Source organism: Anomalospiza imberbis, unplaced genomic scaffold, assembly GCF_031753505.1.
Source record: "Anomalospiza imberbis isolate Cuckoo-Finch-1a 21T00152 unplaced genomic scaffold, ASM3175350v1 scaffold_89, whole genome shotgun sequence".
Lineage (NCBI taxonomy): Eukaryota > Metazoa > Chordata > Aves > Passeriformes > Viduidae > Anomalospiza > Anomalospiza imberbis.
Window position 1 is genome coordinate 231,141 of NW_027100511.1, and position 142,206 is coordinate 373,346.

At 51.2% G+C, this 142,206-nt stretch overlaps 1 protein-coding gene and 2 long non-coding RNA genes across 4 annotated transcripts; 2 read left to right on the forward strand and 1 right to left on the reverse strand.

Moving 5' to 3' along the window:
* Positions 1–9,749: 9,749 nt before the first annotated feature.
* On the reverse strand, positions 9,750–111,170 carry LOC137467945 (zinc finger protein 436-like). The gene is made up of 2 exons (XM_068179348.1): positions 110,701–111,170; positions 9,750–10,234 (listed from the first exon to the last, which is right to left on the reverse strand). Exons 1-2 carry the CDS (start codon positions 111,158–111,160, stop codon positions 9,756–9,758), a joined length of 939 nt encoding a protein of 312 aa, XP_068035449.1. The 5' UTR covers positions 111,161–111,170; the 3' UTR covers positions 9,750–9,755.
* LOC137467947 (uncharacterized) lies at positions 54,608–55,974 on the forward strand. 2 transcript variants are annotated; one of them, XR_010995678.1, is made up of 2 exons: positions 54,608–54,777; positions 55,756–55,974. It is a non-coding gene; the product is annotated as an uncharacterized lncRNA (long non-coding RNA). The 2 variants fall into 2 exon arrangements; XR_010995679.1 differs by lacking the exon at positions 54,608–54,777 and adding an exon at positions 55,338–55,472.
* LOC137467946 (uncharacterized) lies at positions 70,906–71,840 on the forward strand. The gene is made up of 3 exons (XR_010995677.1): positions 70,906–71,203; positions 71,378–71,428; positions 71,633–71,840. It is a non-coding gene; the product is annotated as an uncharacterized lncRNA (long non-coding RNA).
* Positions 111,171–142,206: the final 31,036 nt, after the last annotated feature.

The following is a 142,206-nucleotide window of genomic DNA, read 5'->3' on the forward strand; positions in this document are numbered from 1 at the left end:
TGGGGAAAAAAAGGGGGATTGGGTTGGGAATTGGGGGATTCAGGATGGGGAAAGATCCTGGGTGGGAAAAGGGGATTTGGGGTGGACAGGGAAGGATTTGGGGTGGTTTTGAGGGATTTTCAGGTGTTTCTATGGGATTTGGGAAGACTTCTATGGCATTTTGTGTGTTTCTACAAGATTTTGGGGTGGTTTTCAGGGATTTCAGGGTATTTCTATGGGATATTGGGCTGGTCTGGAGGGTCTTTAGGGTGTTTCTATGGGATTTTGGGGCAGCTTGAAGGATTTGGGGCAGCTTTAGGGTATTCAGGGGCAGTTTTGAGGGGTTTTGGGGTGGTTTGGTGGGATTTCAGGACATTTCTATGGGATTTGGGGGTGGTTTGGTGGGATTTGGGGTGCTTGGGGCGGTTTTTGGCTATTTAGGGGTGGGTTTGATGTGTTTTTTTGGGATTTTTGGGTATTTCAGGCCCTTTTTTTTTTTAGTTTGGGGTTATTTTTGAGGGGTTTGGGCATTTTGGGTAACTTTTTGGTGAAGATCTCCATGGCGTTGCTCTGGGTGATGCTGAAGCCCTGCAGGGCCTCGCGGGCGGCGCCCGCCTGCACCCCGGTGTCCAACTGCATCAAGGCGATGTCGCGGCGCCCGGGCACCAGCGCAGCTCCTGAACCCGGGAACCTGGGATGGGAACGGGGTCAGGAGAGCCCGAAAACACCCGGGAACCTTCCCCCAGACAGCTGGGAACCTTCCCCCAGACACCCGGCAATGTTCCCCACAAATCCAGAAATGCTCTCAAAAAAAAAATAAAAAAAAAAAAAAAAAAAAAAAAAAAAAAAAAAAAATTCCTGAAATATTCCCCCAGATATTCAGAAATTTTCCCCAAAGAAATCCAGAAATGATGCTCCAAAAAATCCTGGAACATTCCCAACAAACTAGGAAAATCCTCCAGAAAATCGAGAAATATTCCCCCCCCAAAAAATCCAAACCAAACCCCGTTCCCCATCCAGAAACATTCCCAAAAAAATCCAGAAATTCCCCCTCAAAAAAATCTAGAAATACCTCCCCAAAAACTAGTAACTCCCCCCCAAAACGTTAGAAATTCCCCCCTAAGAAGTCCAGTATTTCCTCCCCCCCCCTCAAATCTGGTATTTTCCCCCCAAAATCCAGAAATTCCCCCCTAAGAACCCAGTTATTCCCCCCCTCCCCGCCCAAATCTGGTATTTTCCCCCCAAAATCCAGAAATTCCCCTCTAAAAACCAGGTATTCCCCCCAAAAATCCCGATATTTTCCCAAAACATCCAGCCCCAAGCCCCCCTCATCCTCTCTCCCCCCCGAGCCCCAAAATCCCCAAGTGCCCTAAAGCCTGGCCGGAATCCCCGGAATGCCGGGACTGCCCCAGACCTCACTGGCTGAGGAGCACGGAGAGCATCAGCTCCTGGGGCTGCTCAGGGAGCTCGGGCAGGAACAGGATGTGCTTCGGGGCTTCCCACAGCTGGGGGAAACGGGAGAAAAACCCCAAAATCAGCCCCAAAGCTGCCCCAATCAGGCCCAAAATCTGCCCAAACTCACTCTGGATACACACCAAAAAAATCTGTCCAAAATCCCCCAAAATCCTAAAAAAAACACCCACAAAAATCGCCCAAAATCCCCAAAAAAAACACAAAAATCACCCCAAAATCCCACAAAAGTCTTTCCCAAACCCCACAGAAACCCCACCTAAATCCAATAAAAATCTCATCAAAATCCTCACCAAAAATCCCATCAAAAATCCCACTAAAAAATTCACAACAAAATTCCACAAAAATCCCCTCAAATGCCCGCAAAACTTTCACAAAGAATCCTCAAAAATTCCACAAAATCCACCCAAAATTCCAGGTAAAGCCCCACCAAAATTCCACAAAAGTGCCCCAAAATCCCCCATAGAATCCTCCCACTAAAAATCCCCACAAGAATCGCCCCAAAGCCCACACAAATCCTTCAAAATCCCAACAAAAATCACACCCAAAATCCCCCCTAAATCCCACAGAAAAATCTCTCAAAAAGTCCCACTAAATCCCCGTGAAAATCCCACAGAATCCACACAGAAAAATCTGCACAAAAATCCCCCCAAAAATCTCCAAAGCACACAAAATCCACACATAACATCCCTCCAAATCACCCAAAATATCCCACAAAAATTTCCCCAGAAACCCCCCAAACTCCACCAAAAATCCACTCAAAAAATCTGCACCAAAATCCCACCAAACCCCTCTCAAATCCCCCAAAAATGCTCCCAAGTCCCTTCAAATCCCACCCAAAGTCTGAGAAAATCCAACCAAAAAATCCCTACAAAAACTTCCCTCAAAATCCCACCAAACCCCAACAAAATCTCACAAAATCCACCCCAAAAATCCCACAAAGATCACTCAAAAAATTCCTGCAAAAATCCTCCAAAATCCTCCTCACAATCCCCAATAAACCCTCCCAAAAATTCCAGTGAAAACCTCCCATAAATATTCCGCCCACAAAATCCCATATGTCTGGACTCAAGGGCTCTGACGGGAATTGGTCCCTAATCCCAATCCCTTAAATCCCATTAAAATCCCATCAGAACCCCAAAAAATCCCATCAAACCTCATTAAAATCCCATAAGATCCCATTGAAATCCCTTAAGTTCTCACTAAAATCCCATAAAACCTCTCTGAAATCCCACAAGTCCCCTCAGTCCCTCAGGTTTTGGGGTCACTTGTTGGGGAAGATGAAATAGGAAAACCTTATAAATATGATTGCCTGGCAAAAGATTTGGAAAATACAGACATTGAGATGAGAACTAGATTTGAAATAACAAACCTTGACTACTGAATAACTAGAAAATAATAGTATAGCCAGGCTGAAAGCAATCCCCCTTCTGATTAAACAACGCCCTTTACCTGCAGATAGGTCCAAAGGTCAAATGGAATGCTCTGTCTCACCCCCAATGTATGGTTCATCCCACACCTGTGACCCTCCCCTGAAGTATCAGGTATCTGTGACCCCATTGGCCCAAGTCCTGCTCCAGCCCACCTTGAAGCCCCCTGATAAGGTGTGCCCGAGGGACCGGACGCTCTCTTGGACCTTCCCCTGGGACCCTCACCTGGAACCCTCGCTCTCTCCCTCTCCCTCTCTCCCTGGGCCTGCCACGAGTTGGGCCTGGCAACTCCAAGCAGGGCCTTTCACCCCTTTTAATAAACCACATCTTCCAAGACCTGACTTCAGAGAACTCTCATCCATCCAAACCGTCCTGGAGTCCCGCGCTCTCTGCAGAGATGAAGATGGTCAGAGTAACAAGAAGACAGAGTGGCAATGCTACAGATGCCCTGAGGAATTCAGTCCATGTTTGGCATCCTTTAAGGGAGATGAAAAATTGAACTCTTGCTTTTTTCTTCACTGGCAATGGAACAAAGCTATTTAATTTTAGAACAAGAGCCATCTCATGTCTTTCTTCTAAGGACAAGCAAAGGAAGGTTGGAAAGCCACAAATCCACAGGCAAAGCCATGGCTGTGTCACTGCTCATCACCAAGGAGTGGGGACAGGTGACAGGTCTGGAGTTGAATCCACCTCCACCATGCCAGATATATCCCCAGTGTGATGGCACCCTCAGGCTTGCTCCCTTGGCCAACATGATCCTAAAACTGCCAGAACAGGCAGCCAGGGGGGAGCTTTGCTCTGGTGCACCTTTGTCTTACTGCACACACATCAGTCAGTGAGGAATGACTTTGCACTCGAGTTCAGATTCCTGTTGAAACTCCTGCTTTGGACACAAACCCATGTAACTGTCTCCAGATGCAAGGGTCACAGCTGTACAGTCATGCTGCCAGATGTCTACCATGGCCAGTTACCAACCACTGATTGATTCTCTTAATTCAAGTGCCAGATCCCTCCTATTACAGCTCCTCTCCCCCTTGATGCCTTGCATCACAGCCAGCAGACTATCCTTCATCCTGAGGATCTAGGGTGCTCTTTGCCAGCTGCATCCAATCTTGCATCTATTCTTCATCTCCATTGCCACTACCAAATTACTGTGAGATAGCTCTTCATGCAGATGAAGGCTGAATGTTAATTAATAGTGTTAATATCTGCCAATGTGTTTCCTTATCATCTCCACCAAGCTCTTTTACCAAGACATAATCAGCCTGTTTTACTTCTATCCTGGCTCTGATCCTCTGTCTGCATCTCTTGTTACCAGCCAGTGCTTCTACATCAGGTAAGTCCAAAATCCCCAATAGAACAAAACCAACACTCTTTCTCAAAAAGATCATGTTTCTCTCTTTGCATGAAATCAATCCAGCTATTTGCATCTAAAAGAGTGAAATGTTCTTTTTCTTCTAGAGTGACTTTTTAGCCAGTCCTGGATCTTAAACCACTATTAAAACCTATTATTTGGATTGTACTGCCCCAATGCACAAACCTCACCTTCTCCCACATTTCCCCCTGCCTGCTCTTTCATTTCTCTAGGCCATGTCCCAAAAACTTAGCTTTCTAACACAATCATATTATTCTTCTCCAACAGCAACTTCCATTTGCTGCCCCATCCCTTTATTTTCCAATCAACATCTCAGCACACAGTTTTCCAGCCTTATCCTCCCCCAGTTTTACTAGGTCTTCTCTCATTCTCCACTTCACATTGCCCCACAAAGAGAAAAGCTTCCTACCTGGTTAGAACACATTTCTACCCCAGTACTGGTTCTTCAGTGGTAGAAAACATTTCAGACCACAGCAGATTTTCTTTCAATTGAGATAGCTCAACATCAGCTTCTCAAAGCTTACCAACAACCAAGGCTCAGCTTCTCTGCTGCAAGAAACTCAGCAGACTACTTCAAGCTTCACAAACTTCTGCAAAAGACCCTCAGCTCTCTACACATCCCTCATATCCCTTCCTGGTCATTAATCACTCCTTCCACCTGAGAGGGCAGGAAATTGCAGACAGATGGGTCCCTTTCAAGGGCCTCTTGACACCCTGAGAGCTTCCCTCATCTTCCTTCAAATTGCCTTCTTCTGCTTCTCCCCATACCCTAAAATCAATGCTCATCTCATCTCCTGTGTTTGTGCCCATCTGTATCTTCTTCAACCTTTATTTTTTTTCTTCCTTTCAAAGGTAAATTGTCTAAATCACAAAAACCTTTACTTGGCTGAATGGAGTGATCGCATCATCAATGGATCTGTAAACCCCGTGTTTCTGCTGCTCCTTATCGCCTGTTCACACCTTTAAAACAGCAGCAAACATCCACCCTACCTCCTCCCTGAGCGGGGCCACTGCAATCCCGTTATCTGACTCCTACATAAAGCACTCCAGAGCATTCCTTGAGACACCTTCTGCCTCCCAGGTCATGGCTGAAACAGTTCTTTAAACCAGGAATCAAACACTTCTCTTTAAAGCATTTCAGTGCTTGATAGAGAAACATCGTACATCGATTGCAATTAACAGGGAGGAGACATCTCCTTGCTCCACACGAAAACGTTGTCAGCCATTAACACCTTCAGGAGGCTCTGCTTGAGTGTAAATAGTGCACCTTGGGATCTGGGCTATCAATCTGCTCAGCAGGGGAAGGGGTCAGAGTGGTGAAAAAACAGCTATTTGGGCCTTCAAAACAGTTTCTCTTGCAAGTCATTCTCCCCTTGAGTTTCTGGTCTAGTTAACAAATGGTGAAGCTGCCACACTTCTGATTTTCCACAGAGCTATCCTCAGTAAAAGCTGTCATGTCAATGTTTCCACGACATAGCCCTGGGGGCGGCGGGAGCGGGCTCGCCCGCTCCGACCCCGGGCTCGTCCTGCGGGGCAGCGGCGTCTCCCGTTCCCGAGCCTGCGCAGCCTGCTGGGCGTGCGGCAGCAGTGGGAGCCGCCGGAGCCGGGGCGCTGGCCGCTGTTCCGTCGGGCCCCGGCCCAGCAGGCGGGCAGCCCGCCCCGCTCCGCCCGGCGGGGGCGGTGCCCGCTGCGCGGCTCCGCGGCACGGCTCCGCCGCTCCTTGGGCCGTGCCGGGCTCCCTCGTGTCGGCCCGCGGTGCCGCGGCTCCGCACACCGCGTCTCTCTCTGCGCCCCATCCCTGCCCCGCGCCGGGGGCGGGGGGCGCCGCGCCGGGTCTGCGTTCCGCGCCGGCGCCTGTGTCCGCCGCGGTGCCCTCTGCCAGCGCTGCGGCGGGCGGCACCGCCGAGCTGCCGGCTGCTTCGGCCCCGCTCCCCCGCCTGCCGCGGGGGCTGAGGCTGCGGCGGGGCGCGGGGCTGTTTACCTTGAGCGCGGCTGCTGACGCGGCCGGCGGGAGGCCGGTGGGTTCCCGTGGCCGCGGACCCTCCCCGTCGGCTTTGTGGACCCTCCCCGCCTGCCAGGTGACCGTGCGTCCGAGGCACCGCGGGCAGTTTTGGCAGGAGGTCCTGGATAAGGCTGAGGAGATGTGCGACTCTGCCTCCTCGCAGCGCCTGCAGGATCGCGGAGGAGGCTCCTCTGGCTCTGCTGATGCTGCGGGGAGCGTGGTGTCAAGTGATGCTGCACTGCCCCGCAGTCAGGCGGCTGCTGCTGTCCCTGTGGAGCCCACGGGACGGGACACGGCAGGTGATGCGACCTTGCCAGGGGGTCCCCAGGCTTTCCCTGTGCTTAGGGGCGTTACTCACAGCACCCATCAGCCTTTATCGTTTAAGATAGTGAAAGAAATCCGTGACACCGTTGCCCTGCGTGGTGTCGGGTCTGCTGAAGTTATGCGGACGATCGGAATGCTCCTAGCTGAGATGCTGACACCTTCCGACATCCGTTCTGTGGCACATGCTCTTTTTGACTCTGTTCAGTTTGTGGTTTTTGAGGCCAAGTGGGCTCGTTTGGCGGCCAGCGCAGTGCAAAGGAATGCTGTGCTCGGGCCGCAGGATCCCCTCGTGAGGATGACCTCATGCAACAAGCTCTGTGATGTCACAGCCCAATCTGTGACCTCACACAACCCACGCTGTGCTGTCACACAGCCCCTCTCTGACATCACAGCTGCTCTGTGCCTCCATGACACAGCCACAGAGGTGCTGCTGTCACAGATTGGGCTATGGCATCACAGAGTTTGTTGTGTGAGGTCATCAAGCAGCTAAGGCATGATAGAGGGGACTGTGTGACATCACAGAGCAGGCTGTGACATCATGGCATGGCTGTATGACATCATAAAGCGGACAGTGAGGTCAAAGTGTGTGCTGTGACATCACAGAGTGGCAGTATGACATCACAGGGAGGGTTTTGTGACATCAGAGAGTGGACTGTGACATCATAGAGTCGGGTATGAGGCCGTAGAGCAGATTCTGCCCAAGAGCTTACAGAGTTTAAACTTAACAGGACTTAAATTATACCTTAACCTTGACTTCCACCTTCAACTTCACAATTTAGCAAAAGAGCAGCACTCTACAGTATTTAACCTAACTTATAATCTATGACTTTGCAATTTAACTGAGAAATAACATTTAACAATATTCAACTTGGCTTATATTTTAAACCTAACAACTTAGCAAAGAACAACTCTTAGCACAAATTAACTTAGCTTAGACCTTGTGATTTAACCCTACTGACAGGCCTGACTGGCTCAGCTCTCCAAGGCACTCAGACCCCTCAGAGAGCAGCATTTCTGCCACATTTCCTGAGCACAGGCACTCCTGTGTGCACACAGACACAAAGAGTCAGTGCAAGGCACCTGTGAGAAATTCCCCTGAGGGCAGGGAAATGCTCCCTGCCGATGCTTTGGCATCTCCCCAGCAGGGGAAGGGTTGAGCCTGGAGGAGTGGGGGGATCGGCCCAGGCTCCCTCATTGTTGGGGATCCCCGAGTGCAGCAAACGGGAGAGTTCCCGGCTCGGAGAGGCCCCACTCCGAGGGAGTCGCTGGCCCAGGAGAGCTCCAAGGGGCTCCTTTTGGAGCGCTGTCTGTAGGGCCCCAAGAGAGGGGCTTCAGTGCCAGCAATGTTTCATCCTGGCCGCACTTGGCATCCACAGCTTTCTTTGGCAGGGTGAGAACAGGGCTGTTGTGCCACCGAGGGAACAAAAACACTTCCCGGGGCTGCTCCTAAAGCAGCCAGGAGCTGGCAGGGCAGCAGCAGTGCCTGGAGCAGACAGTGTTTGTGATGAGCTCCAAGGAGCTGAGCCCAGGGGCTGTTGGCCAAGGCCGAGGCCCAGCGAGCATTTCTCAGCTGGCAGGGCAGCCGGAGAAGGTGGAGGCGGGGGAATAATTCACGGCCTCAGTGTGCTCCCAGTCGCTCCCAGTATTTCCATGTCCGTGCCCCAAGTGCTGCTCCCAGCCCTGATCCCTGGGGATGGGAATGTCCCACTCCCTTGCCGGGGCAGGGTCACACCTGAGCCAGGTGTGCAGGGCAGGCCCTTGCCCTGACCCCCAGCACTGTCCCAGCTGCAGGATCTGCTTCCCACCGGCCTCTTCCTCCTGCGGCCCCGAGCCCAGCTTGGTGCTGAACAAAGGGGCTGGGCCGGGGCCATCCCCCGGCGGGGGCTGCACACCCCCCTGCCCCTCCCCAAATTCCCTCTGGGGGAGCAGGAGCTGGGGCTGGAGCCCTGTGGGGAGGGACAAGGGGGTGACAATGGGATGGGGGGTGTCACACACGCTCTGGGGGGACACACACGGCCCCGGGGACCCCCCCATATCTTCTGCAGAGCCAGGACGATGAACCCCAACATGGAGCCACTGAGCTCTGGCAGTATCTTGGGGGGTGGGGTCTGGTGGCAGCTTTGGGAGTCTGGGGGAGTCACAACCACCCAAAAACGCCCTCCCAGCCCCACAGCCACTCCCAGACTCCTCAAACCACCCCACAGCTCCCAGCCAGGACCCCCCACCACCAACTACTCCCTGCAAGATAAATGACCCCAAGAACCACCAAAACCCGTTTCCATCTCCCCCAGGACCCACCCAAATTCTCTGCAAGGCACACAGCCCTGTCAGGGACCCAAATCTCCCTCACAGACCCTGCCAAGCCCCCTCCCAGCACCACAAATGCCCACAGGATTGACAGAAGCCCTTCCCAGTCCCCCCACGAGCCCCTAAACTCCCACCTCCCATGGCACTGACCAGGAGAGGTTGGTGGACAGGAACATTTACAGCCAGGATCAGCTCGGGCACTTCAGCAGTGATTTGGGCACTTTGGGGGAACATCCCAGATAGGGAGACCCAGGCCAGGCACTGGGACAGACAATTAGAATTCTTGGAGAACAGGCGGGCTCAGGTGGACACCTTTTGCCGGCACACCTATGAGATTGTGGACATGTCCCCTGCCTTTGATAGCTTCAGAACACCCAAATCCTCCCAAATGTTCTATTGAACCAACCCCAAATTCACCCCCAAATCCTGGTAAATGGTGCAGCTTTAGATCTCTTTGCTCAATTTCTTTATTTTCACCCCAGTTGTGGTTGTCTAGACAGGGTGAGGAAAGAAATTATTGAAATGGAAAAGACCTCCAAGATCATGCAGCACTGCTTGATGCCACCAGAAGAAATAACTGGACAGAGCGGGTGAGATTTATTTGGGGTGTAAAGTCAACAAATCGCTTCCTCCCAATGAATTTCCAGTTTAGATCAGAGTCCTGATGGATGTTCCTGCCCCTGTGTTCATCCAGGTGCCTATGGGGATCCAGGAGGATGTGGAGACCACCTTCCAGGTGTCTTCTCAGCAGGGATCACTGGGAATGTGGGTCACCAGGGCTCTGACCAAAGTGGGTCCTCCCATGGGGGATGGAGTTGGAGCAGGGCACGAAGCTCTTCCCACAGCTGAGGCATTTGCAGGGCTTCCCTTACCGGTGCCTCCGTTGGTGTTGGGTCAAGGTAGAGCTCCCGGAGAAGCTCTTCCCACACTGGGGACACTCGTAGGGCCTCTCTCCAGTGTGGATGCGCTGGTGGGTGACAAGGTGGGACTTTTGTTTGAAGCCCTTTCCACAGTTAGGGCAGCGGAAAGGCCTCTCCTCCGTGTGAATCCGCTGGTGCCTGAGGAGACTGGAGCTGGTCTGAAACCTCTTCTGACTCTCGGGACACTCGTAGGGCCTCTCCCCAGTGTGCATGCGTTGGTGGTTGACGAGGTGGGAGCTGCAGCTGAAGCCCTTCCCACACTCCCCACACTCATAGGGCCATTCCCCGGTGTGGATCATCTGGTGCTGGATCAGGTGGGAGCTCTGCCTGAAGCTCTTACCACACTCCAAGCACTTGTAGGGCTTCTCCCCATGGTGAACCTGCTCATGGCCCACCAGCTCCGAGCCCTGGCTGAAGCTCTGTCCACCTTCCTGGCACAGGATGCCAGGGCTTTTTGGCCTCCCGGGGTCCCTTCTCCCCTCCTTCTCTGCTTTGGGCTGCAGGGGCTCCAAGGAGTCCCCCCTGCCCCTCTCCAGGCTGTTGAGGGTCCCGCCAATGACGGCGCTCCCCCCTCTCTGGGCTCCCCACTTTGGGCTCCTGGGGGACACAGGGCTCTGCTCCTCCAGGCTGCCTCTGCTGTCAGCTGCCACCGGGACCCCCCAGTGTCCCCCCAAGGGGCCTTTTCCACTCAGCTTTGCAGTTCTTCATTCTCCAAACATCCCCCCAAAAACCCAACCCAGGGACCCCCCCAGGATATCTGGGCCGAGCTCCCCATCCCTGGTCACCCATGGGATGGGGGCTGATGGTCCCAGCGGGGCTGTGAATTCAGGAAGGGCTCGACCTCGTGGGTCCTTTTTTCTTTCCCTGATCCTCCTTTGTCCCTCCTCTTCCTCTTCGTCCCAGTCCTCCACTTCCATCCCTCCTCCTCCTCCCTAAGCCCACCTCCTTCTCCTACTTCCATCCCTTCTGGCTGTCCTCCTCCATCCCTCTTCTTCCCTCCCTCCTCCTCCTCCCCCAGGAGCAGCGACACCCTTGGTGCCCCGTTCCCGCAGCCCTGACAGCCTGCAGCAGGAGCGGGGATGGAGCCGGGACAGGTCGGGATGGGCAGCACGGGGCTCATGGCTGCTCCCACCCGCTGGGGGCGGGGGGAACCCAGCCTGGGCAAAAGGAGAGGCACACTGGGAAAACTGGGGGCTGCACATCCAAACTGGGCCTTGCTGGGGACCCTGCCAGGGGACTGCCAGCCCTTGGGGCTCCTCTCGGGAGATCTGGGAGGGGGGAACGCAGAGAGGGCTGGGGGATCCCAGGAATGGCAGCACTGGGAGTGACTTTTTTATACTGGGATTGTACTGGGATCATACTGGGAGCAGCTGGGCCCATGCTGGGGCAGACTGCGGTCACACCGAGGGAGACTGGGATCATATTGGGATCATACTGGGATCACACTGGGAGAGAGTAGGAGCCTGCAGCGGGCAATTGAGACCATGCAGGCGCAAATAGGATACACTGGGAGTGACTGGGATCATTCTGAGTTTGACTGGGAGCAACTGGGAGCAACTGGGATCATGCTATGAGCAAGTGGGAGGAACTGGGAGTCACTGGGTGCATGCTGGGGGTGACTGGAAACAACTGGGCTTCTACTGGGATCAACTGGGATCATGCTGGAGGTGACAGGGATCATATTGGCAGTGAGTGCAACTACACTGAGGCTGAGTGGGAGTGGTTGTGAACAAATGGGATCATGCTGGAAGGAACTGGGAGTGACTGGGAGTATGCTGGAAGGAACACTGGGAGAGACTGGGAGTGACTGGAACAAAAGTGAGGGTGAAAGGGAGCAACTGGAACCATGTGGGGCACAACTGGTTCATACTGGCAGTGACTGGGAGCACACTGGTCTCAACTCTGGACCATACTGGGAAGGACTGGACTAATACTGGGAGTGTCTGAGAGTGACTGGGAACACACCAGGCACATCATCCCCCATACTGGGTGTGACTGGGAGCAACTGGGCTCCTGCTGGGAGCAGCCCCTGGCGGCCCCGGGAGCCCCGCACCCCTTTCCCGGCCATGCCGCCCCTCCAGCCCCAGCACCCCCCATTGCCGGGGTGCCGGCACTGCCAGGGGTCCCCCCCTCTCGGGGTCCCCGCTGGGGCTTCTGGGGCTCTCCTCTCTCTGGGCTCCCGCTCAGGGCAGCCGCGGCTCTCCCGGGGCTCCCCAAAACCGGTGTCCCCCCGACGGGGCTCTGCCGCCACCCACACTGGGATCCCCCAAAAACACCTCCCGGGGTCCCCCCGATGTCCCCCCGAGGACCAGCTGCGGCTCGGCTTTGGAGCCCTGCCAGCTCCAAACATCCCTCCCAAAAACCCCAAACCCAGGGAGCCCCGGGATATTTGGGCCGAGCTCCCCCTCCCTGGGCACCTGCGGGATGGGGGCGATGCTCCCGGGGTGCTGCGAGCTCAGGCAGCGCCAGGGCCACGCGATTCCTTCTCTCCTCTCCTCCGGCTGCTCCCTGCTGCCGCTGCGCCTCTTCCTCCCTCCCTCCTCCTCCTCCCCCGTTCCCGAAGCCCCCACAGCCGCGGGAGGGGCGGGGATGGAGCCGGGACAGGTCGGAACGCAGAGAGGGCTGGGGGGGATGCCAGGAGTGGCAGTGACTGGGCTGTCCTGGGATCATACTGGGATCGTACTGGGAGTGAGGAGGAGTAGCGCGATGGCTCCAGCGCTGGGGCTGGGGGTGCTCCTGGGGCCCCGGGGGGACAGCGAGAGGTGAGGGGGACCCCCGGCACCGGGACTCTTTGGTCGCCCATTCCGGAGCACCGAGGGGCCCCTGAACCCCCATTCCCGGGCGCCGCCATTCCCCGCACCCCCATTCCCGGCCTGGATTCCACCCCGCACCCCCTTATCCGGCACCGGCAACCCCCGCACCCCTTTCCCGGCCATGCCGCCCCTCCAGCCCCCAGAGCCCACTTTTCCTTCACCCAGAGACCCGCTGGACCCCTAATCCTGCCTTTCCCGGCGCCCAGCCCCTCCTTTCCTCAACACCGAGGACACCTGGGACCCCTATTCCCAGCCAGCCCGGGTTTTCCCACCTTTTGCAGGGAATGGGGACACCGGGGACCCTTGGAGTCCCCTTTCCTGACGATAGTGACACAATTAAGCGTGCCCAAACGCCTCCTGGATCTCCCCTAAGCCCCCAGTGGGCATTCCTGGGAGTTCCCCTGTGTTCCCCCTTTCCCAGGACTTTGGGGGTCCCCCCGACCTATCCGTGCACCCCCAGATTTCTTACACAGCCGCCTGTGATGGTGGGGGTGGGGGCCGAGTGCTGGCGCCCCCCTGCCTGCAGCAGATCCAACGGTGAGGGGAGTTTGGGGGGGTAGCTGAGCATTTGGGGTCCTTTGGGTTTTGGGATGACCCCCGGGCCCTCCAGGATCTCCCTGAACACGCTGACGCTGCCCGTGCGTGAGAAGGTTCATACCCGGCACGGGGTCCCAGCTCATTCACCGGCATCGCCCAGGAACCCCCAAACTCTCCCGGGAACCCCCAAACCCCCCGGGACACCCCGACCTTCCCGGGACACGAAAACCATCCCTGGGCCCTCCAAAAACTCCCCAAGACCGCAAAAACCCCACACAGACACCCCCCAAACACTCCCAGGACATCAAATTCCCACAAGACCTCCCAGCACGCCCCAGACCCCCATGAGAAGGTTCATACCTGGCAGGGGGTCCCCATCTCTGTCACCGGCAGGTACCCCAAACCAGCCTTGGGTTCCCACTGGGATTGCCCAATCCCCCCCTTTGGGAATCCCTAAAACCCCCCTGGGAACCCCCAAAAATCCACCAGGACCCAAAAAACCCTGGAGATAGACAAAACCCCCCCAGGAATTCTTCATGAAAGTTTATGCCCAGCACGGGGTCCCCATCACCATCATCGGCATCACCCGGGTACCCCCAGATCCTCTCAGGACTCCCAAACCCTCCTGGGACCCCCAAACCCTCCCAGGTACCCCTAAATCCTCCCAGGAGTCCCAACCCTCCCCGGGCTCCGTTGCCGGAATCAGCAGGAGTGGTGTTGGCCTCTTCAGGGGAGTTAGAGTGGGACCCGACCAGAGCGGGGGCCCTTAAACCCCAAAAATCCACCCTGGGGGGCAAAACATCCCCTACAGCGGCTTGGAGTGAGTCCCCCAGAAAAATGTCACTTAAAGCTGTCATGATCACCCCTGAAAAGGGGCTTGTGGGGCTGTGGCCCCACAAACACCTGAAAATGGGGAGGAAAAAACACCCTTGGAGGGGTGAGGTCCCCCCAAACATCCCTAAAAAGAGAAAAACTCCTCTTCAGAGGGGCCTGAAGACCCTTCAGGGCACTCGAGGAGGGACAAGATCCCCTCCTCTGCTGGGGCCTCTCCGAGCCGGGAGCTCTCCCGTTGGCTGCCCTCGGGGGAGCCCCGAACGACGGCGGCTCCTGGGCTGAGCCCCCCTCAGCCGGGGCTGTGGAGGGAACTGGGGGGGCTGGGACGGGGCCTGGGGGTCCTGGGGTGACCTGGGGGAGCCTCAGTGGGTCCCACCTCCCCCTGTGCCCCCTCTCCCACTCCCTTCCCATTGTTCCCCCCAAACCTCTGCTCCCCCAGCTGGGTTTGCGGGTGCTGCTACCAACACCCTGACCCACAGGGTGTCAGGTCGTGTTCTGACTCTGTCAGCAGTTTGGTTTTTTTGTTTGTTTGTATTATTGCAGTTATCTTTTAAATTTTCCTAGTAAAGAACTGTTATACCTATTCCCATATCTTTGCCTGAGAGCCTTTTGATTTCAAAATTATAATAATTTGGAGGGAGGGGGTTTGCATTTTCCATTTCCAGGAAGGCTCCTGCCTTCCTTAGCAGACACCTGTCTTTTCAAACCAAGACAGATTTTGGTGCCCAACCTGCAGCACGAGGGCATCGAGAGGAAAAGGGAATAACAGTTCTTGAGTAATCTAATTTTTGTGTGCTGCTCTAGAAACCTCGTTAAGCGACACCATGCGGTCCAGCTTACCCTGGTTTGGGTAGCAGCACATGGTTGTGGCTGTGCCAGCGCCCCCACCGACCTCCAGCCCTGGGAACCTGGAGCAAGCGGAAACCACAACTTTGCAAATGCTACCTGTGCCTGAAGCAAATGGAAAGAGAACTGGGGTGTGAAAAATAAAGCTTGTTTATTTTCAGAAAAACAGCAAAGAAAACACAGAACACATTTACATTGTAAGAATATTTGTAACAACAACTATCTATGGAACATATATACCTAAGAACATATCTAACAAAAGTCTATGAAACGTATTTACAGAAGACAAAAAGAAGCCCTAAAACCTATAGCCTAAAGACAACAACAAACTCTATGACGTACATGCAAAAGGGTGGCATCTCTGTCCGGGATCTCCATCATCCTTGAGGAAAAGCAAGAGGCACAGTCACTCCAATCAGGCAGAGACGGCTCTTCCATGTGCCCCCAGGCTGGCCCAGCAAGCGCAGCACAGGCTGGGGATGGCCACCAGAACCCAATGCATCGGGTCCCACATCCCTGAGCAGGGACCACCCAGCCCAGTCCCAGCCTGGCAGCAGGGGACCCGCTCTGCCTGTGGGGACCACATGCCTGTCCTGCTGCTGGTATTGGTCTTCATCCCAAGATCATGGCCTCTTCCTCATCTTTCTCATCAATGTCCATGTCCTCAAGGTACTCTTCCATTTCCACGTCCATCTCCTTTTCCACATCTACCTCCATCTCTTCCTCTCCAGTCTCTTCTCCATCCACTTCCATCTCCTCCTCTGTATCCATCTGCATGTCCACCTCCATCTCTTCCTCTCCACTCTCTTCTCCATCCACTTCCATCTCCTCCTCTGTATCAATCTCCATGTCCACCACCATCGCATCGTCTCCACTCTCTTCCCCATCCACTTCCATGTCCTCCTCTCTATCAGCCTGCATGTCCACCTCCATCTCGTCCTCTCTCTCTGTGACAGCCTGCAGAGGTAGCAACACCTCAGAGTGGGGTCCCTGTCCCACCCCATCCCCACAGAACTCCAGCCCAGCCGGGCAGCTGGGGGGTGTCCACCTCCATGGAATGGCACCGTACCTTCCTCAGGACAAATGTGAGCATCCTGCAGGGACGGATGACAAAATCCAGGCAACAGAGAGCTTTCAGGACTGATGGGAGTATCAGGGCGCAGGTGACGAGAAGAGTGACAGGGAACATGGTGAAGGGTGAGCTGGCACGAGGGCTGGCACAGGGTGGGCTGACACAAGGGCCAGTGGTTGTGTTGTGCTCTTTGCTGGACGCTGGAAGTTCCTGCTGGAACATCACATCTGTGACATCACAGTGGATCTAAAGAGCATCTTGTTCCGAGCTGAGCAATCTTCCCCAGCCCATGCTGCTCACAGCCCTGTTGCCAAGGATGGGGCATCCACAGCCTGGGCCAGTGCCTCAGCAGCCTCCGTGTAAAAGAGCAGCTCCCTCAGATCCAACTTCAATCAGCCTCCTACAGTTGAAAGCCATCCCCCCTTGTCCTGTTGCCACGGGCCCGGCTGAACACTGTCCCCGTCTTTCCTGTGGGACCCTTTCAGTCCTGCAGAGCTGCAGGGAGGCCTCCCCAGTGTCTCCTCTTTCCAGGCTGAGCATCCCCAGCCCCACTTGGACGGCAGTCAGGTAGATCAGGGGGAGTCAAGGCTGAAGTCCAACAGCATCAGGAACTGAGAGGTGGAAGCTTTAGGCCCAGGTTTGCCTCTGTAATAACAGTGGAGGGGAAGATGGTGGGACACTGGCTCTGTTCTAACCGGTGAATATTTTCTTTCTTTATTTTCTCCTTTTCTGTCATGCTGATGCAGGTGTTGCTGTTTGCAAGGAAGCTTGGCACAATATCCATTGTCTTCTCCATTTGTGAAACACCGAGCAGAGTCTGGGCAGGCTGATGATGCAGAGCAAAACCTGCAAATACACCGGTGATCCTGAGCCTGGAGGATGCAGCTAAACCCGGCCAAAAATAATTTCTGGAAAGTCAAGCCTGGTTTACATTTTCTTGAGTTTGGCTATCCCTGAACCGGGGGAGAGGGCATTCGGGGGAGGGGGTACCACAGGGTTTCCCCTCCCCCATTTTTGGGGGGTCTCCCATGGTGCCCCCTCCCCAAAAAGCTCCGCGGGCCCCCTGAAGTGGCTCCTGTTCCACCGGCCGGTGCCCCCTGATCCAGGACTGCCCCCGGTGAGTCTGGGGGCTCTGGGGGGATTTTGGGGGGATTTTGGCAGCATTTTTGGGCGTTGGGAGATTTTGTTGGTAGCTTAGGGGGAATTACTGGATTTTAGAGAGAATTACTGGCTTTGGGGGGTTATGGGACTTTGCAGGGTTTTGTGGAATTGAGGATTTCGATGATTTTTTTAGGGTTTTTTGGGGTTTTTTTTGGGGGGGGGTTTACTGAAATTTTTGGGAGTTTTTTTTTTTTAATTTTGGTGGTTTCACTGTGATTTTGTTGGATTCTTGGGGTTTTGGAGGGTTTTATTGGGATTTTTGGGGGATTTTGGTGGGTTTTAGTGGAATTTTGGGGGGCTTTGGAGTTGTCCCAGGGTGTAGGGAAGGGCTGAGAGGCACCAACATCTGGTTTAAACCCCTGAAAGTCCCAATAAACCCCATGAAATCGCAATTAAATCTCACAAATTCCCATTAGAACACCCTCGAATCCCAATAAAAGCCCACAAAATCCCAATTAAACCCCACAAATCCCCCCAAAAATGTCTCCAAAACCACAACAAGCCCCACAAAATCCTCACGAGACCCAAAGAAATCTTGGCAACACCCAAAAAAACCCACAAAACCCCCCGTAAAATCCCCGCTAAAATTCCTAACAAACCCAAATCCCTAAAGAATCCCACTAAATGCCCCCACAATTCCAATAAAATGCCTCCAAATCCCCTAAACATTCCAATAGAACACAGAAATAATTCCAGAGGATCCCACAAAATCCCAGTAAAACCTTCCAAAAGTCAAAAGAAAACAGAAAAAATTTCAATTAGCCCCAAATACCCCCAGGAAAAAAACTTCCCACTCAAAGCACCAATAAAACCCCTCAAACTCCAAACTCCCCAAAATCCCCCAACTGCCTCCAAACCCAGTAATTCTCCCCAAAAACCCCAACAATTCCCCATAAACTCCCAACACAATTCCCCAAAGCCCAAAAAAGCCCCAGATGCCCAAACCCCTCCCGAGCCCTCCCTGGTCCCTCCCGGTCCCACCCAGGCCCGTCCGGGGCCGCGGCCAAAACTGCCCGGAGCGGACGCGGAGGTCCCGGAGTGACCCCGGAGCCGATCCCGGGCTCGGCCTCGGGCTCGGCCCCTTTGGGGGATTTTGGGCCGAACCGGGCAGGTTCAGGGTGGGCTTCAGATCCCTTGCGGGGATCCCGAGCCTTTTTGGGTGGATTTTCAGCCCCTGTGGCTGATTTGAGGCTGAATCTGGTGGGGTTCAGGGGGGATTTCAGATCCCTTTGGGTGATTTTAGGTCCATATGGGTGAATCTTAATCTTGTGTGCATGATTTTAGGTCCCTTTTTTGTGATTTAGGGTCCATTTAAGTAGTTTTTTTTTGCTTCTTTGGGCAATTTTAGGTCAAACCAAGCCATTAAGGTGATTTTAGGCCAAAGCAGGTACTTTCAGGGTGGATTTTAGCTGAATTTGAGGGATTTAAGGGTGATTTTAAGCCATTTCATGTGTCTTTTAAAACATTTGAGGCAATTTTAGACCCCATTGTTTGGATTTTAGAGCCCTTTGGATACTTTTAATACCATTTGGCTGATGTCAGGCCGAACCATGTGGATGTAGGTTGCATTTGATGCCCTTTTGGGTGATTTTAAACCAAACCGGGCTTTTTTAGGACAGCGCGTCCCCTTGGCCCCGCTCCTTTCCCCTCACGGTTCCACCCTTTCCTCGCCCCCTTTCCCCTCATGGTTCAGGATCCCGGAGCGGGGGAGGAGGAGGAGGGAGGGAGGAAGAGGCGCAGCGGCAGCAGGGAGCAGCCGGAGGAGAGGAGAGAAGGAATCGCATGGCCCTGGCGCTGCCTGAGCTCGCAGCACCCCGGGAGCATCGCCCCCATCCCGCAGGTGCCCAGGGAGGGGGAGCTCGGCCCAAATATCCTGGGGCTGCCTGGGTTTGGGGTTTTTTGCGGGGGATGTTTGGAGCTGGCAGGGCTCCAGAGATCAGCCGTGGCGGGCCTTAGGGGGACATCATGGGGTCTTGAGTTCGGGAGCGGCTACACCCGGTATGAGACCAGTCACTCCCAGTATGAGCCTGGTTAAGGTCTTTCAGCTCCTGCCAAAGGTCTGACAGCTCCTAGTGAAGGTCTGACAGCTTCTGCTGAAGGTGTGACACTTCCTGGTGAAGGTCTGACAGCTCCTGTGAAGGTGTGACAGCTCCTAGTGAAGGTCTGACAGCTCCTGGTGAAGTTATGAAACCTCCTAGTGAAGGTCGGACAGCTTCTGGTAAAAATCTGACAGCTCCTGCTGGAGGTCTGACAGCTCTTGCTGAAGCTGTGACAGCTCCTTCTGAAGGTGTGACGGCTCATCCTGGTGGTCTGACAGCTCCTGGTGAAGGTCTGACAGCTCCTACTGAAGGTCTGACAGCTCCTGCTGAAGGTCTGACAGCTCTTTCTGAAGGTGTGACAGCTCCTGGTGAAAGACTGAAAGCTCCTCTTGAAGGTCTGGCAGCTTCTGGTGAAGGTGTGACAGCTCCTGGTGAAGGTCTGACAGCTCCTCCTAAATTCTGACCATTCCTGCCAAAGGTCTGACAACTCCTGCTGAAGGTCTGACAGCTCCTACTGAAGGTCTGACAGCTCCTGCTGAATTTGTGACAGCTCCTAGTGAAGGTGTGACAGCTCCTGGTTAAGGTGTGACAGGTCCTGCTGAAAGTGTGACAGCTCGTTCTGAAGGTCTGGCAGCTTCTGGTGAAGGTGTGACAGCTCCTGGTGAAGTTCTGACAGCTCCTGGTGAACATGTGAAAACTCCTGGTGAAGGTCTGACAGCTCCTGCTGAAGGTCTGACAGCTCCTTCGGAAGGTCTGACACCTCCTGGTGAATGTTCGACAGCTCCTGCTGAAGGTGTGACAGCTCCTGGTGAAAGTGTGACATCTCCAGGTGAATGTTTGACAGCTCCTGCTGAAGGTGTGACAGCTCCTGCTGGAGGTCTGACAGCTCCTTCTGATAATCTGACAGCTCCTGCTGAAAGTGTGACAGCTCCTGGTGAAGGTGGGACAACTCCTAGTGAAGTTGAGACAGCTCCTGCCAAAGTTCTGACAGCTCCTGCTGTCGGTCTGACAGGTCTTGTTTAGGTCTGATAGCTCCTCCTGAAGGTCAGAGAGCTCCTGGTGAAGGTGTGATAGCTTCTGGTGAAGGTCTGACATCTCCTGGTGAAGGTGTGACAGCTCCTGCTGGAGGTGTGACAGGTCTTGGTGAAGGTCTGACAGCTCTTGCTGAAGCTGTGACAGCTCCAGGTGAAGGTGTGACAGCTCCTAGTGAAGGTCTGACAGCTCCTGCTGAAGGTCGGAGAGCTCCTTTGAAGGTCTGACAGCTCCTGGTGAATGTCTGACAGCTTCTGGTGAAGGTCTGACAGCTCTCAGAGTGTCAAATTTACGTGGCTAGAGGGTGGTGTGCAGAAAGGAGACAGAGGAGTCCTGTAAAAGTCCCTTGATTGGCATAAAGGGAGAGCGTGCATCAGGCGTGTGTCCAACGCAGTCTCCCAATCACTTGGATCAAGTAGCCTTCTTTTCTTCTTTCCCGGCTGCATTTTCTTTCATTCCCTTTCCCCCTTGGCCTAGCTACTTGGAAGGTACTCGGGACTTCCCGATCTGCCCATCATGTCCCCCTCATTACGTGCCCTCTATAAAACACACGATCCACGATCATTTCAACTAGCTAAATCAATTGATATTTTTAGTGAGCTTTACTGATTGACATGGACTGCTCCTCAGCCAAGGCCATGCTAAACTCCTGAACTTAGGGAAGAAGAACAAAGACTTTATAGGGTTGTGAGAGACGAGGTGACATTTTGCTGAAGCCAAAAGATTATTAAGCTAAAGAATGAAAGCTGTTGGTTCTATGTGTTGTTGTTTGTGGTTTGGATATATTCTGGTTGGTTTGTTGGGTGTTGCTGGAGAGGGGCGGGGTTGAAGCCCTGACTAAAAAGGAATTCAGATGATGGGGGAGTAGACAGAAAAGCAGGTGGTCAGGAGAGAATGGAAGTGCCCCAGTACCGAGCCAATGGGAAAGGGGACGGGGACTGCCCCAGCCGGGAAATGCCCGAAAATTTTCCACTTTGTTGGAAGGTGTGTGTGTTCTGCTCTCGGGAGGGACATGCAAATTCGGCTCGGCTGAATCGGTATGAATGAACAGTTGTTGCCCTCATTTTTAAAAGTGTTAAGTTTTCTTTTATAGTTATTTTGAAAGTTTTAAAGTTCTCATAAAACTTTCTTAGCCTTCTGATAATGTTTACATATTTCTACTAAAGTTCTCATGCACTGTTCATGCAAATAATGATTGTTTTACATTCTTCTTTGTGGGAGGAGAAAATTAATAGACTGTTAGTTTGACCAGTGTGGTTACAGAAGTGGCAATTTCATCCTCCAATCTACTGCCACTTTTAGAATTCTATATATTGCAAAGTCAGAAATAAAATTAACTCTTTTTCTCTCTTGAACTCATCAAGCTTCTGTGTACTCCTTTGGTGCCAAATAGCAACAAAGTTTCTTTTTGCTTTGAAGACTTTGTCCCCATTTAATTGTGTCAAAAAGCCTGTTCATTTCTAACAGGATTATAAATATTAAGTTCTTCACCCAGGGCAGATTTAAAGCCCAAACTCCCATGTCACGTCCCCCAGACTTCTGGAACATCGCCAGAGCTCCCCCAAACCCTCCTGTCAGCCCCTGGAAACGCCCCAGAGACCTCCCAACCCCTGTTTCAACCCCGCAGCTGCCTGTAACTCCCCCAAAGACCCCACCCCAGCTGCCCATAACTTCCCCAAAGCCCCCCCAAGCCCCATATCACATTCCCTGACCTCAAACAAACCCTTATTCTCCCCCCTGCCCCCCTGCAATTTCACTCACACACGGCCATGGCCTGAGGGGACACGCTGGTGGTCTTCAGGTGGGAGCTGGCCAGGGCATCCTGACCAAAGACCTGAGGAGCTTCAGCCTTTGCAGGGGAGGCTGGCAGCAGCTGCACCCCCAAAACAGCCCCTGCAGCCCCCTCAGCCATGCAGCTGCACTGCTGGATGACTGGCTCTACGTGTCTGGAGGTGCAGGGGGGGCTCGGGGCATCCTAGGGTAGGCTGGTGGGATTTTCAAGAGGCTACAGGGCCAAGGGGCCTGGAGGATCTGGAAGTGCTGGGGGAATTTGGGGAAAGGGGAGGTTGGAGGGATTTGGGGAGCTGTGTCATGACTGGCTCCATGTGTTTGGAAGTGGGAAGGGGTATCAGGGGGTCCGGGGCAATTTCTCGGGGGGCTTTGCAGGGACTATAGTGGCTGGGGGAGCTTCAGGGCATCTTGGGGGTGTGGGAGCATTTTGGAATGAGAGGGTATACGGGAGGGCTGGGGGGCAACGTGTTCTATGTCTTTAGAAGTGGGGAGGGGACTGGGGGCTGATTTTGGAGCCTCCACTGATTACTGGGTGCCCCCCTCCAGCAAAGGGCCAAGGCTGTTTTCTCCTCCCATCTGGGAGGGGGGGTGAGCTTTGAGGATCCCATCTTCAGTCGGGGGGGTCCCTTTGTCACTGAAACTGTGTGAAAATGAAACATCTCCAACAGCAAATTCAGGGTTAGAGAATCAAAGGCGTTACTTTATACTGGTCAGGACGTGCAACAGAAATCATTGCATCTACACATTGCCCGGGTGTGCAGCCAGCAACACACGGGCAGGAGGACACAGATGGCGCTTCCTGGCTGGGAGAGGACTTGTGGCCATCTCCAGGCACTGGTCTGACAGGGATCCCCGCAGCTCCAGCCCTGCACAGCCACTCTGTCGCCAGCACAAAGGCTTCAGCAGAACCAGCAAAGGCCAAGGGGCTACTTTTCCCTTCCCCACTGCTGGCCTGGGCCGCTTGCTGAGCACAAGGACCCGTTTTCCCCCTCTACCCCTGTGCTCTGCAGACCCTGGGCAGCAAATGAAAGATCCTGGGAGTCTGTCTATTACAACATATCCTACATTTATATGCTAAGGAAAAAGGAAAATAAGGAAAGAACAATGTTGAACAAATCAAACATTGCTTCTGGCTCAGGTGACCCCAGCAGACAGAGCTTCTGGGATCAGTACTCTGCAGAGCTCCAGCAGTGCAGCCAGCCGAGCCCTGAGAGACGAGGCCGTGTCCTCCATGCCCTGTGGAGCTGATCACGCAGGCTGTCGAAGATGGAATATCGAGCTCTCTCTACTGCCTGGAGGACGTACAGTGTTTGAATTGCCAGGCTTCCGACGGCGACGCTGATGTCATCTGCCATGCCTTCAAGGGCTGAAAGAGAGAGGAACAGAGCCATGGTCAGTTCCCGGATCTGAGGGGACCCGAAGAGACCCCCGTTCCAGGGCCGTGCCAGCCGGCTCTAGCCATGGCCAGCAGGGAGCAGGGACCAACAGGATCAGGCCGAAGCTGCTGGCCACGAATCCCCCAGGTGGCCCTGACGTCTCTGTGTGCTCTGCCCACACCGCCCCTCGTCCGCACAGGGAGCAGAGCCCTCGGCAGCCGGGGCAGGGCTTGCAGCTCCCCCGCCAGCCCCCGCTGACAGCCCGCTGCCCTCACTCACCCTCACAGATGAGCTGGAGCTCTTCCTTCTTCCCCCTGAGGTGCTGCCCGGCCATCCCTGTGAACACAGAGCCTGTCACGGCCCAGCGGCACAGCTCCCTGCCAGCGGCGCTGCCAGCCCTGTGGCCACACGGCCTCCTGGCCCGGCAGGGCTCAGCCCGGGCCCTTGCCGCACGCTGCCGGCCCAGGGCACGGCTGCGAGAGGGCGGCAGCAGCGCCGAGGCCAGGCGGGGCTCCACGGCGCCGGGCCCGGATGGCGCTGCCGGGGCAGCAGCCGGGGCTGGGGCCGAGCTGCGGCGGGGCGGGGAGGGAAGGGGAGCCCGGGCTCACGGCTCACCGATGAACCTGATGGCCTCCTCTCGCAGGGACTGCTGCGGGCTGTCCAGGTACTGCAGGGCCCGGCGCAGGTGCTCGGCCGCTCGGCTCCTGTCGTCGGCCAGCTGCAGAGAGCGGCAGGAGGGAAGGGTTGGCGCGGGCTCAGCCCCTGTGCCGGGCGCTCCCTGCGCCCAGCCCTGGCCTCCCCTGCCCGCACAGCCCTGAGGCGCGGCCAGCAGCCGCGAGCGCCGGGCTCTGGAGGGGGCAGAGGGGCGGCTGCTGCCCCGGGAGCCGCGGCGCCGCCCCGCCCCGCGGCCCCGCCGGGCCGGGGCTCCATCGGCCCCGGCTCGGGCCCACGGGAGCCTGGAGAAGAGCCCGCGCAGCCTCTGGGTGCAGCAGCGGGCAGGGGCACAGCTGCCAGCCCACACACTGAGCACTGCGCTCAGGGGGCTTCTCCAGCCTGAGGCTGGCACTTCCAGGCCGTCCTTACCAGGCACTCGGTGAACTTCCACAGCTTCTTGTTCTTCACCAGTTTTTGAAGATCCCTCCTCTTCAGGAACTCAGCCACACAAAGCAGCGTTTCCTGAGAAACCTGGAGAGCAGCAGAGATGCGGAGATGGCCCCACAGCCCAGGGCGCAGGACCTGTGTCCCTGTGTCCCTGTGCCAAGGCCTGGAGGAGGCTGCAGCCCACGAGGCGCTAGGGCAGGAGGCAGCTGAGCCCCCTCCCAGGGGGACAGCAGCAGCCCATGAGTCCTCACCTGTGCCACATGCTGATTCTCATCATGGCAGTGGAAGAAGAGTGGCAGCAGGCTCTGGCGCACGTGTGTCTTCAGGGCCTTTTCTTCCTTTTCCAGTGGAAGAGACATCAATGTTTGGAAGAGCAGTATGGAGAGCAGCTGCACATGGCTATTGTCCTGTATGAAAGGAAGAAAAAAAGACCTCAGCATCGGCTGCACGGGGCTCAGCTTGGCTCAGGCCTGCAAATCCACAGGGCACAAAGTGTCCAGGCAGCAGTCAGTGGCCGTGGCTGGGGGCAGCGAGCCTTACGTGGTCAAAGAGTGGCAGGAGCGCCTCAACCAGCTGCAGTGCGATGGGGCTGGGTATCAGCATGGCCTTGTCCCAGAAGATAAAGCTGAGGAGCCTGACTGTCATGCTGACTATCTCTCCATCTGCGTCCCACAGGAGCTCCACAAGACTTTCAGTCAGGCTCCACATTTTTTCGCTCTGTGCAGAACACAAGTTTGTGAAACGCCATCCTGCTGCCGCAGGGCCTAGGGGCCAAAGGGCTGTTCCGAAGCACTTGGGCAGTTGAACCAGGAGGCAGGAGAGCTGGGAGCAGCTGCCCCAGCGCCCAAAGCCCAGCCAAGCCCAAGCGACTGCATTCCCAAGCGCAGCCTCAGCCGCTGCCCCCTTCTCACCATCAAGGGATCATCGATGAGCACAAGAAGGGCCCTGAGCGCCAGGCGACGCCTCTCCCTGCACTCGCTCCGCAGGTGCCTTGACAAGATTTGCAGGATTCTCTTAGCACCGCGTTCACTCAAGTTCAGGCACTCAAGAACCTGAAAGGCACAGGGCAGTGACAGGGGACCTGGCCGGCAAGAGCCCGGAACAGCACAGGGCTGGGCCCAGGCAGCAGCGCAGGGCGCGGGCACCGTCCCAGGCAGTTGCGGCTACGAGAGGGCAGAGAGCTGGGAGGCAGCTGAGCGAGGCAGCGCTGGCCATCAGGCTCACCTCCACAAGGAACGCCAGGGCGGGCAGTTCCCAGCGTGGCTCCTGTGTGCTGAGCAGCCGGAGCAGGTCGCGAGCGATCCTTGAGCACAAGGGGATGGAGACACAGGACATCTCCCTGGCAGGAGAAAAAGAAACCAAGACTTTGGGCCGGGGGACAAACCTCTCCCAGGACTGACTCACAGAGGTCTGGCCTTTCCCCAGCATCCTGTAAGGGCCCTGGGCTATTTGGGAGGTGGCTCCTTGTGGGCCCCCTCCTCTCCCAGCCTTTTCCAGTCGGCTTGGCTGTTCCTCGGTGACAAGGCCCTCTGGCCCACGACCACGGGGACTGTGTGGGGCACCCTGGGCACTGAGCACAAATGTCAGAGGCAGTGGGGAGAAGGGGGTCTCACCTGGCCAGCAGACCCACGGCATAGTGGTGGGTGTCAGCACACAGCAGCGTGTCCCAGCCACACTTGCGTTCTATTGCCACCACCACATCCTCGTGCTGCATTTGGCAGAGCAGGGACTTCAGGGTCCGCACTGCAAACCTGCATGCAGAGCAAAGCCCAGGTCACGCTGGGAGCACTGGCTCCTGCCCCGGGCACCTGGCAGGGACAGGAGGACTGGCATGGAGCACCTGTTGGGGTTGGTGGCAAGGCCGTATTGCTGCTGGCATCCCTTCCAGAAGGTATCGACCTCCGCTGGCACATCCAACGTGCTGAAGAACACTTGGAAGAGCAGATGCACAAAGAGGCGGGGGAAATACACGGTCACTACATGTGGGACACAGGGCATCTGGAGGATCTTCCACATCACCACAGTTGCCTGCAAAGGACAGAGCAGCCCGAGACAGTGCTCAGTGCCGAGGTGTCCGTGTGGCAGGGCCCGAGCATGGGAGGGAGAGGCCCGGAGAGACACAGGGGGAGCACCGGGCCTGGTGGCCCTGAAGCTGCCCCGAGGCCAGGTTTCAGCCCAGCGCCTGAGGCAGGGAGATGCAGTGGGGGAAGGAGGATGCAGAGCTGCTGGACAGGTGGCCTTGGGGCCAGCAAAGGCCAGTGTCAGAAACTCACAGCCAGGACAAAGACACCCGTTTTGTCCCCATCGGAGGTGCACGTGCTGTGCTCTGGCCAGCTCCCCAGCACATCGAGGAGTATCAGCTGCGCCGGCTCCGCAGTCCTGGGCGAGCACATGATGCTCTTCCACATGGTCAAAGCAGCTCTGTGGGGTCAGAGCTCTGTCTCAGAGGAGTCTGGGACACAGCACCGTGGCCTGGGCGGCAGCGGGGAGCTGAGCTGGCTGCCAGCCCTGCCTCTGCCCACTGCCCCTCGCCAGCAGCACCCAGACAGCCCAGCCCTGTGGGGACAGGTCCCTGAGGGCCAGCGAGGAAGCATGGCAGAAGGCTCGGGGGCTGACGTGCCAGGGCTGGCAAAGGGAGCAGCCAGAGGGCCCTGGAACTCTCTGTTGGTCAGACACCTGGGACAGGCTGTATAGGCTGATGGGCTGGGGAGCCCTGAGCCCTCTGGGCAGGTGGGCCCCATACCTGTCACAGGATGGGGCCACACGCAGGAGCGTCATTACTACGTCAGCAGGCTGCTCTTTGGTGAGATCCAGCAGGGCCCTGTTCAGCCTGTGCTCAGCAAACTGATTGGCCATGAGCCACTGGTGGATGTACCTCACCATGGCAGGCACCTGGAGAAGGCACGGGGAGACTTGGAAAGCTGCCAGAGGGAGGAATGTCCCCAGCTTCCCCAGAGAAGTGCTTCCCTTGCCACCCCACTGCCATGGCCCTCAAAGCCAGGGATGTTCCACAGAATGCTCCAAGCGCGGTGCTCGGCTGAGCAGTGACAGCAGGCCCAGCCCAGGTGGGGATGGCTGCAGGAACCTGCGCTGTTCTGCGGAAGAGGCCACGGGTGCGTTCCTGCTCTTGTGTGCGCTGCACGGCTGCATCTGGCAAAGAGCGAGCGCAGCCTGAGCTGAGGGGCTGCGGGCGAGGCCGGAGAACACAGCCCAGCCCTGCGCTCCCCAGGTAGGAACAGCCCCGGGATGTCCCAAGGGATGGAGCACGGCTCTGGGGTGTCTGTCCTGGCCCCTATTCCGTCCTGTCCATGGGCATGTCCCCAGGGGATGGGATGGGATGGGATGGGATGGGATGGGATGGGATGGGATGGGATGGGATGGGATGGGATGGGATGCAATGGGATGCAATAGGATGCAATGGGATGGGATGTGGCCAAGCTGGCTGCAGCCACCAGCCCTGCAGCCCAGCAGCCCAGCTCTGCCACTCACCCTCCTGCAGAGGCTTGAACCGCACCACCTCTTCAGTCTCCTGTGCTGGGCCAGCTCCAGGGCCTTCTTCCTCTTCCTCCACCCAGGCCAGCTTGGGCACTCTCGGGGATCTCTGCTCCATGTCAGTGACTGGATTTGTGACGACTCACAGGAGAGATGTCTCAGAAATCTCCGAGTCAGCAAGGCCTGCAGTCGTGCCTGGAAGGCACCTTCAAGAGAGAAGCCTCAGGAAGGCTACAGGACAGCAAGTCCTGCACTCTGGTCTCGAGGGCTCCTTGCCACAAGGACAGGAGACTCCTGTCAAGGATTGTGGTCTGGCCTCGAGGGCACTGGTGGCAGGGATGGGAGATGCCTCTGGGGCACCAAGTCCCACGGTCTGCCCTCGAGGACACCTGCAGAAGAGAAGCCTTGGGAAGGCTACGGGTCACCAAGTCCTGTGGTCTGGCCTCGAGGTCAGCTGCAGGAATAGCACCTCGGAAAAGCTCTGGGTCAGACACGAACGAGTGTGCTGTGCGGGGGCTCCTCACGGCACCGCTCTGTCCCGTCCTGTCCCGTCGCGTGCTCCGAGCACTGTGGTGTGGCCTTGTCACCGCCAGCTCCTATGTCACCCCGTGTCACAAAGGGCCCTTGGACACGCTGTCCCGTTCCATGCCACGGTGACCATGCTGCACCATGTCACAAAGGGCCCCTGCACACACTGCCCCCTGCCCTGGGACCACCCCCAGCCCACCCAACTTGGCTCAGGTTGGAAGGAATCCCTCACCCCAAGTGTCTAAGACAGCCCGACAGGATCTTTAGGAGTGGCTGAAACCATCAGCAAACGCTGCCTTGCTCTGCGGGCTCAGGGCAGCAGAAGGAGGCCCCAGGGCTGCCGACGCAGCGGCGCTGGGAAGGGCATGGGGCCTTCCACAGAAGCTGGCACGGCCTCCTTGGGACACGTCCTGGCTGGTGGCCATCCTAAGCGTGGCCGTGTGACACAGACGAGGAACGTGTGGGCCAGGGCAGGAATGCTGCTCTGATCCCTTGCGCCCGGGGAGCGCTGACATCAGCAGGTGTGGCAGGGTCCCTGCCCAAGCAGACCTGCCACCCCCGAGCCCTGGCAGCACCAGTGCCTGTCTCCTGCCCCAGAGACCTGTGCCCGTGGGGGGCTTCTGTGCCAGAGGGAGCCAAAGCCCACGTGCATTGGGGGCTGCGCTCCTGCCTGCAGGGGCTGTTGGCAGGAGCACCTGGAGCAACTGCTGGCAACACTTGGGTCTCTGTCAGAAGCTCTTACTCCATGCTGAAATTATCTTCTCATTGAAGTTATTGCCTTCAGCACAAAACCACCTCAGCGGCGAAGGCACAGAAGAATCTGGCAAGTAAGAATCCTCAGTTCAGGAAAGCTTTACTTCCCATTGCTCGACTCAAGTAGTTCCAAAAAGTTGCAAACTTCCCAAATTAATTGGGATGGCCTGAGGAGGTGAAGATTTGTAATTTTGCTTCCCATCTCAAAGCAGCAACTCATTTGCCTTAACTTCATCCACTGAGGGTCACTTTACAGAACATAACACTACACAAAAAAAGGGCAAAAAGCAAGGGCCATGCTTTGGTTTTCTAGGAAGGGATGATAATATCCTAATTCTCTTAAGGAATAAAAACTCTCAAGAAATGAGAGTCCACTCAGTGGTACAAAAGTAGCCCAAAGAAATGAGTAGATGGCAAAAGAGCTAATCCTCCCCCTGGTACAGATTTCTAAGTGGCGAGTAAAGTACAGCTCTCCCCTCTTGTTCCCTGCAGGAGAATCAGGACCATGAAGAGGAAAAGTCACAGGTATTCTTTCTGCCCTCCCTAACCAAAGCTGTGCCAAAGCACAGATGCTGCCTTCAAACTGACTCAAATTCCAGCCTAGACCTCTCACCTTCCAGACAACTCCTTCTCCAACACCCCCCCAACACCAACCCCCCCAGACTCCCACACAGAAGCCCTCAACACCCCACCAGGAGCCCCAGCTGTCCCCATCCCTCCGCAGAGCTTTTCCACCCTCCAGCAAACGCCCTGGTTCCCTGCAGGTGCCGTGGGATGGCACTCAGGAGGATCTGCTCCAAGGCCTTCCCCTGGAGCACGCTCAGGCTGCCAGGCCTATGGATCCTGGATCATCCTTCCCACCGAGCCTTCCCGTGCACGGCTGTTCCATTTGCACCTTTGCGCTCAGCTCGGACTTCTCCACTTCACCAGGAGTGCTGGGAAAGGATGGAGAGCAGCCGGGCAAGCTCTTTCTCCAGCTCCCTCTTTACCCTTGGGGAGGGAGAACATTCCACAGGAAAGCAACTGGTGCCACAAGGAGCGGGTGGCCTCAGGCACCTTTGGGGATGGAACAAGGCCTTTGTTTGACATAAGTAAGCACAAGCAATGCACATGAGTAAACAAGTAATTAGCACAGACATACCTAAGTACTTAGCACCAGTCAGCATAAGAAGAACCTGGTGGCCTAACTTGACATAAGAGTGACCTGACAAAAAGCTTTAGACATAGTCTACCAGAAGAACTAAGGGCAAGTGTGGAATCAGCCCTGTGCAGGGAAGCTGTGAGGAAGACTTTGTGCTGCTTTGGGGCATCGAGACCGCTCCTGGCCAGCGCCTGGAAATCAGCTTCAAGTTTGGGAATCAGACACCATGTATTTCTAACCCCCTGCCTATCAAATCACCACAGCCGTGTAAAGAAGGACGGTATGTTTGATACATTCCTACATCAACCCACTTAAATTTATATGTGGCAGAGAAACATTTTAGTGGGTGCAGACCCCTGCCCTCCCGCCAGGTCAATAAAAGGGCTTTTGGTAGACCATACATTTGGCTGCCGATTTGTTTGAACGAGGGAGACCCCTCAGGACTGCTGTATCCTGAGGGAACACCATTGGCCTTGGCCTGTAGGCACCTGCACAAGCTTAAAATCAGCTGCCTCAGCTTCCAGGACCTCTCTTGGCCAGCATCCTGACGTGGATGCAGGACTGCTGTGAGGCACTGCTGGGACCCAGCGGGACAGGACCGGCTGTCTCGTGTCCACGCAGCACCCCTCACACAGCCAGGGCCATCCCAAAACCAGACAAACACTCACTTGTCAGCAGAGGGGAGCAAGGAGCACTGGGCTCCTCTCAGGGTATCTCAGCTGGGCTGGCTCCACAACATGCCCCCACTCTCAGGCCTGCTGATGCCCAGCTGCCAGAAATGCCTACCTTGTTCTCTCCAGGATGTACAGGGAGAGCCAATGAGCAGGACGCCTTGGGAGGCAAACCTTCCCAGCCTTTTCTGAGGCCAGGGACACACCAAGATCAGCCAAGACTCTCCACGCTGCCTGGCCCACACAGCCCAGCTCTGTGCTGGCTCTGGGCCACAGCAGCTTCCACTAAGCAAGAGGCAAATGCACATTGCCAAGAGTTGAAACACAGCAGACAGGGAAGAGGTGAAAAGTGTGTGTGTAAAGGCCTTTTAATTCACAGCTCTCAGAGAGAGCTCTGGGGCTCACGGCTGGACAGAGATGCTCCTGCTCATGCCTCTGTCCAAAGGGGGAACACACCCTGCTGCAGGTGCTTGGGTTGGTCTCTGCAGGTCACGGCAGATGCCAAACCCGCTCTTCACAGCCTTCTCCCTTCCCTTGCCACTCTGCCACAGAGAGCCAAAGGGGGACCCTTGCACCTACCTCACTGGGAGCTCCCTGGGAAGCACTTTCCTTGAGAAGCAAGCCCTTTTCCTCCAAAGGCATTTCCCCAAATGAAGCTTTCTTGGGCAACACCAACACACTCTTAAGAAAAGCTGGAAAGGCTTAATGACTTCAGGTCCTTTCAGGACAGGCACTCCAGCTGTAGCTCATATTCTCCCAAGTGTGTTTCCAGGTGGAGGTTCAGAGGGGCAGCCCCAGGCCCTCTACAAACACAAGCTGCCCGCTGCCTCTTCACCTGCCTCAACTCCTGCCTGCGGTCACGGCACCAAAACCAGGCTGTTCCAGCCAGAGCCCAGAGCCCTGTTCCCGCAGGAAGCTGTTGCCAGCACCTTCCAGGACTCTCCGCTGTGCATGCAGAGCTTTTCATGCCCGCTCCCAACAGGCTTTGGAAGGCAGAGCACAACCTGGCTGGCTCTGCCACCAGCACAGCCCAAACACTGGTGGAGGAAGAAGTAGCAGGGGTTGTTTTGCGGCCATGCCCAAGAGAAACTGGAAGGGTGCCCTCCCTCTGGTCTCACTTGGTTGGCTTTCTGACTGGCTCTGAGCCTGGGGCTGCCATTGCTCAGTTGTGGGGACCAGAACCACACCCGGGATCCCGGCACTGCCTGACCGTGCTCCAGGCACTCTGTGCAGAGATAAACAGTGTGTATCAAGCTTAAAAGGGGCCTTGACCAAAAGGGCTGCTGGTAAGCTGCTCAGAGACATCTGGTGCACAGCTCAGTCCCTGTGTGAGTAAAGGTTTGGGGCTTGCAAGCAGTCGCCAACCAAGCATGGCCGGAGGGAGGGGGAAGGGTCCATTTGCCAATAGAGCGGCAGGAGGAAGGGATATTTACTGTTCAATTCTGTGACCACTAGTGATCCTGGGGGTGGGTCAAGTGAATCTGGACCTTAATGCTGTGATTCTACTTACTGCTATTGTGCGCTTATGGTGTCTGGACATTGTGGTTAATGTAGGTGGGTTTTTGTGATTGTGTGAGTGAGTGCCTTTGTGGGCTCAGTTATACGAAGGAGGGGGCGAGTGAGTGAGTGTACCCATGGTGCGGGGCGGGGAGGCTCTGCCCACTAGTGAGGCGGCCAAGTGAGGCCCAGGGTGCCGGCTGGGAGGCTGTGTGGGCAGATAGCGTCCTGCGGGGAGGCAGCTGGGGAGAAGCAGAGCAAGCAAAGAAGTGTGGGTGAGGACACGTGGCATGTTTGAATGTGTTTGTGTAGATTGTGCATGTTTTAACTGTGGCTAGACGAACTGAGAGGATTCCACTGCCTCAGTGGTTCGGGTTTGACCCCTGGGAGTTTGTAAATCCAGTGAATCACTGGATAGATAAAGGGGATGAATGGGTTTATTTAGAGGGACTTTATTGGACCTCAGCTAATGGTAACATAAAGGTAATTTACATCGTTTCTCTAGATTGGAAGCAACCCACTGTGGAGAATTTAGAAATTCACGAAGGAGTAAGTGGAATAGCCTGCCTTTGTGGGCAATTCTTGGGAGCCTTGGGCACCTCGAGAGACTGGCACCCTCCATGGGCACTATTGCAGTGCGGAGTTTGTGAGAAGCGTTGGTATTGCTGTTCAGCAGGCGGCGGGGCATATGCTCTGAGTGTGGATGGATGTTTCCTAATTGAGCCCATTTTGAACCTCAGATTTTAAAGCTTGTGTGTGGAAAATCACATCTGGTACCTGTAACCTGGGGTTGCACGTGGGAGGAGAATTGGGAAAGGACTGTGAGGCTTTGTGAAGAGAGTTTTGGGTGGAAGTGAGAAGGAGAAGGAGATAATGGGAACGCACCAGAGCAAAGAAGTTACCCCGAGCTAGCTCTTTAGGGTGTATCTTAACCCACTGGAAAGAAGTCACCAGTAGGGGGGGATTGGAGAACAAGATTTAATCCAACACTGCATGCGGTGGTGGCCATTATACAGGCTGGAAGATTGAGCCAAGTGGCCACCGGCAGGAACTTTAGATTGTAATACCTTGTTGCAGTTAATGCGGTTTTTAAGACAGGAAGGAAGTAGGATGAGGTCTCTTATGCTGATATGTTTCTTGCCTTACGAAATCATCTGGAATGGGAGAGGCACTGTGGGCTCAGCGCTCCCTCAGACCCACTGGTGTTAGCCCTTGAGAAGGAAAACAAAGGAAATAGAGGGCAAATTAAGCAATGTTGCTCAGCGTGCAGCATAGGACAGCCATGTACCAAATCACATAAGGTCTACCGTGCTGCAGCTCAAGAACAAGATGCAATAGATTTGCTGAAAGTGCCTCCTAGGAGACGGGAGGATGAGGATGAGGATGAGGATGAGGATGAGGATGAGGATGAGGATGAGGTGGACTTTCCAAAAAAAGAGGATGCAGGCTTGGAAGGGACATCTACTCAAACCCACTCCCCTCCTGGCAGTCCGGTTTTGTCCAGAACCAGGAGACAAGCAGTGTTACAGGCCGCTCTGCGAGAGGCAGTGGGACCAGAAGGAGGGAGACTGATGGTTAAAGTACCATTCTCCACCCCTGATCTAGAGGCGTGGGAAAGGATTGCTAAAAATTACCACAGCAACTCGACACTTATAGCGAAGCATTTACAATATGTTATCAAACAACACAACCCAGATTGGAGAGACACCCAGGTATTACTGGATACTTTCACTGAAACAGAAAAGCAGCTGATCCTGAGAACAGCAGGGGCTTTGGCAGAGGATCACCGTAAAAGCCAGTGATTGGATGTAAGAGAATTTTTCCCTCTCCAAGGGATCCTAAATGGGATCCAAATATATCGGCAGAGTTTCAGAAATTAGCAGATTATCAAGATTGGATAGCACTGGGAGTGGAGAGAGCTATCCCAAACACCAAAAAATGGTCTGTCCTGTATTCTATTAAGCAGGGGCCTTCCGAGACTCCATCTGAGTTTCTAGAGTGTCTAAGGGATTCTATGCATCAACATGCATCATTAGACCTGGGGTCTGAGATAGGAATTGTGGTGCGGAGAATCACAAATGGGACATCTCGCCATGATCAATATGATCAAGTGAAGCCAATTTTATTGTACAGAGGCCTGTATTTAGAATCAGTTCTGCTGTGCAAGAGTCTCTATCTAATACATGATTGGTTAATCCTAGCTGTTTATGCGTCTAAAATTAAATGCTGGTTGGATCACCCGATTCTTCATGCGTCTTGCTTTGGTTGTCTGGCCCACCCTGAGTTCTCTTTTTTATTTTGCTGACAACTTTGCGGATTCCTCTGACTTCTTCTTTTCCTGTCGTCAAGGATTCACTGACCCCGTTTCTAGAACTGGTTCCTTTGTTACCAGAAGGCTGGACTGTGCATCTGCTGAATGTGTCCATTGTCCTGCAAAAAATCCTCAACAGGGGATGTTCTATTAGTTCCAGAAGCAGGGTGAAATCTATTAGGGTGGGATTTACAGGTGCAGTTAGACATTAGAGTACTGCCAGAGGAAGGAAAAATGGTGGTTAAACTTCTCCAATTAACAGAAGAGAATGAGGACAAAATTCATGAGATGGTGCGGGCAAAACCAAAAAATTAAGGTAAATTGAACATGAAACCTGTAGTAATAAAAACAGTTGATGAGAACCATCCAGTTCAGGTATGACAATACCCACTCTCCCTGGAAGGGAGACAAGGACTGCAGCTGGCCACCCAGGACCTACTTGAGTAGGGTGCCTTAGAACCATGTATGTCCCCCATAATACACCTGTTTTACCAGTAAAGAAGTCTGATGGGACTTACAAGCTTGTCCAAGATTTAAGAGAAGTTAACAAAAGAACAGTGAATCAGTACCCAGTAGTGCCTAAGCCCTATACACTACTGAGTAATATCCCCCCAGCACACCAGTGGTTTAGTGTGACAGACCTAAAAGATGCCTTTTGGGCATGTCCACTGGCAGGAGAAAGTAGGGATATGTTTGCCTCTGAATGGGAGGACCCCGATTCAGGGAGAAAGCAACAGCTTCGGTGGACTAGGTTACCACAAGGGTTTTCCAAATCCCCAAACCAAACAATTCTCCATCAAACCTGAGATAAAGATCATCCAGTATGGAGACGATTTGCTTCTCTCAGGACGGGAAGAAAACAAAGTTCGAGAATCCACCATAGCATTGTTAAGTTTTCTGGGGAGCCAAGGACTTTGAGTATCAAAAGGGAAACTCCAATTTGTAGAGAGGGAAGTAAAATGCCTAGGACGTGTGATTTGTCAAGGGAGCCAGTGGCTGAACCCTCAGAGAATTGCAGGGATTGCCTCACTCCCACGGCCAAAATCTAAGAGAGAAGTCAGAGGGCTTTTAGGCCTGTTGGGATAGTGTAGGCTATGGATTGAAGGATACATGCAGGCCATCAGGTTCTTGTTTGAAAAGTTAATAGAAGAAGAGATAAGGTGGGAAGAAGACGACAAGCAAATTTTGAAGCTTTAAAGAAAAAATTAGTCAGTGCAGCAGCACTGAGTCTTCCTGCCTTAGACAAACCCTTCTATCTGTGGATATAGAAAAAGGGGCAGCACATGGAGTGTTAGCCCAGGACCGGGGAGGATCCAGGAAACCAGTGGCCTGTTTATCAAAACTGCAAGACCCTGCCAGCTGGGGGTGGCCAACCTGTATTCAGGCGGTGGCAGCGAGCGCCCTACTCGTAGAAGAAAGCAAAAAATTAACCTCTGGGGGAAAATTGAAAATATATACCACTCACTCAGTAAGGAGTATCCTCAGCTAAAAGGCTGAGAAATGGCTCACTGATTCCCAAGTGCTAAAATATGAAGCCATCCTAATAGACAATGGATAATTAGAGTTAATTGTGAGTAACCAACTGAACCCTGCCCAGTTTTTAGATGGAAATCCAGGTGAGGAATTAATATATAATTGCCTAGAGGTTATAAATTATCAAACTAAAGTAAGAGAGGACCTAACACATCAACCATTCCAAGGAGGGAAATGATTGTACATTGATGGATTTCCACAGGTAATCCGGGGACAATGGCTATCAGGATACATTATAGTAGATGAAGAGTTAGTGGCCCTAGAAAAAGGAAAGTTACCTTCCAACTGGTCAGCCCAAGCATGTGAGTTGTATGCCCTAAAGCAAACTCTGGAAATATTAGCACAGAAAAGAGGAACAATATATACAGACTCAAAATATGCTTTTGGAGTAGTGCATACCTATGGGAAAATCTGGGAAGAGTGTGGGCTATTAAATTCAATGGGGAAAGGAACTAAAAACTTATTTTAGAAGTGATAGAAACCTTACAAATACCAGAAGAAGTGGCAGTAGTATATGTTAAAGGACATAAAAAAGGGGTGACTCAAGAAGAACAGTGGAACCATTTAGCAGATTTAGACGCTAAGAATTCAGCCAAATCAGGGTCAGAAAAACTAATGATAGCATTAACCCCTATGGGAGAAATAGAAGAAGTTCCCGTATTCAGTGAGACAGAAGAGAAAGAATTCCTTAGAATAGGAGCTAAGAATGATAACAAAGGGAAGTGGAGATTAGCAGATGGGAGACAAATGTTGAATAAACTCCTTGCCAGGAAAATGTTAGAAGGCATACATGGAACAACACATTGGGGTACACAAGCGCTAAGTGATCAATTTCTAAGGGACTGGGGCTGCATTGGAATTTTTTTGGGATAGCTAAGCAAGTAACTGAAAGGTGTGTGATATGCCAACAAGTGAGTCAGAAAATCATGAGGAAAACACCCAGAGGAGGGCAAGAACTAGCCTTAAGACCCTGTCAAAACATCCAAGTAGACTTTACCGAGCTTCCCCATGTACAACGGTGGAAGTTTTTACTAGTGATAGTAGGCAACTTGACTCACTGGGTAGAGGCGGTACCCACGGTTAAAGCCAATGCCAATGTTGTGAGTAAAACACTTCTAGAATCAATCATTCCCCAATATGGGATGGTGAACAGGATTGATTCAGACCAAGGAACTCATTTCACCTCTAAAATATTGCAAAAAGTTGTTCAAACCCTGGGAGTAAATGGGAATTACATACTCCATGGCATCCACAGAGTTCTGGTCACACTGAGAGGATGAATCAAACTCTTAAAAGAGCTCTAGTTGAGCTGATGACTGAAACCCACGTCATAGATAAAATGTCTCCCTTTGTCCTTATTAAAAATTAGAAACCAACCCCGGTCAGATCTGGGGGTGTCACCCTATGAAATGACATTTGGTTACCCTTTTTGACCTCACCCCAGAGCATTGCCATCTATGAGGAAGGGGAAGCCAATGCCAAGAAATATGTTATGTCTATAGGAGAAACCTTACAAGGGCTATAACATAAAGGAGCAATTCCTCAAACTAACACCCTGGATTTCAGAATCCATAATGTTAATTCTGGGGATTGGATCAAGTAATGATCAAGTCATGGAGAGATCAACCTCTAACTCCTCAGTGGGAAGGTCCCTTTCAGGCACTGTTCATCACCGAATCAGCCGTGTGAACTGCAGAGTGGGGATGGACTCATGCCAACAGATGGACTCATGCCAACAGTTAAAGGCCCGGTAGAAGAACCCAAAGAGTGAACTACAACATCCAGACTGGGTGAAACGAGATTGACTCTTAAGCAGAGACTGAAAGACAACCAGAAAGACACCAAGATGCCCAAAGTCAAGCTTCCACCAACCAGTTTGAGGACTGTCTTCCTGTGTTAATGGGTGAGAATTATCAGCATCTGTTGATGGGAAGTACACAAGGGTCTGTAAAAGGTGATGGGACAGCTTCTTTAAGAAAATAAGACAAAGGAAGCAGGGCAAGACCCCTTTGTTCACTACCAAGAAGACCCCATAGCCCTGCTGTGGGTAGCAACCACGTAGGCATGGTAAGGTAGGGACAAAAGGCCATACTGGACATCTGTAATTCCCCAACTGTCTTTGAATACAAAAGGGACTGGAGGGCGAGACCGAGCTGGCCTCTGGACCCCTAAGATACAATGACTATGGATCGCAACCACATAGGCACGGTAGATGGGAGTCAGAGCCATACTGGACCTCTGTAAGGCCCTTTTGTCCATTCCAAATAAGTGTGTCTAAGGAAAACCTGAGATTTTTCTCCTGTTCCCACTGTCCTTGCCCACATCAACAGCTGCTAGTATGACTCATTCAAGAGAGAGAGAATTTTTTTAATGTAATTGTTCAAGCAAAATGACTTATAGAAAAAGAAAAGGGGGTTTGTTATAGATGGGTAATCCTATTGTTGACTCTCACAATTAAGGGGTGAATATTAAGTATATGTTAAGAGAAGTTGTGTAGGTGTATAGTTATCTTTCCTCTCCCTCTTGCATTGTTATCACGGGATGCCCTCAGTAGTCAAGGCATTTGGGAGGGTCGGCTTGTTGCTATGGCAGCGCCTGACCTCCAATCAAGCTGTAAGAAAGTGATCTCCACCACTGGACAGTGAAGAAGAAGTGGATTGACAAGACTTTGGGAGGGGCTAGAGGTATAAAAGATAGAGCATCCATTTTGTAGATGAGCACAGGGTGACTGAATGCTTTGCTTCTGGCACTGTATTTATTCTTTATTCACTCTTCTGTTGTATTTTGATAAGGTCGTAATAAACCATTTACATTTGTGAAAGTGAAAATAGTTTCTCACATGGGGTTAGGGAATGTGGGGCAAGGTGTCCACACTGGGTCAGACCTCAAGTTAAACTTCTCTGACCTGGCCAGACCTCTTTAGGAGCGGCCCTACATCAATATCAATCACAGAATGCTGCAATCACCTCTTCTCTAATGAGAACAGTAATAAAAGACACTCTTTAAAATAGGAATACATATTTCTTAGAAGCTCTTTGAAATATTTCTCCATAACTGTAAAAGGAAACCTTCTTAATGAACTACATTAGAGCAGAGGGAAATCAAGGCAGAGCCATGGTTTGTCAGAAGTTGCTTGATCCTAATGAGCCCTGTGGTGCATTTGGAGCTGAGCCCTGGAACCTCAAGGCCTGAGAGGAGATTGCACAAACCTTTCCAGGAGTCAAAGTCAGAGGAAAAACCCAAAATGTCTCAAAGCATTAATGGGTGCCACTGAGGTCCATCCCAAACACAGGCTCCTCATGGACTCCTTGGAGGAGAGAACTGGAGGCCAGGATGGTAAAAAAAAAAGTCTCAGAAACTCAGTGTGGAAAGGAAAATCCAAAGTACCTTAAACTCCTTGAGTATCTCAAAACATCAATGAGCCCCACTGAGTGTCAGTACAAAGCTCTCAAGGGACACGTTAAAGCAGATAATTGGGGCCATGATTGCACAAACCTCTCACAGAGTCTGGATCAAAAGGGAAACACCAAGTACCTTAAAAGAACTGAAGTACCTTGAAGCATTAATGAGCCCCACTGAGTGTTGTTCCTGACAAAGCCTCTCCAGGGACTAATTACAGCAGATAATTGGAGGCCATGATTGCACAAAGCTCTCAGAGACTCCAAGGCAAAAGCCAAAGCCAAAGTCCTTTGAAAAACCTGCAGTCCCTGGTAGCATGAAGGAGCCCCCAGGGCCATTCCTGAGCAAGGCTCCCCAGGGACTCCTTCCAGCAGATCCTTGAGGCCACTGGGATGTGGGCTAGGGGGGGATGCTGAGGGCAGGAAAAGGGGGTGACAGTGCCCAGCCTGGCTGGGGCTGTGCCAGGAGGCCCCAGCCTCAGGACAAGGTGTCTCCTCACGGCCCTTGGTGGCACAGATGCTGCTGTGCCCCAGGGCACCAACACTTGGCTTCTCTTTGTCCCCACCTGTCATCAGTGCCTCCAGTTCTCTGCTCTGCCTGGGGCCTGGGGACACTTTCTCAGTCGTGTCCCTCAGTGGAACCCATTAAAAGTCAAAGAAACTTTGGAGTTGGATTCTGTCTTGGAGTTCTGGAGAGGTTTCTGCAGCTCCCTCTCAGGGCCTGATGTTCAGGGCCTGAGCACAAAGCCCCAGAGGGTCATTAAAGTCCTTGTGCTGTGTCTGTGCTGCTGAGCTGGGCCGGGCTCCTGGCACAGAGGGTGATCCTGGTAACCAAGGAGAGCTTCAAAAGCACATTTCTCTGGATGAGCAGCTCTGCTCCCAGCCCAGCAGGGCTGGGGCACTGCCTGCAGCCAGCCCGGGCACAGCACAGAGGCACAGAGAGCTTCCATCAGTCAGGGCTGGGAAGGTGCTGAGAAGTGCCTGGGGCAGAATCAGTGCCAGCCCTTGGCACAGGAACCTCTGGCTGCAGGACAATGCAGCTGCAGCTCCTGGAGTGATCTCCTACAGCTGGAACATCCCAATGCCCACAGACCCTGTGAGTACATTCTCTGATCATCTCTTGTGCAGAGCAGCCAGGGGTGCCCAGGGCTGTCCTGCAAAGCAGGGTCCTGCAGCTCAGGGCGCTGTGCTGGGCCAGGGACTCTGCTGCCTGCCAGGGACAGCTCTCAGCCGGCCCGGGGAGCTGCTCCCAGCGCTGGGGGACAAAATGTGGGTGGAAGGAGACAGCTGGAAAGGCTGGAAAGTGTTCTTCTTGTGTGGTGAGGATTCTGTATTGCTCAGGATTGCTCCCAGCATGACATTTACCTCCAGAACATTTCCAAGCATATTAAACAGGGAGCACAGCCAGTCATGGGCTACAAAATGGGAAAATCCTGCATTTTTAGTGTACTGATCTGTGTTGCCTGTATGGGAAATTGCACATAGATATTCATTTCTCAGTTCACCATGAGAAATATAAAAAAAATTGTCTCAGATCTGAATAAACCAGGCAGTGACAGAAACGAGCACAGGGCCCCTTAGAGGCAGCATCAGTGTTGCTTTTCCAGCCTCCTCAGGGTTGCTCTAACATTGCCATCAGAGCCTGCAGAGCCAGAGCTGCCCCTGGGCAGTGCCTGAGCTGGGAGGGGTCTGCAGGGCAGAGCTGAGCCCCCAGGGCTGGGCTGGGCTCTGGCAGCACTGGCAGGGCCCAGCCCTGGGCACAGGGGAGCAGCTGCTGGCAGGGACAGCTCCAGGCAGCAGAGCCCTGGGCAGGCAGGGTTGGGAAAGTGCCCCCAAGCTGTGCTGGGATATTTAAAGTCCTCTCCAAACCCAACTATTCCATGATTACTTTTATTACAGAACCCCATGTGCAGCCACAGCCAATGTCCAACAGCAGCTCCAACAGCCACTTCCTCCTGCTGGCACTGGCAGACGCGCGGCAGCTGCAGCTCCTGCACTTCTGCCTCTTCCTGGGCCTCTCCCTGGCTGCCCTCCTGGGCAACGGCCTCATCATCAGCGCCGTAGCCTGCGGCCACCACCTGCACTCGCCCATGTTCTTCTTCCTGCTCAACCTGGCCCTCAGCGACCTGGGCTCCATCTGCACCACTGTCCCCAAAGCCATGCACAATTCCCTCTGGGACACCAGCACCATCTCCTACATGGCATGTGCTGCACAGCTTTTTCTGATTATCTTCTTCCTTGGGACAGAGTTTTCCCTCCTGACCATCATGTGCTATGACCACTATGTGTCCATCTGCAAACCCCTGCACTACGGGACCCTCCTGGGCAGCAGAGCTTGTGCCCACATGGCAGCAGCTGCCTGGGCCAGTGCCTTTCTCAATTCGCTGCTGCACACGGCCAATACATTTTCCCTGCCCCTGTGCCATGGCACTGCCCAGGTCTTCTGTGAAATCCCCCAGATCCTCAAGCTCTCCTGCTCCAAATCCTACTTCAGGGAACTTTGGCTCATTGTGGTTAGTGGCTGTTTAGCTTTTGGCTGTTTTGTGTTCATTGTTTTCTCCTATGTGCAGATCTTAAGGGCCGTGCTGAGGATCCCCTCTGAGCAGGGACGGCACAAAGCTTTTTCCACCTGCCTCCCTCACCTGGCTGTGGTCTCCCTGTTCCTCACGACTGCCACATTTGCTCACCTGAAGCCCCCCTCCATCTCCTCACCATCCCTAGATCTGGCCTTGTCAGTTCTGTACTCGGTGGTGCCTCCAGCCCTGAACCCCCTCATCTACAGCCTGAGGAACCAGGAGCTCAAGTTTGCAGTGAGGAGACTGATGACTGGATGCTTTCAGGAACATTAAACTGCTGGCCAATTTCTGCAAATCACTTGTAATAAAAGTTATCTTTGATGCTTCTTGTTGGTTTCATTTTGGAGGTTCTTTTTCTTTGTTTTACATTTTAATGTTGTCCACAAAGAAATGTCCTTGTTTGTGCCATTTCTCATTTTGTTTCTCTCCACCTTCCCTGTGGCCACAGACTGTGTCAATGAGGGGCTGTGCTCTTGGTGGATTTAAAGGAACTAAAGGGTCTGCCAGCAGAATTTTCAGCAGAGATGCCCTTTTGTTGCCTTCTCTGGAGCTGCAGCAGCAATGTCTGTGTGCAGAGCGGGGGACAGAGTGGCTGGACAGCAGCCAGGCAGAAAGGGACCTGCAGGGACTGATGGACAGCAGGCTGGACATGAGCCAGCAGCGTGCCCAGGTGGCCAAGAAGGCCATTGGCTCCTGGCCTGGATCAGGAACGGTGTGGCCAGCAGGACCAGGGCAGTGATTCTTCCCCTGTGCTCGGCACTCGTTGGGCAGCACCTCGAGTGCCGTGTCCTGGCACTTGGACTTGTTAAACCTCACCTTGCTGGATTTGGGCCCTGGATCCAGCCTGTCCAGGTCCCTGTGCAGAGCCCTCCTCCCCTCCAGCAGATCAACACTCACAGGCAGCTTGTCATCTGCAAATTTCCTGATGGTGGACTCAGTCCCCTCATCCAGATCATCAATGCAGACATTTAAATCCAAGCTGGCTGGCTCTGACCCCTCGGCCATCCTGTGGGTGCCCTGTGATGGCACTCAGGGTGATCTGTTCCATAACCTTGCCAGGCACCAAGGTCAGGCTGACAGGCCTGGAGTTCCCCAGATCCTCCTTCCAGCTTTTCTTGGGGATGGGCTCACACTGGCTCCTCCAGTGCTCTGGGACCTCCCTGCTGAGCCAGGGACTGATGGTAAATGATGGAGAGCAGCTTGGCGAGTTCATCCACCAGCTCCCTCATCCCCCTAGGATGGATCCCATCTGATCCCATACACCTGTGAGCATCTGAGTGTCTCAGCAGGTCCCCAACTGCTCCCTCCTGGACTACAGGGGGCTGTTCTGCTCCCTGTGCCTATCTACCAGCTCAGGAGATTTCTTGTCCTGAGGACAACCTATCCTAATATTGAAAATTGATACAAACAAGGTGTTAAGTTACTCAGTCTTTTCTTTGTCTTTACTTACTATATTCTCCACTGCATCCAATAAAGATGTTCTCCTTATCCCAGATTTTGCTATTAATTTATTTACAGAAACCTTTTCAATTTTTTTTCACAGAAGTGGCCAACTTAAGCAGTAGTTGAGTTTCACCTCTCAACTTTTCTTTCTCCATGACCTAATAACATCCTTTAACACTTCCAAAGTTGCCTGACATTCTGTCCAAAGTTAATGCACCCTCTATTTTTCCTTTGAGTTCCCACAGAAGCTCCATGGGCAGTCAGGGCAGTCATTTTCCTCACCAGCTCATCTTTTGCTACACTGGCACAGGCTGCTCCTTCCCCTGTAAGATTACTTCCTTGAAATGTGTCCATCCTCCCAGGACGCCTTTGTTTTAAAGGGCTGTTTCCCTTAAAAAAATCAGTACCTGATTCGGTACTCCCCAAATCTGCATCCTAAATAGGCCAAAGTCTGCCCTTCCTAATTTCAATGTGGAAGTTTTGTTGCTACCCCTCCTTCTTTCACAAAACATTGAAATCTTGATTATTTCATGGTCACTGTGCCCCAGGCAGCCTCCGACCCCCACATCTGCCACCAGCGCTTCTCTGTTTGTGAGCAGCAGGAGACAGAGCTTTCCTTGGGAGTGGAGTGTTTCCAAAAATTCAGTAAAACAGAAAACTCCTTAACCCCAATGCAGCATTAAGAAGCAGCATTCTTTATTCAGCCGGATGCACGGGGGATAGCTCCTCCCAAAGCCGAGCGTGCTGAGTACAGGAAAGTTTCTGTTCATATTCTGTATTTTGCACACATATTCATTGATTGTCCTGGACTAAACACACATCTGATAATCATTCCCCCAGAATCATTAACGTATTTCCCCTCCCCTTTTGCATGCTCTCTTCTGTTCTGGGGGTCTCTCTGGTGGTCCCTGGTGGTCGTGGACCCCAATGTTCCAGTGGGCCTGGCTGAGCTGGCAGGACACTGAGGCTGGTGAACTTCCAGTTCCCCTTCTGACACAATGAGCATTGTGTGGTTTCCATAGGCCTGGGGTTTTGGAGAACAAGCTCCGGTGTTAACTCACCTGATGTAGATAATTTATCATCTGGTAACATGAGGTCACAGAGTTATGTGAGGTCATCGAGCAGCTACAGCATCATAGACTGCCTCTGTGACATCCCAGAGCCTGCTGTGACATCATAGGGCAGAGGTCTGATATCCCAGAGCAGGCTGTGACATCACAGAGGGGCTGTGTGACATCCCAGGAGGGCTCTGTGACGTCACTGGGGTGGTCACTCCGCCCCAGCTCCCCCTCACAGTTTCTCCCAACAAGTCCAATGCTGTTCATGCCCAGCGGGGTCCCTTATCCCCTGGTATCCCCCCGGTCCACCTGGAGCCACAGCCCCCACCAAAGGACATTCCACAGGATCCCCCCCAGAGCCTGACATGGGGAAAAGGGGCCAGGGCTGTGTGACCAGGACATCAAGGACGTGGATTATCCAGGTCCCTGTGGCCTGGGTTGGGTTCCCCAGGGCAGGAAAGATGTCTGGCAGCTGGAGCAGGGTTAGGGAAGGGCCTCCAAAGTAGGGCTGGAGCCCTCGGGCTGTGAGCAGAGGCTGAGGGAGCTGGGCTTGTCCAGCCCAGAGCAGGGAAGGCTGAGGGGCTCCTCATCCCAGCCTGGCAGCGCCAGGAAGGAGGGGATGGAGAACACAGAGCCAGGCTCTTCACCCTAAGACAGCTTTGTGGCTGCCCCGGCTTTGGGATGGGCCCTGGGCCTGGAGCAGGAGCAGCTCTGGAGGGCCCCAAGGCCGGGGCTCTTGTGCTGGCCTGGGCAGATGGGAGGGCAGCAGGGGCTGCAGAGCTCTCAGCACCTCAGCCCGAGGGGAGCAGGGCACCCAGGGAGCCTCCTTTGGCCTTGGCCAAGCCCCTTCCCCCATGGCTGGGGCTGAGTCCTGGCTGAGCTGCAGCTGCTGCTGTGCCCTGGCCAGGGGCTGAGGCCGTGGGGCCAGTGGCCAGAGCAGCCTGGGCTGAGCAGAGCTGTGGGGCCAGAGCCGGCTGGGCTGCACTGGGGAGAGGCCCTTGGTGCTGCACAGAGCTCAGGGCAGCTGGCAGAGCTTGCAGGGAGCTGGGCTGGGCTCAGAGAGCCTGGCACAGGAACCATCAGTGTCCATCCCAGCCTGGCTGAGCGTGCAGGGCAGGACTCAGCCCAGGCCTTGTGGGGCAGGGCCAGCGCCTGTGCAAGGCATGGAAAACAGGCAAGTGTCTGAGAGAGGAGGCTGCTCTGTGCCCTTGGGGGCATGGACACAGCAGGGAGGGGGCCCAGGACATTTGTCTCCGCCCGCCTCTGTCCCCAGCCCTTGGCAGCCCTGGCTGCTGAGCCCAGCTTTGCCCTGGGCTGAGTTTGGCTGTGGCCCAGCTCCATCCTCCTGCGGGGCTCAGGGCCTGTTCCCGGCCATGGCCAGCCCTGGCCGGCCTCTCTGCTGGCCCAGAGGCCGGCAGAGCCCGGGGCAGGGCTGTCTGTGCAGCCCCACAGGTGCCACGGGCTCTGCAGGAGCTGGCAGAGGCTGCCCAGCAGGGAGGCCATGGGGCACAGAGCCCCAAGGCTGCTGTGGGCACCACGGCACAGGGGCCGTTCCCAGCCGCAATGCTCCTGTCCTGGGCTGGGCCTGCACAGGGGCTGTGGCACCATGGCCGGGCCAGCACAGGGTCACAAAGGGGCCACGCAGCCGCTGCCGAGGCTGGCAGCAAGGCCGGGCACAGACAAGGAATTGCTGAGCATGGCCTGCGCTGGCCAGGGCTGACTGTGCCAAAGGCAGAGCTCAGCTGCCCTTGGTGGCTGCAGGAACACTCAGGAGCCCAAAGAGCCTCCATGGCTGTGCTGGAGACCAAGGCTGGAGCAGGGAAATGCAGGCTGCTGCGCCATGGGGAGGGCATTGAATTCCAGCACACACCTCAGCTCTCTGATGATCCCGGCACCATGATGGGCCCTGTTTCAGGCTGGAGCAGAGCAGATGTTGATGGCACAGGAGCCCTGCGGGGCTGGCAGGGACCTGCAGCTTGCAAGGTGCTCTGCTCTCCCTCAGCTCCTCTCTGAGAGATCCAATCCCAGTTCGGCACCTCAGGGCAAAAGTGGCACTGCCTGTCCATGGGCACACAGCTGATATCTGCCTGGAAAGGGGCACAGGTTTAAATTCTTGTACATTTCATAATATACAAGGACATTTTTATTATCTGGGTCACTTGAGTACTTTTAAGAAATACCAAAGTCTTCCCTCCAGGAATTTCCTGGAAGTGTACTGATGGGAGAAGGAGAAGAAATACTGATCTTCCCCTTTACTTGAGTCACCAATATTGTTTACTACATCATCTCTCTCTTCCTTCAGGTATTTCCATCTCTTCTGTTGAAATGGCCATGTCTAAGGACATCTCTTCACTAGACCAGCTGGATCTATGTCCTTCCTGTTACTCCCAGATTTCCTCCTCCAGATGCTCTCTGGTCACGCAAGGGCCTCTCAACTGACTGGTTACATGCTTTGAGCTTCAGGGAGTTGCCCAATCTTTAAGAAGTTCAAATAAATATCACATTAATCAACACCTTACTTATATTAATATCTGTCACAGTATTGCCTTTTCTTATGTCTCTGTCTAAAACTGTTCCTGTATGGAAATCCCTTGGGGATGGGGGACATGTCAGATTCTGCTGGGACATCACAGAGAGCTGAGGGAAGAGCTGTGATGGTTATTAAACTGTTCAAATGTTCAGCTTGTGTTTGTTGGCAAGAAACCTTTCTGTGCTTCTGAGTGTCACCATCCCTGAGCCCAAAGGACACAAACCTGATGAGTTGTGGTTCCCTGCAGGGGCCCTTGGACCTTGGCTCTGCCCAGGAGAGCTCTTCATCCACTTTCCCGCTTTTCCTCCCTCTGGGCATGGAAGGAGCTCGTGCCTTCAGTGTGTGACTCGTGTGTGCAAAGAGCAAATCTGGGCAGAATTGGGGCAGGGAGGGTTTGGGGGGACCTTGGGACCTGTGCTGGGCACAGAAGGTGTTTTGCATTGCTCTGAGACTGTCTGCTGTGCAAAGTGGATTTAATATCCAGCAGAGGAATGACTTTTGCATTTGATGGAGCTGTGTCTTCCCTTGGCTTTGCTGGCTGACAAGAAAAGAACATCCCTCTGTGTTTGGGGCAGCTCCTTCTCCAAGGAAAGCAGGTGGGAGTTGGAGCTAAGGAGCTGAAACTTTGGCAAAAGGTTTAATAAGACATTCAATGAACACAAAACACTTCTCAAAGCTGTATATTGGTCCATTCAACTTCACAAACTCTAAGCCATCTGAGTTTTAAGTTGCTCAAAATTTTCAAGAGGTCAGAAATAAAAGAACGAGAGACAGAAATAGAGAATGATGAAAAAGATTTAGAGAAGCACACACAGAGCTACCATCTCCTGGGTTACAGCACTGTTTAGATAGAAATTCCAAGAGGAGGTAGGGTCAAGATGTGTGCTCGCCTTGTGCTCAGCCTTAAATACCCCTTGGTCTTCCTGGGCCCTTCCCCCAGGTGGGACTTGGGGTCATTTGGTCACTCAGGAGCTGGGCTGGGGGCTCCAGAGGTGGCTGTGGACCATTGCCTGTGCTGTGCCAGGGACTGGCAGACACTGCTGGGCTGGGATAGAGGCCCTGGGGGGATTGGGGTTCCAGGGCAGGGCAGGGCTGGACCTGCCCCTTCCTCCCCCACACACAAAATGTTTCCAGCCCACAATCTCCTCCAGTCTGTCACAACAGGCAGTGTTGGAGGTGAAATCCCAGCTGTGGCCATGGGCACCTGCAGGAAGAAGGACAGTTCTTTTCCATAGGAATGAAAGCCCCAGTTCTCGGTTTATTTCTGATTTAATTGCCTGGAATTTATTCGGTTTTGTTGTTGCATTGTTTCCTTTTTTGTGCCTGAAGTGTCCAGTCAGGAGCAGAGTGACTCTTGCCAAGGAACTTTGTGGTGCTGTTGCTCAATATTAAATCTGGTTTTTGCTGCTCCCTTGCTGGGGATTTTTTCAGCGCACTCAAGCCCTCGTTGGCAACAGGGTGAAGGAGCCCTGGGCCAGGCTCTGGCCCTGGGGGACACGGGGACGCTGCCGGGGGGTCCCTGTTCCCTGTCCCGCCCCCCATGGCCCTGTGTCAGGCTCGGGGGTCGATTTTGTGGAACATCCTCTGGGGGAGGCTGCGGTGCCGGGGGTGGGGGGACCCGGGGGGACAGGGGACCCCGCTGTGCACGAGCAGCGTTGGACTTCTCTGGGGGAACTGGGAGGGGGGGCTGGGGCAGAGTCACCTCCCCAGTGACCTCACACAGCCCCTGTGATGTCACACAGCCCCTGTGGTGTCACAACCCACCCTTGGATGCCACATAGCTCCCTTGTGATGTCATAGGCCCAACTCTGCGATGTCACTCTGTGATGTCACAAAGCTGTGCTGTTACAGAAGATTCTGTGATGTCAGAAATTCACCCTGTACTATGACATCACAAAGTCATCCTGTGACATCACAGTCTGTTCCATGATGTCATAGCCTTCTCTATGATGTCACACAGCCAACTCGGTGATGTCACAACCCACACTCTGATGTCCCAGAGCCACTCTCTACATGACGGCAGAGTCTGCCCTATGGCCTCACACTATGATGTCACACCCTGCTGTGTGATGTCACAAGCCCCTCAGTGATGTCACAAAACCCTCCCTGTGATGTCATACTGCCACTCTGTGATGTCACAGCACACACTTTGACCTCACTGCCTGCTCTATGATGTCATACAGCCATGCCATGATGTCACAGCCTGCTCTCTGATGTCACACTGTCCCCTCTATCATGCCATAGCTGCTTGATGACCTCACACAACACGCTCTGTGATGTCATAGCCCAATCTGTGACCTCACACAACCCACGCTGTGCTGTCACACAGCCCCTCTCTGACATCACAGCTGCTCTGTGCCTCCGTGACACAGCCACAGAGGCGCTGCTGTGACACAGCCCCCTCTGGGACACCCCACAGCCCCTGCCAGTGCTGAGCCCCTGTGAGCTCTGTCTGCGCCCTGCTCGTGTCCCTGCGATGCCCTGGCAGTGCCCCAGCCCTGCTGGGCTGTCCACAGGAGCTGCTCCTGGCCACAGCTGTCTCTCTGCAGCGCTGCCCTTGCCAGGAGCTTCCTCTGGGCCAGGAGCCTGGCCCAGCTCAGCAGCACAGACACAGCACCAGGACGTTAATGACCCTCTGGGGCTTTGGTGCTCTTTGCATCGGACCCAGACCTCAGAGTGTGCTCAAAGAACTTCTCAAGAACTCAAAGTCAGATTCAAAGTCCAGACTTTCTTTAACTTTTAATGGGTCCCACTGAGGGACACAACTCATGTGAAAGTGTCCCCGGGTTCCAGTTAGAGCAGAACACTGGAGGCAGTGATGACAGCTGGGGACAAACAAGGCAAAGGTGTCTCTGGTGCTGAGCAAACCTGGATATCACCATGGTGTCCTTGGAACTGCATTGTCACACTGACCTACGGTTCCATGAGGTTCCCCAGTGTCACCATGGTCACTGTCAGAGGCTGGATGAGATCAGTGTCCCGAGACACCTTGGGTTGAGCTGTCAATCAGTCCCACAGCTGGGACAGCGCTAACCCGGCTCTGAACGCCCCAGCAATCACAAGACCCAGCTGGGGGGAGGCCCACGAAGGCCCAGGGGCTTAAAACCAAGGAGCACAAGGTCAGCCCCTGCTATGGACTCTGCCTTCTCCTGGGGTTTGTGTCTCACCCACACTGGAACCCCTAGAGCTGGGAGCCACATGTGTGTCTTTCTGTGGAGCTTCTGTCTTTCTGTCTCTCTGTCTCTTTCCTCTCCTTCTAATGCTCTTTCTATGGAACATTTTTGGGTCCCTGAACAACTGAAGTGTTTAAGGCTGAGAGGTCCAGCTTGTTCTGGTGCTTTCCATGAACTGATTGAACTCTTGATTTATGAACCCATGCACTAGATGTGGAATCCTCCACACTAAACTCAGAAACAAATGCCCTCTGTCAGAGCATTTTCATCTTCTAGATCACTTTCAAGATGCCCATGGGGATGTTGCAATGATTTTCACACAGCTCTCCATTTCTGGATGCAGGCTCTGCAGATTCTTTCTCTGCATTCAGTCAGGCTTGCATTCCCTGACAATTCCTGGTAGCCCGTCATGGTTTCTTAGGGCAGAACAGTAACAATGAAAACCTTACCAATGGCACAACTGCCCAGCCCACAAGGAAAAGAAAGAACAAGCTGTCAAGTTCTTCAAACATTTGTCCTGCTGTGCTGCAAGAGTTGAGCTGCACACAAGGTGTGGAAAGCCTAGAGAAGCTGCAGTTGGTGGCACATCTTGTGACAGAAGCTGCACCTCGTTCTCCAGGAAAGGTTCTTGGAAAGAGCAAACAGGAGTGTGGAGAAGATTCTGGGAAAACTGAAACAGCTTTTAAGAAATGAAATGAAAATGGAAAGAAACAACTGAAGATGTTTTTCTCTGTTTATTTTTATGCTCCTCTTTTCCATCTTGCACTACTGCTCCATCCCCTTAATCCAAATAGATCTCATCTCTAAGATCCATGACTTGGCGAATTTTAGACCCAGTAAAATACCATGAGCTACACACAGTTTGCCTTCCCCATTTTTTTTTTTTTTTTAATCATTGCTGGAGAGGTAAGTGCAGTGCTTGGGTCAGGTACAAATTCTGCACTCAGGGAATGTGCCCCGATAGGGTTTGATCCTCAGCGGGGACAATGCATGGCAGCGACCGAGGGGATTCCTGTTCCCCTGTGTAGGAGTCCAGACTCTGGGTCTGGGCTGAACAGGGCAAAGTTCCCGTGTTTGGACAGGCTCAGGGGCTGCCCCCGGGGAGCGGGGGGCTGGGCGCGGGGGGGAGCAGGCAACGGAAAAACGGACACGGGGACAAACGGCCCCGGAGCTTCAGTTGCAGCGGCAGCAGCGGCAGCAGCGGCGGCAGCTAAAGCACATACTCTATTGAGTACCTCTCGCATCTCCTCTCCCTCTCCCGCTCTCCCTTTCCCGGTGTCCCCTCCTCTCCCAGTCTCCCTCTCCACCTGCCGGGCCATGTCCCCAGCCCGCCCCCGGCCCCCGGCGGGGCTGCCCCGTCCTCATCCCCGTCCCCGTCCCCGGCCGTCCCGCCGGGGTCTCGTCTCCGCCCGGCTCTGGCCGTGCTGGCGGTGGCGCTGCTGGGCGGGCATCAGTGCCTGGGGCTGGGGCGGCACCGCCGCCCTCTGGCTCCGCCTGGCCCGAGCCCGGCCCCGGCCCCGATGTGGGCTCCAGTCCCGGCCCCGGCCCCGGCTCCTCCCGGGCCCCGCGGAGGACACACGCGGCGTGGCCGCTCCCGCCGCCCCCGCTGCGGCTTCCCCGGCCCGAGCTCCGCCGCTCGGCAGCGCGGCCGTCGGCCCCGAGCCGCCGCTGTCCCGTTCCAGGGACAGAACGCCTGGGGAGGGCCGGCCCGGGGCGCTCGGGGAGCGCTCGGGGGCCGCTCCTGGCCCCGGGCCGAGCGCTGACAGCCCCGTCCCGCCCGCAGGGAAGGCGCAGGAGGAGGCCCTGCAGGAGCGGTACCGGCTGGGTTCGCTGCTGGGCAGCGGCGGCTTCGGCAGCGTCTTCGCAGCCACGCGGGTCTCGGACGGCGCCCCGGTGAGCGGCGGGGCCGGCGGCGGGCGCAGGAGAAGGGGGCGGAGGAGGAGGAGGATTAGCAGGAGGAGGAGGAGGAGGTGGAGGGGGCGGAGGAGGAGGAGGATGGGGCCCGGCGGGGCGGGCGGCGCGCTCAACCCACTGCTCTCCCTTGCTTGCAGGTGGCCATAAAAAGGGTGCCACGGAACCGCGTCCGGCACTGGGGCGAGCTGGTGAGTGAGCGGTACCAGCGGCAGAAGCCGGGCCGTGCCGGCTGGCGAGGAGCCGGGGCCCGGCAGGGTGGGAGCCGCCGGGAGCCCTGCAGGGAGAGCGGGCATGGGCTGAGCGGGGCATGCAGAGCATCCCGGGCTGGCTGAGGGGCTCCCCAGCCCTGGCACGGCCTCAGCCCCACTGACGGCATCGCGCTCCTCCCGCAGCCCGACGGCACCAGCGCACCCCTGGAGGTCGTGCTGCTGGACAAGGTGTCCTCTGGCTGCACTGGTGTCATTCAGCTCCTGGAGTGGCTTGAGCTCCCTGACAGCGTCGTGCTGGTGCTGGAGCGTCCGGAGCGGTGCCAGGAGCTGTCGGGTTTCCTGGCGGAGCGGAGGTTCCTGCCGGAGGAGGAGGCGCGGGGGCTGTTCCGCCAGGTGCTGGAGGCCGTGCGGCACTGCACCAGCTGCGGGGTCCTGCACAGGGACATCAAGCCTGAGAACATCCTGCTCGACCTGGCCACCGGGCAGCTGAAACTGATTGACTTTGGCTGTGGCGCCTTCCTCCAAGACACAGCCTACACCCAGTTTGCAGGTGAGCCCTGCCAGGGGATGCTCCTGGGCATCTCATGGCCCAGCCGGGGTGCAGCCCCAGGGCTCCTCCTATTGCAGCCAGGATGGGATTAATGCTGGAGCCAAGCTGATTTGGGTGGGGGTGTGAGGGGGGCCAGCTCCAGCCCTGCCGACAGCCTTCAGCACCCACTGTGGCCTGGGCTAAGGCTGGAGCTGGGGCAGCCAGCCTGACAAAAACCCCAGTGGGGGTAGCAGAGAGGGGGGGTCTGACCCTGTGCCCTGGATGGTTTGGTGTGCAGGCGAGAAGGGCTTGGACTGCTCTGCTCCCATTGTTTGCATTGACTGGTTAACATTTTTGGGGGGCCGTGCAGGCGGGGAGTAGAGCAGGGTTTCTCCACCACTGGATGAGTTTTGCTTTTGTGTGTCATGATTGGGTCTACCCAGGATTTCTGCCGCCCTCTTCCAACACCAGTGGCTTCTTTTCCAGCCCCAAGTCTGTCCACAAGTCCCAGGTGCTGGTGAGAGGGCAGCAGTCACCCTGTGTGCCACTGGGGCAGCCCCCACATGCCATGGGGTGCTGGGGCCAGGCTCTGGGAGCAGCAGAGTCCCCCTGATGAACTCTGTCTGTGTTCCACAGGAACCCTGTCCTACAGCCCACCAGAGTGGATCCAGCACCAACACTACCATGGCGAGGCAGCGACGATCTGGTCCCTGGGCCTCCTGCTGTACCACCTGGTCATGGGGAAGCACCCGTTCAGGAGGGGCCAGGAGATCATCTGGGGGCGGATCTTGTTCCCACGACGGCTCTCTCAAGGTGGGTCCTCATCTCTGGCCACGGGGGCAATACCAGTGCTGGGAGACAGCAGCAGCTCATGAGCATCCTGCTCTGGCAGCTGCTGAGGAGGTGGCACATGTCCTGCTCTCCTGCTCTCCTCCAAACACAGAATCCATGGGGAAGTTTAGGCCCAGCTCTGGGCACACCCAGCATGGCCTGGGCATGGGAACAGGGGGGCAACTTCTCCAACCCCCTGGTGATTTCTGGTTTGTTTCCCCAGAGTGCCAGGATCTCATTAAGAGGTGTTTGTCCATGCAGCCCTTGGACAGGCCATCCTTAGAAGAGCTTTTCCGTGATCCATGGGTGCAGGGTGGTCTTCTGCCCTAGAAGATGGGAGAGATCAACGTGCACAGTTGGATCCAGGGGCCTGGCAGGTAACAGCTCCACACTTGTCCTGGCAATCAGTGGCAAAGCCAACCAGACTGGTTTTGTCCTGCCTGTGTCACTGCCCAGGGGTCATCAGATGGGAACACGCAGCCCTTGTGCTGGAGCTGAGCTGCTCTGCCCAGCACTGGTGGCCACCATCTGAGCTGGTTTTGCTTGTCCTGGTTCCCTGACAGCTGGGGCCCTGGGCAGAACCTTGACAGCCTGGGCTCACCTCAGGGAAGGAGGAGGCGGCCCTGGAGAAGCTGTACCAGGTGGGGCTGCTGCTGCTGGGGACAGTGAGGACGACATCAAAAATGACAACCTCTTCCTCCACCTGGTCACCGGCAGCTGAAGATGATGGACTTTGATTCTGGCGCCTTCTCCAAAGCCAGGCTCCACAGGGAATTTGCAGGTGAGTCCACACGCAGGGGGATGCTCCCAGATTTGGGCATTGCACAGCCTGGCCGGGAACCAAAGCTTCCCCCTTTGCTGGGGAGGATGCAGCTGATCCTTCAGTCGGCTGCCAGGCTGCTTTTGGCAGGGCTAGGGGGATGGGCTGGGGTGCTGATGAAATGGGAGTGGGCTCCTGGCCCTGCCAACAGCCCCAGCACCCACCGTGCCCCGGGCTGGGGCTGGGGCTGGGGCAGCCAGCCCGACACAAAGAAACCCCCATGGTGGGAGCAGAGGTGGGACTCCAGAACCTGTGCAGGGGCTGCTTTGCTTTGCAGGCAAGGAAGGGCTTGGGCTGCTCCACTGCCCCTGTTTGCTTTGGGATCACCGTTATTTTGGAGGGCAGTGCAGGGGGAGGGGAGCAAGCCTGGGCTTCCCTCACCTGTGGGTGGGTTTTTTCAGGGCATGCAGGGGTTGGGCCTTCCTTAATCCCCTGACAGAGATAAGATTTTTGACCTTTTTTCTTGTTCCCCTTTTTGTCTGTAATCTATTTTCAATAATTTGTTGTGTGTTTTTCTAGAGGAAGTGTTCCAGGTGGGGTCCAGTTTGGATGGGGAAATGCTTGGGAGCAGCTGTGGCGTGGATGGGCCGTGCCCTTGGAGAAGGATGAGGACATCGTTTGGGACCAGCTTTTCTTCCAGCGGAGGATGGCGTGAGGTCGGTCCGGTCTGCTTGGCATGGTGGGATCAGAGCTTTGGGGAGATGGCAGCGAGCACAGGAGCATCCTGCTCTGGGCAGCTGCTGAGGGCTGGATGTGCCGTGGCCGGCTGCAGGCTGGGCACATGTCCTGCCCTCCTGCTCTGCTTCCACAGGCAGCAGGGATGGGCAGCTCTGGGCACAGCTCTGGGCACGGCCAGCATGGCCTGGGCACCGCGGGTGGCTGGGACAAGGGGACAGGAGCCTTCAGCTGACGGGCGCTTTCTGGTTTCTCTCCTTGCAGCCGGGCTCTGCGGGTGCTGAGGCTGCTCTGGGCTCTGCCAGGGCTCTGCTGGAGCTCAGCACCGGGCCGCAATCAGCCAAAGAAGAAATGGGGTGACCTGCAGCACAGACCTGCTTGAGCATTTCAGCAACACAGCTCAAGTTTGCAGAGTGTACACCTTCAAGGGCAAACATGACACCACCCAAAAATTAAACTTGTTCAATAGCTTCTGAAATGAAATCAATCTGGGATGACCCCAAATGATATTTTGCAACTTGCTCAAGCTGTAGCTCAGCCCTTCTCTGAACTGTTCTCTCCCCCACCTGCCTTTTACTTCCCAACTGCTCCCTCTTGTCCCCCAGTGAGTTCCCAGCCCATGGCAGTCTCCATCACACTGTTGCCTTCCTTGGTGCCCCTCACCATGAGGAAGGCCGAGCCCCAGGCTTAGGGACTCATCCTGTCACTGGCTGAGGAGCAGCAATGTCTCAGAGGTCCAGTGGGATTTTAGTGTCATTCAGAGCTCTTCTGCCCTCAGCTGTCCTCACTGCTGAGTTCCCACTCCCTTTTCCTCGTCCTTGCAGCAGGATGAGCTCTGTGAATCCCCTTGAGCCTCCCCACTCTTCCCAGCCCACGCACCCACCTCAGTTATGCTGAAGCTGCAGCTTCTCTGTCTCCTGTGGCACACCAGTCCAGTCCCCTGTGCGGGGAGCCCCAGCCCCAGAGCACAGCACTCAGCAGTGCACTCCGGGCTGGAGCAGCTGCCCTGCAGCCATGGCTTGGCTCTTTGTGGCAAGGGAATGCTCCCTGTTTGCAGCTGTCCCTGCAGGATGGCCCCAGGGCAGAGCCCAGCCGGGCTCCCACTGCAGCCCCTGAAGCATGGGGCAGACAGTGGTCCCAGAGCTGGGGTTCACGGGGAGCACCCGGAGCTGTGGCTTTCAGTCAGTGTTGGCAAATGTTGTGTTCTCATCTCCTGCAGCCTGTGGGGAAAGCAAGCTGTGTTGCCAGGCTCTGTGTGTGCCAGGCCTGTGTGTGCCAGGGGCTCTTGGATGTCTCTGTAGCCATGGACAGAAGGCTCTGTGTGTGCCAGGGGCTCTTGGATGTCTCTGTACCCATGGACAGAAGGCTCTGTGTGTGCCAGGGGCTCTAGGATGTCTCTACCCATGGACAGAAGGCCCTACTGTGCCAGGGTTTCCATAATGTCTCTGTGCCCATGGGTATGGAATAGCATGGACACTGAAAGTGTCAGTCCCGTTGCTTGCACGCTCCTTCCTTTGTGCACAAGACACATCCAGGCACACCCCCATGTACAGATAGATTAAAAGGACAGGGAGGGACAGAGATTTCCCACAGTACTCCAACTTTGGCATAACTCACCTTTTAGCTGGTGGCCAGGGGATTTTTTTTCCCAGCTCTGTGTGAGAAGGTGTCCAGGAGCTGAAGGAGCAGCATTTAGAAGCAGTTTCAGGATTTCTAGGCAGGAAGTGGAGCTGACAACCATCCACGTAACTTGCCGTATTCATCAGGATGTGCTGCTGGTTCTTTGGGAATATGGCCCAATGGAGAGACGAGACTTGGAAAAATCCCAGCTCTCTGTGGGTTTGTGCAAAGGGGGAGCAGCAGAAACACTTTGTGTCTGCTTTGGGGACACAAGGTCCAAGGAGCTGCGGTGGCAGAGAGTGACCTGGGCTGGTGGCAGGTGAAGTCCTGGTTCATGGCATCCCAGAGTGGCACAGGACAAAGCTCCAAGCACTCCCAACCCCACTGATGAAGTCTTTGTGATGCTGCACATCCTATAGGAAAAGCTGCTGTCACACAATGCACTGGGATTTCTAAGTTTCATTTTAATTACTTTAGGTCCAAGTTTCAAACTGCAATGTTTTTGTTCTCAAGACACAGTCGTGCACAATCCATCTCTCATCCTCCTATTGCTTCAACACCAATTTAAAAAAATAAATCTTAGTATTGGAAACAAAACCCAGTGTCTTTAAAAAAAGAATGCTGTGGTCAGTCAGTAAGATGGATCCAGGCCATCAGAACAGGCACAAAGTAAATGAGTTCTCCTTTTAAAAAGATCAGTTACCTCTTAAATACAAAGTTACAGAAGATTTCATTACACATTTGTTTCTTTTTGTTTTCTCTTTCATATTTTTCTCATTTTTAAAATTTTTTTCTATTTCTTTTTAAGTAGATAACACATCATGTAAAATAGGTAAGATTTTTCAGCAAAAATCAGATTTTTCAGCAAAAATAAGATTTACAGCAAAATAAGATACATTTCTGATAAACAATGAAAATATTTACTCCTCTGTTTACTTTTCTCTGGATACCCTGCGGTAAAAAATCTAGCAGATATGAGAAGAGGTGTCAAGTGTTTGCTTTGGACTAAGCTGGAGTTCAGCACTGCTGACATCCTGATCCAGCCAAGAGTTGCAGAATTCTTTTGCACATCCCAAATGTGTTTGCAGGCACAGCACCTGCAGTGCTGACACACCAGTGCACGTGAATAACTCTGTTACTCCCTCACAGAAGTTGGGCTCTGCCCCAGAGCGAGGTGCTCCAGCCCTTTGCTCCTGGTTCCCGTGGGGAGCAGCTCCCTTCCCTCTGGCTGAGCTGCTCAGGCAGAGCCCGGCAGCTCCTGGCCCTGCAGGGCTGAGGCTTTTCCCCGTTGCTGGGCACAGACTGATGGAGCAGCACCGCTGAACACGGGCACACACAGGGACCAGCAGCAGCTGCCTTTGGCCACCTGAGGCTCCAAGGCCCAAACTCTGAGCAGACAGGGCTGGAAGAGACTCACAGGCTCCCCGCTGGCTGTGCTGCCCCACTTGTGCCCACCTGGGAGCCCCCAGGGCCAGCAGGGAATTGAGATGGCAGCCCTGGGCTCCTGGAGCTTGTGCAAGGAGCGGAGCTGGGGACTCCCTGTCCATGGGGAGCTTCCAGATGGAAAAGGCTGCTGTGCCCAGGCAGCTCCAAGGGCAGAGAAAGGAGGGTCTCCACCACGGGATCTGTGCCAGTCCCACAGTCCTGGGCAGCAGCCACCGAGCCCTGGGGGAGCAGAGGGCACAGCAAGAGGGACAAAAGCAGGCAAGGTCAGAGACTGGAGAGAGCCAGACCCGGCAGCAGGAACAGCTGCTCCATTGCACTCTTGGAGAAAGCTCTTGGCTGCTTCAAAGCGCTGAAAGGCGTGCAGGGCAGAGAGGAGGCCACACCAAACACTGCTCCTGTTTCCACAGCCTCCCCTCTCCGTGTCCCAGAAGGAATTGGATGGACTGTGCTCTTCTCTCCGAGTGTCTCGTTCAGCACGAGCGGCTGAGCACCAGGAGCTGAAGGAGCTGAAGCCTCAGGCCTCAAGAGCTGGGCCTGAGGAGACACTGTGAGCAAATGAATGCTGCTAACATGGACCTGGCTGAATGCAGCAGATGGAATCATGGAATCACAGAATCCTTTCTGTTGGAAAAGACCTCTGAGCTCATCCAGTCCAGCCGGTCACCCAGCAGTGTCGAGCCCAGCACTAAACCACGTCCCTGAAGTGCCAAGGCCTGGACAACAGCCCTGAGTGAGGCCCTGAGCCAAAGGTGGCCTCTGGATGAACCTTCCAACCAAAGGTTATCTTTGCATCTGCTCACTTGTCACTGTAGAGCAGGACGGGAACGAAAATGACTCCAAATCAAAGGCAAAGAGAATGAACTCCGATCTATTTCAAATGCACCGCTCCATTTATAGAGAACATTGTGTGGACTGATTTCATTGGTCTTAGAGTAAAAACATCTCACACCACTGGTGTGCAGTGAATGACGCACGGTGGCAGAACCTATCTATAAACAATGTGAACAACAAGATAGATTAGAGAATTATTTACATTCTTTCCCAACTGTCTCCCAGGCTCTCGCCTGGTTAGAAAACCTTCTCTTTTTCTCTCTGACTGAACTGAGAATATCCACACCCTGCTTTCTGGGATTTCTGGCCCTGCCTCCTGTCCCAGAGTTTGGCAATTCCCCTTGCACAGCGTGCTGAGCTCTCCATGACCAGCTCGAGAGGTTTCTCAGCTGTTGCGTCCTGTGGCATGGCACAAGAATCTGCCTCCAATTAGCTCGGGAGCGCAGCTCCAGACACATGGGTTTGGTTGAGTAAATGCTATTTGTTTGGTGGGTAATGATGTTTTTCTAAGCTTATGCTTTATTCATAGCATGAGTGACATTTCTGCAAGAGGTAGTGATGTGTCTCTGGGTCTTAGTTCTGTTCTGGTTTTGGAAAATACACTTCAAACAGCTATAGCATTACACATTAGATAACCGGCGTATGAGTAAAATTACAGTAATAACTAGGGGCTTATGAATTAAATGAAATAAATATAGACACTAGGTTTTAAAAACAACAGGCCTTTACTATGATGAAAGGAATAATTTAGATTCAAGGGTGGAATAGATCTTGGGTTTGAATTTAATTATATGTTACAGTTTTGCAATTATCATTGTTGGATTACTCATGGGATTAAAATGCACATCTTTTAAAATGAAAGGTAGAAATATAGCTTTTTAAACATTTCATTTCAAGATCATTAGGTACATTATTACCTCAGCTACAAGACAATTTCATTTTTGCTCTGATCCTCTTTGATTTCTAACAGATAGGAAACAGCCTTCAGTAGTCTCTCTTCATTGTGTTTCTTTTTCTGTATTCCCATGTCTTGGACTAAATTGCTTCTATTGAAGATCTGCAGTGGCCCAAATGACCATATTTGAGCTCTGAATTTGTTGTATCTCTCTTCCTGTTTTTTCTTTTGGCCTGTTTTCAGATTAATAATGTGAGACTAGATAAGCTTCATGGAAAAAAAAGAGTCTATTTCATCATGTTAACCCAATAATACTATCAGGCAGCATCAAACAAAAAAGCTGTGTGTTTCTCCAGAGCCCTGAGATGAATACCTTTTTTGAAACATGGAGATTTATATTCCTGTGGGAATGTAAGTGATATCAAGGGCAGCAGATTTTGAGTGCAGCTGTTTTTACCATTAACAGAGGTAAGTATTTGAAGGAATTTTGATATTTCAGCCATGGTTTATTATCAAGGGTCTCTTGTGTGAAATATGCCAACCAGAACATAGATGACCATTGATTGCTACATTTGGCTTCATTAAAAAAAAAAAAAAAAGGAAGAAATTTCTTAAATGCATTATGTTTTTAATATTTAAGAAGTAAGTTCATGGAAACCTGGAAACTCATACTCAGGTGCTGTGAATCACAAGAGTTTCTTGTGGAACAAAGCACAGCCATCTATACTGTGTGTGTATATGAGTGTGCGTGGGTTACTTTTTTGTGAATCGTGAATCTTTTCTATCTTTAGATTGTTATTAATAGAAGAACTTTAAAATTCCTTTCACATTGATAGCCAGAATTTTGGATCAAATACATAGAAAGAAATACAGAAGTGTGGGCATTTCTGAGGTTCTAGAGTTCCCCATATGACCAAGCAGTAGAGTTTATAATCTCTGTATTTTAACTTTCCTTGTCCGGTAATATGGACTAGAAAAATAAGATTTGTATATAGAGTCTAAAAGCATAGAAGATTAATAGTTTGAAGTACTGCCTTCAGCTTTCACAAAATTCATGGAGAAGTGAAGACTAACAACATTAAGGAGGTGTTCAATAGCTCTGTGTGATTGACCAAAGCAGTTTCATTAGATTTTCTTTTCCCTCTTTTTTTTTTTAATAATTTAAGCTGTGCTTTTGCCAAATACCAGTCTCAGAACTTTGCACCCTACATTCTGACAAGAGGCAGCAGTATAAAAGAGGTGGGAAGAGAGGCTTTAGCAATATATTTTCTCCTTTTGCCATTCTCCCAAGGCAAAACCTGGAGTCTTTCTGAAGCCATTGGCCAGCATTTACTCTTAATCTCCAGCCTGTATCTACATATTAATTTTTTAAAAATTGTATTCAATGGATCATGTAAATAAGTCTGCTGTCCAGCAATTATTCATGTAAGATGCAATGCAACCAAATTATATTGTGATTTTCCTATTGCAAAATCTTGTCCTTTTTAAAAAAATTACTAATATTTTATTTTTCTGAAGGCAGAGTGGATGCAGACAATGTACCTGCCAAAGTCAGAGAGATTGCAGACAGGGTTTCCAGCTTTTAAGTTTCCAGGGCTTTGTGTATTCAGATTCAGGCATTCTAACTTTGAACATGCAGCCATTTAATCTTGCAAAGACAAAGGTTGTATTGGCATGGAAGCAAATACAGAAATGCACTCTGTAAGGCCATGAAAGAATGTCACTGCATTACAGCAGCCTAACAAGGTATCATACATCAGCTGAAGCATTGTAATTGTCTGTGTATGCACTTGAGCTTGCCCAGAGCGAGGTAAACATCCATATGCTCCAGGGATTACTCATTAAATGAAGCATTATGGTTTAGTACTGAGAAATCTCTGCTGTCCTTCCATTATTTTCTACTTAAATGATCATTTTCTTCTGCATAACAGTAAGTTTTAATTACGCGATTTGCTGTGTGTCTATGTTGGATGTTTTTCAGTTGCTCATGCAGACTGTAGACAAACACATACATGTGTGCAGACACAACATTTTCCCTGCTATAATTTGGTATTTCTGGCACTTTGCAATAGTAGGGTCAAAGCCAAACTGTAGCTACCTCTGGAAAATCTTACAAGTAGCTGTAATTGAAAAAGGCAGTATAACTTTTCTGTTTTAAAACCTAGTGGAGACTTTTTTTCAGAAAATTGAATGCTTTTCATCATTGCTTCAATGTGAGTTTTTGATGAAGTCATGGAACTTTTGAATGTGTGTATTTTTTGAAACAATTCTGAAACTCATTAGGCAGTAACAGAAATGCCATTACATTATCGTGATCCACTGCTAACTCAAAATTTGACTTTTGATAGATGTAGTAAAAAGAATGAAATTATTCTGAATTCTAAGTAAGTAAATACAACTAGTTTGATCCTCCAGGATAATTACAGTTTATAATACTGAATTGAAAAGTTTATTGTGGTTGTAAAACAAAAGGAACTTTTTGATAGGGCTTAGTGTTGTAGTTCTGTGAGATGTAATCCTTTTGGATATTTCCTACCCCTCATGATTCACTCTGTTGCTAATGAAGCTGTATTCTGACAGGCCTTTAAATTAATGCCTATGCCTGTATGAAGCACAAGTATGGAGTACATAAAGTACAATTGTTTTAAGTATTTATATTTGTCTACTGATGCACTAGAATCTAACAAACTCAAAGGAGGAATCCCTTTCATGAGCTGTAAATTTCAAAAGTTCTGACCTATTGACTTCATGAGAGTAAAAATTCTCCAGTGGGAGTAAGATGTTCATCATGCCTTAACATAAAGTCCAGGAGTCAGGGAAATGCCTGGCTGGAATAAACAAGCAGCTCATCCAGTCTGCCATTCTGGCACCAAGGGCGGGTAAGACCAGATGTTTCAACGGAAGGCATAAATCTTCACAATTTTACTGTTCTGTATTGCAAGATGATGTTTCTTACATCACTCACACCTTGAAACCTGAAGATTAAGAGAGCTTATAACTCTTACTTCCTCATAGTCAGTTTATAACATAAATCTTAAAGCACATTTCTTAAATTATTCAGTAATTTTGAAAGCAGATTTTAAAGATACATTATCAACTGGTGCAAAAGTAAAACGCTTCACCTCCATGCTGCCTTTATTAGAGTAAAAGTTGTGAATATGAGAAATCCTGGTCATTTCAGTAAACTAAAAGTGAATTTTACTGCAGCGTGAGAGAGGCAAAGGGCCTTGTCAAGGAGAGATGTGACAGATCTCCCCAGCTGCTGGGTGCTGGGATGCCTTTTCCATCCTACCTGCCTGCAGGTACTCACCAGTTCATGTGTGGGAACCCTTCTGCTACCAATCCTGAGCCACTGATGGCTGTGAAACTGAAGGGTTTGTCTTTCACTGATCTCAGCTCTGATTTTGCCCCATGTTTGCCAGCCTTGGCAAATGCTTACTCTGTTGAATTGAACTTAGTTTGTTCAAAGCTGATCCTGGATTCTCACCAAAGATTTAGTCGTGAAATATCTCGTCTTGTGCAGTGACCATAGCAAGATATTTCTCTTTGGCAGCAAACACTCATTAGAACTGATGACTACTATCACCTTCTTAACTTTCTCTTGACCAATTTTCACTTAATTTCCCACTCACTCCGTGAGACAGTTATACAAAATAAATAATGAGGTAGCATGTGTCATGCAGCTAATGTTGAAACAGTTGGATGAGCATCAAACTAAATCCGAATTTTCCTTTTTTTATTGCCCAATGGGAGCTACTTTCTGGCTAATGTTATGAAGGTGGTGGTGTATGAGGGGAAATTAATACATTATCACATTGCACTATTGGTATTGGAAGTGGTTCTTCACACACTGGGTAGCAGACATATAAACTTGTTTGCCAGATGGTGTTGCAGATGCAAGAATTTTACAGGGGCTCAGAGGGATACTGGACAAGTACTTGAAAGTGATATCTACTTGGGGGCTGCAAAATAGACAGGCCACAATAGGCTCAGGAAATCTCCTTAGCTGAAAATAGATGGAGAGGAGGGGGGGCACTAAGGGTAGGGAAATATCGTATATAAATGTTCTATATTTATTCTTCTTGCTGTTGAAAAGAGACCACTAGACTGGATGAGCCTTCAGTTTTGCCATTACAAACATTTTTATATTCTTATTTAAGTAACAAGTTGTTGTGTGAGAGGATTTTTCTGGAACAGGAAATTAATGTTGAAGGTGGAGAAAACCCAGAACTGCTTAAATGTAGAAAATCAGTAATATCTTTTGTGATCCATATTGCTAAGGAAAGAAAAAGAGAGACAACTTTAATGCTGAAAGAATATCAAATGTGAATACTTTCTCAGTTACTGACTGCCTAAGTTTGCAGTCTTGCCTTTTTAGCTTTTATATTTCACCTTATATTACCGTCAGGAATAGATCTTCATTGTTTTGTGGTGACTTCTACTGGTAGTTCACCAGGTACATATAGAAGGCATTTTCTGGTCTAGCTGTCTGTCTCCTACATCCTACATGCTTCTTTCTGTGGTAGAACTTAAGTTCCGTAACTTGCACTACAGTACGCATATACTATTGATAAAGGAAAAAACAGCTGTAGCACTATGTCTGCTAAAGATATTCTTCTTTTTCAGAAAGCAGATCCTTATGTGGAACAATTAAAGGAGACATGGTCAAGTTATAGTTCATGGGTCAGTTTAGTGTCTCATGATACTGAAATTTTTTATGCACTTACTTTAATCTTGTTTTTTTCATTTGTCTCATCCTTCATTGGGGTTGGCCTTGCATGCTGAATTCTTTTCTTTTTATTGCATTATGGTTTTTAATGTCTGCACAAACTCCTCTGAAAAACAAGAGTGTGGTTGAGGTGCCTCTAAAGAAACAGAGATGCCAGGGCTTGAGTGGGCTTTTTGAATTCACTCACTCTGCATGTCCTGACTACCAGAGCTGGGTTATAACTTGTAAAAGTCACTAGAAACAGCTGACTTTCTTATCATCCATAAAATTTAAATTTGCATCTGGCAGACTTTTTGTTGCCAAAAAAGTTTAGGAAAAAAGTTACGGTTATCATTGTTACTATTGCCCTTCTTAATTTTATTAGGATTAATGATGATGGTGAAAATTATAACTGTCCTTACTCCCAGAATTGCTCTACTTGATATTAAGAAGACCAAAACTCTGCTGCAGTGGTTTCTTTTGCATGTTTTAATGGATAATATCAGCTACAGACTTTTATCAGCTGTCTGAAGTTACTGCTTGCTGATCATTAGCATGACTACAACCCATGAGTTTATAGATATCCTGAAACCATTCAAGAATAAGTTCTGCGAGAAGGTATTTTTCCAGAAAATCTATCTGTAAGGAAAACTGCTTTTTGCATCCTGCCAGTGTATTAGTGGTGTGAGACAATAGCAATTCAACAGTCATTTTCTTGGTACAAGTTATTAGTCATCTTTGTTCTTTTGAGGAGATATTTTCAGTGGTTTGGGTTTGGGTTTTTTGTTGTTGTTTTTTTTTTTTTTTTTTTTTTTTTTGGCATTCATGGCACTTCTGTCACCATCTGGCTTATTCAATTACAGATCTCCAGAATAACAAACCTCACAGTTTGCATGTATGTCTCTGTTTTTCTTGGGGTCCGGAGAAATGTGACTATTCTGCATTTCCTAGAAAGGGAGTTGTGAGACCTCAGCCCTCATTGCACATTACACAGAAAGAATCTGTAATGAGCTCTTTCTGTGCCTCAGGAGGAGCACAAAGCAGCTGGAGCGGGACTAAGAGTCCAGACAGCTGAGCTCAGTGGGGATGGAGGATGGTCAGCACTACAGAGAAAATGTTCGATAGCTTGTCAATTCATGACCCTGAGGTCCGAGAGGCTTCCATTCCCTCGGACAAATGCTGATCCCCATTAATATGAATGGTTGAACTTCATTTGACATCAGTCAGTCCAGGGTCTGAGTGCAAGTACATTATTCCCCGTGCCATTAATGCAAGTCACATACCCCAGCTAGGCAGATAAGGGAAATAGAATTTTCAGTAGTCATTGTTGTTTTGCTTTGCAGTACTGTGTGGAGGTGGTCAACTCCTCATGCGTGATTATCTTCAAGATATTTGTTGCACTTTATAAAGTTCATCGGCAAACTTGTGCTTGCTTCTTAAAAGTAGTCTGCTGTGTCATGTAGCCCATTTGACTGGGTAGAAAGAAGCATGTCATGTTTAAGATAGTGACACTGATAATTAGCTGTTAGTATCTAATTCCACTTCTTTTTTTCACTTCAATTCCTCCTAGAATATCTAGTGAGTACATTTAGCATCAGTTTCCCCAGCAGAAATAGTAGGCACACATTTTCTTTACAATGACTCAATGATGTATGTACTAGTTACTGTTATATTTTAAGTTGAATGTATGAAAGGTATTATATAAGTTTTGAAAACTACCTTAATAGTGTTTTATTCTTCTCTAGGCACAGGAATTTTGATTTTGTATTGTGATTTAAATAGACAATAACTAAAAATGAAGGCTTTAGTTTCGTAATTGGTTGTCACATATCTCATTTTAGGGGTGGTTACCATTTAGTTTGGTAAAGGATCTGAAGACTCAGATTCCTTTTGAACAGCTAATATCTAGTTTTTCTGATGATTTATTCATAGCAGTTAGGTTTTTGCAATTCCTGTGAGGAAATTGCCCTTCATAGGATCTGTCTATGTAAGGTTGTTGTATAATGCATGCTCATTTGCTTAGTTGTATTTGTAAGCTCCAGCTGTGCCCATCACTTGCTAAATCTGTCATTAAAGGATTTTGTTTTTAATTCTGCCTGGCTTTGTTTTCAGATGTCTCTGAATTCCTTCCTGTGTTGAGTCACAGCTGTGAAAAGAGAAATGTCCCTCTTTAATTCAAGGGGTCAGTGGTTTAAAAGCACTAAAGCCTGGTGGGGAACAGCTTAAGGAAGGTAGTTAATCATAGTGATCCCAAGACTTCATAAACTTACACAAGGCTCATCTGACAGGCAGAGTCCTGGATATCTTCAAGCCCTGGTTTCTTTGAGGAGCAGCTGTTTTGCCAGGGAGTGGAATCCTCGATGGAACAAGCACCTGTGATGGGTCTTTGCCACCTGCTCAGCTGTGGCTATAGAAACACAGCTTAATCTTCTTCACCACATTTCTTTTTCTAGCTAAGCCAGCATGGAGCCCAATTCCTTTCTAGTAGTTTTTTTTCCCCTGCAATGTTGAGAAATATTTAATGTGGTAACTACAATGGCTTCCACTTCTTGGTGTCACTGGGACATAATAGACTGGCAGGAAAGAGCTGCTGATCTGGATAGAAAAGAGAGGTCAGGAGGGAACACACAGATGGTCTTGTGTGCTGGGCGAGCAGAAGTCATTGGCATGGTTTGGGTGTCAATAATTCATCCAGTGGCATTTTTCACCCAACTTCTTCAGACTCCAGTGGGGAAATCTTGGAATAAATCCCCCTCTTGTCTCCGTGCAGGCAAAAGCCTTATTTCACATACCATGTTAATAACTTTGACACTCAGCTGTGGGCTTAGTTTTCACGGGATGGGCAAACCAGGACCATGTGGGTGAACTCTACGTGGAAGCTGTGAGATACTGAATTAAGTGATACAGCTAATGCAGTGCCTGTACCTATGCTGTGTGTACTCCACTTGTCCTATGCACACATTGCTGTTATTGGTACAGGGGTTGATTATCTGCCTATGGATCAGTTCTTGAATTGCTTCAGCTTTTGGACAGTGTTATAAAAGAAAAGAGATCCTGTTTTCAGTCAGATTTTAATAGTGAAGTAGTTAATTCGTAAGCAGCTCAGGTAGACATTGCCCTTATCAGAAGAGTCCTTGGGAAGAGAAGGTCACTAGAGAGTAGAAAAAGTCATTTGATGGCTGTCAGACATCCAAGTTTAAGTGGAAGGGTGTTGGATGTTGAGCAAGACCTTCAGTGTGTGATTCAGTTCAGTTATTAATTTGTCCATTAACTGCTAAAGGAAATAGCAGAAAAATTAGGATTGAAGGAGACATGAGGAAGTCATATGATTTTATTTGTATTTCGAAGGATGGATAACTTCAGCTTTGGATTAGATTGCTTAGAGCTATGTCCAGTCAAGCTTCAAATGTCTGCAAAGATGGAGAATCCACAATTTCTCTGAGCTCCTGTTCCAGTGTTGACAATCCTTTCATTCCCTGAGGAATGAAACCTCAGAAGTCCCTCAAGACTGAGATTGCCTCATCATCTTAGGGGACAAATGACTTAGGGGAAAAGGAAATGAGAAGTGTTTTACATCCTGCCTTTTTAATGTTGGACTTCTGGTTATGGAAACTAACTGGTTAACCATCTAAATTTTTTCCTTTTTTTCAGTGAAATACTGGTTCATCCTTGCACACTGTGTCCTCACAAGACACAGGAAAGTTATTGTGATTTTAAACTAAAGTGGAAGTATTTCTGTGTTGAATGGAGGAGGTGATGCATGAATTCTTGGTTTCTTTTTCAGTATGGCTGTTTCAGATTCCAGGAACTGTCATGATAGCACCCCTCATAAAGCAGCTTAAAAATAGCAAAACAACTGTTGCACCAAATATAAAGTGATTCCTGCTGTGTCACAAACAGAAAGGTTTTTGAAGCTCTGAATAGATAGCAGCATGTTGTAACCCTTGAAAATGGTAAAATTGATGATCAGAGGACACAGGGCTGTTAAAGCTTTGATGACCTGCTGTCTGAACCCATACTGGCAGTGTGTTTTTCCTTACACAGCTCTGTGAAGTTCTTTATAGAAAATGAAACTGTGATTGCTTGTAATTTTCTGCAGTTTGCACAAGCACTTAAATCACAAACACTGTAAAAAGTGGTATGTGAGTCATGGATCTCCCTGCAGGAGTTCCAAGTCTGTTGTCCCTGTGGAGAAGGTTGGCTGTGTGACTAGGGGGATGTGGGTACTGGTCCTGACGGCTAGCGTGATGTTATCCAAGGGATGTCATATCCTATGGCAGCATTAAAAGAAATCCAGCTACCTCTAACAAGGATAGAGGGTAGAGAATGGAGACATTAAAGCTTTTAAAGTGCTCAGATGCTGTGGTGATGAGTACCTGAGGGAAACCCATCAAGAGGAGCAGGTCCCCATTGAGTCAATGACTCGTGTAAGCTCACAAGTGGGATTTTTTATAGAGACTCTGCTGATTCTCTGTCACATATACTCCAAATTTAAATGAAATCAAGTGTTTAAAAAAACCAGGAAGAAAGCAAATGTGTTCAGTCTAACAATAAAATAACTGGGTTATTGGGCCAACAGATGATCACTGCTGTGCAGTGTACACGTTCATATGTGTATCAGTTTACATTTTAGCTGCACAAAATGTTGATCCAAAATTAGGTGGACAATGCATTAAAAAACCCCGTCTCCAGTAGACTTCAAGAATATAGTAATGATTTTTTAAATCAATTTGTTGAAAGTGGAAATTAAAATCCTTCCGGCATGTCTTTCCCTATAGTGTAGTTTATATATGAAATCCTGCAGACTGTGCTGCACAGAGTTCACTGACAGTGCATCAAATAATGAGGCCATACGTTGATGAAAGGAATTTTAGTAAAATATGCCATTGGATATACAGCAAACAGATTTGATCAAAGCCCAGCTGCCGTATGAAGTACACATTTTTTTAACCATTACTAAACTGCATTAGCCTGAATTATTTTGAAAGTTATGATTTGACTTCTACACAGCTGACAATAAACTAAATAGTACTGGCAGTTAAGGAAACATGCTTTCAGGATTTGCAAAATAGAAAAAATAAAAAAAAAATTTATTATATTAAGATGCCAACTACAACGTGCAGTTGCCTCTACTCAACATTTGTAACATTCTGTTTTTATCGGAGAGTCTCACAGACTTCAGATTTTTATTTTTTAATCATTGCTGGAGAGGTAAGTGCAGTGCTTGGGTCAGGTACAAATTCTGCACTCAGGGAATGTGCCCCGATAGGGTTTGATCCTCAGCGGGGACAATGCATGGCAGCGACCGAGGGGATTCCTGTTCCCCTGTGTAGGAGTCCAGACTCTGGGTCTGGGCTGAACAGGGCAAAGTTCCCGTGTTTGGACAGGCTCAGGGGCTGCCCCCGGGGAGCGGGGGGCTGGGCGCGGGGGCGAGCGGGCAACGGAAAAACGGACACGGGGACAAACGGCCCCGGAGCTTCAGTTGCAGCGACAGCAGCAGCAGCGGCAGCAGCAGCGGCAGCAGCGGCAGCAGCAGCGGCAGCTAAAGCACATACTCTATTGAGTCCCTCTCGCATCTCCTCTCCCTCTCCTGCTGTCCCGCACCCTCTCCCGCTCTCCCTTTCCCGTTGTCCCCTCCTCTCCAAGTCTCCCTCTCCCCCTGCCGGGCCATGTCCCCAGCCCGCCCCCGGCCCCCGGCGGGGCTGCCCCGTCCTCATCCCCGTCCCCGTCCCCGGCCGTCCCGCCGGGGTCTAGTCTCCGCCCGGCTCTGGTCGTGCTGGCGGTGGCGCTGCTGGGCGGGCATCAGTGCCTGGGGCTGGGGCGGCACCGCCGCCCTCTGGCTCCGCCTGGCCCGAGCCCAGCCCCGGCCCCGACGTGGGCTCCAGTCCCGGCCCCGGCCCCGGCTCCTCCCGGGCCCCGCGGAGGACACACGCGGCGCGGCCGCTCCCGCCGCCCCCGCTGCGGCTTCCCCGGCCCGAGCTCCGCCGCTGTCCCGTTCCAGGGACAGAACGCCTGGGGAGGGCCGGCCCGGGGCGCTCGGGGGGCGCTCGGGGGCCGCTCCTGGCCCCGGGCCGAGCGCTGACAGCCGCGTCCCGCCCGCAGGGAAGGCGCAGGAGGAGGCCCTGCAGGAGCGGTACCGGCTGGGTTCGCTGCTGGGCAGCGGCGGCTTCGGCAGCGTCTTCGCAGCCACGCGGCTCTCGGACGGCGCCCCGGTGAGCGGCGGGGCCGGCGGTGGGCGCAGGAGAAGGGGGCGGAGGAGGAGGAGGATTAGCAGGAGGAGGAGGGGGAAGGAGGAGGAGGAGGAGGTGGAGGGGGCGGAGGAGGAGGAGGATGGGGCCCGGCGGGGCGGGCGGCGCGCTCAACCCACTGCTCTCCCTTGCTTGCAGGTGGCCATCAAAAGGGTGCCACGGAACCGCGTCCGGCACTGGGGCGAGCTGGTGAGTGAGCGGGGCCAGCAGCAGAAGCCGGGCCGTGCCGGCTGGCGAGGAGCCGGGGCCCGGCAGGGTGGGAGCCGCCGGGAGCCCTGCAGGGAGAGCGGGCATGGGCTGAGCGGGGCATGCAGAGCATCCCGGGCTGGCTGAGGGGTTCCCCAGCCCTGGCACGGCCTCAGCCCCACTGACGGCATCGCGCTCCTCCCGCAGCCCGATGGCACCAGCGCACCCCTGGAGGTTGTGCTGCTGGACAAGGTGTCCTCTGGCTGCACTGGTGTCATTCAGCTCCTGGAGTGGCTTGAGCTCCCTGACAGCGTCGTGCTGGTGCTGGAGCGTCCGGAGCGGTGCCAGGAGCTGTCGGGTTTCCTGGCGGAGCGGAGGTTCCTGCCGGAGGAGGAGGCGCGGGGGCTGTTCCGCCAGGTGCTGGAGGCTGTGCGGCACTGCACCAGCTGCGGGGTCCTGCACAGGGACATCAAGCCTGAGAACATCCTGCTCGACCTGGCCACCGGGCAGCTGAAACTGATTGACTTTGGCTGTGGCGCCTTCCTCCAAGACACAGCCTACACCCAGTTTGCAGGTGAGCTCTGCCGGGGGATGCTCCTGGGCATCTCATGGCCCAGCCGGGGTGCAGCCCCAGGGCTCCCCCTATTGCAGCCAGGATGGGATTAATGCTGGAGCCAAGCTGATTTGGGTGGGGGTGTGAGGGGGGCCAGCTCCAGCCCTGCCGACAGCCTTCAGCACCCACTGTGGCCTGGGCTAAGGCTGGAGCTGGGGCAGCCAGCCTGACAAAAACCCCAGTGGGGGTAGCAGAGAGGGGGGTCTGACCCTGTGCCCTGGATGGTTTGGTGTGCAGGCGAGAAGGGCTTGGACTGCTCTGCTCCCATTGTTTGCATTGACTGGTTAACATTTTTGGGGGGCCGTGCAGGCGGGGAGTAGAGCGGGCTTTCTCCACCACTGGATGAGTTTTGCTTTTGTGTGTCATGGTTGGGCCTTCCCAGGATTTCTGCTGCCCTCTTCCAACACCAGTGGCTTCTTTTCCAGCCCCAAGTCTGTACACAAGTCCCAGGTGCTGGTGAGAGGGCAGCAGTCACCCTGTGTGCCACTGGGGCAGCCCCCACATGCCATGGGGTGCTGGGGCCAGGCTCTGGGAGCAGCAGCGTCCCCCTGATGAACTCTGTCTGTGTTCCACAGGAACCCTGTCCTACAGCCCACCAGAGTGGATCCACCACCAACGCTACCACGGCGAGGCAGCGACGATCTGGTCCCTGGGCCTCCTGCTGTACCACCTGGTCATGGGGAAGCACCCGTTCAGGAGGGGCCAGGAGATCATCTGGGGGCGGATCTTGTTCCCACGACGGCTCTCTCAAGGTGGGTCCTCATCTCTGGCCATGGGGGCAATACCAGTGCTGGGAGACAGCAGCAGCTCATGAGCATCCTGCTCTGGCAGCTGCTGAGGAGGTGGCACATGTCCTGCTCTCCTGCTCTCCTCCAAACACAGAATCCATGGGGAAGTTTAGGCCCAGCTCTGGGCACACCCAGCATGGCCTGGGCATGGGAACAGGGGGGCAACTTCTCCAACTGACTGGTGATTTCTGGTTTGTTTCCCCAGAGTGCCAGGATCTCATTAAGAGGTGTTTGTCCATGCAGCCCTTGGACAGGCCATCCTTAGAAGAGCTTTTCCGTGATCCATGGGTGCAGGGTGGTCTTCTGCCCTAGAAGATGGGAGAGATCAACGTGCACAGTCGGATCCAGAGGCCTGGCAGGTAACAGCTCCACACTTGTCCTGGCAATCAGTGGCAAAGCCAACCAGACTGGTTTTGTCCTGCCTGTGTCACTGCCCAGGGGTCATCAGATGGGAACACGCAGCCCTTGTGCTGGAGCTGAGCTGCTCTGCCCAGCACTGGTGGCCACCATCTGAGCTGGTTTTGCTTGTCCTGGTTCCCTGACAGCTGGGGCCCTGGGCAGAACCTTGACAGCCTGGGCTCACCTCAGGGAAGGAGGAGGCGGCCCTGGAGAAGCTGTACCAGGTGGGGCTGCTGCTGCTGGGGACAGTGAGGACGACATCAAGGATGACAACCTCTTCCTCCACCTGGTCACCGGCAGCTGAGGATGATGGACTTTGATTCTGGCGCCTTCTCCAAAGCCAGGCTCCACAGGGAATTTGCAGGTGAGTCCACACGCAGGGGGATGCTCCCAGATTTGGGCATTGCACAGCCTGGCCAGGAACCAAAGGTTCCCCCATTGCTGGGGCGGATGCAGCTGATCCTTCAGTCGGCTGCCAGGCTGCTTTTGGCAGGACTGGGGGGATGGGCTGGGGTGGTGATGAAATGGGAGTGGGCTCCTGGCCCTGCCAACAGCCCCAGCACCCACCGTGCCCCGGGCTGGGGCTGGGGCAGCCAGCCCGACACAAAGACACCCCCATGGTAGGAGCAGAGGTGGGACTCCAGAACCTGTGCAGGGGCTGCTTTGCTTTGCAGGCAAGGAAGGGCTTGGGCTGCTCCACTGCCCCTGTTTGCTTTGGGATCACCGTTATTTTGGAGGGCAGTGCAGGGGGAAGGGAGACAGCCTGGGCTTCCCTCACCTGTGGGTGGGTTTTTCCCGAGCATGCAGGGGTTGGGCCTTCCTTAAGCCCCTGACAGAGATAAGATTTTTGACCTTTTTTCTTGTTCCCCTTTTTGTCTGTAATCTATTTTCAATAATTTGTTGTGTGTTTTTCTAGAGGAAGCGTTCCAGGTGGGGTCCAGTTTGGATGGGGAAATGCTTGGGAGCAGCTGTGGCGTGGATTGGCTGTGCCCTTGGAGAAGGCTGAGGACATCGTTTGGGACCAGCTTTTCTTCCAGCGGAGGATCGTGTGAGGTGGGTCCTGTCTGCTTGGCATGGTGGGATCAGAGCTTTGGGGAGATGGCAGCGAGCACAGGAGCATCCTGCTCTGGGCAGCTGCTGAGGGCTGGATGTGCCGTGGCTGGCTGCAGGCTGGGCACATGTCCTGCCCTCCTGCTCTGCTCCCAAAGGCAGCAGGGATGGGCAGCTCTGGGCACAGCTCTGGGCACGGCCAGCATGGCCTGGGCACCGCGGGCGGCTGGGACAAGGGGACAGGAGCCTTCAGCTGACGGGCGCTTTCTGGTTTCTCTCCTTGCAGCCGGGCTCTGCGGGTGCTGAGGCTGCTCTGGGCTCTGCCAGGGCTCTGCTGGAGCTCAGCACCGGGCCGCAATCAGCCAAAGAAGAAATGGGGTGACCTGCAGCACAGACCTGCTGGAGCATTTCAGCAACACAGCTCAAGTTTGCAGAGTGTACACCTCCAAGGGCAAACATGCCACCACCCAAAAATTAAACTTGTTCAATAACTTCTGAAATGAAATCAATCTGGGATGACCCCAAATGATATTTTGCAGCTTGCTCAAGCTGTAGCTCAGCCCTTCTCTGAACTGTTCTCTCCCCCACCTGCCTTTTACTTCCCAACTGCTCCCTCTTGTCCCCCAGTGAGTTCCCAGCCCATGGCAGTCTCCATCACACTGTTGCCTTCCTTGGTGCCCCTCACCATGAGGAAGGCCGAGCCCCAGGCTTAGGGACTCATCCTGTCACTGGCTGAGGAGCAGCAATGTCTCAGAGGTCCAGTGGGATTTTACTTTCATTCAGAGCTGCTTTCCAGCTCTCAGCTGTCCTCACTACTGAGCTCCCACTCCCTTTTCCTCGTCCTTGCAGCAGGATGAGCTCTGTGAATCCCTTTGAGCCTCTCCACTCTTCCCAGCCCAAGCACCCACCTCAGTTATGCTGAAGCTGCAGCTTCTCTGTCTCCTGTGGCACACCAGTCCAGTCCCCTGTGCGGGGAGCCCCAGCCCCAGAGCACAGCACTCAGCAGTGCACTCCGGGCTGGAGCAGCTGCCCTGCAGCCATGGCTTGGCTCTTTGTGGCAAGGGAATGCTCCCTGTTTGCAGCTGTCCCTGCAGGATGGCCCCAGGGCAGAGCCCAGCCGGGCTCCCACTGCAGCCCCTGAAGCATGGGGCAGACAGTGGTCCCAGAGCTGGGGTTCACGGGGAGCACCCGGAGCTGTGGCTTTCAGTCAGTGTTGGCAAATGTTGTGTTCTCATCTCCTGCAGCCTGTGGGGAAAGCAGCCTGTGCTGCCAGGCCTGTGTGTGCCAGGGGCTCTTGGATGTCTCTGTAGCCATGGACAGAAGGCTCTGAGTGTGCCAGGGGCTCTTGGATGTCTCTGTATCCATGGACAGAAGGCCCTGTCTGTGCCAGGGGCTCTAGGATGTCTCTACCCATGGACAGAAGGCCCTGTCTGTGCCAGGGTTTCCATAATGTCTCTGTACCCATGGGTATGGAATAGCATGGACACTGAAAGTGTCAGTCCCGTTGCTTGCACGCTCCTTCCTTTGTGCACAAGACAAGACATCCAGGCACACCCCCATGTACAGATACATTAAAAGGACAGGGAGGGACAGAGATTTCCCACAGTACTCTAACTTTGGCAAAACTCACCTTTTAGCTGGTGGCCAGGGGATTTTTTTTCCCAGCTCTGTGTGAGAAGGTGTCCAGGAGCTGAAGGAGCAGCATTTAGAAGCAGTTTCAGGATTTCTAGGCAGGAAGTGGAGCTGACAACCATCCACGTAACTTGCCTTATTCATCAGGATGTGCTGCTGGTTCTTTGGGAATATGGCCCAATGGAGAGACGAGACTTGGAAAAATCCCAGCTCTCTGTGGGTTTGTGCAAAGGGGGAGCAGCAGAAACACTTTGTGTCTGCTTTGGGGACACAAGGTCCAAGGAGCTGCGGTGGCAGAGGGTGACCTGGGCTGGTGGCAGGTGAAGTCCTGGTTCATGGCATCCCAGAGTGGCACAGGACAAAGCTCCAAGCACTCCCAACCCCACTGATGAAGTCTTTGTGATGCTGCACATCCTATAGGAAAAGCTGCTGTCACACAATGCACTGGGATTTCTAAGTTTCATTTTAATTACTTTAGGTCCAAGTTTCAAACTGCAATGTTTTTGTTCTCAAGACACAGTCGTGCACAATCCATCTCTCATTCTCCTATTGCTTCAACAACAATTTAAAAAATAAATCTTAATATTGGAAACAAAACCCAATGTCTTTAAAAAAAGAATGCTGGGGTCAGTCAGTAAGATGGATCCAGGCCATCAGAACAGGCACAAAGTAAATGAGTTCTCCTTTTAAAAAGATCAGTTACCTCTTAAATCCAAAGTTACAGAAGATTTCATTACACATTTGTTTGTTTTCTCTTTCATATTTTTCTCATTTTTAAAATTTTTTTCTATTTCTTTTTAGGTAGATAACACATCATGTAAAATAGGTAAGATTTTTCAGCAAAAATCAGATTTTTCAGCAAAAATAAGATTTACAGCAAAATAAGATACATTTCTGATAAACAATGAAAATATTTACTCCTCTGTTTACTTTTCTCTGGATACCCTGCAGTAAAAAATCTAGCAGATATGAGAAGAGGTGTCAAGTGTTTGCTTTGGACTAAGCTGGAGTTCAGCACTGCTGACATCCTGATCCAGCCAAGAGTTGCAGAATTCTTTTGCACATCCCGAATGTGTTTGCAGGCACAGCACCTGCAGTGCTGACACACCAGTGCACGTGAATAACTCTGTTACTCCCTCACAGAAGTTGGGCTCTGCCCCAGAGCGAGGTGCTCCAGCCCTTTGCTCCTGGTTCCCGTGGGGAGCAGCTCCCTTCCCTCTGGCTGAGCTGCTCAGGCAGAGCCCGGCAGCTCCTGGCCCTGCAGGGCTGAGGCTTTTCCCCGTGGCTGGGCACAGACTGATGGAGCAGCACCGCTGAACACGGGCACACACAGGGACCAGCAGCAGCTGCCTTTGGCCACCTGAGGCTCCAAGGCCCAAACTCAGAGCAGACAGGGCTGGAAGAGACTCACAGGCTCCCCGCTGGCTGTGCTGCCCCACTTGTGCCCACCTGGGAGCCCCCAGGGCCAGCAGGGACTTGAGATGGCAGCCCTGGGCTCCTGGAGCTTGTGCAAGGAGCGGGGCTGGGGACTCCCTGTCCATGGGGAGCTTCCAGATGGAAAAGGCTGCTGTGCCCAGGCAGCTCCAAGGGCAGAGAAAGGAGGGTCTCGACCCCTGGATCTGTGCCAGTCCCACAGTCCTGGGCAGCAGCCACCGAGCCCTGGGGGAGCAGAGGGCACAGCAAGAGGGACAAAAGCAGGCAAGGTCAGAGACTGGAGAGAGCCAGACCCGGCAGCAGGAACAGCTGCTCCATTGCACTCTTGGAGAAAGCTCTTGGCTGCTTCAAAGCGCTGAAAGGCGTGCAGGGCAGAGAGGAGGCCACACCAAACACTGCTCCTGTTTCCACAGCCTCCCTTCTCCGTGTCCCAGAAGGAATTGGATGGACTGTGCTCTTCTCTCCGAGTGTCTCGTTCAGCACGAGCAGCTGAGCGCCAGGAGCTGAAGGAGCTGAAGCCTCAGGCCTCAAGAGCTGGGCCTGAGGAGACTTTGTGAGCAAATGAATGCTGCTAACATGGACCTGGCTGAATGCAGCAGATGGAATCATGGAATCACAGAATCCTTTCTGTTGGAAAAGACCTCTGAGCTCATCCAGTCCAGCCGGTCACCCAGCAGTGTCGAGCCCAGCACTAAACCACGTCCCTGAAGTGCCAAGGCCTGGACAACAGCCCTGAGTGAGGCCCTGAGCCAAAGGTGGCCTCTGGATGAACCTTCCAACCAAAGGTTATCTTTGCATCTGCTCACTTGTCACTGTAGAGCAGGACAGGAACGAAAATGACTCCAAATCAAAGGCAAAGAGAAGGAACTCCAATCTATTTCAAATGCACCGCTCCATTTATAGAGAACATCGTGTGGACTGATTTCATTGGTCTTAGAGTAAAAACATCTCACACCACTGGTGTGCAGTGAATGACGCACGGTGGCAGAACCCATCTATAAACAATGTGAACAACAAGATCGATCAGAGAATTATTTACATTCTTTCCCAACTGTCTCCCAGGCTCTCGCCTGGTTAGAAAACCTTCTCTTTTTCTCTCTGACTGAACTGAGAATATCCACACCCTGCTTTCTGGGATTTCTGGCCCTGCCTCCTGTCCCAGAGTTTGGCAATTCCCCTTGCACGGCGTGCTGAGCTCTCCATGACCAGCTCGAGGGGTTTCTCAGCTGTTGCGTCCTGTGGCACGGCACAAGAATCTGCCTCCAATTAGCTCGGGAGCGCAGCTCCAGACACATGGGTTTGGTTGAGTAAATGCTATTTGTTTGGTGGGTAATGATGTTTTTCTCAGCTTATGCTTTATTCGTAGCATGAGTGACATTTCTGCAAGAGGTAGTGATGTGTCTCTGGGTCTTAGTTCTGTTCTGGTTTTGGAAAATACACTTCAAACAGCTATAGCATTACACATTAGATAACCGGCGTATGAGTAAAATTACAGTAATAACTAGGGGCTTATGAATTAAATGAAATAAATATAGACACTAGGTTTTAAAAACAACAGGCCTTTACTATGATGAAAGGAATAATTTCGATTCAAGGGTGGAATAGATCTTGGGTTTGAATTTAATTATATGTTACAGTTTTGCAATTATCATTGTTGGATTACTCATGGGATTAAAATGCACATCTTTTAAAATGAAAGGTAGAAATATAGCTTTTTAAACATTTCATTTCAAGATCATTAGGTACATTATTACCTCAGCTACAAGACAATTTCATTTTTGCTCTGATCCTCTTTGATTTCTAACAGATAGGAAACAGCCTTCAGTAGTCTCTCTTCATTGTGTTTCTTTTTCTGTATTCCCATGTCTTGGACTAAATTGCTTCTATTGAAGATCTGCAGTGGCACAAATGACCATATTTGAGCTCTGAATTTGTTGTATTTCTCTTCCTGTTTTTTCTTTTGGCCTGTTTTCAGATTAATAATGTGAGACTAGATAAGCTTCATGGAAAAAAAAGAGTCTATTTCATCATGTTAACCCAATAATACTATCAGGCAGCATCAAACAAAAAAGCTGTGTGTTTCTCCAGAGCCCTGAGATGAATACCTTTTTTGAAACATGGAGATTTATATTCCTGTGGGAATGTAAGTGATATCAAGGGCAGCAGATTTTGAGTGCAGCTGTAGTTACCATTAAAAGAGGTAAGTATTTGAAGGAATTTTGATATTTCAGCCATGGTTTATTATCAAGGGTCTCTTGTGTGAAATATGCCAACCAGAACATAGATGACCATTGATTGCTACATTTGGCTTCATTAAAAAAAAAAAAAAAAAAAAAGGAAGAAATTTCTTAAATGCATTATGTTTTTAATATTTAAGAAGTAAGTTCATGGAAACCTGGAAACTCATACTCAGGTGCTGTGAATCACAAGAGTTTCTTGTGGAACAAAGCACAGCCATCTATACTGTGTGTGTATATGAGTGTGCGTGGGTTACTTTTTTGTGAATCGCGAATCTTTTCTATCTTTAGATTGTTATTAATAGAAGAACTTTAAAATTCCTTTCACATTGATAGCCAGAATTTTGGATCAAATACATAGAAAGAAATACAGAAGTGTGGGCATTTCTGAGGTTCTAGAGTTCCCCATATGACCAAGCAGTAGAGTTTATAATCTCTGTATTTTAACTTTCCTTGTCCAGTAATATGGACTAGAAAAATAAGATTTGTATATAGAGTCTAAAAGCATAGAAGATTAATAGTTTGAAGTACTGCCTTCAGCTTTCACAAACTTCATGGAGAAGTGAAGACTAACAACATTAAGGAGGTGTTCAATAGCTCTGTGTGATTGACCAAAGCAGTTTCATTAGATTTTCTTTTCCCTCTTTTTTTTTTTTTTAATAATTTAAGCTGTGCTTTTGCCAAATACCAGTCTCAGAACTTTGCATCCTACATTCTGACAAGAGGCAGCAGTATAAAAGAGGTGGGAAGAGAGGCTTTAGCAATATATTTTCTCCTTTTGCCATTCTCCCAAGGCAAAACCTGGAGTCTTTCTGAAGCCATTGGCCAGCATTTACTCTTAATCTCCAGCCTGTATCTACATATTAATTTTTTAAAAATTGTATTCAATGGATCATGTAAATAAGTCTGCTGTCCAGCAATTATTCACGTAAGATGCAATGCAACCAAATTGTATTGTGATTTTCCTATTGCAAAATCTTGTCCTTTTTAAAAAATTTACTAATATTTTATTTTTCTGAAGGCAGAGTGGATGCAGACAATGTACCTGCCAAAGTCAGAGAGATTGCAGACAGGGTTTCCAGCTTTTAAGTTTCCAGGGCTTTGTGTATTCAGATTCAGGCATTCTAACTTTGAACATGCAGCCATTTAATCTTGCAAAGACAAAGGTTGTATTGGCATGGAAGCAAATACAGAAATGCACTCTGTAAGGCCATGAAAGAATGTCACTGCATTACAGCAGCCTAACAAGGTATCATACATCAGCTGAAGCATTGTAATTGTCTGTGTATGCACTTGAGCTTGCCCAGAGCGAGGTAAACATCCATATGCTCCAGGGATTACTCATTAAATGAAGCATTATGGTTTAGTACTGAGAAATCTCTGCTGTCCTTCCATTATTTTCTACTTAAATGATCATTTTCTTCTGCATAACAGTAAGTTTTAATTATGCGATTTGCTGTGTGTGTGTGTTGGATGTTTTTCAGTTGCTCATGCAGACTGTAGACAAACACATACATGTGTGCAGACACAACATTTTCCCTGCTATAATTTGGTATTTCTGGCACTTTGCAATAGTAGGGTCAAAGCCAAACTGTAGCTACCTCTGGAAAATCTTACAAGTAGCTGTAATTGAAAAAAGGCAGTATAACTTTTCTGTTTTAAAACCTAGTGGAGACTTTTTTTCAGAAAATTGAATGCTTTTCATCATTGCTTCAATGTGAGTTTTTGATGAAGTTATGGAACTTTTGAATGTGTGTATTTTTTGAAACAATTCTGAAACTTATTAGGCAGTAACAGAAATGCCTTTACATTATCGTGATCCACTGCTAACTCAAAATTTGACTTTTGATAGATGTAGTAAAAAGAATGAAATTATTCTGAATTCTAAGTAAGTAAATACAACTAGTTTGATCCTCCAGGATAATTACAGTTTCTAATAGTGAATTGAAAAGTTTATTGTGGTTGTAAAACAAAAGGAACTTTTTGATAGGGCTTACTGTTGTAGTTCTGTGAGATGTAATCCTTTTGGATATTTCCTACCCCTCATGATTCACTCTGTTGCTAATGAAGTTGTATTCTGACAGGCCTTTAAATTAATGCCTATGCCTGTATGAAGCACAAGTATGGAGTACATAAAGTACAATTGTTTTAAGTATTTATATTTGTCTACTGATGCACTAGAATCTAACAAACTCAAAGGAGGAATCCCTTTCACGAGCTGTAAATTTCAAAAGTTCTGACCTATTGACTTCATGAGAGCAAAAATTCTCCAGTGGGAGTAAGATGTTCATCATGCCTTAACATAAAGTCCAGGAGTCAGGGAAATGCCTGGCTGGAATAAACAAGCAGCTCATCCAGTCTGCCATTTTGGCACCAAGGGCGGGTAAGACCAGATGTTTCAACGGAAGGCATAAATCTTCACAATTTTACTGTTCTGTATTGCAAGATGATGTTTCTTACATCACTCACACCTTGAAACCTGAAGATTAAGAGAGCTTATAACTCTTACTTCCTCATAGTCAGTTTATAACATAAATCTTAAAGCACATTTCTTAAATTATTCAGTAATTTTGAAAGCAGATTTTAAAGATACATTATCAACTGGTGCAAAAGTAAAACGCTTCACCTCCATGCTGCCTTTATTAGAGTAAAAGTTGTGAATATGAGAAATCCTGGTCATTTCAGTAAACTAAAAGTGAATTTTACTGCAGCGTGAGAGAGGCAAAGGGCCTTGTCAAGGAGAGATGTGACAGATCTCCCCAGCTGCTGGGTGCTGGGATGCCTTTTCCATCCTACCTGCCTGCAGGTACTCACCAGTTCATGTGTGGGAACCCTTCTGCTACCAATCCTGAGCCACTGATGGCTGTGAAACTGAAGGGTTTGTCTTTCACTGATCTCAGCTCTGATTTTGCCCCATGTTTGCCAGCCTTGGCAAATGCTTACTCTGTTGAATTGAACTTAGTTTGTTCAAAGCTGATCCTGGATTCTCACCAAAGATTTAGTCGTGAAATATCTCGTCTTGTGCAGTGACCATAGCAAGATATTTCTCTTTGGCAGCAAACACTCATTAGAACTGATGACTACTATCACCTTCTTAACTTTCTCTTGACCAATTTTCACTTAATTTCCCACTCACTCCGTGAGACAATTATACAAAATAAATAATGAGGTAGCATGTGTCATGCAGCTAATGTTGAAACAGTTGGATGAGCATCAAACTAAATCCGAATTTTCCTTTTTTTATTGCCCAATGGGAGCTACTTTCTGGCTAATGTTATGAAGGTGGTGGTGTATGAGGGGAAATTAATACATTATCACATTGCACTATTGGTATTGGAAGTGGTTCTTCACACACTGGGTAGCAGACATATAAACTTGTTTGCCAGATGGTGTTGCAGATGCAAGAATTTTACAAGGGCTCAGAGGGATACTGGACAAGTACTTGAAAGTGATATCTACTTGGGGGTTGCAAAATAGACAGGCCACAATAGGCTCAGGAAATCTCCTGAGCTGAAAATAGATGGAGAGGAGGGGGGGCACTAAGGGTAGGGAAATATCGTATATAAATGTTCTATATTTATTCTTCTTGCTGTTGAAAAGAGACCACTAGACTGGATGAGCCTTTAGTTTTGCCATTACAAACATTTTTATATTCTTATTTAAGTAACAAGTTGTTGTGTGAGAGGATTTTTCTGGAACAGGAAATTAATGTTGAAGGTGGAGAAAACCCAGAACTGCTTAAATGTAGAAAATCAGTAATATGTTTTGTGATCCATATTGCTAAGGAAAGAAAAATGAGAGACCACTTTAATGCTGAAAGAATATCAAATGTGAATACTTTCTCAGTTACTGACTGCCTAAGTTTGCAGTCTTGCCTTTTTAGCTTTTATATTTCACCTTATATTACCGTCAGGAATAGATCTTCATTGTTTTGTGGTGACTTCTACTGGTAGTTCACCAGGTACATATAGAAGGCATTTTCTGGTCTAGCTGTCTGTCTCCTTCATCCTACATGCTTCTTTCTGTGGTAGAACTTAAGTTCCGTAACTTGCACTACAGTACACATATACTATTGATAAAGGAAAAAACGGCTGTAGCACTATGTCTGCTAAAGATATTCTTCTTTTTCAGAAAGCAGATCCTTATGTGGAACAATTAAAGGAGACATGGTCAAGTTATAGTTCATGGGTCAGTTTAGTGTCTCATGATACTGAAATTTTTTATGCACTTACTTTAATCTTGTTTTTTTCATTTGTCTCATCCTTCATTGGGGTTGGCCTTGCATGCTGAATTCTTTTCTTTTTATTGCATTATGGTTTTTAATGTCTGCACAAACTCCTCTGAAAAACAAGAGTGTGGTTGAGGTGCCTCTAAAGAAACAGAGATGCCAGGGCTTGAGTGGGCTTTTTGAATTCACTCACTCTGCATGTCCTGACTACCAGAGCTGGGTTACAACTTGTAAAAGTCACTAGAAACAGCTGACTTTCTTATCATCCATAAAATTTAAATTTGCATCTGGCAGACTTTTTGTTGCCAAAAAAGTTTAGGAAAAAAGTTACGGTTATCATTGTTACTATTGCCCTTCTTAATTTTATTAGGATTAATGATGATGGTGAAAATTATAACTGTCCTTACTCCCAGAATTGCTCTACTTGATATTAAGAAGACCAAAACTCTGCTGCAGTGGTTTCTTTTGCATGTTTTAATGTTTTAATGGGTAATATCAGCTACAGACTTTTATCAGCTGTCTGAAGTTACTGCTTGCTGATCATTAGCATGACTACAACCCATGAGTTTATAGATATCCTGAAACCATTCAAGAATAAGTTCTGCGAGAAGGTATTTTTCCAGAAAATCTATCTGTAAGGAAAACTGCTTTTTGCATCCTGCCAGTGTATTAGTGGTGTGAGACAATAGCAATTTAACAGTCATTTTCTTGGTACAAGTTATTAGTCATCTTTGTTCTTTTGAGGAGATATTTTCAGTGGTTTGGGTTTGGTTTTTTCTTTTTTTTTTTTTTTTTTTTGGCATTAATGGCACTTCTGTCACCATCTGGCTTAGTCAATTACAGATCTCCAGAATAACAAACCTCACAGTTTGCATGTATGTCTCTGTTTTTCTTGGGGTCCGGAGAAATGTGACTATTCTGCATTTCCTAGAAAGGGAGTTGTGAGACCTCAGCCCTCATTGCACATTACACAGAAAGAATCTGTAATGAGCTCTTTCTGTGCCTCAGGAGGAGCACAAAGCAGCTGGAGCGGGACTAAGAGTCCAGACAGCTGAGCTCAGTGGGGATGGAGGATGGTCAGCACTACAGAGAAAATGTTCGATAGCTTGTCAATTCATGACCCTGAGGTCCGAGAGGCTTCCATTCCCTCGGACAAATGCTGATCCCCATTAATATGAATGGTTGAACTTCATTTGACATCAGTCAGTCCAGGGTCTGAGTGCAAGTACATTATTCCCCGTGCCATTAATGCAAGTCACATACCCCAGCTAGGCAGATAAGGGAAATAGAATTTTCAGTAGTCATTGTTGTTTTGCTTTGCAGTACTGTGTGGAGGTGGTCAACTCCTCATGCGTGATTATCTTCAAGATATTTGTTGCACTTTATAAAGTTCATCGGCAAACTTGTGCTTGCTTCTTAAAAGTAGTCTGCTGTGTCATGTAGCCCATTTGACTGGGTAGAAAGAAGCATGTCATGTTTAAGATAGTGACACTGATAATTAGCTGTTAGTATCTAATTCCACTTCTTTTTTTCACTTCAATTCCTCCTAGAATATCTAGTGAGTACATTTAGCATCAGTTTCCCCAGCAGAAATAGTAGGCACACATTTTCTTTACAATGACTCAATGATGTATGTACTAGTTACTGTTATATTTTAAGTTGAATGTATGAAAGGTATTATATAAGTTTTGAAAACTACCTTAATAGTGTTTTATTCTTCTCTAGGCACAGGAATTTTGATTTTGTATTGTGATTTAAATAGACAATAACTAAAAATGAAGGCTTTAGTTTCGTAATTGGTTGTCACATATCTCATTTTAGGGGTGGTTACCATTTAGTTTGGTAAAGGATCTGAAGACTCAGATTCCTTTTGAACAGCTAATATCTAGTTTTTCTGATGATTTATTCATAGCAGTTAGGTTTTTGCAATTCCTGTGAGGAAATTGCCCTTCATAGGATCTGTCTATGTAAGGTTGTTGTATAATGCATGCTCATTTGCTTAGTTGTATTTGTAAGCTCCAGCTGTGCCCATCACTTGCTAAATCTGTCATTAAAGGATTTTGTTTTTAATTCTGCCTGGCTTTGTTTTCAGATGTCTCTGAATTCCTTCCTGTGTTGAGTCACAGCTGTGAAAAGAGAAATGTCCCTCTTTAATTCAAGGGGTCAGTGGTTTAAAAGCACTAAAGCCTGGTGGGGAACAGCTTAAGGAAGGTAGTTAATCATAGTGATCCCAAGACTTCATAAACTTACACAAGGCTCATCTGACAGGCAGAGTCCTGGATATCTTCAAGCCCTGGTTTCTTTGAGGAGCAGCTGTTTTGCCAGGGAGTGGAATCCTCGATGGAACAAGCACCTGTGATGGGTCTTTGCCACCTGCTCAGCTGTGGCTATAGAAACACAGCTTAATCTTCTTCACCACATTTCTTTTTCTAGCTAAGCCAGCATGGAGCCCAATTCCTTTCTAGTAGTTTTTTTTCCCTGCAATGTTGAGAAATATTTAATGTGGTAACTACAATGGCTTCCACTTCTTGGTGTCACTGGGACATAATAGACTGGCAGGAAAGAGCTGCTGATCTGGATAGAAAAGAGAGGTCAGGAGGGAACACACAGATGGTCTTGTGTGCTGGGCGAGCAGAAGTCATTGGTGTAGTTTGGGTGTCAATAATTCATCCAGAGGCATTTTTCACCCAGCTTCTTCAGATTCCAGTGGGGAAATCTTGGAATAAATCCCCCTCTTGTCTCCGTGCAGGCAAAAGCCTTATTTCACATACCATGTTAATAACTTTGACACTCAGCTGTGGGCTTAGTTTTCACGGGATGGGCAAACCAGGACCATGTGGGTGAACTCTACGTGGAAGCTGTGAGATACTGAATTAAGTGATACAGCTAATGCAGTGCCTGTACCTATGCTGTGTGTACTCCACTTGTCCTATGCACACATTGCTGTTCTTGGTACAGGGGTTGATTATCTGCCTATGGATCAGTTCTTGAATTGCTTCAGCTTTTGGACAGTGTTATAAAAGAAAAGCGATCCTGTTTTCAGTCAGATTTTAATAGTGAAGTAGTTAATTCGTAAGCAGCTCAGGTAGACATTGCCCTTATCAGAAGAGTCCTTGGGAAGAGAAGGTCACTAGAGAGTAGAAAAAGTCATTTTATGGTTGTCAGACATCCAAGTTTAAGTGGAAGGGTGTTGGATGTTGAGCAAGACCTTCAGTGTGTGATTCAGTTCAGTTATTATTTTGTCCATTAACTGCTAAAGGAAATAGCAGAAAAATTAGGATTGAAGGAGACATGAGGAAGTCATATGATTTTATTTGTATTTCAAAGGATGGATAACTTCTGCTTTGGATTAGATTGCTTAGAGCTATGTCCAGTCAAGCTTCAAATGTCTGCAAAGATGGAGAATCCACAATTTCTCTGAGCTCCTGTTCCAGTGTTGACAATCCTTTCATTCCCTGAGGAATGAAACCTCAGAAGTCCCTCAAGATTGAGATTGCCTCATCATCTTAGGGGACAAATGACTTAGGGGAAAAGGAAATGAGAAGTGTTTTACATCCTGCCTTTTTAATGTTGGACTTCTGGTTATGGAAACTAACTGGTTAACCATCTAAATTTTTCCTTTTTTTTCAGTGAAATACTGATTCATCCTTGCACACTGTGTCCTCACAAGACACAGGAAAGTTATTGTGATTTTAAACTAAAGTGGAAGTATTTCTGTGTTGAATGGAGGAGGTGATGCATGAATTCTTGGTTTCTTTTTCAGTATGGCTGTTTCAGATTCCAGGAACTGTCATGATAGCACCCCTCATAAAGCAGCTTAAAAATAGCAAAACAACTGTTGCACCAAATATAAAGTGATTCTTGCTGTGTCACAAACAGAAAGGTTTTTGAAGCTCTGAATAGATAGCAGCATGTTGTAACCCTTGAAAATGGTAAAATTGATGATCAGAGGACACAGGGCTGTTAAAGCTTTGATGACCTGCTGTCTGAACCCATACTGGCAGTGTGTTTTTCCTTACACAGCTCTGTGAAGTTCTTTATAGAAAATGAAACTGTGATTGCTTGTAATTTTCTGCAGTTTGCACAAGCACTTAAATCACAAATAAAACACTGTAAAAAGTGGTATGTGAGTCATGGATCTCCCTGCAGGAGTTCCAAGTCTGTTGTCCCTGTGGAGAAGGTTGGCTGTGTGACTAGGGGGATGTGGGTACTGGTCCTGACGGCTAGTGTGATGTTATCCAAGGGATGTCATCTCCTATGGCAGCATTAAAAGAAATCCAGCTACCTCTAACAAGGATAGAGGGTAGAGGATGGAGACATTAAAGCTTTTAAAGTGCTCAGATGCTGTGATGATGAGTACCTGAGGGAAACCCATCAAGAGGAGCAGGTACCCACTGAGTCAATGACTTGTGTAAGCTCACAAGTGGGATTTTTTATAGAGGCTCTGCTGATTCTCTGTCACATATACTCCAAATTTAAATGAAATCAAATGTTTTAAAAAAACAGGAAGAAAGCAAATGTGTTCAGTCTAGCAATAAAATAACTGGGTTATTGGGCCAACAGATGATCACTGCTGTGCAGTGTACACGTTCATATGTGTATCAGTTTACATTTTAGCTGCACAAAATGTTGATCCAAAATTAGGTGGACAATGCATTAAAAAAACCCTTCTCCAGTAGACTTCAAGAATATAGTAATGAATTTTTAAATCAATTTGTTGAAAGTGGAAATTAAAATCCTTCTGGCATGTCTTTCCCTATAGTGTAGTTTATATATGAAATCCTGCAGACTGTGCTGCACAGAGTTCACTGACAGTGCATCAAATAATGAGGCCATACGTTGATGAAAGGAATTTTAGTAAAATATGCCATTGGATATACAGCAAACAGATTTGATCAAAGCCCAGCTGCCGTATGAAGTACACATTTTTTTAACCATTACTAAACTGCATTAGCCTGAATTATTTTGAAAGTTATGATTTGACTTCTACACAGCAGACAATAAACTAAATAGTACTGGCAGTTAAGGAAACATGCTTTCAGGATTTGTAAAATAGAAAAAATAAAAAAAAAATTATTATATTAAGATGCCAACTACAACATGCAGTTGCCTCTACTTAACATTTGTAACATTCTGTTTTTATCGGAGAGACTCACAGACTTTAGATACAGCTGTGAGTGCCTGCAAGCATTTACACAAAATTACAAACTGTTGGGCAATACATTAATGCTTACATGAGATAATATAGCTACAAATTTTAGTACAATAAAGCATTAGCTGTGAAATGAAATTTACCTTTTAAATAGTTATGTAAATGTAAATCTTTGTTCCTTTATTTCCTGCTGCTTTGGGGAGGGTTTGTTTTAGTGTTGTTTTGGTTGAGTTTTTGATTTAGTAGGGTCTGCTGAGTTGTGGCTGTGTGCATGATCTGCAGGTTGTGCCTGCACACAGAGTTGGCTGTCTGGTGGTGCCTCAGATGTGTGTATGGCTGAAATGTGTAATCTATTGCTGTGTAGTGTGCAATTAATGGAGCCATACAGCACTAGGATCTGGCTGAGGTCTGGATTGCTTGGATCAAGGACAGGAGAGCCCCACCTACTTGCATCTGTAGATGTATCCATGCAGAAACTCACAGGCTGTTCTCTTTCAGAGTATGCACTGCTATCCACCTTCCTGCTGTGTCCTGCAGAGCTGTAAGTCTGGATTTGATATATCACAGATTTCACCAGAGTGCTGCACTACTGTCCCTTCAAGCTGGGTTTTTCACAAATGTACAAAAGTCATGATAGGGCAAGTTCAAGTAACTAATCTGTAGAATACCCCATTGCCACCAGTTACTGGTAATGCCCAAAAATATCAGCCAGTTCAGACTTCTGGTCCCTGCTAGAGGACCGATGCTTCACTCCTGCATATTTTGGAAGGTCTCCTATGAAAGGAAATAGCAGAGAACAGTTTTTCCACAGCAAAGCACTGGCAAGAACTCCTGGAGGCGAAAATGAGACTGTAATCCTTCCTTTGTGTTGGCCAAGGTAGGTTTATGTTTCTTCCAGCAGAAGAATGGTGGTTGCAGGGTCAGTGGTTAAGGTGGCTTGACAGTGCTGCCTGAGGGTAATTCAGGCTGCAGCAGGAGAAATGCCATCTGCTAGAGTTTAAATGCTCAGGCAGATCTCCCCAAAATGAGCATTTGTTTTCTCTGATGGCCATTGTGACATTTTTCTGGCTTTCCAGTATTTTCTCAAGAGCAGGCCAAGGCTGTTCCACAGGCAGAGCTTCCTGCAAGTGTTGTCTCCTTCACTCAGAGCTGAGCCAAACCACCCCAAGTGCTGCAGGTGGTGACAGACATTTCAGAGGAAAATTCTCTGTCTCTCTTTGAAACCCTTCAGACGTCACAGTACGTGGTTTTCCATCTAGTCTACATTTTCATTAATGTCTCTAGGAATTTTCATACTACTGCTTTTTTCTTTTCTTGGATACCAGAATTACAAAACTCATCTTAGAATCACTTTTCATAGCGTTAGTGGTTTTTTTTGGTCTGCTGGGGAAACATGCTGTACTTAAAATAATGTAACACAGGTTTGGCTTAGGGCTCCTTTTGATTCTTATGTGTTGCTAAATCGTGCCTTACACTGCCTTCTTCTTTGGCTTGTGTTTGGGTTTTGTTGTTTGGGGTTTTTTTGGTGGTTTTTTTTTTTTTTTTTTTTTTTTTTTTTTTTTTTTTAATGATCAGACTTGTAGGGCATTCTCATGTCTTTCTAAATAAAGAGCCTATAGAAAGCTGTTATGATGGACGTAATACCTGAAGTCATAGTTCCTTCCCCAAAGGAAACAAGAGGAAATGAGGAAAAAGAATCCATAAGAGATACATATGCATCTAACTGTAGAGTGAAAGGCATGTTGATATTTCTGTGCAAAGATCCCAGCTTCACATCTGACTGGTGGGACATTTTATTTATGTCCCTACCTCCTCTTGGAAATACAATTTTCAGATGACAAATTGCTTTCCATCCTATCCTTTTTCTTGAACAATAGATACTGTGTTTGAGAAACAGCCTATAGAATGTAGAAAGCAGTGAGTCTGGTTGTTTTTTGGGGGGTTTTTTGGGTGTTTTTTTTGGGTTGTTTTTTTGGGTTTGTTTTTTTTTGTTTGTTTGGTTTTTTTTTTTTTTTTTTTTTGAGGAGACACAATATACAAATAATTAGGGTTAGAGAATAGCATTTGCTTTATCATCAGTCTTGGATTTATGTGTTACATGTCCAAAATATAGAATGCCACAGATAAAATTTCTCGGAATCACCGTTTGTAATGATACATAACATGTCTGTGTGCATGGCTGTCTATCTGTCACTTTCTGAAAAGATTACTTCTGTGTCTGTGTGAAATTTTTGAGTGCAATCCTGACCTCACTGACATTGACCTGAAAAAGATCCTGATATCTTTTGAGGATGTAGTGCTCGTTTCCTATGTGTATAATTTTAGGTGCCCAACAGTAAATTTCATGGTCAGATGAGCTCTTCAGAGCAATGTGACACAGACCATTCTGTAAGGTTTCTACCATTTCAACCAGTGTTTATCTCCAAACAGACTACATGCCTGTTAGAAATGCTTCCACCAGCAGATTCCCTTCAGAAAGATGCTGAAAAGTATGAAAAAGTAAACAAAGTAAGGGAGTTCCTTCCTCCTTCTTCTCTCATTTCACTTCCTTAGTCACCATTTTTTACTTGAGCTTGAGTTCATCTCAACAAAAATCCAGTGTAATCCTCAAATGTATTTTCTCTCTCTATTGGAGAGCTTTATTTATTATCAGATGGTTCTCTGCAAGAAGATTTTTTTGCTGACTCTGTTCCCTCAATTGTGTCCTCATTGTCTCTCAGACCCTTCATTTTTCTTTGCTAGATTTGGTTTTTCTGAAGTGAGAGTCACAGCAGTGATTTTTCTTGCCAAGTTATTGGTGTTGAATGGATGGTGTGTAAATCCTGTGAGGAGCTCAGTAAAAGTTAAAGCCTTTATAGTTTTGCAAAACTCAGTGTAAGCTGGGTTATGCTTCTTAGGAGTCTCTGCTAATTGTTTGGGTATTTAACAATAGCGAAGACTGCTGCATGGCAAAACCTCATCTAAACCAGGTAGACTAAACCCAGTGATTTATGCAACATAAAATGAAAAAAAAATCACTTACTGTAGGCTCACATAATGCTTTTTGATTTTACCATTGTATTTTTATTCATTAATTTCTCCTGGTGTTGGGAAGTGAGGTAATGCTGATCTGGGGTTTGTGTAAAAAGCAGTATTTTTCTGAATCCTGAAAGGGAACATTTTCTGGACTATAAACAGCACAAAACCTACTTAATAAGTAGGAGAATAGTGATGAATAATACTGCTTACCAGTTCTTGGATGGAGTTAGCTTTAACTGAGATTCCACAATGAAGAGAAAAGCATCTTCTGCCAAATAATAAACAGACCATCTATCTAAGGGCTGCAAGAACATAGTTTCATTATGCTCTGGATCAATGTCATCTGTGTTATTGCAGAACTAAGTTAAGATTGTTAAGTAAGTCTGAAGGTGTAATTTTATTTTTAGTCTATTTGACTTTCTAAGTTACTAATCTAAGCCATGTATGCTTGCAGTTTTCCCTCTTACTAACAAAGGCAATTCAATATCCAGTTCATGATTATAGTACAGTTTTGAACCACACAGTAGACAACCACAGTAATTTTTCTTTTGGAATTTGTATGATAATTTCAAGGTGAGATATCTGCATAATGCATTGGACACACATATCTGTATACTTGTAGTTAAAATAACGTGCTTTAAATTTGTGTGCATATAGATTTTCTACTTGTAATAGTAGAAAATATTCTATCTAAATAAACAGATATTGATCTCTTAATAAAGAGATGATAAAGGGATAATGTACCTTTCAATAAATATGAATCGTAGGTGGGGTAATTTTTGTTTATATTGTAGCTGGTTAGTTTTAAATCTTTTAAAGCAATATATTTGTCTGAAAGGCCACTCATGCTATTTTGCTGATGTCTGGAAGGGACATTTTTTGCTCTCTTCTGACTCCATTGACCAAAATAAAATAAAACCACAAGATGTCAAACAAGGATAGATGAGGAGAAGAAAGAAAAACTCTTGCATCAGTGATAGAAAATTACGTATTGAAGCTACGTGGCTTAGGCAACTTACTTATTAGGTTTATAATTAACTTATAAGCTTATAGTGACTAGATTTTATAAGCTATAGTGGCTAGATTTATAAGCTTGGAGTGACTAGATTTTATCTAGAGCTTGTAGCTCTAGATTTTCAGTTGTCACAATTTGCAGCATTGCTATTAGATTCACTAAAACTGAGTCACAACTCTTTATTGGAAAATAAAATTCCGAATTTTAAAATGACCTTGGAAAAATAGTGCTGGAAACAGGTTTTAAATTATCCTCCAATTCCATAAAGGCTTTTTTCACAGAATTAACCAAGAGTTTCCTGAATACAGTTTAAAAAGTGTGTGTTTGCAGATGGGTCACAGTCGTTTCAGCTCTGGACGTCTTGACGCCAGGAGAAGTCGGAAACTACACAGTATTTGTGAATGCAAGATTTTGCATTTAGATAGGTTTGGGCTGAACGATCTGAAAAAGCTCCCATAAGCACAGAGCTCCTTACTGTCTGTGTGTTTGAGAAGGCTGAAGAGCTCTGTTTATTGCCACAAAGGGCCTGGAATAAATTATGTTTAGTAAATTGGCCCCAGGTTTTCTTGTTTCAGACAGTAGCTTCGGAGCAATCTGTTTTATAGGCTCCACTAGATGTGACCAATTGCGGGGAGGTGACACCTCGTTTCGGGACGTGCCATGGCACATGTGCCAGTCAGGTCTGGCCCCTCTCTCTGTCAGGATGGCAACCCCCCCGCAGCTCCACTTTCTGTCTTCTGGCAGCGTTACCCACAGCCCGGTTCCAATTTTTGGGCCCCGCTGGGAGGTCCAAGCAGGATGGAGCCAGGCTGCTCAGCCCCTCTCAGCCTTGTGCCTCCCGCCCCTACATGGGGCAAATAAAAGCTCCTTTATTCCGCTGGAAATGCCCCTGTTTCAGCGAGGTGTGTGCATGGCTTCCTTCCCTGGTCGATCTTGCAGGTGATAATTAACACAGTGCAGTGCTATTTCCTAGCTGAAGCCAAGGTGGGGAAGCAGCTTTAGCCTCGGCATTTTTCTTTTCAGACTCTTTTTCCTCATTTATTTTGGATCTGTTCATGGTGAGGAAGTTTTAGAAGGTGTTGGTCCTTAGCTCAAGTATCAAAGAACTGAACAAACCAGTAATTTTTCCTTCTCTGACCAAATTCTTCTTACTTTTGAGGGGAGGAAGGAACGGGGTAGTAGAATTTGCTTTTAGGATTCATGTTTTATTTCTGCTCATGGGACTGTTTGCTTCTGATCAGTGTGACTGTGGGTCTTTTCAGCACAGGACACTGATTGACATTGCTTATGTTACAGAGAGGAAGGATATTTCCTGAAGATTAATGGCAAGTTAGTTGGCCTGAAGTTCATTAACCTGAGCTAGACTGTTGGAAGGACTCTGTGTGGAAGCTGGAATTGTATTAGAGGATCATCATAAACTAAAAATATATGTGACAATCTGGCCAGATTGCAATGAATCTAAAGACAGGGTTGGCTCGAGCCCACAGAGCAGCTGCCTCCAGTGTAAACTAACCAACCGCCTTGTGAAGGCAAATGGTTTTTCAGAGACATTATTCAAATAAAAGGGAAAAGAGGAAAAAAAAACAACCAAAAAAACCTGAAGGTTCCAAATAGCAAAAAATGCCTAAATGAAAAAGTGAGGTTGTGAGCTATGGCCAAAGGCCTGAGTTTGGTGCTGATTCTCAATCAATTCAGCAAATGACAGTGCATCGACAAAACTGGTTTTTTAGTCAAATTTAGTCTTGATTCTTCACAGTAATGTGCCTCAAGAAAATGAACCCCAAATCCTTTGGTGAATTCCCTGTTGTCTGAGGCCCAGACCTTCAGGCCATGACGTCTCAACATGCTTGCAGTGAGACTGGCTCCCACTTAATTGCTTCTTTTTGAAGTATGGTTTGTCACTATCATCCTGCTGAAGATGGACAGGGCTGGTGTCTCACCTTCATATATTCTTCCCCCTCCTCCCCTCCCCCTCTGTTCCCCTTCTTCCCCCTAAATAGATTTTTAAAGGCAGTTTAACCCTACGATAGTCCAATCCACATCAGTCTTTTGTGGTGCACCCTCAAATAGATGTGTTGGCACAGAAGAAGTAAGGGCCTTCTCTTCAGATCTCATTCTGTAATAAAGGGAAGGGAAAGATGAAACAGGCATTTCATGTTTGTCTGTTTTCTCGCCATGTCATCTCATGAACATGCACTCCCCTTGGCCAAGAGTAGTACATTCAGACACTGAATGTCAGTGTTGAAGAGGGGACTGAGAAGAATGAAGCTCAGTGTTCCGCAATAGGAGCTACGCTTTGGGCATTTTATAAATTATTTCCCTCTTTCTCTTTCACCATCGTGCTCTTCTTGCACACTTCTTTGTCTTTTACTATTAACAGAAGTTCTGGAGGCTCAGAAAGCCCAAGTTTCATCTGAGAGAGATTTCCTCTGTTGGAGAAAACTGTTTCCATGCTTTCATGCCATGGTTCTGGGTGCTGCTGTAGCTCAGAGTTGCCTGACCCAGGGCTGCAGGAGCTCAAATGCTAGACCAGGGGCCACGAGCTGTGCTGCATCCCTCATGGGCTTGTAAGGAGCCTCTCCTTCGATGTCTGTGCAAGTGCTGGCTGACGTGGGCGCTAGGATTGCTCTTTTAATCAGGCAGTTCCAGTACCTTTCAGAAAATAATTTTCATGGCAAGTCATGAGCCATTAATCTCTCGACTAAGCATAACATTTCTTTACTCCTTGGTTTTACAGCATTACTCAAACACTGATATTTTTAATTTCACCAGCTGTCTCCCTTGACCTCTAGCATCATGCACTTGCAGGAGGAAGGATCTGGTCTTACAAGTATTTTCATACTCTGATCTCTGTGATTTATTAACCATCAAGTTTTGCCTTCAGAACTCAAGACACCATTTAAAATAATTTCTTGTGCAAAAGTGGAGTTATTGGGCAAAAGAGATCCTTGATAGCTGGGTACAAAGGACACCAGGATTGCTGTTGCTGTTTTCTTTTCAACTACTGTGCTGTGTGACCTTGAGGAAATAGGTTCACTGCAGCTTTATGGTTCTGTTTTTGCATAGGGAAAATAAGGACAGGGATAATTGCTTTCATTTGTAAAACACTTCAAGATTTATGGACTATGAATGACACTTATTAAGTGAAAAGTGCTGCAAAGCTGGCTTAGTTGCACACTGTGCTAACAAAATCTCATATCAGCCTATTGACCCCAGCCTGAAACACTCATTAAAGTTTGTAGGACGTTTTGGTGGATGAGTTGCAGTTATTCTGCTGGAAATATCATACTGAAAGCACTTTTAAATCCATCATCTGCACTGACTTTTTTTCTATTAAAACTAAACACAACTGCTTGTTCTACCCAATTTTCTTAGTTTATTCATGAAAGTTTTGATGGGTATGTACTCATTGTTAATGCTGCTTGTACCCCCATGGCATCTGAGACCTTACAGTTCATTCTAGTCATAGCATAAACATAAAATAGCTTTAGTACTGAGATAAAAAGTTATAAAACATTAAGATATCCAGTCAACTGGTATGAACTAACAAGTTGCGTGGTCACTTTTGAATGGCAAATATTCTTTGTGTGGATACTGTATTAATTTAATTTGTGCTTGAACTTTAGCTATGCTAGACACTGGTGTTGAAAAGTTTACATATTTTTCCAATGTCAAAATGTGCAAATTTAGTATTAAAGAAACAAAACATTTTTACTTGTACTGGAGAAAAAAAATCCTTTTGTAGCAAAGAAATTAAATGAGCTGCTCTTTAAAGGTAGGTCTGGCTTGCTTACAGAATTATTATTTATGCAGTAATGCAGGTCTACAGATGTTTTCCTTTTTCTCTTCCAGATAAAACTTGGGTTGTTTGAAAAGTGGGGAGATAGTGCAAAAAAGATGCAGAAGAAGAGAGCAGAATGAGAACTTTGCAAGTGCCACATGCCTGCAGCCTGCTGTCTTTAGTGATGCTGTTCCTTCCAGTCACTGGAATGTCAAAACAAAATATCCCAAGACTGAAGCTTTCCTAGAAAGGTAAACTTTTCAGTGTTTTTTTCTGATTCTGCTGCTTTTGTTTTGATGTGATGTTGCCAGCAGTTCATTTGTATTACTTACCAGGAAAACAAATCAGACATACAACATAGAAGCCTTAAAGATGGATGAATTCTGCCTAGGGACGGTATTAAATTCTGGTTTTTTTTTTTGTTTTGTCGTGTAGAGGCACATGTTTCTGAAATACAGCTGTCTTTTTAAACTATTATTTCTGTTTGCTCCAAGAGGATGTTAGCAGACTACATAAATTAGAGGGGAGTTATACTTGAAACACTCCGAGCTGCATTGGAGATATTTCCATGTGGCTGGTGGGGATGATGTGAGACATGGAGGACATTCACGTCTTCCTAGAGCATCAGAGAAAGTTGAGAGAGCTGCCTCAAGTGTTTCAAGGGGCCTGACATTTATTTTTGTAATTCTTTTTCTATCACTACGTTGGTATGTTAAACTCCACATATGTGGTTTTCTTTCTCCTTGCCTCTTTGGATCACAAAACCGTGTTTCTCTGTTCAATTTCTTAGTCTTGTGTGTAGTTCTTGTTGGGAATGGTATCTGAGGAGTTTCAACACAGACACATTTATGTATTAATGGACAATTTTTTAAAGGAGATAGATTTCTTGTTGCTTTGAATGTAGATTACACCTCCACATGCACAGAGATGTGACACTGATGCTGTCTTCTTCAGCTAAAACAAATGCTCTCCAGTTAGTTATGTTTCATCTATGTCAGCACCCTGCCCTTACGGGACCTATTTCTGCTCTGTTTTTCAAACTTATGTCTTCCTATGCATGGCAGAATTGCACTCAGGATGGTGTGATGGGACAGGCTGTAAACCCTTCATCGGGGCTTATGATACGTTTGTCATGAGTTTAACACCCAGAGGAATTTATTGAGTAAGCAGAATGACATGCTATTTATTTACAAGCTTCTCTTTTGCTAGATTTGCATGCCACTGTGCATGCTATTCCACTGTTTAGAGATGTGTTTGGATGTGTTTGTGTGAGAGAGACGGAGGAAGCAAGATCAAGGGATCTTGACAACTTTTTTATAAATTCAGGAAACAGTTGCACTCACTGAAGCCAATGAATACAGAAACTGAAAACCTGACATGCGTTATGAAAGTTAGCAGTAAAACCCTCCTAACATACAGCCAGCCTTCTCACAGCTAGGCCTTTTGAGATAATTCCCAAAAGCAGCGTATACCATATGGCAATGGCATTTATTGTGTATTTGACACTCACGATTAGTGAATTCCTCTCAACTTCAAAAGCAGATAGCCTTTGGCAAAATCCTGATGGATGCATTTGGCAGGTAGAGGGGGAGAAAAAAAATTATTGAGGTCAACACAGGAAAAAAAGAAATGTCTGAAATCTTAGTTTAGAATAGTGGCAGAGACCTGCTGGGAGTGGTTGGGAAAATGCCTGAGCTCGTTCAAAAAGACAATGAGCAGATGATTAATATTTAGGCCCTGACCCAAACTTTTATTAGCAACTTTATAAACCTTTCAGTTTGGCTTGAGGGATACCGTTTCCTGTCCAAACTTATCCACCTCTATCCCTGTAGGGGGGCAAATCAACAACAGATACAGATGCAAAATAGCACATAAATTTTAATTTGGAGAGCTGTGATGGAACTGAAAAGCCAGAAGAAAGAGAATTACGAGAATTTATTGTGCCTTGTCTTACTTTTCTTGGGGGGGTGGAAGGTGTGTATTTTTCCACATGGATCAAGAAAAAATTCATTGCAGTTTTTCACACTTAGGTATTGTAAATGATACCAGTATGGCTTATCATAATTAAACCATATTTTTGTTGTTGATATCAGGATGTCAGATGTACTGAATATTTAATAAAGTTGTCAGAATTAAGTCCATCTTGCTTCCCCCAAGTGTTTCAGACAAAATAATTCCAAGGTTTCTGTAAGATGTATGAGAAATGAGCTGTCTTGCCAGTTCTCATAAGATTGTTAGTCATGTCACTGACAAGTCCTGGCATCTCTGTTCTTTGGAATTATGACTTGATATATCATGAGGAGGAGAATACAAAGTTCTTTCCCTTCTTTGTGGGAAACAGACGAAAATTGGCAACATCAGGCAGTTCCAGAAAGCTGGTCACATGTGTGTGTTTGAAGGGAAGTTTTCATTCTCTTCCAGGTGCACTGTGTTTATGGCATAGGTCCATCTTCCCAGAGGAGCTGAGCATTTGCTGGGGCAGGAGAGCTGAAAGTAAGCAAGATTTTGCTCCACAGTTACTGAATCTCCCAGCTGCATCAGTCAATGGTGGATGGGGAAGAGGGAGAGGGTGGGGTAGTTAAAGATGTGTCTGTAACTGCAGGAGTGCTTCAAGAAACCACAGCATGTCACAGCTCCTTTGTGTTCAGACAGCAATTAAAATTTTAGACCTTCTCTTAATGGCAGTTACAGGTTTTCATCTTCCCTGGGTTTTCATCTTCAGAAGTGGGAATCTGTGCTGGAAATGTTAAGATATTCCAGCGAGTCATGTGGGGATCAATGCAGTACAATGCATTTCTTTTATTGCATGCCCTACTCTAAAAATGTGTTCTAAAAAATTGTGCATGTATAAAACTAAAGCTACACACAACTCAATTGAAATGTGTTGTAATACAGAATCAAAGTCATATATTCTCCACCTCTGTTAATATAATACACTATGTCTTTAATCACATATCCTTTATTACCACATTTTCCCTGATCCATTAGTTGAAAAATTTTCTTCTTCACTTATACTTAACTTTTAGATACTGATTCATGTCATTACTATCCCAGAAATTGTCACTGCTTGCTCTTGTGATGTTTTTAGGGTGCTCGCTCTGCATAGACATTACTTAATCTATGCATCTTAGATACTTCTACAAGTTTGAGGTGCTTCTATTTTTATGTTATAGCTTTAATATGCGGAGGAGCTAACAAACTGTCTTCTAATAGAAGATTGACATCTTTAGAAAACCAGGGGATGAATTATTCCTGATTTTCATACTCTTTGTCTAGCTCTGCTTTCAGTCTAGGAGAAACTGTGTGTATTTATCATTCATTTTCGTGCACCTGGACATAGCCTGTGACCTTCATCCAAACTGCAGAACTCCTTAAGCACAGAAGTGACATTCAGCTTCCCTAAGAAGTGCATCCTCCTTGTCTGCTGCATCATTTAACATGCTCATTCCAACGTCTAGAGCAGATGCAGAAGGTTTTCATATACCAGTCTCATTCATTAATGTCATTTTCAGGACAGCATCAGTTTTGTTAATAAAGAATGGAAGAGTCTGTGTCCTAATTCATGTATGTTTAATTCATACAGTGTAGACAGTCGTGTCTCTATCTTCTGAGTAATAATATTTTTTAATTAATTGAGAGGTACTTCCATACATATTTTCTGAGTGTATCTCTAGGTTCTACTTTATAGGGGAAAGTAGACTATAGCCAAACGAGAAGATTGATTGCCGTCTCAGGAAAAAAACCCAAAAATTAAATATTTTCCACTTTGTGGCTATCCTAAAATTTCCCTGCAGAAATGCAGATTCCTAACTGCAAATGTAACCCTATTGATTTGATTTACTTTGCTGATTTTCATGGACATCTTAGTTAGTGTAGTCTTTTTTTCTCAGTGAATGCAGTTATTTTACAGAAGTGTGCACCCTGGTTTATTGGCTGAGGGAGATGCCCCAGCCCAGATTTGGATGTTGTCTCCAGTGACATCCACAAACATATATCATTCCCATGTGGGAATGTGGCCACGCCCCAGAGCAAGCCATGCTTGCTGTGAGCAGTGGTGACTTGGTCACAGAACCAGGAATCCTCCACTGTGACACAGTACATAGGAAAAAGCACAACTGAAGGTAACCTTTGGCTTTTAAAAGAGGATTTACTTAGCACCGTTAAAACCAACTATGGTAGTCATATCAATCTAATCAACAAGAGCATTATTCTCAGCTGATTTGTTTTTCTCCACATTGAATGAGCTAAGATGCAGTCTCACTCCCACTGAAGTCATGGCAAGTGTTTGGCTACTGAAGTAAATTGAAGCAAGATCAAATTCACACTCCTCACATTCTTTCTTCATCTTGCATAAGTAAACTGAAGACAGGCAGTTCTTTCTCCTCTGCTGAAGGATGACAGTGCTAAATCATCAGCTCCACATGGAAATTAGCCACGTTTAAAGCATTGTTTAGTTTCATGCAGTGTTTTGCACACAGGATTTTCTTTCCCCTAAGAGTGATCCATTCTTTTACCATGGTGAAAAAGCAAACAGAGAACATTCTGGTGCCAGGAATTCTTTTGAAAATTTGACTGGATGAGTACACTTGCTTAAAGTTCAGAAATGGTCCTTTGAACATGCTACTTTACAATGTCATGCATTCTGTTCTCTATTGTTTTTGCTTTAAACCTGTTTCATTTTATAACTGATGAGATGCTTGACTGTTCCATCAGAGCAGTTAGTTTGTTCAGTTTCAGTACAGCTGGCTTATCTCCATGTCACGCATCATTTAATTATCCATACAAAACATAGTTAAAACTATGTACAGCTCCTTGAGCCTCACTTAAACTGTCTGTGACACTGCAGTAATCCCAGTTCCCTGACGGGGTGTTGCACAACTATGACTGGTTGGAATGTACTAAACTGGTGATGTAGAAGAGAACCTAGAAATGAGTTTGCATTTTGCAGCTGTGCTTGCTCTGCTGGAAGAGGAAGCAAAACCAGACAAAGCCCTGCTCCTGTGGTAGTATCCGCAGCTGTAAATCTGAATGCTTATGAAAATCAAGGAAAGTGTGTTGAGTGAAGAAATGGTGTTTTCCTCTTGCTTGTTATTTAATTATTTTTGGTGGTTTGTTATTTCTCAGAAAAATCTATCTCAGATTCCTTTGCAGAAAAACATGAAGTGTTTATGTGAGAGTGAAGATCCTACTACTGGAAGATTGTATAGTTACGCAAAAGAATTTGCCTGTTTTGTCTCAAAAATGCTTTCTGGAGGCAGTAATCATTGAGACTTATAATATACACGAGACTGATGATGGATGGGCACTGCTGTCCATGCAAGGAAAGGCTCTTGTATGTGCATAAACTAAATATAAATGTGAAGGCATTTGTAAATAGAAAAACCAGCAAATTTCTTACAGACTTTTTTTTTCTTTTTTTAAGCTAGTGAACTTGAAGGTCAGATCCAACTATATGTTGCATTTTCTGTCATATAATTATCATATATATAATGTCCCGGAGAGCAGCTTCCAGTCACTGACATCAACAGTTTACATAGCAGATGAACTAAGAATAACCTGGGAGAACTGACCCATATCAACCTCTTAAGTGTAAACTGTAGCTCACAACAGTTTTTGTGTTTTCATAGTCACAGAAGGGCCTCAATTGGGTAAAGGAAGAATTGTGTTCAAAAAACACAGAACTATTCTGCTGAGTGTTCACTTTATTAAATCTTGGAAAATGAGAGGAAACAAATCTGGAAGAGTGATACTTGGCAAATAATTTTTGCTCCCTTGTAAAAAGAAGGAAGGGACAACATCAAAAACAGCTTCCCTAGAAGAATGCGGGGAAGATACATGATAAGTGGCATCAGCTCGGAAGAGAGTTTAAAACTCTTTATTGGAATACTTTTGCTAATGACATCTGTTAAGCAAATCCAATTCAGAGCAGTTTTAGCCATCCCAACATTATTCTGCTACACACCAATGGGCGAGCGTGATCAGCCTGACGTCAGTGTCTGTCTAGCAGTGGCCATCTGTGGTCATGATGCAGGTACTCAAGTCACATCCTGCTTCCCTTTCCTCCCTCCCCATTTCTGCAGTTCCATTTAGAGATGAGTTCCCCAAAGAAAGGTCGAGGAGTATAATCTCTCCTGTACTCACAGTCCTTTGGAGATAAATACACAAAGACATAGCAGAAACAGACAGAAGTTCCTTTATCAGTCAAAGAGATTGGCTAACACTGTTTAAGGGAGACAATTTTGAAGATGGTGGGAGTGACAGAGGTACATCTTTGCACAAATTTGAAAACACAGACATTCTGCTTTCTGAACAAAATCCTGGCTATACCAGAATTTTGCACGGTGTTGAACCACAGAGTTTGAGAGCTAAGAGGTTATTGAAGGCATCAAAATTTTGTAATTAAAATATTTGGCCTTTTTAGGATGGTATTAACTCTTCCTGTGCATCATCCAAGCAACCTAGATTTCTTTCAGAAATCTGTAACAGAGCATTAGCTTACATGACATCCTACCCCAAAGTAATAAGTATAAATACTACTAATAAAAAATGTCCCCCACCAGTATTAAATAAAAGCCTGCACTTGTACACTGAGAACATCCCTGGGTCGTGTCACCCAGATTTGAATTTGACAAGGGTTGTGTGTGAGGGTGCTTGTGCCTGCTCTGTCAAGGGAAGCTCTGGTGTTCCCAGGTTCCCGAGTGATGGATCTGCACTTGGTGTCTGTTGGGGCTCGGGGTGCCCAGGGCCACGATGAGTTCCCTGACCGGGCTGGGGACGGCGGGCGGGGCTGGCCTGTGCCGCGCTCTGGGTTCTGTGACATCGCAGGCGCCGTGTCACAATGGGGGCAGCTAGAAAAGGCCCCAGCGGGTGCCGCTGCCCCAGTAGAGCCTGGGCAAGCGGTGAGTGCACAGCAGTGAGGAGACGGGGCTGGGGGCTGGAGGAGGGCTGGGGGAGAAGCGCCGGTACCTGGGGCTGCCCCCGCATCCAGGGCCCAGCCCCGGCGGGAGCGCCTCGCTGAGGGCGCGCTGCTTGCTGGGGCAGCGGTGCGGGCCTTGCCAGCTGCCGGGGGCCCTCTCCTTCCTGCCGCCACATCCCTGCTGCTCCTGCCCCTCATTGTCCGTCTCCATTCCGGCCCCACTGAACCCCTTCTGTGTGTCCTCCTGCAGACCATGGCTTTACTGTCACTGCTCTTCATGCTCGTGCAAAGCCTGATCCAGTACCCCCAGCCGGCTGGGGATGGGCTGGATGAGGCCACGCACCAGCGAATGAAGGAGCGTCAGGAGCTGCTGGACCGTGAGATGGCTCAGCTGCTGCAGGAGCTGGAGCGGGGGCCCCTGGAGCAGCAGGACGAGGGCTGGGGAGCCGTGCTCTTTGGTGCCCTGCAGCAGTGGCCGTTCTGGGTTCTTGCTGGCGTCCTGCTCTTCTTGGGCCTGTGGTTTAGCTGCAGGAGAAGGAGCTGTGACACCAGCAGCAGCAGCAAGGACCAAAGCTCCTGCAAGACCTTGGGAGATGAGAAAGGAACAGAGCAGAAAGAAAACAGCACTGATCCAGAGGAAGGTGGAGAAAACACTGACGTGACTGTGGAGGCAGATGACAGCAGCACTGAATGACAGAGGAGGCAGTCCTGTGGCTGTAGATGAAGGAGACAGTGATGATGCCATTGAAGGCAATGATGATGTGAAGGTGAAGGAAGACAGCGATGTTCACAGAGACAATGGACATGATTTAAAGAAAGATGAGGGACGGAGTGATGGGGATGTGCCAGGAGACAGTCGTGGTGACGAAAATGAAGAAGAACCTGGCCATGTTGTTGGAAATAAAGAAGACCTAGATGAAGCAAATGAAGGAGAACACAAGGATGTGCGGGTGGAGCAAGACAAGGACACTGGAAAGGAAGAAGAAGGAGATGGAAATGAAGAAAAAAACAATAGTGTGACTATAAAGGTGGGCGACAACAATGACATAAATGAAGGTGAAGACAACATAGATGGACAGGAAAAATACATGGATGTGAAGGTGCAGGAAAGCAGTGATGCCAGTGAACAGAGAAGCAGAGATGTGACTGAGCAGGAAGATAGCAGTAAATGCGGGAATGAAAGTGCCCTTAATGGTTTTGCTGGACCTGAGAAAGAAAATAAGGATGTTACAGAAGAAGATGGCAATGATAGAAACAAGGTTGAAGAACAGGGTGATGTGAACGTGGAGGGAAACAAGAACAAGGATAGAAAAGAAGACAAACAAGGTAACGTGGCTGCCAGTGAAAAAGTTGGCAGTGATGGTGGCAAGGAAGAGAGCGGCAATGGTGGACCCGAAGACAGAGAAGACACTCAGGATGCTGGGAATGAGCAAGGCATCCTTTTAGTGGATGGCATACAGTGGCCTGTGGAGGACCTGGAGAGAGGTTGCTCAGTGGTAGCTGAGCTGATGGAGAGCTTCACGCGTGTCTTTGTGGACAGCGTGAGCAATAGCTTCTACCCGGTGCCTCAAGAAGCCATCGGGGTGGGCAGTGCCTTTGAGGGCTGGAGTCCCCGTGGGTGGGATGGTGTGTACCACGTGCTGGTCCCACTGAATCCCCCGCCAGGGCACGTCTTCCACCTAGAGCTGAACAGTGCAGGGCAGATGGCAACAAGGACCTTCAGCGTCCGTGTGGAGCTTGCGTGCTTGTGCGAGAGGGAGCGGCTGGGCGAGAAGCTGTTGTGCTTCCTGCACCACTCGCAGGAGGAGCTGTGGTGGGAGCAGAAGCGCAGCCTCCTAGAGACACTCTGCACCGGCTCCTACCTGGATGTGGAGAAAACCTCCCGCTGGTTCTACCAGTTGGTGAGATGCTCGTGGCTGCACGTGCCTCAGTCATACTCATGGCACTTGGTGTTTCAGCCCTGCAGCCGGTCCTGCCAATTCCAGCTGAGCAAAGGCAAGAAGAGCCTGACGGTGGAGATGCTCTTTGGGGTGCGCCAAGGGGACTCTGACATCTTTGTGGTCAGCCATCCCACAGAGGCCCAGAAAGGCAACTCCAGCATCTTTGTGAGCAGTCAGCCCACCGAGGCAGACATAATCACAAGCACAGCGTGGCCTGAGACATATGCTGTAGCAGAGGCAAAATTCTTGCAGCACATCGCCAGGCAGATGCCGTGCCAGAGCTTGCACCTGAAATGCCTGCAGGTCTTCACCTGCATCCTGAGGGGCACAGGTTTTTCCAGCTCTACCTGGAAGACTGTGGTCATGCACGTGCTGACCACCGTACCGCTGTCCCGGTGGCACAGGAGGGAATTTGCACAGCGGCTGTGGGACGTCATGGCGTACCTGCGCCGCTGCCTGCACTTGAAACACCTGGACCACTTTGTGCTAGGCAACGGGAGGCTTCCTGCAGAGATCAGCTTGCCGCCAGCAATGCGAAGGCTTCAGCCACTCAACCTCTTTGAGCACCTGGCCCGAGATCCTGCTGCCCACCTAGAGGCACTGAAAGCTTATGGTCGGCTGCGATTTCGCCTCCGGACGCTGCTCTCCAGCCACTGAGAGGAGTTCCCTGCACAGAGCTGTGCTGGGGGGGTCACACCCGATGGCAGCCACGTGAACGCTGCGTAATTGTTGCATTTGTCACTGGCAATCCTGAAGCTGCTTTCCTGCTCCTGCGGAAGGAAGATGCTGCAGCACATGGATTCGTTGTGCAGACACATCTCTGAGTGGCCTTGCCCTTCACCTTCCAGTTACGACAGTGCTGTTGCCAAAGTCTATGAGGCAGAAACTGGCTCCACCTGCACATCCTCACAGAAGAACAGTGAAGTTGATGGAGGTTGCTTGAAATATCTCGAAGACAGCAACCTAGTCTGTTAGGGACTTAATGTATTCATTTAATGAGCTGTAGCTTTAATTAGACTAGTTTCTTAGCATTCCTTCCAGATGCCCTTTAGTCTTGTCAGTGTATAACTATTCTGCAAAGTTACCCTTAGTGTAGAGAAATACCCTACTGTAGTTGCTTGTCTGCTTTTAAATAATACTTGAATATCTATGTTTGAGAAATTAATAAAAGAAAATAAGTTTCTCAAATTGCCTGAAATGTGTCATTCTTTGCATTTAACCCTCTGTATTTAAAGAATGTCCTTCCTATACCCCTATCTGAAATAAAAACTTTTTGCAAACAGAGATGTTGGATATATGAAGTGTGCTGTCTCTCAAGCATTTCCATAGAAACGCTTGAAGCTTGAAGTGAAAATGCCCTGAAGTGCCTGAAATTTTGCAGCAGAGTACTCCTGAATTTTTAGGAATATTTGGAAAAGTTTTCTTCACACAGTCACTTTTATACGCTCCTGGGGAACAATTCAGTCCGAAGAGTTGAAGTCAGAGAAGTCCCTAACTGCAAAACATGTGGTTCAATACATCTTTTTTGTTTTTCTCTTTTTTCTATTCCTGGTTATCTGTGTCCTTTCGGAGAGGCCCTGCTGGTCTATTAATATAACCTTTTCCACCAGGCCTATATAATATTGTCTAGCAGTGAGAGCCACTTTCCATGCACAGCTTTATCCATGGTGAGTTGCAGCTAAACAAAACATGATTTACTTCTTGCCATACATAGTAGAGATTCATGGTAATTTGGAAGCATTTATTCTCTTTGCCTTTGTACCAACACATCAAAGAACAAACAGTGACATTGCAGGGTGACATATCAGAGTCTTCTGTGAAATCACAGAGCAGCTGTCTGACATCACAGGGTGACATCTCAGAGTTGTCTCTGTGACCTCACAGGGGCTGTGTGACATCACAGGAGGTTGTATGACATCACAGGAGCTGTGTGACATCACAGGGGCTGTGTGACATCACAGGAGGTTGTATGACATCGCAGGGGCTGTGTGACATCACAGGGGCTGTGTGAGGTCACTGGGGAGGTGACTCTGCCCCAGCCCCCCCTCCCAGTTCCCCCAGAGAAGTCCAACGCTGCTCGTGCACAGCGGGGTCCCCTGTCCCCCCGGGTCCCCCCGCCCCCGGCGCCGCAGCCTCCCCCAGAGGATGTTCCACGAGATCGACCCCAGAGCCTGACACAGGGCCATGGGGGGCGGGACAGGGGACAGGGACCCCCCGGCAGCGTCCCCGTGTCTCCCAGGGCCAGAGCCTGGCCCAGGGCTCCTTCACCCTGTTACCAACGAGGGCTTGAGAGCGCTGAAAAAATCCCCGGCAAGGGAGCAGCAAAAACCCGATTTAATATTGAGTAACAGCACCACAAAGTTCCTTGGCAAGAGTCACTCTGCTCCTGACTGGACACTTCAGGCACACCAAGGAAACAAAGCAACAACAAAACCAAACAGAATCCAGGCAATCAAACCAGAAATGAACCAAGAACTGTCCCTGTGTGAGTGTGAGACACAAGGAAATGAGGGCAAGGATAAAAGGAATACAGGCCCAAGAGCTTACAGAGCTCAAACTTAACAGGACTTAACTTCTACCTTAACCTTAACTTCCACCTTCAACTTCACAATTTAGCAAAAGAGCAGCACTTTACAGTATTTAACCGAACTTATAACCTATGACTTTGCATTTTAACTGAGAAATAACATTTAACAATATTCAACTTGGCTTATATTTTAAACCTAACAACTTAGCAAAGAACAACTCTTAGCACAAATTAACTTAGCTTAGACCTTGTGATTTAACCCTACTGACAGGCCTGACTGGCTCAGCTATCCAAGGCACTCAGACCCCTCAGAGAGCAGCATTTCTGCCACATTTCCCGAGCACAGGCACTCCTGTGTGCACACAGACACAAAGAGTCAGTGCAAGGCACCTGTGAGAAATTCCCCTGAGGGCAGGGAAATGCTCCCTGCCAATGCTTTGGCATCTCCCCAGCGGGGGAAGGGTTGAGCCTGGAGGAGTGGGGGGATCGGCCCAGGCTCCCTCGTTGTTGGGGATCCCCGAGTGCAGCAAACAGGAGAGTTCCCGGCTCGGAGAGGCCCCACTCCGAGGGAGTCGCTGGCCCAGGAGAGCTCCAAGGGGCTCCTTTTGGAGCGCTGTCTGTAGGGCCCCAAGAGAGGGGCTTCAGTGCCAGCAATGTTTCATCCTGGCCGCACTTGGCATCCACAGCTTTCTTTGGCAGGGTGAGAACAGCGATGTTGTGCCACTGAGGGAACAAAAACACTTCCCGGGGCTGCTCCTAAAGCAGCCAGGAGCTGGTTGGGCAGCAGCAGTGCCTGGAGCAGACAGTGTTTGTGATGAGCTCCAAGGAGCTGAGCCCAGGGGCTGTTGGCCAAGGCCGAGGCCCAGCGAGCATTTCTCAGCTGGCAGGGCGGCCGGAGAAGGTGGAGGCGGGGGAATAATTCACGCCCTCAGAGTGCTCCCAGTCGCTCCCAGTATTTCCATGTCCGTGCCCCAAGTGCTGCTCCCAGCCCTGATCCGTGGGGATGGGAATGTCCCGCTCCCTTGCCGGGGCAGGGTCACACCTGAGCCAGGTGTGCAGGGCAGGCCCTTGCCCTGACCCCCAGCACTGTCCCAGCTGCAGGATCTGCTTCCCACCAGCCTCTTCCTCCTGCGGCCCCGAGCCCAGCTTGGTGCTGAACAAAGGGGCTGGGCCGGGGCCATTCCCCGGCGGGGGCTGCACACCCCCCTGCCCCCTCCCCAAATTCCCTCTGGGGGAGCAGGAGCTGGGGCTGGAGCCCTGTGGGGAGGGACAAGGGGGTGACAATGGGATGGGGGGTGTCACACACGCTCTGGGGGGACACACACGGTCCCGGGGACCCCCCCATATCTTCTGCAGAGCCAGGACAATGAACCCCAACATGGAGCCACTGACCTCTGGCAGTATCTTGGGGGGTGGGGTCTGGTGGAAGCTTTGGGAGTCTGGGGGAGTCACAACCACCCAAAAACGCCCTCCCAGCCCCACAGCCACTCCCAGACTCCTCCAACCACCCCACAGCTCCCAGCCAGGACCCCCCACCACCAACTACTCCCTGCAAGATAAATGACCCCAAGAACCACCAAAACCCGTTTCCATCTCCCCCAGGACCCACCCAAATTCTCTGCAAGACACACAGCCCTGTCAGGGACCCAAATCTCCCTCATAGACCCTTCCAAGCCCCCTCCCGGCACCACAAATGCCCACAGGATTGACAGAAGCCCTTCCCAGTCCCCCCAGGAGCCCCTAAACGCCCACCTCCCATGGCACTGACCAGGAGAGGTTGGTGGACAGGAACATTTACAGCCAGGATCAGCTTGGGCATTTCAGCAGTGATTTGGGCACTTTGGGGGAACATCCCGGATAGGGAGAGCCAGGCCAGGCACTGGGACAGACAATTAGAATTCTTGGAGAACAGGCAGGCTCAGGTGGACACCTTTTGCCGGCACACCTATGAGATTGTGGACATGTCCCCTGCCTTTGATAGCTTCAGAACACCCAAATCCTCCCAAATATTCTATTGAACCAACCCCAAATTCACCCCCAAATCCTGGTAAATGGTGCAGCTTTAGATCTCTTTGCTCAATTTCTTTATTTTCACCCCAGTTTTGGTTGTCTAGGCAGGGTGAGGAAAGAAATTATTGAAATGGAAAAGACCTCCAAGATCATGCAGCACTGCTTGATGCCACCAGAAGAAATAACTGTAAGGAGCGGGTGAGATTTTTTTGGGGTGTAAAGTCAACAAATCGCTTCCTCCCAATGAATTTCCAGTTCAGATCAGAGTCCTGATGGATGTTCCTGCCCCTGTATTCATCCAGGTGCCTATGGGGATCCAGGAGGATGTGGAGACCACCTTCCAGGTGTCTTCTCAGCAGGGATCACTGGGAATGTGGGTCACCAGGGCTCTGACCAAAGTGGGTCCTCCCATGGGGGATGGAGTTGGAGCAGGGCACAAAGCTCTTCCCACAGCTGAGGCATTTGCAGGGCTTCCCCTACCGATGCCTCTGTTGGTGTTGGGTCAAGTTAGAGCTCCTGGAGAAGCTCTTCCCACACTGGGGACACTCGTAGGGCCTCTCCCCAGTGTGGATGCTCCGGTGGGTGACGAGGTGGGACTTTTGGCTGAAGGTCATCCCACATTCCCCACACTTGTATGGTCTTTCCCCAGTGTGGATCCTCTGGTGGCTGATCAAGGGGGACCTCTGGCTGAAGCTCATCCCACATTCCCCACACTCGTAGGGCCTCTCCCAGGTGTGGATGCGCCAGTGGGTGACGAGGGTGGAGTTGTGCTTGAAGCCCTTCCCGCAGTCGGGGCAGCGGAAGGGCCTCTCCTCCATGTGAATCCGCTGGTGCCTAAGGAGGCTGCAGCTGGTCTGAAACCTCTTCTGACACTCGGGACACTCGTAGAGCCTCTCCCCAGTGTGCATGCGTTGGTGGGTGACGAGGGCAGAGCTGCAGCTGAAGCTCTTCCCACACTCCCCACACTCGTAGGGCCATTCCCCGGTGTGGATCATCTGGTGCTGGATCAGGTGGGAGCTCTGCGTGAAGCTCTTCCCACAATCCAAGCACTTGTAGGGCTTCTCCCCATGGTGAACCTGCTCATGGCCCACCAGCTCCGAGCTCTGGCTGAAGCTCTGTCCACATTCCTGGCACAGGATGCCCGGGCTTTTTGGGCTCCCGGGGTCCCTTCTCCCCTCCTTCTCTGCTTTGGGGTTCAGGGGCTCCAAGGAGTCCCCCCTGCCCCTCTCCAGGCTGTTGAGGGTCCCGCCAATGACGGCTCTCCCCCCTCTCTGGGCTCCCCACTTTGGGCTCCTGGGGGACACAGGGCTCTGCTCCTCCAGGCTGCCTCTGCTGGCAGCTGCCACTGGGACCCCCCAGTGTCCCCCCAAGGGGCCTTTTCCACTCAGCTTTGCAGTTCTTCATTCTCCAAACATCCCCCCCAAAAACCCAACCCAGGGACCCCCCCCAGGATATATCTGGGCCGAGCTCTCCATCCCTGGTCACCCATGGGATGGGGGCTGATGGTCCCAGCGGGGCTGCGAATTCAGGGAGGGCTCCACCTCATGCTTCCTTTTTCTTTCCCGGATACTGCTTAGTCCCTCCTCTTCCTCTCCTTCCAGCTCCTCCTCTTCCATCCCTCCTCCTCCTCCCTGAGCCCACCTCCTTCTCCTACTTCCATCCCTCCTGGCTCTCCTTCTCCATCCCTCCTCTTCCCTCCCTCCTCCTCCTCCCCGAGGAGCAGTGACACCCGCGGTGCCCCATTCCCGCAGCCCTGGCAGCCCGCGGCAGGAGCGGGGATGGAGCCGGGACAGGTCAGGATGGACAACGCGGGGCTCTCGGCTGCTCCCACCTGCTGGGGGCAAGGGGAACCCGGCCCGGGCAAAAGGAGAGGCAAACTGGGGAAACTGGGGGCTGCACATCCAAACTGGGCCTTGCTGGGGACCCTGCCAGGGGACTGCCAGCCCTTGGGGCTCCTCTTGAGAGATCCGGGAGGGGGGAACGCAGAGAGGGCTGGGGGATCCCAGGAATGGCAGCACTGGGAGTGACTTTTTTATACTGGGGTCATACTGGGATCGTACTGGGAGCAGCTGGGCCCATGCTGGGGCAGACTACGGTCACACTGAGGGAGACTGGGATCATATTGGGATCATACTGGGATCACACTGGGACAGAGTAGGAGCCTGCAGCGGGCAATTGAGACCATGCTGGGGGCAAATAGGATACACTGGGAGTGACTGGGATCATTCTGAGTTTGACTGGGAGCAACTGTGAGCAACTGGGATCATGCTATGAGCAACTGGGAGGAACTGGGAGTCACTGGGTGTGTGCTAGGAATGACTGGAAACAACTGGGCTTATACTGGGATCATGCTGGAGGTGACAGGGATCATACTGGCAGTGAGTGCAACTACACTGAGGCTGACTGGGAGTGGTTGTGAACAAATGGGATCATGCTGGAAGGAACTGGGAGTGACTGGGAGTATGCTGGAAGGAACACTGAGAGAGACTGGGAGTGACTGGAACAAAAGTGAGGGTGAAAGGGAGCAACTGGAACCATGTGGGGCACAACTGGTTCATACTGGCAGTGACTGGGAGCACACTGGGCTCATCTCTGGACCATACTGGGAAGGACTGGACTAATACTGGGAGTGTCTGAGACTGACTGGGAACACACCAGGCACATCATCCCCCATACTGGGTGTGACTGGGAGCAACTGGGAACACACTGGATGAAAGTGGTAGCAACGGGGACTGTGCTGGGGGCAAATTGTATCATAATGGGGAGTGACTGGCAGCAACTGGGCTCCTGCTGGGAGCAGCCCCTGGCGGCCCCGGGAGCCCCGCACCCCTTTCCCGGCCATGCCGCCCCTCCAGCCCCAGCACCCCCCATTGCCGGGGTGCCGGCACTGCCAGGGGTCCCCCCCTCTCGGGGTCCCCGCTGGGGCTTCTGGGGCTCTCCTCTCTCGGGGCTCCCGCTCAGGGCAGCCGCGGCTCTCCCGGGGCTCCCCAAAACCGGTCTCCCCCCGCCGGGGCTCATCTGCCCTCACCGCCCACCGGGACCTCCCAAAAACACCTCTCGGGGACCCCCCTATGTCCCCCCGAGGGCCAGCTGCAGCTTGGCTTTGGAGCTCTGCCAGCTCCAAACATCCCTCCCAAAGAACCCGAACCCAGGCACCCCCCAGGATATTTGGGCCGAGCTCCCCCTCCCCGGGCACCTGCGGGATGGGGGCGATGCTCCCGGGGTGCTGCGAGCTCAGGCAGCGCCAGGGCCACGCGATTCCTTCTCTCCTCTCCTCCGGCTGCTCCCTGCTGCCGCTGCGCCTCTTCCTCCCTCCCTCCTCCTCCTCCTCCCCCGTTCCCGAAGCCCCCGCAGCCGCGGGAGGGGCGGGGATGGAGCCGGGACAGGTCGGAACGCAGAGAGGGCTGGGGGGGATGCCAGGAGTGGCAGTGCCTGGGCTGTCCTGGGATCATACTGGGAGCGGCTCCTGGGTGACCGAGTTCTACTGGGATCATACTGGGATCGTACTGGGAGTGAGGAGGAGCAGCGCGATGGCTCCAGCGCTGGGGCTGGGGGCGCTCCTGGGGCCCCGAGGGGACAGCGAGAGGTGCGGGGGACCCCCGGCACCGGGACTCTTTGGTCGCCCATTCCGGAGCACTGAGGGGCCCCTGAACCCCCATTCCCGGGCGCCGCCATCCCCCCACACCCCCATTCCCGGCCTGGATTCCAACCCGCACCCCCTTATCTGGCACCGGCAACCCCCGCACCCCTTTCCCGGCCATGCCGCCTCTCCCAACCCCCAGAGCCCCCTTTCCTTCACCCAGAGACCCCCTGGACCCCTATTCCTGCCTTTCCTAGTGCCCAGCCCCTCCTTTCCTCAACACCGAGGACATCCGGGACCCCTATTCCCAGCCAGCCTGGGTTTTCCCACCTTTTGCTGGGAATGGGGACACCGGGGACCCTTGGAGTCCTGTTTGCTGACGATAGTGACACAATTAAGCTCACCCAAACTCCTCCTGGATCTCCCCTTAGCCCCCCAGTGGGGATTCCTGGGAGTTCCCCTGTGTTCCCCCTTTCCCAGGACTTTGGGGGTCCCCCCGACCTGTCCGTGCACCCCCAGATTTCTTCCACAGCCGCCTGTGATGGTGGGGGTGGGGGCCGAGTGCTGGTGCCCCCCTGCCTGCAGCAGATTCAGCGGTGAGGGGAGTTTGGGGGGGGTCCCTGAGCATTTGGGGTCCCCTGGGTTTTGGGGTGACCCCGGGTCCGCCAGGATCTCCCTGGACACGTTGACGCTGCCCGTGTGCAGTGAGAAGGTTCATACCCGGCACGGGGTCCCAGCTCTGTCACCGGCATTGCCCAGGAAGCCCCAAACCCTCCCGAGAACCCCCAAACGCCCAGTGACACCCCGACCTCCCCGGGACCCCAAAACCATCCCTGGCCCCTCCAAAAACTCCCCAAGACTGCAAAAACCCCACACAGACTCCCCCAAATCCTCCCAGGACATCAAAATTCCCACAAGACCTCCCAGCATGCCCCAGACCCTCCTGAGAAGGTTCATAACTTGCAGGGGGTCCCCATCTCCGTCACCGACAGGTACCCCAAACCAGCCTTGGTTTCTCCCTGGGATTGCCCAATCCCCCCCTGCTCGGGAATCCTGAAAACCCCCCTAGGAGCCCCCCAAAAATCCACCGGGACCCCAAAAACCCTGGGGATAGACAAAACCGCCCCAGGAATTCTTCACCAAAGTTTATACCCAGCACGGGGTCCCCATCACCATCATCGGCATCACCCAGGTACCCCCAGATCCTCTCGGGACTCCCAAACCCTCCTGGGACCCCCAAACCCTCCCAGGTACCCCTAAATCCTCCCAGGACTCTCAACCCTCCCCAGGCTCCGCTGCCAGAATCAGCAGGAGTGGTGTTGGCCTCTTCAGGGGAGTTAGCGTGGGACCCGACCAGAGCGGGGGCCCTTAAACCCCAAAAATCCACCCTGGGGGGCAAAACATCCCCTACAGCGGCTTGGAGTGAGTCCCCCAGAAAAATGTCACTTAAAGCTGTCATGATCACCCCTGAAAAGGGGCTTGTGGGGCTGTGGCCCCACAAACACCTGAAAATGGGGAGGAAAAAACACCCTTGGAGGGGTGAGGTCCCCCCAGACATCCCTAAAAATAGAAAAACTCCTCTTCAGAGGGGCCTGAAGACCCTTCAGGGCCCTCGAGGAGGGACAAGATCCCCTCCTCTGCTGGGGCCTCTCCGAGCCGGGAGCTCTCCCGTTGGCGGCTGCCCTCGGGGGAGCCCCGAACGACGGCGGCTCCTGGGCTGAGCCCCCCTCAGCCGGGGCTGTGGAGGGAACTGAGGGGGCTGGGACGGGGCCTGGGGGTCCTGGGGTGACCTGGGGGAGCCTCAGTGGGTCCCACCTCCCCCTGTGCCCCCTCTCCCACCCCCTTCCCATTGTTCCCCCCAAACCTACGCTCTCCCAGCTGGGTTTGGGGGTGCTGCTCCCAACACCCTGACCCACAGGGTGTAAGATCGTGTTCTGACTCTGTCAGCAGTTTGGTTTTTTTTGTTTGTTTGTATTATTGCAGTTATCTTTTGAATTTTCCTAGTAAAGAACTGTTATTCGTATTCCCATATCTTTGCCTGACAGACTTTTGATTTCAAAATTATAATAAATTGGAGGGAGGGCGTTTACATTTTCCATTTCCAGGAAGTCTCCTGCCTTCCTTAGCCGACACCTGTCTTTTCAAACCAAGACAGATTTTGGTGCCCAACCTGCAGCACAAGGGCGTCGAGAGGAAAAGGGAATAACAGTTCTTGAGGAACCTAATTTTTGTGTGCTGCTCTAGAAACCTCGTTAAGCGACACCATGTGGTCCAGCTTACCCTGGTTTGGGTAGCAGCACATGGTTGTGGCTGTGCCAGCTCCCCACCGACCTCCAGCCCTGGGAACCTGGAGCAAGCGGAAACCACAACTTTGCAAATGCTACCTGTGCCTGAAGTAAATGGAAAGAGAACTGGGGTGTGAAAAATAAAGCTTCTTTATTTTCAGAAAAACAGCAATGAAAATACAGAACACATTTACATTGTAAGAGTATTTGTAACAACAACTATCTATGGAACGTATATACCTAAGAACATATCTAACAAAAGTCTATTAAATGTATTTACAGAAGACAAAAAGAAGCCCTATAACCTATAGCCTAAAGACAACAACAAACTCTACAACGTATGTACAAAAGGGTGGCATCTCTGTCCGGGATCTCCATCATCCTTGAGGAAAAGCAAGAGGCACAGTCACTCCAATCAGGCAGAGAGGGCTCTTCCATGTGCCCCCAGGCTGGCCCAGCAAGCGCAGCACAGGCTGGGGATGGCCACCAGAACCCAATGCACCGGGTCCCACATCCCTGAGCAGGGACCACCCAGCCCAGTCCCAGCCTGGCAGCAGGGGACCCGCTCTGCCTGTGGGGACCACATGCCTGTCCTGCTGCTGGTATTGCTCTTCATCCCAAGATCATGGCCTCTTCCTCATCTTTCTCATCAATGTCCATGTCCTCAAGGTACTCTTCCATTTCCACGTCCATCTCCTCTTCCACATCTACCTCCATCTCTTCCTCTCCAGTCTCTTCCCCATCCACTTCCATCTCCTCCTCTGTATCAGCCTGCATGTGCACCTCCATCTCTTCCTCTCCACTCTCTTCTCCATCCACTTCCATCTTCTCCTCTGTATCAATCTCCATGTCCACCTCCATCGCATTGTCTCCACTCTCTTCTCCATCCACTTCCATGTCCTCCTCTCTATCAGCCTGCATGTTCACCTCCATCTCGTCCTCTCTCTCGGTGACAGCCTGCAGAGGTAGCAACACCTCAGAGTGGGGTCCCTGTCCCACCCCATCCCCACAGAACTCCAGCCCAGCCGGGCAGCTGGGGGGTGTCCACCTCCATGGAATGGCACTGTACCTTCCTCAGGACAAATGTGAGCATCCTGCAGGGACGGATGACAAAATCCAGGCAACAGAGAGCTTTCAGGACTGATGGGAACATCAGGGCGCAGGTGACGAGAAGAGTGACAGGGAACATGGTGAAGGGTGAGCTGGCACGAGGGCTGGCACAGGGTGGGCTGACACAAGGGCCAGTGGTTGTGTTGTGCTCTTTGCTGGACGCTGGAAGTTCCTGCTGGAACATCACATCTGTGACATCACAGTGGATCTAAAGAGCATCTTGTTCCGAGCTGAGCAATCTTCCCCAGCCCATGCTGCTCACAGCCCTGTTGCCAAGGATGGGGCATCCACAGCCTGGGCCAGTGCCTCAGCAGCCTCCGTGTAAAAGAGCAGCTCCCTCAGATCCAACTTCAATCAGCCTCCTGCAGTTGAAAGCCATCCCCCCTTGTCCTGTTGCCACGGGCCCGGCTGAACACTGTCCCCGTCTTTCCTGTGGGACCCTTCCAGTCCTGCAGAGCTGCACGGAGGCCTCCCCAGTGTCTCCTCTTTCCAGGCTGAGCATCCCCAGCCCCACTTGGACGGCAGTCAGGTAGATCAGGGGGAGTCAAGGCTGAAGTCAAACAGCATCAGGAACTGAGAGGTGGAAGCTTTAGGCCCAGGTTTGCCTCTATAATAACAGTGGAGGGGAAGATGGTGGGACACTGGCTCTGTTCTAACCGCTGATTATTTTCTTTTTTTTTTTTTTTTTCCTTTATTTCTGTCATGCTGATGTAGGTGCTGCTGTTTGCAAGGAAGCTTGGCACATTATCCATTGTCTTCTCCATTTGTGGAACACCGAGCAGAGTCTGGGCAGGCTGATGATGCAGAGCAAAACCTGCAAATACACCGGTGATCCTGAGCCTGGAGGATGCAGCTAAACCCGGCCAAAAATAATTTCTGGAAAGTCAAGCCTGGTTTACATTTTCTTGAGTTTGGCTATTCCTGAACCGGGGGAGGGGGCATTCGGGGGAGGGGGTACCACAGGGGTTCCCCTCCCCCGTTTTTGGGGGGTCTCCCATGGTGCCCCCTCCCCAAAAAGCTCCGCGGGCCCCCTGAAGCGGCTTCTGTTCCACCGGCCGGTGCCCCCTGATCCAGGACTGCCCCCGGTGAGTCTGGGGCGCTCTGGGGGGATTTTGGGGGAATTTTGGCGGCATTTATGGGCTTTGGGGGATTTTGTTGGGAGATTAGGGGGAATTATTGGATTTTGGAGAGAATTACTGGGTTTGTGGGGTTATGGGGGTTTTGTGGGATTTGAGGATTTTGGATTTTGGGGATTTTTTAGGGTTTTGGGGTGGTTATTTTTTGGGGGGTTTATTGAAATTTTTGGGAGGTTTTTTTTTTTTTAATTTTGGTGGGTTCCACTGGGATTTTGTGGGATTCTTTGGTGTTTAGGAGTTTTTAATTGGGATTTTTGGGGGATTTTGGGGGGTTTTAGTGGAATTTTGGGGGGCTTTGGAGTTGTCCCAGGGTGTGGGGAAGGGCTGAGAGGCACCAACATCTGGTTTAAACCCCTGAAAGTCCCAATAAACCCCATGAAATCGCAATTAAATTTCACAAATTCCCATTAGAATACCCTCGAATCCCAAAAAAATCCCAATTAAACCCCACAAATCCCCCCAAAAATGTCTCCAAAACCACAACAAGCCCCACAAAATCCTCACGAGACCCAAAGAAATCTTGGCAACACCCAAAAAAACCCACAAGCCCCCCCAAATCCCCACTAAAATAACTGAAAAACCCAAATCCCCAAAGAATCCCACTAAATGCCCCAACAATTCCAATAAAATGCCTCCAAATCCCCTAAAAATCCCAATAAAACCCAGAAATAATTCCAGAGGATCCCACAAAATCCCCACAAAATCCCAGTAAAACCTTCCAAAATCCAAAAGAAAACACAAAAAAAATCAATTAACCTCCAAATACCCCCAGGAAAAAAACTTCCCACTCAAAGCACCAATAAAACCCCTCAAAATCCAAACTCCCAAAATTCCCAAACACCCCCACACCCAAAAATTCTCCCCAAAACCCCCAACAATTCCCTGTAAACTCCCAACACAATTCCCAAAAGCCCAAAAAAGCCCCAGATGCCCAAACCCCTCCCGAGCCCTCCCTGGTCCCTCCAGGTCCCGCCCAGGCCCGTCCGGGGCCGCGGCCAAAACTGCCCGGAGCGGACGCGGAGGTCCCGGAGCCACCCCGGAGCCGATCCCGGGCTCGGCCTCGGGCTCGGCCCCTTTGGGGGATTTTGGGCCGAAGCGGGCAGGTTTAGGGTGGGCTTCAGATCCCTTGCGGGGATCCCGAGCCTTTTTGGGTGGATTTTCAGCCCCTGTGGCTGATTTGAGGCCGAATCTGGTGGGGTTTAGGGGGGATTTCAGACCCCTTTGGATGATTTTAGGCCCATGGGGGTGGGGCTGGGGCCCATTTGGGTGAGTTTAGGAAAAACTGGGCCCATATGGGTGAATCCTAATCCTGTGTGGGTGATTTTAGGTCCCTTTTTTGTGTATTTTGGGTGCATTTAAGTAGGGTTTTTTGCTGCTTTGGGCAATTTTAGGTTGAACCAAGCCTTTTTAGGGTGGTTTTAGGTCTTCTTGTGTTGGTGTCAGGGACATTTTGGTGATTTTAGATACCTTTGGATGATTTTAGGCTGGACAGAAAACTTTCAGGGTGGATTTTAGTCACATTTGAAAGATTTATGGGTGATCTTAAGCCATTTCTTGAGGGCTATAAAACACTTGGGGCAGTTTTAAGCCCCTTGGGTTGGATTTTAGAGCCCTCTGGATACTTTTAATCCCATTTGGTTGGTGTCAGGCCGAACCATGTGGATGTAGGCTGCATTTGATGCCCTTTTGGGTGATTTTGCCCTAAAAAACCGGGCTTTTTTAGGACAGCGCGTCCCCTTGGCCCCGCTCCTTTCCCCTCACGGTTCCGCCCTTTCCTCGCTCCTTTCCCCTCACGGTTCTGCCCTTTCCTCGCTCCTTTCCCCTCACGGTTCAGGATCCCGGAGCGGGGGAGGAGGAGGAGGGAGGGAGGAAGAGGCGCAGCGGCAGCAGGGAGCAGCCGGAGGAGAGGAGAGAAGGAATCGCATGGCCCTGGCGCTGCCTGAGCTCGCAGCATCCCGGGAGCATCGCCCCCATCCCGCAGGTGCCCAGGGAGGGGGAGCTCGGCCCAAATATCCTGGGGGGTGCCTGGGTTCGGGTTCTTTGGGAGGGATGTTTGGAGCTGGCAGGGCTCCAAAGCCGAGCCGCAGCTGGCCCTCGGGGGGACATCGGGGGGGTCCCCGAGAGGTGTTTTTGGGGGATCCCAGTGTGGGTGGCGGCAGAGCCCCGTCGGGGGGACACCGGTTTTGGGGAGCCCCGGGAGAGCCGCGGCTGCCCTGAGCGGGAGCCCCGAGAGAGGAGAGCCCCAGAAGCCCCAGCGGGGAACCCGAGAGGGGGGGACCCCTGGCAGTGCCGGCACCCCGGCAATGGGGGGTGCTGGGGCTGGAGGGGCGGCATGGCCGGGAAAGGGGTGCGGGGCTCCCGGGGCCGCCAGGTGCTGCTCCCAGCAGGAGCCCAGTTGCTGCCAGTCACTCCCCATTATGATACAATTTGCCCCCAGCACTGTTCCCATTGTTCCCACTTTCATCCCGTGTGTTCCCAGTTCTCCCACTTGCCCCCAGAATAGTCCCAGTCACTCCCAGTAAGATCCCAGTATGAGTCCAGTATGATCCCAGTCTCTCCCAGCAGGGCCCCAGTCACTCACCCTTGTCCCCAGTTGCCCCCAGCGTGGTCCCAGTAGCCCCCAGCACATTCCCAGTGGCTCCATATGTGTCCCAGTCCTAGTGCAATGATGGGGAATACCAAATGCACTTGAGGCATCACGTACGGTTAACACCAAAGCTGTGGCTATGTTTGTGATGGGGTCATAGGTAAAGTTCACTAGGTTCCACCGGGATTGGAATTCCTTTTCAAAATCAGCGGCACTGTCCCAAACTATTTTCCGAATCTCAGTAGGAAAAGTGCCTTCTTCACCTTCTCTTATAATCGAGGCAGCAACCGACTGCATCCCTAATTGAGCCTGGATACAGCTGAGAGCTAAAGAAACGTTCTTTTGTGTGGCACCGAGTGCATCAATTACCAATTTGTGATCATTTACGCTTGCTTCCTCCCAACTTGGTAATATGTTTGATAGCAAGCACTGATGTCTTCCCAAGGCCAAGAAGGACGACTGCAGTGGTTGTTGGAATTTGGTCAAATCTAGTGGTGGCAGCCAATGTGTTCATTAATACTTCTGAATCAATGCTATTTAGAATTCCCAATCCTGTTCCCACAGCACCGGTTATGTCTCTTAGCATCCGTCTTTTAGAAGGGTTCCGCTGTCGCAACCAGGTCGTCCAACCCTGAAAAGAAGTTGACAAAAAAGGTGAACAAGCTGGCTGAATTTCTGAGACATTTTTTTGCATCAGCAAAATCAGGGGTATTTAACCCCATCGTTTGGGAATTGGGGAGTGTTTGACACCCCAGGATCTGGGATTTGGAGGGTTTGATCCTAAAATTTGGGGTTCGGGGCTGGGGAGGGGGGTAGGGCTTGACATCCCAGAGTTTGGGTTTGAGGGTGTTTGACCCCCCCAGTGTTTGAACGCCCAGGATTTGGGGTCGGGGGGAGTTGACCCCAGGATCTGGGGTGTTTGACCCGCTGGGTTTGGGGTCGGGGTTGAGAGCAGAGCCATTTCCTGGAAACAGCGGCGGGACCGGGACTGGGAACAGGATCGGGATCGGGAATGGGAGTGGGATCGGGGTCGGGAATGAGATCGGGAACGGGAACAGAAATGGGAATGGGATTGGGATCGGGAACAGGATCAGGAACGGGATTGGGCTCGGGAAGGGGAGAGGCCCTGGCCCAATAATGGACCCCTCCCCCAGGGAGCGACCCTGCCCCAATCCCGGGATGGAGCAATCCCCTCAATCCCAGACCCCTCCCCAATTCCCAAACCCTCCCCAATGCCAGCCCCTGACCCAGTCCCAGACCCCTGCCCAGTCGCTGAACGGACCCTCCCTCAATCCCAGCCCGCCCCGATCCGGATCGGAGCCATCCCCGGAGCCTCCCCCATTCCCGGACCGGACCCTTCAATCCTTTTTGGGGCGGCTCCTGCCGCTTCCAGCCCATTTTTGGGGGATCCAAACGGCTCCGGGGACCCTCCCCACTTTGGGGGTGTTGGGGTGGCCCCAGGGCCGCCCCGAGGGCCGAGGGGGGATGGAAACCCCCAAAGCCGGGGGGCTCCTGGGGGTCCCCAGTTCCCCCCGTCCCCACCCCAAAACAGCTCCTGGCCAATCAGAGCGCGCGGCGCTGCTGACAACTCAGTTGCCGGGCCGGCGATTTTCAGGCAATCAGCGCCTGCGATAGCGCTGCTCATCGGTTGCCAGGCAGATCAAAACGCTTCTCAATGCGCTAGCCAATCAGAGACTGCTCGGGGCCATTTCTAGCCAATCAGAGCGCTTGTTCTCGATGACTCCTCAGTCGCCAGGCGGACCCGCAGCGCCCAGCGCTCCCCGGGAGCGGAATTTGGGGAGGGGGGAGGTGACCCCGGGGATGGGGATGGGGCGTGCGGGGGCAGCTGGGGCCGGACTGGTGGCACTGGTGGTGCTGAGAGCCCCCCCGGCCGCGGGGGTCGCGGTGAGAAGGGGTTGGGGGCCCCAAATTAAACCAAAGAGGGATCGGGACCCCCCCACGGAGCGGGGAGGGGCCTGGAACCCCCAAAACCAAACACGGGAGAGGGGAGCGGGGATTGGGGGAACGATGGGGAAGGCGGGGGAAAGAGGGGGATGGGACACCCAAAAAGGATCAAGACAACTTGAGGTGGCCACCTTTATATGTGGATGGTAGCCAATGGTAGCCAATGCTTTTTCCCAGTCCATGGGATCCCAGTCTGTGCAATCCCAGTCCATGTGGTCCCAGTCCATATAATCTCAACCCAGTTTATCCCAGTGTGTACCGTCCTGATCCCTATGGTCCCATTCCATATGGTCCCAGTCCATAGGATCTCAGTCCAGGTGATCCCAGCCCATGTTTGATCCCAGTCTGTGTGGTTCTGCACACACTGCCAGGGTCTGAAATTCCAGTCACCAGCCAGGAAAAAATGTTCCTGCCCTTGAATGTCCTTGCTGTCCTCTCAACGAGTTATAATAAAACTAAAAATCAATAAATTTTAATTTAAATAAAATAGAATAAAAATGAAATTTAAAAATTTCAACTCTTACAACCCTCCTAGGGCTCCGCTGCCGGAATCAGCAGGAGTGGTGTTGGCCTCTTCAGGGGAGTTAGAGTGGGACCCGACCAGAGCGGGGGCCCTTAAACCCCAAAAATCCACCCTGGGGGGCAAAACATCCCCTACAGCGGCTTGGAGTGAGTCCCCAGGAAAAATGTCACCTAAAGCTGTCATGATCACCCCTGAAAAGGGGCTTGTGGGGCTGTGGCCCCACAAACACCTGAAAATGGGGAGGAAAAAACACCCTTGGAGGGGTGAGGTCCCCCCAAACATCCCTAAAAAGAGAAAAACTCCTCTTCAGAGGGGCCTGAAGACCCTTCAGGGCCCTCGAGGGGGGACAAGATCCCCTCCTCTGCTGGGGTCTCTCCGAGCCGGGAGCTCTCCCGTTGGCGGCTGCCCTCGGGGGAGCCCCGAACGACGGCGGCTCCTGGGCTGAGCCCCCCTCAGCCGGGGCTGTGGAGGGAACTGGGGGGGCTGGGACGGGGCCTGGGGGTCCTGGGGTGACCTGGGGGAGCCTCAGTGGGTCCCACCTCCCCCTGTGCCCCCTCTCCCACCCCCTTCCCAATATTGCCCCCAAACAAAAGGTTGTGGCTGTGCCAGCGCCCCTACTGACCTCCAGCCCTGGGAACCTGGAGCAAGCGGAAACCACAACTTTGCAAATGCTACCTGTGCCTGAAGCAAATGGAAAGAGAACTGGGGTGTGAAAAATAAAGCTTGTTTATTTTCAGAAAAACAGCAAAGAAAACTCAGAACACACTTACATTGTAAGAATATTTGTAACAACAACTATCTATGGAATATATATACCCAAGAACATATCTAACAAAAGTCTATGAAACGTATTTACAGAAGACAAAAAGAAGCCCTAAAACCTATAGCCTAAAGACAACAACAAACTCTACAACGTATGTACAAAAAGGGTGGCATCTCTGTCTGGGATCTCCATCGGTCCTTGAGGAAAAGCAAGAGGCACAGTCGCTCCAATCAGGCAGAGAGGGCTCTTCCATGTGCCCCCAGGCTGGCCCAGCAAGCGCAGCACAGGCTGGGGATGGCCACCAGAACCCAATGCACCGGGTCCCACATCCCTGAGCAGGGACCACCCAGCCCAGTCCCAGCCTGGCAGCAGGGGACCCGCTCTGCCTGTGGGGACCACATGCCTGTCCTGCTGCTGGTGTTGCTCTTCATCCCAAGATCATGGCCTCTTCCTCATCTTTCTCATCAATGTCCATGTCCTCAAGGTACTCTTCCATTTCCACGTCCATCTCCTCTTCCACATCTACCTCCATCTCTTCTTCACCAGTCTCTTCTCCATCCACTTCCATCTCCTCCTCTGTATCCATCTGCATGTCCACCTCCATCTCTTCCTCTCCAGTCTCTTCTCCATCCACTTCCATCTCCTCCTCTGTATCCATCTGCATGTCCACCTCCATCTCTTCCTCTCCACTCTCTTCTCCATCCACTTCCATGTCCTCCTCTCTATCAGCCTGCATGTCCACCTCCATCTCGTCCTCTCTCTCGGTGACAGCCTGCAGAGGTAGCAACACCTCAGAGTGGGGTCCCTGTCCCACCCCATCCCCTCAGAACTCCAGCCCAGCCGGGCAGCTGGGGGGTGTCCACCTCCATGGAATGGCACTGTACCTTCCTCAGGACAAATGTGAGCATCCTGCAGGGACGGATGACAAAATCCAGGCAACAGAGAGCTTTCAGGACTGATGGGAGTATCAGGGCGCAGGTGACGAGAAGAGTGACAGGGAGCATGGTGAAGGGTGAGCTGGCACGAGGGCTGGCACAGGGTGGACTGACACAAGGGCCAGTGGTTGTGTTGTGCTCTTTGCTGGACGCTGGAAGTTCCTGCTGGAACATCACATCTGTGACATCACAGTGGATCTAAAGAGCATCTTGATCCAAGCTGAGCAATCTTCCCCAGCCCATGCTGCTCACAGCCCTGTTGCCAAGGATGGGGCATCCACAGCCTGGGCCAGTGCCTCAGCAGCCTCCGTGTAAAAGAGCAGCTCCCTCAGATCCAACTTCAATCAGCCTCCTGCAGTTGAAAGCCATCCCCCCTTGTCCTGTTGCCACGGGCCCGGCTGAACACTGTCCCCGTCTTTCCTGTGGGACCCTTCCAGTCCTGCAGAGCTGCACGGAGGCCTCCCCAGTGTCTCCTCTTTCCAGGCTGAGCATCCCCAGCCCCACTTGGACGGCAGTCAGGTAGATCAGGGGGAGTCAAGGCTGAAGTCAAACAGCATCAGGAACTGAGAGGTGGAAGCTTTAGGCCCAGGTTTGCCTCTATAATAACAGTGGAGGGGAAGATGGTGGGACACTGGCTCTGTTCTAACCGCTGATTATTTTCTTTTTTTTTTTTTTTTCCCTTCTTTTCTGTCATGCTGATGCAGGTGTTGCTGTTTGCAAGGAAGCTTGGCACATTATCCATTGTCTTCTCCATTTGTGAAACACCGAGCAGAGTCTGGGCAGGCTGATGATGCAGAGCAAAACCTGCAAATACACCGGTGATCCTGAGCCTGGAGGATGCAGCTAAACCCGGCCAAAAATAATTTCTGGAAAGTCAAGCCTGGTTTACATTTTCTTGAGTTTGGCTATTCCTGAACCGGGGGAGGGGGCATTCGGGGGAGGGGGTACCACAGGGGTTCCCCTCCCCCGTTTTTGGGGGGTCTCCCATGGTGCCCCCTCCCCAAAAAGCTCCGCGGGCCCCCTGAAGCGGCTTCTGTTCCACCGGCCGGTGCCCCCTGATCCAGGACGCCCCCCGGTGAGTCTGGGGCGCTCTGGGGGGATTTTGGGGGGATTTTGGCGGCATTTATGGGCTTTGGGGGATTTTGTTGGGAGATTAGGGGGAATTATTGGATTTTGGAGAGAATTACTGGGTTTGTGGGGTTATGGGGGTTTTGTGGGTTTTGAGGATTTTGGATTTTGGGGATTTTTTAGGGTTTTGGGGTGGTTATTTTTTGGGGGGTTTATTGAAATTTTTGGGAGGTTTTTTTTTTTTTTAATTTTGGTGGGTTCCACTGGGATTTTGTGGGATTCTTTGGTGTTTAGGAGTTTTTAATTGGGATTTTTGGGGGATTTTGGGGGGTTTTAGTGGAATTTTGGGGGGCTTTGGAGTTGTCCCAGGGTGTGGGGAAGGGCTGAGAGGCACCAACATCTGGTTTAAACCCCTGAAAGTCCCAATAAACCCCATGAAATCGCAATTAAATTTCACAAATTCCCATTAGAATACCCTCGAATCCCAAAAAAAGCTCACAAAATCCCAATTAAACCCCACAAATCCCCCCAAAAATGTCTCCAAAACCACAACAAGCCCCACAAAATCCTCACGAGACCCAAAGAAATCTTGGCAACACCCAAAAAAACCCACAAGCCCCCCCAAATCCCCACTAAAATAACTAAAAAACCCAAATCCCCAAAGAATCCCACTAAATGCCCCAACAATTCCAATAAAATGCCTCCAAATCCCCTAAAAATCCCAATAAAACCCAGAAATAATTCCAGAGGATCCCACAAAATCCCCACAAAATCCCAGTAAAACCTTCCAAAATTCAAAAGAAAACACAAAAAAAATCAATTAACCCCCAAATACCCCCAGGAAAAAAACTTCTCACTCAAAGCACCAATAAAACCCCTCAAAATCCAAACTCCCCAAAATTCCCCAACTGCCTCCAAACCCAATAATTCTCCCCAAAAACCCCAACAATTCCCTGTAAACTCCCAACACAATTCCCAAAAGCCCAAAAAAGCCCCAGATGCCCAAACCCCTCCCGAGCCCTCCCTGGTCCCTCCCGGTCCCGCCCAGGCCCGTCCGGGGCCGCGGCCAAAACTGCCCGGAGCGGACGCGGAGGTCCCGGAGTGACCCCGGAGCCGATCCCGGGCTCGGCCCCTTTGGGGATTTTGGGCCGAACCGGGCAGGTTCAGGGTGGGCTTCAGATCCCTTGCGGGGATCCCGAGCCTTTTTGGGTGGATTTTCAGCCCCTGTGGCTGATTTGAGGCTGAATCTGGTGGGGTTTAGGGGGATTTCAGATCCCTTTGGGTGATTTTAGGTCCATATGGGTGAATCTTAATCTTGTGTGCATGATTTTAGGTCCCTTTTTTGTGATTTAGGGTCCATTTAAGTAGTTTTTTTTTGCTTCTTTGGGCAATTTTAGGTCAAACCAAGCCATTAAGGTGATTTTAGGCCAAAGCAGGTACTTTCAGGGTGGATTTTAGCTGCATTTGAGGGATTTAAGGGTGATTTTAAGCCATTTCATGTGTCTTTTAAAACATTTGAGGCAATTTTAGACCCCATTGTTTGGATTTTAGAGCCCTTTGGATACTTTTAATACCATTTGGCTGATGTCAGGCCGAACCATGTGGATGTAGGTTGCATTTGATGCCCTTTTGGGTGATTTTAAACCAAACCGGGCTTTTTTAGGACAGCGCGTCCCCTTGGCCCCGCTCCTTTCCCCTCACGGTTCCGCTCTTTCCTCACCCCCTTTCCCCTCACGGTTCCACCCTTTCCTCGCCCCCTTTCCCCTCATGGTTCAGGATCCCGGAGCGGGGGAGGAGGAGGAGGGAGGGAGGAAGAGGCGCAGCGGCAGCAGGGAGCAGCCGGAGGAGAGGAGAGAAGGAATCGCGTGGCCCTGGCGCTGCCTGAGCTCGCAGCACCCCGGGAGCATCGCCCCCATCCCGCAGGTGCCCGGGGAGGGGGAGCTCGGCCCAAATATCCTGGGGGGTGCCTGGGTTTGGGGTTTTTTGCGGGGGATATTTGGAGCTGGCAGGGCTCCAGAGATCAGCCGTGGCGGGCCTTAGGGGGACATCATGGGGTCTTGAGTTCGGGAGCGGCTACACCCGGTATGAGACCAGTCACTCCCAGTATGAGCCTGGTTAAGGTCTTTCAGCTCCTGCCAAAGGTCTGACAGCTCCTAGTGAAGGTCTGACAGCTTCTGCTGAAGGTGTGACACTTCCTGGTGAAGGTCTGACAGCTCCTGTGAAGGTGTGACAGCTCCTAGTGAAGGTCTGACAGCTCCTGGTGAAGTTATGAAACCTCCTAGTGAAGGTCGGACAGCTTCTGGTAAAAATCTGACAGCTCCTGCTGGAGGTCTGACAGCTCTTGCTGAAGCTGTGACAGCTCCTTCTGAAGGTGTGACGGCTCATCCTGGTGGTCTGACAGCTCCTGGTGAAGGTCTGACAGCTCCTACTGAAGGTCTGACAGCTCCTGCTGAAGGTCTGACAGCTCTTTCTGAAGGTGTGACAGCTCCTGGTGAAAGACTGAAAGCTCCTCTTGAAGGTCTGGCAGCTTCTGGTGAAGGTGTGACAGCTCCTGGTGAAGGTCTGACAGCTCCTCCTAAATTCTGACCATTCCTGCCAAAGGTCTGACAACTCCTGCTGAAGGTCTGACAGCTCCTACTGAAGGTCTGACAGCTCCTGCTGAATTTGTGACAGCTCCTAGTGAAGGTGTGACAGCTCCTGGTTAAGGTGTGACAGGTCCTGCTGAAAGTGTGACAGCTCCTTCTGAAGGTCTGGCAGCTTCTGGTGAAGTTCTGACAGCTCCTGGTGAACATGTGAAAACTCCTGGTGAAGGTCTGACAGCTCCTGCTGAAGGTCTGACAGCTCCTTCTGAAGCTCTGACACCTCCTGGTGAATGTTCGACAGCTCCTGCTGAAGGTGTGACAGCTCCTGGTGAAAGTGTGACATCTCCAGGTGAATGTTTGACAGCTCCTGCTGAAGGTGTGACAGCTCCTGCTGGAGGTCTGACAGCTCCTTCTGATAATCTGACAGCTCCTGCTGAAGGTGTGACAGCTCCTGGTGAAGGTGGGACAACTCCTAGTGAAGTTGAGACAGCTCCTGCCGAAGTTCTGACAGCTCCTGCTGTCGGTCTGACAGGTCTTGTTTAGGTCTGATAGCTCCTCCTGAAGGTCAGAGAGCTCCTGGTGAAGGTGTGATAGCTTCTGGTGAAGGTCTGACATCTCCTGGTGAAGGTGTGACAGCTCCTGCTGGAGGTGTGACAGGTCTTGGTGAAGGTCTGACAGCTCCTGCCGAAGCTGTGACAGCTCCAGGTGAAGGTGTGACAGCTCCTAGTGAAGGTCTGACAGCTCCTGCTGAAGGTCGGAGAGCTCCTTTGAAGGTCTGACAGCTCCTGGTGAATGTCTGACAGCTTCTGGTGAAGGTCTGACAGCTCTCAGAGTGTCAAATTTACGTGGCTAGAGGGTGGTGTGCAGAAAGGAGACAGAGGAGTCCTGTAAAAGTCCCTTGATTGGCATAAAGGGAGAGCGTGCATCAGGCGTGTGTCCAACGCAGTCTCCCAATCACTTGGATCAAGTAGCCTTCTTTTCTTCTTTCCCGGCTGCATTTTCTTTCATTCCCTTTCCCCCTTGGCTGAGCTACTTGGAAGGTACTCGGGACTTCCCGATCTGCCCATCATGTCCCCCTCATTACGTGCCCTCTATAAAACACACGATCCACGATCATTTCAACTAGCTAAATCAATTGATATTTTTAGTGAGCTTTACTGATTGACATGGACTGCTCCTCAGCCAAGGCCATGCTAAACTCCTGAACTTAGGGAAGAAGAACAAAGACTTTATAGGGTTGTGAGAGACGAGGTGACATTTTGCTGAAGCCAAAAGATTATTCAGCTAAAGAATGAAAGCTGTTGGTTCTATGTGTTGTTGTTTGTGGTTTGGATATATTCTGGTTGGTTTGTTGGGTGTTGCTGGAGAGGGGCGGGGTTGAAGCCCTGACTAAAAAGGAATTCAGATGATGGGGGAGTAGACAGAAAAGCAGGTGGTCAGGAGAGAATGGAAGTGCCCCAGTACCGAGCCAATGGGAAAGGGGACAGGGACTGCCCCAGCCGGGAAATGCCCGAAAATTTTCCACTTTGTTGGAAGGTGTGTGTGTTCTGCTCTCGGGAGGGACATGCAAATTCGGCTCGGCTGAATCGGTATGAATGAACAGTTGTTGCCCTCATTTTTAAAAGTGTTAAGTTTTCTTTTATAGTTATTTTGAAAGTTTTAAAGTTCTCATAAAACTTTCTTAGCCTTCTGATAATGTTTACATATTTCTACTAAAGTTCTCATGCACTGTTCATGCAAATAATGATTGTTTTACATTCTTCTTTGTGGGAGGAGAAAATTAATAGACTGTTAGTTTGACCAGTGTGGTTACAGAAGTGGCAATTTCATCCTCCAATCTACTGCCACTTTTAGAATTCTATATATTGCAAAGTCAGAAATAAAATTAACTCTTTTTCTCTCTTGAACTCATCAAGCTTCTGTGTACTCCTTTGGTGCCAAATAGCAACAAAGTTTCTTTTTGCTTTGAAGACTTTGTCCCCATTTAATTGTGTCAAAAAGCCTGTTCATTTCTAACAGGATTATAAATATTAAGTTCTTCACCCAGGGCAGATTTAAAGCCCAAACTCCCATGTCACGTCCCCCAGACTTCCGGAACATCGCCAGAGCTCCCCCAAACCCTCCTGTCAGCCCCTGGAAACGCCCCAGAGACCTCCCAACCCCTGTTTCAACCCCGCAGCTGCCTGTAACTCCCCCAAAGACCCCACCCCAGCTGCCCATAACTTCCCCAAAGCCCCCCCAAGCCCCATATCACATTCCCTGACCTCAAACAAACCCTTATTCTCCCCCCTGCCCCCCTGCAATTTCACTCACACACGGCCATGGCCTGAGGGGACACGCTGGTGGTCTTCAGGTGGGAGCTGGCCAGGGCATCCTGACCAAAGACCTGCGGAGCTTCAGCCTTTGCAGGGGAGGCTGGCAGCAGCTGCACCCCCAAAACAGCCCCTGCAGCCCCCTCAGCCATGCAGCTGCACTGCTGGATGACTGGCTCTACGTGTCTGGAGGTGCAGGGGGGGCTCGGGGCATCCTAGGGTAGGCTGGTGGGATTTTCAAGAGGCTACAGGGCCAAGGGGCCTGGAGGATCTGGAAGTGCTGGGGGAATTTGGGGAAAGGGGAGGTTGGAGGGATTTGGGGAGCTGTGTCATGACTGGCTCCATGTGTTTGGAAGTGGGAAGGGGTATCAGGGGGTCCGGGGCAATTTCTCGGGGGGCTTTGCAGGGACTATAGTGGCTGGGGGAGCTTCAGGGCATCTTGGGGGTGTGGGAGCATTTTGGAATGAGAGGGGATACGGGAGGGCTGGGGGGCAACGTGTTCTATGTCTTTAGAAGTGGGGAGGGGACTGGGGGCTGATTTTGGAGCCTCCACTGATTACTGGGTGCCCCCCTCCAGCAAAGGGCCAAGGCTGTTTTCTCCTCCCATCTGGGAGGGGGGGTGAGCTTTGAGGATCCCATCTTCAGTCGGGGGGGTCCCTTTGTCACTGAAACTGTGTGAAAATGAAACATCTCCAACAGCAAATTCAGGGTTAGAGAATCAAAGGCGTTACTTTATACTGGTCAGGACGTGCAACAGAAATCATTGCATCTACACATTGCCCGGGTGTGCAGCCAGCAACACACGGGCAGGAGGACACAGATGACGCTTCCTGGCTGGGAGAGGGCTTGTGGCCATCTCCAGGCACCGGTCTGACAGGGATCCCCGCAGCTCCAGCCCTGCACAGCCACTCTGTCGCCAGCACAAAGGCTTCAGCAGAACCAGCAAAGGCCAAGGGGATACTTTTCCCTTCCCCACTGCTGGCCTGGGCCGCTTGCTGAGCACAAGGACCCGTTTTCCCCTCTACCCCTGTGCTCTGCAGACCCTGGGCAGCAAATGAAAGATCCTGGGAGTCTGTCTATTACAACATATCCTACATTTATATGCTAAGGAAAAAGGAAAATAAGGAAAGAACAATGTTGAACAAATGAAACATTGCTTCTGGCTGAGGTGGCCCCAGCAGACAGAGCTTCTGGGATCAGTTCTCTGCAGAGCTCCAGCAGTGCAGCCAGCCGAGCCCTGACAGACGAGGCCGCGTCCTCCATGCCCTGTGGAGCTGATCACACAGGCTGTCGAAGATGGAATATCGAGCTCTCTCTACTGCCTGGAGGATGTACAGTGTTTGAATTGCCAGGCTTCCGACGGCGACGCTGATGTCATCTGCCATGCCTTCAAGGGCTGAAAGAGAGAGGAACAGAGCCATGGTCAGTTCCCGGATCTGAGGGGACCCGAAGAGACCCCCGTTCCAGGGCCGTGCCAGCCGGCTCTAGCCATGGCCAGCAGGGAGCAGGGACCAACAGGATCAGCCCGAAGCTGCTGGCCACGAATCCCCCAGGTGGCCCTGACGTCTCTGTGTGCTCTGCCCACACCGCCCCTCGTCCGCACAGGGAGCAGAGCCCTCGGCAGCCGGGGCAGGGCTTGCAGCTCCCCCGCCAGCCCCCGCTGACAGCCCGCTGCCCTCACTCACCCTCACAGATGAGCTGGAGCTCTTCCTTCTTCCCCCTGAGGTGCTGCCCGGCCATCCCTGTGAACACAGAGCCTGTCACGGCCCAGCGGCACAGCTCCCTGCCAGCGGCGCTGCCAGCCCTGTGGCCACACGGCCTCCTGGCCCGGCAGGGCTCAGCCCGGGCCCTTGCCGCACGCTGCCGGCCCAGGGCACGGCTGCGAGAGGGCGGCAGCAGCGCCGAGGCCAGGCGGGGCTCCACGGCGCCGGGCCCGGATGGCGCTGCCGGGGCAGCAGCCGGGGCTGGGGCCGAGCTGCGGCGGGGCGGGGAGGGAAGGGGAGCCCGGGCTCACGGCTCACCGATGAACCTGATGGCCTCCTCTCGCAGGGACTGCTGCGGGCTGTCCAGGTACTGCAGGGCCCGGCGCAGGTGCTCGGCCGCTCGGCTCCTGTCGTCGGCCAGCTGCAGAGAGCGGCAGGAGGGAAGGGTTGGCGCGGGCTCAGCCCCTGTGCCGGGCGCTCCCTGCGCCCAGCCCCGGCCTCCCCTGCCCGCACAGCCCTGAGGCGCGGCCAGCAGCCGCGGGCGCCGGGCTCTGGAGGGGGCAGAGGGGCGGCTGCTGCCCCGGGAGCCGCGGCGCCGCCCCGCCCCGCGGCCCCGCCGGGCCGGGGCTCCATCGGCCCCGGCTCGGGCCCACGGGAGCCTGGAGAAGAGCCCGCGCAGCCTCTGGGTGCAGCAGCGGGCAGGGGCACAGCTGCCAGCCCACACACTGAGCACCGCGCTCAGGGGGCTTCTCCAGCCTGAGGCTGGCACTTCCAGGCCGTCCTTACCAGGCACTCGGTGAACTTCCACAGCTTCTTGTTCTTCACCAGTTTTTGAAGATCCCTCCTCTTCAGGAACTCAGCCACACAAAGCAGCGTTTCCTGAGAAACCTGGAGAGCAGCAGAGATGCGGAGATGGCCCCACAGCCCAGGGCGCAGGACCTGTGTCCCTGTGTCCCTGTGCCAAGGCCTGGAGGAGGCTGCAGCCCACGAGGCGCTAGGGCAGGAGGCAGCTGAACCCCCTCCCAGGGGGACAGCAGCAGCCCATGAGTCCTCACCTGTGCCACATGCTGATTCTCATCATGGCAGTGGAAGAAGAGTGGCAGCAGGCTCTGGCGCACGTGTGTCTTCAGGGCCTTTTCTTCCTTTTCCAGTGGAAGAGACATCAATGTTTGGAAGAGCAGTATGGAGAGCAGCTGCACATGGCTATTGTCCTGTATGAAAGGAAGAAAAAAAGACCTCAGCATCGGCTGCACGGGGCTCAGCTTGGCTCAGGCCTGCAAATCCACAGGGCACAAAGTGTCCAGGCAGCAGTCAGTGGCCGTGGCTGGGGGCAGCGAGCCTTACGTGGTCAAAGAGTGGCAGGAGCGCCTCAACCAGCTGCAGTGCGATGGGGCTGGGTATCAGCATGGCCTTGTCCCAGAAGATAAAGCTGAGGAGCCTGACTGTCATGCTGACTATCTCTCCATCTGCGTCCCACAGGAGCTCCACAAGACTTTCAGTCAGGCTCCACATTTTTTCGCTCTGTGCAGAACACAAGTTTGTGAAACGCCATCCTGCTGCCGCAGGGCCTAGGGGCCAAAGGGCTGTTCCGAAGCACTTGGGCAGTTGAACCAGGAGGCAGGAGAGCTGGGAGCAGCTGCCCCAGCGCCCAAAGCCCAGCCAAGCCCAAGCGACTGCATTCCCAAGTGCAGCCTCAGCCGCTGCCCCCTTCTCACCATCAAGGGATCATCGATGAGCACAAGAAGGGCCCTGAGCGCCAGGCGACGCCTCTCCCTGCACTCGCTCCGCAGGTGCCTTGACAAGATTTGCAGGATTCTCTTAGCACCGCGTTCACTCAAGTTCAGGCACTCAAGAACCTGAAAGGCACAGGGCAGTGACAGGGGACCTGGCCGGCAAGAGCCCGGAACAGCACAGGGCTGGGCCCAGGCAGCAGCGCAGGGCGCGGGCACCGTCCCAGGCAGTTGCGGCTACGAGAGGGCAGAGAGCTGGGAGGCAGCTGAGCGAGGCAGCGCTGGCCATCAGGCTCACCTCCACAAGGAACGCCAGGGCGGGCAGTTCCCAGCGTGGCTCCTGTGTGCTGAGCAGCCGGAGCAGGTCGCGAGCGATCCTTGAGCACAAGGGGATGGAGACACAGGACATCTCCCTGGCAGGAGAAAAAGAAACCAAGACTTTGGGCCGGGGGACAAACCTCTCCCAGGACTGACTCACAGAGGTCTGGCCTTTCCCCAGCATCCTGTAAGGGCCCTGGGCTATTTGGGAGGTGGCTCCTTGTGGGCCCCCTCCTCTCCCAGCCTTTTCCAGTCGGCTTGGCTGTTCCTCGGTGACAAGGCCCTCTGGCCCACGACCACGGGGACTGTGTGGGGCACCCTGGGCACTGAGCACAAATGTCAGAGGCAGTGGGGAGAAGGGGGTCTCACCTGGCCAGCAGACCCACGGCATAGTGGTGGGTGTCAGCACACAGCAGCGTGTCCCAGCCACACTTGCGTTCTATTGCCACCACCACATCCTCGTGCTGCATTTGGCAGAGCAGGGACTTCAGGGTCCGCACTGCAAACCTGCATGCAGAGCAAAGCCCAGGTCACGCTGGGAGCACTGGCTCCTGCCCTGGGCACCTGGCAGGGACAGGAGGACTGGCATGGAGCACCTGTTGGGGTTGGTGGCAAGGCCGTATTGCTGCTGGCATCCCTTCCAGAAGGTATCGACCTCCGCTGGCACATCCAACGTGCTGAAGAACACTTGGAAGAGCAGATGCACAAAGAGGCGGGGGAAATACACGGTCACTACATGTGGGACACAGGGCATCTGGAGGATCTTCCACATCACCACAGTTGCCTGCAAAGGACAGAGCAGCCCGAGACAGTGCTCAGTGCCGAGGTGTCCGTGTGGCAGGGCCCGAGCATGGGAGGGAGAGGCCCGGAGAGACACAGGGGGAGCACCGGGCCTGGTGGCCCTGAAGCTGCCCCGAGGCCAGGTTTCAGCCCAGCGCCTGAGGCAGGGAGATGCAGTGGGGGAAGGAGGATGCAGAGCTGCTGGACAGGTGGCCTTGGGGCCAGCAAAGGCCAGTGTCAGAAACTCACAGCCAGGACAAAGACACCTGTTTTGTCCCCATCGGAGGTGCACGTGCTGTGCTCTGGCCAGCTCCCCAGCACATCGAGGAGTATCAGCTGCGCCGGCTCCGCAGTCCTGGGCGAGCACATGATGCTCTTCCACATGGTCAAAGCAGCTCTGTGGGGTCAGAGCTCTGTCTCAGAGGAGTCTGGGACACAGCACCGTGGCCTGGGCGGCAGCGGGGAGCTGAGCTGGCTGCCAGCCCTGCCTCTGCCCACTGCCCCTCGCCAGCAGCACCCAGACAGCCCAGCCCTGTGGGGACAGGTCCCTGAGGGCCAGCGAGGAAGCATGGCAGAAGGCTCGGGGGCTGACGTGCCAGGGCTGGCAAAGGGAGCAGCCAGAGGGCCCTGGAACTCTCTGTTGGTCAGACACCTGGGACAGGCTGTATAGGCTGATGGGCTGGGGAGCCCTGAGCCCTCTGGGCAGGTGGGCCCCATACCTGTCACAGGATGGGGCCACACGCAGGAGCGTCATTACTACGTCAGCAGGCTGCTCTTTGGTGAGATCCAGCAGGGCCCTGTTCAGCCTGTGCTCAGCAAACTGATTGGCCATGAGCCACTGGTGGATGTACCTCACCATGGCAGGCACCTGGAGAAGGCACGGGGAGACTTGGAAAGCTGCCAGAGGGAGGAATGTCCCCAGCTTCCCCAGAGAAGTGCTTCCCTTGCCACCCCACTGCCATGGCCCTCAAAGCCAGGGATGTTCCACAGAATGCTCCAAGCGCGGTGCTCGGCTGAGCAGTGACAGCAGGCCCAGCCCAGGTGGGGATGGCTGCAGGTACCTGCACTGTTCTGCGGAAGAGGCCACGGGTGCGTTCCTGCTCTTGTGTGCGCTGCACGGCTGCATCTGGCAAAGAGTGAGCGCAGCCTGAGCTGAGGGGCTGCGGGCGAGGCCGGAGAACACAGCCCAGCCCTGCGCTCCCCAGGTAGGAACAGCCCCGGGATGTCCCAAGGGATGGAGCACGGTCCTGGGGTGTCTGTCCTGGCCCCTATTCTGTCCTGTCCATGGGCATGTCCCCAGGGGATGGGATGGGATGGGATGGGATGGGATGGGATGGGATGGGATGGGATGCAATAGGATGCAATGGGGTGGGATGTGGCCAAGCTGGCTGCAGCCACCAGCCCTGCAGCCCAGCAGCCCAGCTCTGCCACTCACCCTCCTGCAGAGGCTTGAACCGCACCACCTCTTCAGTCTCCTGTGCTGGGCCAGCTCCAGGGCCTTCTTCCTCTTCCTCCACCCAGGCCAGCTTGGGCACTCTCGGGGATCTCTGCTCCATGTCAGTGACTGGATTTGTGACGACTCACAGGAGAGATGTCTCAGAAATCTCCGAGTCAGCAAGGCCTGCAGTCGTGCCTGGAAGGCACCTTCAAGAGAGAAGCCTCAGGAAGGCTACAGGACAGCAAGTCCTGCACTCTGGTCTCGAGGGCTCCTTGCCACAAGGACAGGAGACTCCTGTCAAGGATTGTGGTCTGGCCTCGAGGGCACTGGTGGCAGGGATGGGAGATGCCTCTGGGGCACCAAGTCCCACGGTCTGCCCTCGAGGACACCTGCAGAAGAGAAGCCTTGGGAAGGCCACGGGTCACCAAGTCCTGTGGTCTGGCCTCGAGGTCAGCTGCAGGAATAGCACCTCGGAAAAGCTCTGGGTCAGACACGAACAAGTGTGCTGTGCGGGGGCTCCTCACGGCACCGCTCTGTCCCGTCCTGTCCCGTCGTGTGCTCCGAGCACTGTGGTGTGGCCTTGTCACCACCAGCTCCTATGTCACCCTGTGTCACAAAGGGCCCTTGGACACGCTGTCCCGTTCCATGCCACGGTGACCATGCTGCACCATGTCACAAAGGGCCCCTGCACACACTGCCCCCTGCCCTGGGACCACCCCCAGCCCACCCAAAGTGGCTCAGGTTGGAAGGAATCCCTCACCCCAAGTGTCTAAGACACCCCGACAGGATCTTTAGGAACGGCTCAAACCATCAGCAAACGCTGCCCTGCTCTGCGGGCTCAGGGCAGCAGAAGGAGGCCCCAGGGCTGCCGACGCAGCTGCGCTGGGAAGGGCATGGGGCCTTCCACAGAAGCTGGCACGGCCTCCTTGGGACACGTCCTGGCTGGTGGCCATCCTAAGCGTGGCCGTGTGACACAGACGAGGAACGTGTGGGCCAGGGCAGGAATGCTGCTCTGACCCCTTGCGCCCGGGGAGCGCTGACATCAGCAGATGTGGCAGGGTCCCTGCCCAAGCAGACCTGCCACCCCCGAGCCCTGGCAGCACCGGTGCCCGTCTCCTGCCCCAGAGACCTGTGCCCGTGGGGGGCTTCTGTGCCAGAGGGAGCCAAAGCCCACGTGCATTGGGGGCTGCGCTCCTGCCTGCAGGGGCTGTTGGCAGGAGCACCTGGAGCAACTGCTGGCAACACTTGGGTCTCTGTCGGAAGCTCTTACTCCATGCTGAAATTATCTTCTCATTGAAGTTATTGCCTTCAGCACAAAACCACCTCAGCGGCGAAGGCACAGAAGAATCTGGCAAGTAAGAATCCTCAGTTCAGGAATGCTTTACTTCCCATTGCTCGACTCAAGTAGTTCCAAAAAGTTGCAAACTTCCCAAATTAATTGGGATGGCCTGAGGAGGTGAAGATTTGTAATTTTGCTTCCCATCTCAAAGCAGCAACTCATTTGCCTTAACTTCATCCACTGAAGGTCACTTTACAGAACATAACACTACACAAAAAAAGGGCAAAAAACAAGGGCCATGCTTTGGTTTTCTAGGAAGGGATGATAATATCCTAATTCTCTTAAGGAATAAAAGCTCTCAAGAAATGAGAGTCCACTCAGTGGTACAAAAGTAGCCCAAAGAAATGAGTAGATGGCAAAAGAGCTAATCCTCCCCCTGGTACAGATTTCTAAGTGGCGAGTAAAGTACAGCTCTCCCCTCTTGTTCCCTGCAGGAGAATCAGGACCATGAAGAGGAAAAGTCACAGATATTCTTTCTGCCCTCCCTAACCAAAGCTGTGCCAAAGCACAGATGCTGCCTTCAAACTGACTCAAATTCCAGCCTAGACCTCTCACCTTCCAGACAACTCCTTTTCCAACACCCCCCCCAACACCAACCCCCCCAGACTCCCACACAGAAGCCCTCAACACCCCGCCAGGAGCCCCAGCTGTCCCCGTCCCTCCGCAGAGCTTTCCCACCCTCCAGCAGACGCCCTGGTTGCCTGCAGGTGCCGTGGGATGGCACTCAGGAGGATCTGCTCCAAGGCCTTCCCCTGGAGCACGCTCAGGCTGCCAGGCCTATGGATCCTGGATCATCCTTCCCACCGAGCCTTCCCGTGCACGGCTGTTCCATTTGCACCTTTGCGCTCAGCTCGGACTTCTCCACTTCACCAGGAGTGCTGGGAAAGGATGGAGAGCAGCCGGGCAAGCTCTTTCTCCAGCTCCCTCTTTACCCTTGGGGAGGGAGAACGTTCCACAGGAAAGCAACTGGTGCCACGAGGAGCAGGTGGCCTCAGGCACCTTTGGGGATGAAACAAAGCCTTTGTTTGACATAAGTAAGCACAAGGAATTCACATGAGTAAACAAGTAATTAGCACAGACATACCTAAGTACTTAGCACCAGTTAGCATAAGAAAAACCTGGTGGCCTAACTTGACATAAGAGTGACCTGACAAAAAGCTTTAGACATAGTCTACCAGAAGAACTAAGGGCAAGTGTGGAATCAGCCCTGTGCAGGGAAGCTGTGAGGAAGACTTTGTGCTGCTTTGGGGCATCGAGACCGCTCCTGGCCAGCGCCTGGAAATCAGCTTCAAGTTTGGGAATCTGACACCATGTATTTCTAACCCCCTGCCTATCAAATCACCACAGCCGTGTAAAGAAGGACGGTATGTTTGATACATTCCTACATCAACCCACTGAAATTTTTATGTGGCAGAGAAACATTTTAGTGGGTGCAGACCCCTGCCCTCCCGCCAGGTCAATAAAAGGGCTTTTGGTAGACCATACATTTGGCTCCCGATTTGTTTGAACGAGGGAGACCCCTCAGGACTGCTGTATCCTGAGGGAACACCATTGGCCTTGGCCTGTAGGCACCTGCACAAGCTTAAAATCAGCTGCCTCAGCTTCCAGGACCTCTCTTGGCCAGCATCCTGACGTGGATGCAGGACTGCTGTGAGGCACTGCTGGGACCCAGCGGGACAGGACCAGCTGTCTCGTGTCCACGCAGCACCCCTCACACAGCCAGGGCCATCCCAAAACCAGACAAACTCTCACGTGTCAGCAGAGGGGAGCAAGGAGCACTGGGCTCCTCTCAGGGTATCTCAGCTGGGCTGGCTCCACAACATGCCCCCACTCTCAGGCCTGCTGATGCCCAGCTGCCAGAAATGCCTACCTTGTTCTCTCCAGGATGTACAGGGAGAGCCAATGAGCAGGACGCCTTGGGAGGCAAACCTTCCCAGCCTTTTCTGAGGCCAGGGACACACCAAGATCAGCCAAGACTCTCCACACTGCCTGGCCCACACAGCCCAGCTCTGTGCTGGCCCTGGGCCACAGCAGCTTCCACTAAGCAAGAGGCAAATGCACATTGCCAAGAGTTGAAACACAGCAGACAGGGAAGAGGTGAAAAGTGTGTGTGTAAAGGCCTTTTAATTCACAGCTCTCAGAGAGAGCTCTGGGGCTCACGGCTGGACAGGGATGCTCCTGCTCATGCCTCTGTCCAAAGGGGGAACACCCTGCTGCAGGTGCTTGGGTTGGTCTCTGCAGGTCCAGGCAGATGCCAAACCCGCTCTTCACAGCCTTCTCCCTTCCCTTGCCACTCTGCCACAGAGAGCCAAAGGGGGACCCTTGCACCTACCTCACTGGGAGCTCCCTGGGAAGCACTTTCCTTGAGAAGCAAGCCCTTTTCCTCCAAAGGCATTTCCCCAAATGAAGCTTTCTTGGGCAACACCAACACACTCTTAAGAAAAGCTGGAAAGGCTTAATGACTTCAGGTCCTTTCAGGACAGGCACTCCAGCTGTAGCTCATATTCTCCCAAGTGTGTTTCCAGGTGGAGGTTCAGAGGGGCAGCCCCAGGCCCTCTACAAACACAAGCTGCCCGCTGCCTCTTCACCTGCCTCAACTCCTGCCTGCGGTCATGGCACCAAAACCAGGCTATTCCAGCCAGAGCCCAGAGCCCTGTTCCCGCAGGAAGCTGTTGCCAGCACCTTCCAGGACTCTCCGCTGTGCATGCAGAGCTTTTCATGCCCGCTCCCAACAGGCTTTGGAAGGCAGAGCACAGCCTGGCTGGCTCTGCCACCAGCACAGCCCAAACACTGGTGGAGGAAGAAGTAGCAGGGGTTGTTTTGCGGCCATGCCCAAGAGAAACTGGAAGGGTGCCCTCCCTCTGGTCTCACTTGGTTGGCTTTCTGACTGGCTCTGAGCCTGGGGCTGCCATTGCTCAGTTGTGGGGACCAGAACCACACCCGGGATCCCGGCACTGCCTGACCGTGCTCCGGGCACTCTGTGCAGAGATAAACAGTGTGTATCAAGCTTAAAAGGGGCCTTGACCAAAAGGGCTGCTGGTAAGCTGCTCAGAGACATCTGGTGCACAGCTCAGTCCCTGTGTGAGTAAAGGTTTGGGGCTTGCAAGCAGCCGCCAACCAAGCATGGCCGGAGGGAGGGGGAAGGGTCCATTTGCCAATAGAGCGGCAGGAGGAAGGGATCCACTAGTGATCCTGGGGGTGGGTCAAGTGAATCTGGACCTTAATGCTGTGATTCTACTTACTGCTATTGTGCGCTTGTGGTGTCTGGACATTGTGGTTAATGTAGGTGGGTTTTTGTGATTGTGTGAGTGAGTGCCTTTGTGGGCTCAGTTATACGAAGGAGGGGGCGAGTGAGTGAGTGTACCCATGGTGCGGGGCGGGGAGGCTCTGCCCACTAGTGAGGCGGCCAAGTGAGGCCCAGGGTGCCGGCTGGGAGGCTGTGGGGGCAGATAGCGTCCCACGGGGAGGCAGCTGGGGAGAAGCAGAGCAAGCAAAGAAGTGTGGGTGAGGACACGTGGCATGTTTGAATGTGTTTGTGTAGATTGTGCATGTTTTAACTGTGGCTAGACGAACTGAGAGGATTCCACTGCCTCAGTGGTTCGGGTTTGACCCCTGGGAGTTTGTAAATCCAGTGAATCACTGGATAGATAAAGGGGATGAATGGGTTTATTTAGAGGGACTTTATTGGACCTCAGCTAATGGTAACATAAAGGTAATTTACATTGTTTCTCTAGATTGGAAGCAACCCACTGTGGAGAATTTAGAAATTCATGAAGGAGTAAGTGGAATAGCCTGCCTTTGTGGGCAATTCTTGGGAGCCTTGGGCACCTCGAGAGACTGGCACCCTCCATGGGCACTATTGCAGTGCGGAGTTTGTGAGAAGCGTT

Bases quoted from the DNA above. Each gene is read 5' to 3' on its own strand.
- LOC137467945 (XM_068179348.1), bottom strand. From the start codon at position 111,160: ATGATCCACACCGGGGAATGGCCCTACGAGTGTGGGGAGTGTGGGAAG. The intron at 10,235-110,700 runs GTGGGAAGAGCT...TGTGCCAGGAAG, and splicing joins GCCCTACGAGTGTCCCCAGT to GTGGACAGAGCTTCAGCCAG.